Source organism: Neolamprologus brichardi, chromosome 18, assembly GCF_056152115.1.
Source record: "Neolamprologus brichardi isolate AB-2024 chromosome 18, ASM5615211v1, whole genome shotgun sequence".
NCBI lineage: Eukaryota > Metazoa > Chordata > Actinopteri > Cichliformes > Cichlidae > Neolamprologus > Neolamprologus brichardi.
This window is the reverse complement of record NC_142121.1, coordinates 5857501-5965851: the sequence shown is the minus strand read 5'-3', so window position 1 is coordinate 5965851 and position 108351 is coordinate 5857501. Positions and strand designations below refer to the sequence as shown.

At 40.2% G+C, this 108351-nt stretch overlaps 4 protein-coding genes and 2 pseudogenes across 6 annotated transcripts; 1 reads left to right on the top strand and 5 right to left on the bottom strand.

The window, feature by feature from the left end:
• Window positions 1–202: 202 nt before the first annotated feature.
• LOC148097503 (uncharacterized) lies at window positions 203–10512 on the bottom strand. Its single transcript, XM_087832089.1, has 4 exons — window positions 10308–10512; window positions 9084–9293; window positions 3845–4072; window positions 203–1775 (listed from the first exon to the last, which is right to left on the bottom strand). Exons 1-4 carry the CDS (start codon window positions 10468–10470, stop codon window positions 337–339), a joined length of 2040 nt encoding a protein of 679 aa, XP_087688215.1. The 5' UTR covers window positions 10471–10512; the 3' UTR covers window positions 203–336.
• Window positions 10513–18559: 8047 nt separating this feature from the next.
• Window positions 18560–47299, bottom strand: LOC102794590 (uncharacterized). 2 transcript variants are annotated; one of them, XM_087832087.1, is made up of 7 exons: window positions 47137–47299; window positions 45173–45382; window positions 44453–44704; window positions 24517–24732; window positions 23577–23792; window positions 21556–21786; window positions 18560–20247 (listed from the first exon to the last, which is right to left on the bottom strand). In XM_087832087.1, the coding sequence occupies exons 1-7, from the start codon at window positions 47297–47299 to the stop codon at window positions 19406–19408; spliced, it is 2130 nt and encodes a 709-aa protein (XP_087688213.1). In that variant the 3' UTR covers window positions 18560–19405. The 2 variants fall into 2 exon arrangements, with proteins under 2 accessions (XP_087688213.1, XP_087688214.1); XM_087832088.1 differs by lacking the exons at window positions 44453–44704; window positions 45173–45382; window positions 47137–47299 and adding an exon at window positions 26819–27259 and having other exon boundaries at window positions 24517–24768.
• On the top strand, window positions 38608–40859 carry LOC148097502 (tripartite motif-containing protein 16-like). Of its 2 annotated transcripts, XM_087832152.1 has the most exons (2): window positions 38608–40138; window positions 40770–40859. In XM_087832152.1, the coding sequence occupies exons 1-2, from the start codon at window positions 38611–38613 to the stop codon at window positions 40799–40801; spliced, it is 1560 nt and encodes a 519-aa protein (XP_087688278.1). In that variant the 5' UTR covers window positions 38608–38610; the 3' UTR covers window positions 40802–40859. The 2 variants fall into 2 exon arrangements, with proteins under 2 accessions (XP_087688278.1, XP_087688277.1); XM_087832151.1 differs by lacking the exon at window positions 40770–40859 and having other exon boundaries at window positions 38608–40738.
• Window positions 47300–53269: 5970 nt separating the features above from the next.
• On the bottom strand, window positions 53270–78569 carry LOC148097501 (uncharacterized; annotated as a pseudogene).
• A 3327-nt stretch (window positions 78570–81896) lies between these two features.
• On the bottom strand, window positions 81897–82561 carry LOC148097500 (uncharacterized; annotated as a pseudogene).
• A 2065-nt stretch (window positions 82562–84626) lies between these two features.
• Window positions 84627–99495, bottom strand: LOC148097499 (uncharacterized). The gene is made up of 4 exons (XM_087832157.1): window positions 99333–99495; window positions 95401–95616; window positions 84965–85384; window positions 84627–84880 (listed from the first exon to the last, which is right to left on the bottom strand). The coding sequence occupies exons 1-4, from the start codon at window positions 99493–99495 to the stop codon at window positions 84627–84629; spliced, it is 1053 nt and encodes a 350-aa protein (XP_087688283.1).
• Between the last annotated feature and the right edge of the window lie 8856 nt (window positions 99496–108351).

Genomic DNA, 108351 nt, shown 5'->3' with positions numbered 1-108351 from the left:
ACGCGGTATGGTTTCCTATATGCATTTTCAACTGTACTGAAGAACTAAATTTTTTTCCCACAGGTGCTACAACAATGTGGTTTCTCACCTATATGAATTCGCACGTGTCTATTCAAATGCCCCTTCTGAGCAAAGCTTTTCCCACAGGTGTCACAAGAATGTGGCTTCTCACCTGTGTGAATTCTTGCATGTTCATTTAAATGTGTTTTTAGAGTAAATCTTTTCCTAGAAGTGCTACAGGAATATTGTTTCTCACCTGTATGATATTCCATGTGCATTTTCAAATGTCCCTTCCGATTAAATCTTTTCCCACAGGTGCTACAAGAATGAGACTTCTCACCTGTGTGAATTTGTATGTCTAGTCAGGTGTGACTTCCGACTAAATCTTTTCCCACAGGTGCTACAAGAATGCGGCTTCTCACTTGTGTGAATTCGCATGTGACTATTCAACTGCCCCTTCTGAGCAAAGCTTTTCCCACAGGTGTCACAAGAATGCGGCTTCTCACCTGTGTGAATTTTCATGTGTTCAGTTAAATATTTTTTTAGAGTAAAGCTTTTCCCACAGGTGGTACAAGAATGCGACTTCTCACCTGTGTGAATTCTCGCATGTTCATTTAAATATGTTTTTAGAGTAAATCTTTTCCTAGAAGTGCTACAGGAATATTGTTTCTCACCTGTATGATATTCCATGTGCATTTTCAAATTTTCCTTCCGATTAAATCTTTTCCCACAGGTGCTACAAGAATGCGACTTCTCACCTGTGTGAATTTGTATGTGTCTAGTCAGGTGTGACTTCCGACTAAATCTTTTCCCACAGGTGCTACAAGAATGCGGCTTCTCACTTGTGTGAATTTTCATGTGTATTTTCAGATTTGTTACTACATTAAATCTTTCCCCACATATGCTACAAAAATATGGCTTCTCACCTGTGTGAATTCGCATGTGAATATTCAACTGCCCCTTCTGACTAAAGCTTTTCCCACAAGTGGTACAAGAATGCGGCTTCTCACCTGTGTGAATTTTCATGTGTTCAGTTAAATATGTTTTTAGAGTAAATCTTTTCCCACAGGTGCTACAACAATGTGGTTTCTCACCTGTATGAATTCGCATGTGACTATTCAACTGCCCCTTCTGAGTAAAGCTTTTCCCACAAGTACTACAACAATGTGACTTCTCACGTGTGTGAATTCTTATGTGGGTTTTCAAACTTGATTTTACATTATAACGTTTCCCACAAGTGCTACAGGAATATCGTTTTTCTCCTGTATGATATTCCATGTGCATTTTCAAATGTTCCTTCCGATTAAATCTTTTCCCACAGGTGCTACAAGAATGCGACTTCTCACCTGTGTGAATTTGCATGTGTCTAGTCAAGTGCGACTTCCGACGAAATCTTTTCCCACAGGTGCTACAACAATGTGGCTTCTCACCTGTGTGAATTTGCATATGTCGATTCAAGTTTTTTGCAGTATTAAATTGTTTTCCACAGGTGCCACATAAATGTACTGTCTTGGAATTTTGAACTGGCAGCTCTGATACAATTTCCTCCAATTTATTTCTGTGTAAGTTATCATCCTTGCTTTCGTCCTGATCTGTATCAGGAGAGTTGTGAGAAAGGAGCTGGTCACTGCGGTCACCTTCTCTACGAGCAGGAAAAGTTTGAGTCTCTTGCTTTCGTACAAACGGTTTTCCCTCTTCAGTGGTACGGAGTTTCTCCTGTTCCCCTTTAATCTGCGAAGGATCCTCCTGTTCTTTACAGTCATGTTGTGGAAAATCTGAAGGGGCAAAAAAACAAAACATATATTTGAGAAATTACAAGGTAACCGTAGCCATTAGCAGGTCTCCACGTGGTAAGCATGTTGCTCAGATAAACCAATAAAAGGCATGTTGGGGGAGAAGCTGTTTTGCTGACTCAGTGAAACCGTTTTGGCTGCTCATTTACAAACTCTATGAAAAACACTCTTCTTCTGTGATCGATTTAAGTTTGGAATCGTATATTTCAGAAAAAAGAATATAAATATTTAACAATATTTATCCCAAACCGGAATGTCCTTAAGTAATTTTTTTCCATTTCATGCTGCAAGGGGAACCTGGAAATCTTTAAACTGACTGAAAAAAATAAAATGAAAATCGATGAGGTGGAAACTTTAAATTCAAACACTTCACTTCTTGCTTTCTGCTCAGTTTTTGTACCATTTAATGGAGGAAATCTAATTTATGTAAATAAAAAGATAATCATACATCAGGGGCAGTTTCAAAACAACACAAAAATTCAGCTATAACAAAAACTGTGAGATTCTCATAAATATTACTCTGACTAATGATTCCAGGGTTTTGTTGTCTTCTAAATGTGATAGTGGCTTTTCCAGCTCTTTTAGGTTAATTATTAATAGAAACATTAATAAAATTTAACCAGTTTGCCTCCTCACCTCCTTTTTTCAACCCGGACACTTTGTTACTTTCCCTCATCCCCCGGAGCTTTTAAGGAAACGTAACACAGAGTGTTGTGTGATTGTTGTGGTTTCTTTCTAATATTGTAGAGTCTTTACCTTACAGTATAAAGCCCCTTCAGGACACTGTTGTTGGAATTATTTCCCTATATAAATAAAACATATTGGGAATGAGTGAAAAAGGTCGTGTTACACAAGCTAAAGAATTATTTATCCACAAATCATAGTGGGAGTTGATTAAAAAGGATATGGGACACTTTTGTTTAATAATACCATATGACTGCACACAAGCAAATGCAGAACTTACCGCCACATAAAATCCTTCCTAACTATTAGGGTTGCGTGACTAAACGCATATATAGACTATCGACGATAGGCTGAGCCCATAGGAGATTGTTTTTACACGGGCAATTTATTTATTTATTTGCCCATGAGTATGTTTGCTATTAATGATGGAGCTAATAGAAGGAGTCAAAAAAATAAATAAATAAATAAATAAATAAATGAATAGCGCTGTTTTAACAGCACCCCCTTTCATCTTCAAATAAATGCACCCTCCTCAGAGTGCGCCCAAGTGCTTGTTGATAGAGCTGTAGAAGCTGGTGATAGCCTAGCATACTGAGCAGGATGGTGGACACGTACGTTCTCATGCAAGTTAGTCGTGTTTAAGTACTTTGCTCGCACGACACGTGTCCACAAGTGGCACACGGCTTTGGTTACATCCTTAGTTTTACCTCTTTCATCTTGTTTAAAGCCTTGAAATGTCTCTGTCAACGCATTTCGGGCAGTTTGTCCAAAGTTTGTTCATTTTGTGCTCCAGATGGGTTGAGCGAGTTAAAAGTTTTAATTGGTGGCACAGCAAAAACATAATTGAAAGTTTTATTTATTTATTTATTTATTCTTTTACATGCTGTTGTCAAATATAGGTCACTTGAAAAATGTGGCCAAAAAACGAAAGAAAAGTATTACATGCCTAGTTAATATTCTGTTATTAAATTTGATATTCACTGTAAGTGTGCCTGCAGGTGCAGGGGCGCAGCACAGGCGAAGGAGTGACGACTGCAATTCGTGAGGGACAAACAATGTGACAATATGAATGACAAATATGAATATGGAGGAACAAATAAAAAGTTGATGTGTCAACTCATTGTAGGGTGTCTTCCTCTCTCTTGTACTCAACTTAATTATTTCCAACATAGGCCAGTCCTGACAGGAGCGACACTGTGAGGGCTAGACATTTTGGCTCTTAGAATATTACATCATGTTTCCTAATTGCAGTTGGACCTTAGATTCTCCATGTGTCTCTATAACATACCTCTGAGGTCTGATAAGGATCCAACAGGACTTAGATTTCTTAACACAAAACTGAGTCTGTCTATTAAAGTTTTGCATACCTATTCTTTCCAACTTTACTTCAGGGTTCCACATGATGTCCAGCTCCTGCCCAGTCCAGACGATGACATCTTTGGTTTTTGGCTTCAGTGAAAGCTGCTCTTCTTCCTGATTGAGGGAGATTTCCTCCTGTTCCTCTTTAGTCTCTGGAAGATCTGTGTCCTCCTGGTTGAGACTGGAGTTCCTCTTCTGGCTACAGTTTTCCTTACAATCATGTTGCTGTGGGAGGTCTTGACGGACACGACACACAAGAAAAAAGTAACACTGTGAGCAGATCTCAGATATGTGAGCGATATTTAAATATTCTCTCTCATGCAGTGAACAGAGAAGAATTCTGTTTACATACAGAAAGTCATAATTTATGAGGCGTACAGCTCGCTACTCCAACTTGGTCCTTGTGGGTATTTTTCTACATTCTGCATGCAGTTCTGGGTCAACTTGACTTAAATCTATATGGAGGAAATGTTTGTTTTTTATTAAACAACAGAAGATTTTAAACCCAGTTTTTATTTTACTGTGCTAACAGAAAACTTGTCTTAGGTGAGGTAGTATGCCAGGTGGTAATGCACGCCACGTGTCATTGTGAGCTCTCTTCATGAGGAGTCAACTCTGATATCATCGCCTGATGTTTTAATATGAGTCTTATTCATTTCAGTATTATGAAATCTGTATATTACAGTTTTGCATACCTATTGTGGTCAGCTTTACTCCAGGTTTCCACAAAAAATCCAGCACAAACAAAATAAACAAATGAAAAGTAGTATGAATTGAATATGATAATGAAATCTATTATCCAACAAATCCATGATGCAAATCTCAAATTCCACCACATCCCAAAGTTGCGCTATTTTGAGCTGGTGACTCTGAAGACCGTCTGACCAGTGAATTCACTGTCACTTCGAGGGTATGGAGAACACTGTAGCCCATTACACTATTCTATTGATGCAGCCCATCACCTGATTTTCTGATCAGTCATATCAGGGCTCGCAAAATCACTTGCCCGACGTCCCGGGGCTAGTGATTTTTCCAGTCGGGCTACCAAAATCTATCTCTGCCCTGCCCGTCGGGCTATCGTAGGAAGGAAAAATATATGTCAATGCTTTTGCATTCTTTCGGAAATGTAGCTGGGTAATTATTAGGGGTGCAACGATACAACAAAATTCACGGTTCGGTTCGGTTCGATACGTTAGTGTCACGGTTCGATATTTTTTCGATACAAAAAAAATGTTCATGCCTTTTTATTAATTTGTCATTTATTAAATTTTCACGGCACATTCTGCACCACATCTCTGTGCGTTCATCATTTGTTTGAAGCCAGCTCACCTCCTGCAACCACTTTTCCGAGAATACCCGCTTCTTTTGTGGTTCGGACTCCTGACATTTCTTTGGAGGTGGAGGAACATCACAGTAATTGCTTAAAGGAGCTTCTTCGACATCTTTAAGAGTTCTAAACAAATGTCTGTCCTCCTCCTGAAAATCTTATGTACGCAAACACACGTTGCAACTTCTTATCTTGTGCGGGTTTTTATTTTGACAGCGAATACGCACCTGCGGACCACTTATGTGCAGCCCTGGTTATTTAGCTCGTCATATTGCAGCCACAGAAATTCTTTTGTCCATGAAACCATATAGCTGCACTTTCTTTTTGCCTTATAGTCTGATTTGTCATAACCTTTCCGTTTTGTCACTTCTTCACCCTGACCTGTCTTATTTGGCTCAGCAGAACTAAAATATATATCCTGCTGCTTTTACACACGCACTAACATAACGCTCAGCGATTCTCTGCGCGATCAACCTCTCACATGTTTAAGCTGCAGGAGATTTCACTTGTCACGTTTGCATAGTAAGCTAACGATTGATAAGACGATGTCAGAGGAATTGGTGCGCAAATTATCATCACTCACCAATCAGTACTGTCGCTTTCTATACACAGTTCACGCGATTGCAAAGTGAAAGCAAAAAACAAGCGCAAATTCAAACGCGATTTCAGTATGTCACATATTGACAGTGGCCGATGCCAATGACATAATTACCCAGCTACATTTCCGAAAGAATGCAAAAGCATTGACATATATTTTTCCTTCCTACGATAGGCCGACGGGCAGGGCAGAGATAGATTTTGGTAGCCCGACTGGAAAAAAGCCCCAGGACATCGGGCTAGCGATTTTGCGAGCCCTGTATCTGATTGAGGAATCACTCATCTTTGGAAAAGAGAGTTTATTATGGAGAAATGTCTCTTTCCAAAATAAAAGCTATACTATACGCTTCTTCTGGGCTATATTCTCAGCAGCATATTAAACATATCAGGTCCCCATAAGGAGAATCATGTGCTAACGGCTGTCTAAATGACTCGGGTAAAGTTTGTAGCATGCGTGCTTGTTTTTGTCTGCTTCCACTTGTCTTTGCACTAGGATGATGTCGGAGTAAATGTGCAGTCATATTCGTTGTGTTCCCACTAGTGCTGTCAGCGTTAATCTGAAATGACGTTAAGGTCACAACACGGCAAATCTCCGTTAACGAGCTACCGCGGATCGCCTCATGAGTGGGGCTGGAAGACGTCAACACATTAACGAGCTAACTGCGCTAACACACTAGTTCCCACCAGTGCCAGCAATTGAGCATTGCTGGCACATCCAACATACTGTTTTACTTTTGTCCATGACGCGCTTACCTTCAGGGTCATGCTTCACATGAAAACCAAAATAGTTCCAAACGCCAGATCTGAATGAGGGTGGGGGAGGTTCAATTTGCCATGTTGCAACCTTCTGTCTCGCTAGCTTGCCCTGCGCTCAGTGAATCTGTGTTCGACTACTCCGCCTAGGCTGCACTGTCGAGCGCAGATCCACTGAGCGCTCAACACAGACAGCATCGTCAGAAGGAAAGTTGATAAAATAAATTAAAAATGTTGTATTGTTCGATACATATGCATACCGAACCGAAAGCACTGTATCGAACGGTTCGATATCGATACGAGTATCGTTGCACCCCTAATAATTATGTCATTGGCATCTGTGAGCCACTGTCAATATGTGACATATTGAAATCGCGTTTGAATTTGCGCTTGTTTTTTGGTTTCACTTTGCAATCGCGCGAACTGTGTGTAGAGAGCGACAGCACTGATTGGTGAGTGATGATAATTTGCGCACCAATTCCTCTGACATCGTCTTATCAATCGTTAGCTTACTATGCAAACATGACAAGTGAAATCTCCCGCAGCAAGCTTAAACATGTGAGAGGTTGATCGCGCAGAGAATCGCTGAGCGTTATGTGAATGCGTGTATAAAAGCAGCAGGATATACGTTTTAGTTCTGCTGAGCCAAATAAGACAGGTCAGGGTGAAGAAGTGACAGCCAAAGAAAAGCTTACCACAAAACGTTATGACAAATCAGACTATAAGGCAAAAAGAAAGTGCAGCTTTATGGTTTCATGGACAAAAGAATTTCTGTGGCTGCAATATGACGAGCTAAATAACCAGGGCTGCACATAAGTGGTCCACAGGTGCGCATTCGCTGTCAAAATAAAAAACGCGCACAAGATATGAAGTTGCAACGCGTGTTTGCGTACATAAGATTTTCAGGAGGAGGACAGACATTTGTTTAGAACTCTTAAAGATGTAGAAGAAGCTCCTTTAAGCAATTACTTTGGTGTTCCTCCACCTCCAAAGAAATGTCAGAGGGAGTCCAAACCACAAAAGAAGCGCGTATTCTCGGAAAAGTGGTTGCAGGAGGTAGGGGTGGGGGAAAAAATCGATACTGTGTAGTATCCTGATATTTTGTTTGCTAATAATGTATGGATACAGGGACAGCAGAAATCGATATTTTGTTACAAAAAAGGTTTTTGTGCTCTGACTTCAGAGCATGTTGATCCTTTTTCTGAGCAAGAATCCTGACATTCCTTCACTGTCCAAATGTGTTTAACTTTTTTTTGGCAGCAATAAACATGACAGTTTACTTATTTTAATTTAAGACATGTTTTATTTTAATTAAGTTTAAAACTTTTTTATTTAATGTAAAATTATATTTTATTTTAATTTACTTTCAAATTCTTCAGTTGCTGAAGGGGCTGCATAGTTTTCATAAACTGCATAGTTCAGAATAGCTATAATTGTACCAGATGGTTGATTCAGTTAAGTTGGACTAGACTGTAATACAAACCGTTCAGTTTGTCAACAATAAAACTGAAATGAGAGAAAGACTGAGTGTGAGACTTTGATATTAGAGAAAATGAATATTGACAAAGTTTACCTTTATGTACAGAATCTGAATATCGCAAAATTTTTTTTTTTTTTTTTAAAAATCGCAATAATATCGTATCGTGGGATGTATGGTGATTCCCACCTCTAGCAGGAGGTGAGCTGGCTTCAAACAAATGATGAACGTACAGAGATGTGGTGCAGAATGTGCTGTGAAAATCCCACTCTAGCGGACAAAAACACAGCCTTTATATGGACGCAAACGCGCACTGCAACTTCTTATCTTGTGCGCGTCTTTTATTTTGACAGATGCGCACATGCGGACCACTTATGTGCACCCGTTTAAATAACGTAATGTTCTGCCGGGTGTGTTGTTGGTTTTCCCTCGATTTCTGAGTTGACAAGCGCCTTTATTACTGGGACCAGTAATTTTAAGAAAGGCCCCCATTAGAAATGCATTATTGCTCAGTCTGCAATATCTTTCCCAGAAAAAACACCAATTGCAAATAACATACTAAAAATAAACCTGAAAAATCTGTTTAGAACAGCATACTATGTTGCAAAGAGTGAACTACCACTGGCACAATTTAGCAGTCTTTGCAAACTTCAAAAAGCAAATGGCCTCGATTTTGGTTCCACTTGCCTCTTACCCGTGACTTCACTGGAAATTTCAAATTCAGGATCTGAAACAGACTGATTCATGTGCTACACAGTTCTTACAAGTTCATAGAAATGTCTGTTCAATTAGAACCAAGTATTTGAGTTGATGATTGTAATTTTTATACAATGTTGTAATTTGTGTTTCAACAATTTTTTGATTAATGTTTTGTTTCCGTTACAATATTATATTTTAATGTATAATATTGTAACGGAAACAAAACATCAATCAAAAAATCGCTCTCTTTTTTTATTCGGGCTACTTAAATTTATTTTGGGCTACCAAAAACTGAAGAGTCCCTGCCCGAAGGGCTACCAGGGATTTTGAAATTTTGCGAGCCCTGCATATTCATTTCTGTATTATGAAATCTGTATATTACAGTTTTACATACCTGTTGTGGTCAGCTCTACTCCAGGTTTCCACAACAAATCCAGCTGTTCTCCGGTCGACACATCAATTTCTTCAGCCTCCTGCTTCAGTTCAAGCGGCTCTCCTTCCTCACTGCTGCAGATTTCCTCCTGTACCTCTTTAGTCTGTGGAGGCTCTGTGTCCTGCTGGTGGAGACTGGAGCTCCTCTCCTGGTCAAAGATCTGCTGCTCACCTTCGTGTTCAGCAAAGGGACACAAGAAATCAGTAACTAATGTGATCATAAGAAAGATCAAGAACAATTAAAAGGGAGTTGAGAACTAAGCTTATGACTTCACAGCCTCTTGTGTTCTTGCAGATGTTGCCACAGAAACATTCACTTCTGGCCATTTTTTCACTGGGCGACACTGATAACCTTAAAGCCGTCTGGGGTCTAATTTTTAAAAGTGACCGCCAGTGATCATCACAAAATGTGCAAACACAAACAAAATAAACAAATGAACAGCAGCATGATCTGAATATGATAATGAAAGCTATTGACCAAGCATCATTTAGGCCGCCTGGTAATTTTTGGTCATTTTGGCTGTAAATGGGCCAGAAATCAAACTAAAAGTGAATATTTTTGCCCCCTTTTCAGAACAACCTCAGCTTTCAATATTTGGCACTCATTTTACATTATTGTATTGTTATGGCAATGAAACAACAGTTTAAAGTGAAAAAAAACTGACTTTTTTTTTCAGATTTATAGTTAAGTGGAAACTGATATTCAACAGGAACAAATGTAACACAACATCAACTTTAAACATCAACTATACTAAATATGTACAATAAAGTTTTTGAGCAATGGCCACTCAGTTTTTTAAATTTCGAGCGTTGCCACTTTTCCATACATGTGATTGGACCGTCGCTGCTCGTGTTTTCTAATGATGCACCGTAAAGTTTCGTAAAGCTCTTCTTCTCGTCTTTCAGTAACCGTTTGAAATGTCTCTCTTGCCCAAATGGTCGAGGGATTACGTTAGTGAATCTTGGTTCTTCAGACAGCAGTAGCTTGCGAACGGTTTGTGCTACCGTAATACACCAAATATCCCCGTAAAACTCAGCCTCTCTTCTTTCAGTAACCGTGTAATTTCTTTTTCTAGCTTAAATAGTCGATAAGTTACGGTAGTGTGAAGCGCACATGGTAAAATCTAAGCAGAGTTGAGTTCCCGCGAGGATCCCGCAACCCCCATTCCTCCACAAGTTTACATACCTATATTATGTGACTTTATCCCGGGTCTGATATCCAGCGGTCTTAGCTGACTGATCTCCTCCTCATACCGGACGATCGTCTTTTCAAACTCTGAGAAGATTTGTTCTGCGGCAGCAGTTAATCTCTCCTTGATAACCTCTCTCAGATACTGGACTGAAGACATTGTTGCGACAACAACTGATACCGCCAAATTAAAGTCTTCAAATATAAACGCGACGCAAGCGCTCAGTGGCGTCATTTCCGCTATTCTTCTTCGCTCTTAAGCTGGAAGTATCAAAGGTGTAATACTGCCCTCATCAGGTCAGTCTAACAAAAATCAAGTCCTGACATAAAGTTTGGTACTTTGGAGAAACCTGGATAAAGAATATTTATTTTAACATTAAAATATAGATCAAAGCTCAAAACATTATGAAAGCTTCGTGAATTAAAGTGTTTTCTGTTTCTTTGAAACACAGACAATAGTATATTTAATAAAAAGAAAAGGGTCGATTTCATTTTAATGAACTCAGCAGTGTCTCCAGCGTTGTAACGAGAAAGTCCAGCATAAAGCAGCTGAGTGAATGTGGTCTGGACTCTGTGGAGGAGAGTCATGGTTTCAGAGACGCTGTAGAAGGACAAAATACCTGCTCTGTGATCCAGGTACACTCCTACTCTGGAGGATGGAAGACCTGAGACAGATAATATTCTTGTATGTGATTGCTACACATACTCCCCCACTCCACCTCCCAGTAACAACATACAGTCAGACTCCCTCTACTAAACACTGGACATCGTTCAATGTTTATATTGAGTCTTTAAGTCCATGACCAATTCTGTACATATCCAAACTTGGTCCACAATTTTGACGTCCAACCATGACATTAATTTGATGTTCAACATTTTAACTTTGGACTGGTTAATCTTTTATGCAAACTGAAGGTGAGCAGTAAAAATGTGATGTTTTGAGATTTACCCAGGTCTTAAAAAATGAAAGATACCCACATATTTAACAACGTCTAACATTTTTAGTCATATTTGCTCAATTCAGCATACAATCTAAAAGAAACTAGCCTTTTCTTCATTTTTCTTACGAAGACACTTCATGTTAAAACGTTTGGAAAATGTTATTTTCATGAGTTGTCATATGGAGTACCCTATAGTCAGGCCAGATCAGGGTCTCCTTCAGTTTGCCTACCAGTCCCACCTCAGGCCTGAGGACACCATCATCTACCTACTCAGTTGCGTCTACACCCATTTGGGCCAGCTGAAAAGCAGTGTGAGTGTCCTTTTTATCTTTTCCAGTGCATTTATTACCATCAAATTCAAATTTTATTTGTCACATACACAGTCATACACAGTACGATATGCAGTGAAATGCTTAGACAACTGCTCGTGACCTAAAATAAAAGACTATGAATAGGATAGGAAACAAATATGAAAATTAAAATGAAGGGTAAATTTAACTAGGAAAGAATAAAATAAAATATAAAAAAATTAAAGTTAAAAATAAAATAACTACAACAAAATACACAACACACAAAATACACAATATAGAAAATATATAAGAATACATGAAGAAATATGGAACAATAAGAGCAGCTGTACAAGTAATAAATGGTAATGAAAGAAATGTAATGTCCAGGGTTGTGCAATCCACATATTTAAGTGTCTTGTGCAGTGCAAATATGCTTAAAAGTGATTTATTTAAGTGACTTGTGATAGAGTGATTTGATTAATCAATAACAAGATGGCAAATGTAAACAAATGTAAACAAATGTCCAGAATGTCCAGTGTGTGTGTAAAAACCATATGTGTGGGTCAGTACTATGTGGTGGTGTGATTGAGAGACCGTATCGCCTGCGGAAAGAAGCTTCTCCGGCTTCTCAGGCCAACCGTCCTGAGAGATAAGCTGACTGAGATGCAAGTGGATGCCTCTCCTGTGTCCTGGATTTTTGAGTATCTAACACAAAATGTGCTTCTTCAACATTATGTGTCTCACAAGGTGATCAGCAACACAGGGGCACCACAAGGGACTGCCCTCTCCCCATCACAGACGTCAGCCATTGCACAGAGACCTGCCATGTTCAGATGTTTTCTGATTACTCTGCGGTGGTTGGATGCTTCAGTGAGGGTGATGTGATGGTGTACCGGGCTGTAGTTGACTCCTTTATCAAGTGGTGCAAGCAGAATCATCTGCAGCTCGAAGTGACCGAAGACCAAAAATTGATTGTGGACTTTAGGAGGACCAGGAAACTTTCGACCCCTATTTCAATCCAGGGGATCGATGTGGACGTTATAGAGGACTAAAAATACCTTGGAGTATACATGGATAACTGGACTTGGTTAAAAACACCACTACACTCTACAGCAGGGGTCTGCAACCTTTAATACCCAAAGAGCCATTTGGACCTGGTTTCCATAGGAAGGAAAACACTGGGAGCCGCAAATACTTTTTGACATCTAAAATGAAGATAAAACTGTGTGTGTATATATATATATATATATATATATATATATATATATGTTACTTTTATGCTTTTTATAAAAAACTACAGTGTGTTGCTTATGAAATCCATGAAGTGCTAAAGAGAAAATTACATTTTATTTATGTAATGAACACACACATTTTGAACTCTTAAAAAAATGAGAACGAAAAAGAAAGACACCCAGTTGAAAGTCTCTTTTAAACAAATTAAAATATCTGCATAAATGTTTATTTTATATGGTTAATGTGTGTGACAGGGCGTGGTCTGCAATGCTCTGCAGGGGATGCGAACGTGCCTGAGCAGCATCCACAATCACTCCTCGCTGGATTTAAGTCTGTTGAGTTGGTATGTGTCGGGCTGTGAGCTGGAAAGCTACAGCTGGCTGTGTGTGTGCAGCAAACGTGTGGGAAAAGTGGTCAATAAAGAGATGCTGAAAAGCATGTTCATGCAAACATTTTTCTCCTTATCACCCCTAACTAAAGTCTTAATAAATGCACAGCGTTTTGGGAGGTATACCGGCTTCTGCCAGTGTGACACATATTTTGAGCGACGAAAATAATAAATAATTTTACTTTTGAATTTCAAGATCATGATAGTCTTCCAACTTAGAACCACAAGTCAAAAAAAGAACTAACACAAATAAAATACACTTCAGTTAAATAATTATAATTTATTTTCCCAAGCCACGTGGAGCCGCAGTATAAGGATGAAAGAGCCGTATGCAGATCCGGAGCCGCAGGTTACCGACTCCTGTTCTAGAAGAACACATGGATTGGTCAACATTCAGTTCTTTTAGTTTCCTATACTTTTTCTGCATTTTTGAGTCCTCAGAGCTTCAGAAGTAATCTACTGGAAATTCAGACAAGCGTGATGCCAGACAGGTGAGTATTCCACAGAGTGAGCTCAGCAGCAAGTGGAAGAGGTGAGTAACTCAGTGTGACATGGGCTCCTGTCATGACTGCTTGGAGGGAGAAGAGATCAAAGTTAGTCTCAATCAAAACATACAACAGAGACTTCATGGCCTGGTGACAACCATAGGATAGCTGACAGACTGGCAGAGAACTGGAGGAGACGCTGATGTTAAATACACCTGATGATTGCCGGCAATGATGAACAGATGAACGAGGCAGGTGTGGACTCCGGGCTCCACCTGAACAGACCAGGCCGGAGCGGAAAAACACTGAACACTCACACAGACCATGACATCAAGGACATCAAGGACAGAACCAGATGCTGGAAGGCGAAAAAAATAGTGTGAAGGTATAGTACAGACGTCACAGGAGCTGTAACTTTTCACTCTGGCTTTATTCATCTCCACACAACAACTGAACAAGGCAGGTGTGGACTCCAGGACCAGGCTGGAGCAGAAAATATGATTCATTAAACATGTTTGTGGTTGTTACAGTAAAAAAAAAAAAAACTTCTTCTACTCGGATTTTGTGTTTTTTGTCTGATTTTTAGATCAATTGTGTTAATGCAGTATGTCAAAATGAAACTAGTAATTAATTACTTTTTCAAAGTAATTTGCCCAACACTGGTCTTTATGAAAATTATGTCTTACGTTATCTCCAAAACTCACAAACCAATCTCTCTGGGGTGATTGCATTGATAAACTCTTTTGCAAGAATATCAGATTACTCAATTAACTGATCAAAATCTACAGTCCTTCCAATTAATTGCTCCTTTCATAATTCTTCTTCTACACCGCTGCAGTCTGGAAATATAAAATATTTAGGTATTAATGTTTCTCCTAAGCTTGCAGATTTAACTAAATTAAACCATATCCCACTTTTAAAGAAAGCAGAAGGCGATCTGGCTAGATTGAAATGTCTACCCACATCGCTCATGGGAAGGGTTGCCGCTATAAAAATGATGGTCTTACCAAAATTAAATTAGTTATTCTCAATGATCCCAACTAAACCGCCACAAGGTTGGTTCAGGTCTCTAGATTCATATGTCCAAACTCCTTTGGAAAGATGAACCCCCACGTATAAGCTTAAAAACACTACAAAAGACCAAGGATAAAGGAGGATTAGATCTACCTTACTTTCAACACTACTTGTGAGCCAACAGGCTTCAATTTATCTCAGGATGGCTAAAACATACCTTCTTAGATGAACTTTGGCTAAATGTAGAACAAGCACTTTCCAACCATTTATCAGGGGGGCTGGGAGGAGGAGCTGGCCGTCCGATTGGAGTCTGGAATGTGGTGACTCCCTGATAGTGCGGAGTCGGGGGCTGACGGGGGATTTCTTTAAATCACCCTGCAATTCTTCAGCTGAGACACTTGAGTTAGAAAACACAAACACTGCAGTTGTCTTTACTCGCGAGGACAAGTGACAGAGCTCTCCTACACGTAAGAGACACTCACAGCTCTGTCACCGTCTGCATTCTTTATTTATACAAGAGAAATGAATACATTCGTTCAGTGACATGAGCATGTGCGTATGTGATTGTGTGTGTGAGTGTGTGCGAGGTCAGAACTGCTTGTTCAACTTCTTACTATCGCTGTGGAAAGTATGCTGAGTATTTGCATATGTGTGCATGGGGGTGGAATAGGATGTTCGTATCTGTGTGTGCCTGTTTGTCTGTGTCTATATGTCAGGTCGGGTATCAGACGTCACCTCTAGGGATATCTCAGGCTCTCCAAGGTATGGAGGCCTATCTCCCCTCACCACTCTCCCTGCCAGTGGCACATGCCCTCAGACATCGGTGCGTTGGTGGTTCTTGGTGTCCGGGACTGGGCGCTCAGGTATGCTTCTCAGGGCCTGGCAGCTGTGGCTCGGTTGGGCCCCTCCGGAGGGTGGGTTGCCCTCGACCTCTGGGCCTGGGGCTCGGTCCACTCTGTCACAGCTGGCTGCCGGCAGAGCTCACAGGCACGTCACTGCAACCCCCTCTGGCTTCTGCTGTGGCTGCTGGGTGACCCCTCGTCTGGAGCTCTTCTCAGCTCTTTCCGGGAGGGTGGCATGGTTGCCCCTCTGTTGGTCTTCCGTGAACTCTTGCGCACTGGGGGTCTCTGCATGTCTGGAGCCTGGATCTCCTCCATACCTGCTTCATGGGGAATGGGACTATGGCTCCCCACACCCTCTAGCAGATCGTTACATGAAGGAACCTTTTAAATACAAGTGCACTCATGCTCACAGCTATACACACGGGTGCTCAGAAACACAAAACTACATCTTTCTTGGCTGCTACCTCAAAGCACACTGTGCACTGTTGATCATACGTGCTGCACAATAATATTCAATATTTAGTATTTACTGTTATATACACATAGATTAGCGTGATGATGTTGTTTATTATATTGCTCTCTTTTTTGCTTGTTTTCTCTTTTCTTTCTCAACAGATGATCCAAGTGATTGATATATATGTATTTTTTGCCGCCCCCCCCACACTTTTTTTTGTGCGCTTTATCACTGTTCCTCCTCCCCGCTGTTTTTCTTTCCCTCCCTATCTTTTTTCTCCCTTTCCTTTCCCCCACTCATGTCTGTCCCGTATGTAACAAATGAAAATAAAATAAACAAACAATAAAGACAAAGGTCAATCAAATGGACCAATACGGCAAAGCCGGGATGGTTCACTTGGTATAGTAAATCCATTGGGCATCTATCATGGCCTTCAGACAATAATTCTGATGGCAAAAGAACCAAACGGGACAGGCGGCAAAAAAGAAAAAAAGAAAAAAGAAGAAGAAAAGAAGCAGCAGCAGCAGCAATGCGACAACAACAAAAACAACATCTCCAAAAAGTTGATTCTGTTCATCTGGACGTAGCGTTTTCTGGGAGAAACGTTTCGTCACTCATCCAGATGATTTCTTCAGTCTCAGCTGACTGCAGGTTTCAATCTTATAAACAGTACATTTGCATAATGACTGATAAACCAGCCCACTGAAGGAACAATGGGCTGGGAGGTCAGCAAAACAAAAACAACACTTCTCTCTCTTTAAGTCCCAACTCAAAACTCACTTGTTCAAAATAGGTTCTTCCACATAACCTACCACTCTCCTATTTTAAATTTATGTTGTCTTATGCTTTTATGATTGTGTAAACTGCTTGCTTTGATTGCTGCTTTTATTATTTTGCTGTTGTCAATATAAAATTGTACTTAGTAGTCAGTATAAGCTTTTAGTGATATAAGTTTGCATATGATAGAATACTGCATGATGACCTTTTTATGACTGTTGTCCACTACAAGACTTGTTTTATAAATTCTTTCTCACAGCGATAATAGCTGAACAAGCTGTTATTATTTCACTCCTGCCAGGAAGAGGAGAGCTGGACACTTTTATCTGCACTCCCTAACAAGAAGAGGGGCCACGTCCTTCTGAATCACACACACACACATACACCTGAACCACTCTTATCTTCACTCCCTACACACTAACATTCCTCTGTTTATGAATAGACGTATTCACTGTTGTATTACTTGTTTGTTTGTTTGTTTGTTAATTAGTTTGTTTGTTTGTTTGCTTGTTTTAATCAATTTTAAATCATGCTTTTTATTTGTTTTTGTTTCTAATGTCTCTGTAAAGCACTTTGAATCACCTTGTTGTTGAATTGTGCTATACAAATAAACTTGCCTTGCCTTGCCTTACTTATGTATATAAATAAAGACAAGTGCAGGAACAGAGCGCACATCACAGGGCCCCCACTCTGGGGTGAGCGTTCTGTGATCATGCCCTTGCAAGTAAATGCTGCAGCGTCTGTGTGTTTCTACCTTTAGATTCTTAGCTGAAGAAGTGTTTTAGAATAAATCTCTTGACAGCTGTGTACAGTGTCCTTGAGTGTTCTGAAAGGCGCTTTCAAATAAAATGTATTATTATTATTATTATTATTATTATAAAAGCGAAGCCCACCAGTAATGGCCACGTAGAAACCGCTGTTACAGTCGTCGACCTCTAGGGCCTCTCCCTATGTGAGAGAGCTCCTGTCACTCGTGAACAAGACTCCGAGATACTTAAACTCTTCCACTTGGAGCAAGAACTCGTCCCTGACCCGGAGTGGGCACTCCACCCTTTTCCGGCTGAGGACCATGGCTTTAGATTTGGAGGTGCTGAGTGTCATTCCCACCGCTTCACACTCGGCTGCGAACCGCGAAAACCAGAGAGGAGATTCTGAGACCACCCAAGTGAAAGCCTTCCGCCACTTGGCTACGCCTAGAAACATTAAACATTATGATACAAATTGGTGTAACGGAAGCTCTGAGAGGGAGAGGTTTCTCTAATAATTGTGTGTTATTTAATTAAATAGCACTTGAATGAATTAATCCTGTTGAGTAACTCCTAATAAAATGTGGACTGCATTAATAAAATCCACTGTGATGTCTAATTGGCTAATTTAATAAAAACAAATACCATTGCAGATTTGTTTGAACAACCTGTTTTCACATCACTGATGGTGGTATAGAAACATTGGCAGAGAGGAGGTGTGTGTTCGGTATGATATGATCCACTTTTGTTCTTAAAAACAACTCCAGAGGGCATTTGTGGAGTATAGTGGAGGACCTGGAAAGTGAGGACGAGAATCAAGGAAGTCGGCATGATGAAGCCCTCTGAAAGTGTTGAATCTTTCTGGCCAGTTGCTTCACCAAAATTCAGATCACACGAAGCAACTCGTTAGCAACTCGTTTGGAAGTACTTTTAGTTTTTCAAAGAACAGCAGGATTGTCAGGTCACACAATTTAAAGGATTTGCAGAATTTCTTCAGGGCAGAAAGATGTTGATTCAGGCTTTTGGAACACAATTTAAACCAAAAGACAAAAATCACAGGAGATGAGTGAAGTTTGGTGCCAACAGTTTTATTGAACAGACGAGATAAACAAAAATTTAGAAAGAAAAGTAAAGCCCTCTACAGTGTTTTCCTTAATCACATGCAGGCCAAAAGCCAACAAAGATAAAAATGAAGACTCCCAGGGCACTTCTAAACCCCTTTATTGGAAAGGAGTCACCAGCTGCTCATCCTTTATTATATAATTATCCATATTTTTTCTTTAAACTTATTTAATTCCAATTTTAAACTAGATTTATTTCTTTAATTGTTTACAATTTTTTTCTTAAAAACAATTATTTATAGAATGTTTTTATTAATGTCTCACTTTGACCAGTGTATCCAATTTACACAACTTTGCTTCCTCTACAATATTCAACATTTGTCTTGCATAAATAACCAAACCACACGATCTAATAAAAGATAAATATTGAAACACTGAAGCACCCCCAAAAATGTGCTAAAATCTCCCCTGATTGTCTTCATGTTTTTCTGTCTTTTATCCTCAATTACTTACACAAATGCTGCTTACACCTTTGATAAAGTCTCGCAAGTGTCAGCTTCCTTTTTATAGATATAAAAATATGGATATGTACTGATACGTGATCAGAATAATAATATTTCTAACTGAGGCAAAATTTCCCAGATTCAAATTGACTCAAATCAAATTGTGGATCGAATCGATTCGAGACCTTATGAATCGGAATCGAATCGATTCTAGAAATCAGTGACGATGTCCAGCCCTATTAATACTACAGATTTTCATGCCTTTAAAACAAGTTGCACTAATAAATGTAAGCTATAAATTTCACTAATTAGGGGATTCTACAACTTTGGACAGTTTGGGCCTCTCTGTGACTCAGACTTCTCACCTGTGTGAATTCGCATGTCTCTTCAACTGTATGTTTAGACGAAACCTTTCCCCACATGTGCTACAGGAATATGGCTTCTCACCTGTGTGAATTGTTATGTGGGATTTTAACCTTGATTTAAAATTAAATCCTTTCCCACAAGTGCTACAGGAATATGGCCACTCACCTGTGTGAATTGTTATGTGGGATTTCAAACTTGATTTTAAATTAAATCTTTTCCCACAAGTGCTATAAGAATATTGTTTCTTACCTGTGTGAGTTTTGATGTGCCTAGTCAAGTCTGAATTACAATGAAATCTTTTCCCACAGGTACTACAAGAATATGGCTTCTCACCTGTGTGACTTTGCATGTGTCTTTTCATGTCTGACATAAAACTAAATCTTTTCCCACAGGTGCCGCAAGAATGTGGTTTCTCACCTTTGTGAATTTGTATATGTTGATTCAAGTTTGGTTTAGAATTAATTTTTTTCCCATAGGTGCTACATAAATGTGCTGTCTTGGAATTTTGAACTGTCAGTCCTGATACAATTTGCGCCGACTTTATACTGTGTGAATTATCATCCTTTCTTTCATCCTTATCTGTGTCAGGAGAGTTGTGAGAAAGGAGCTGGTCACTGCTTGGTCCTGGTTCTCTGTGGTCACTTTCTTTACAGGCAGGAAATGTTCGAGTCTCCTGCTTTTGTACAAGCGGTTTTCCCTCTTGAGTGGTACTGAGTTTCTCCTGTTTCCCTTTAATCTGCAAAGGATCCTCCTGGTCCAGAGTGGAGTTGTTCTTCCGGTTACAGACCTGCTGATCTGTGAGCCTTCCGTCATCCCTACAGTCATGTTGTGGTAAATCTGAAGCAACAGATTAAAAAAAAAAACACCAAAAACATACATTTGAGAAATTAGCCATTAGCAGGTCTCCACATGGTTGCACAGATATAACAATTAAAGGCATGTTGGAGCGGTGCAGAGAACGCTCCTCTTATGATCAATTTAAGTTTGGAATTGTATATTCCAGAAAGCAGAATATAAAATCTGTTTAAATCATTTTTTCCATTCCATGCTGCAGAGAAAACATGTAATTCTTTAAACTGCCCAAACAAAACGAGAATCGATTGGGCGGAAATTTTAAATTGAAACTTTTCTATAGTTCGTAAACATGGAGCAGGACAAAGGCAGTGCTCTGTATGTTGCAGACCTTCATCAACAGCTGCAGAGGATGCAACAAATCCTCTGTATCTAGTGGCCAGAGAAGATTACAAACTGTGGACAAGAACAAACCAGGAACCAATAGTAATACCAATAATGAGAAGAAAGTGGTGCTGGATTGGCCACACCCTCAGGAAGTCCACCAATAACATCACTACATAGGCCTTGTGCTGGAATCCAAAGGGACAGAAGAAGAAAGAAAGACCCAGAAACACACGGCACAAGGACACAACTATCATAGTGTTACAACTTTAATCTCAGCCAAACCGATTTACTCAGGAACAAATAAAACACTGAAAAAAGCCAAACAATAACTTTTTAAAAGTTATTTAAGTGAGTTATATAGCATGTTTAACCTGAGCTGTAGTGAGCCTTGAACACCGGCTAGTTATCAAGCTGGTGGGTAACAGACGTCTCCGAAAACGTTGGCGCACTTTTGCAAATATGTGACGTCTTGATAAATCGAGCAGAAATGTGAAGTTTACAAAGCTACATTCTCACTTGAAAATATCTTAAAAGTTTATTTTGTCACCCAGAAAGAGTAATATTAAAACTAAGTAGCTGCCACCATTGTTGGAAACTGGATTTGGCTGGGCCACGCTACAAATTCTAGGATATGTTGGGCCACGAAGTATACACCCGACCCCTCCTTCAAATCTGGGTAAAAGGAGGACACACTTGTCGGACGCATAGGAGTTTCTTGGACATTGGAGAGACTAAGCAACCACTTCATAAATGCATGGCACAAAAAAGAAGAACCACCTCGACGGACAAGACTTGGCTGGGAGGCCAGAAATTTTGGCTCTTAAAATATGCGTCAGTTTCCTTATTGGAGTTGGTCCTTCGATTCTTCATGCACCTCTATAACATATCGCTGAGGTCAGATTAGGACTCAACATGAGTTATATTCAGTTTTGTATTAAGAAATCTACCCATTACAATTTTGCATACCTATTCTGTTTAACTTTACTTCAGGGTTCCACATGGTGCCTAGTTCCTGCCCAGTCCAGACGATGATGCCTTTGGTTTCCTGGTTACGTGCAAGCTGCTCTCCTTCCTGATTGGTGCACATTTCCTCCTGTTCCGGGTCTTCTTGGTTGAGACTGGAGTTCCTCTCCTGGCTACAGACCTGCGGGTCATCCAGATCCTCATTTTCCTTATAATCATGTTGCTGTGGGAGGTCTTGATGGAACAAATGACAACAAACATGAAAAAAGTTACACTGTGAGCATGTCTCTCAGATATGTGAGCAATAAATAAGGTGCACAAATTTTTTAAATATTATCTCTTGTCCGGTTGGCAGCGAGGCAAAATGGCTGCGTAATTTCTGAGCTCGTCGGGGCCGAGCAAATTTCCCCTTAAATTCAAGTTCTTTTTACCACTTCTATGTTTAAAACAATGCCGGAACAAGATACATGAACCAACTGAACTGTATTTTCCAGAAGAGAGAGAGAACACGCATGCTGATATGGCTAACTCAGATAAAGAAAACGGCGAGGGGGCCAAACTCGAATCTTTGCAAGAGGGCATTAAAAATATCAGCCAACAAATCTTTGACCTCCAGACGGAGATGAAAGCTGACTTCAACGCATTCAAAGAAGATTCCAGGGTTGAGTTGAAAGAAGACCTGAATAAATTCAAAGAAGACACAAACCAACAGCTAACGGCTAATAAGCTAGCAGTCCAAGAATACGGTGAGAAACTTGAGGAAGCCGAAACACGAGTGGCAAAAAGCTAGAAGACCTTCAGTCTAGATCGACAAGAAATAACCTGCAAATTTACGGAGTCCCAGAAGGAGAAGAGGGCAGCTCGGTAATAAGCTTTGTTGAAAATGTGATCAGAAGAGAGAGGCTAATACCCGATGGCACTGACCCACAAATACAACGGGCTCACCGGTCTCTCGGTCCAAAGCCGATGTTGTCAAGATTCATATGGGGGGACAAAAAGGCTCTGCAGTTTCCAAAGGACAAAGGGGGTATGGCTTTGCCTAATTTTAAATCATATTTTCAGGCAGCACAATTATGCCCTTTATGCCTATGGTGTCATAATTCATACACTGCAAAGTGGAAACAGATTGAGACACAAGATAGCATGGACTATAATGTCCAAACAGTGTTAGGAAAAGATACTTTAACTGACATTGTTAAGTCAAACTCAATCCCATAACCCAGTTTTCACTTCAAATGTGGTACTCCATCGTTAAACATTTAAAACTGAAAAATAGCCACAAAAAGTTGCGATGGATAAGCTTGGAAAACAGTTTTAAACCAGGACAATATGACAAGGCTTTCAAAGAGTGGACCAACAGGGGCCTGACTGCTTTCTGTTTAATTACCAAAAAGGACAAAGGTAGGAGCTTTCAAGAGCTTAAAGACATGTTTGAATTGAAAAACCAGGATTTGTTTTGATATCTACAACCTCGAGACTACTAAAATAAAAAGATAGCTGAGGCTGAGATGATTAACTCTTTTAATTGAAATGATGTGCAACGCCTACCAACAAAAAACAACAAAAATCTAAATTATACCTCAATTTGATGAAGAACCAAAGATTTATCTTCTGGTCTTGCTCTAAAAATCACTCATTCTGGAAAACAGTGGGTGATACTCTACAAAAGGTTTTAGGTTACAAGGTTCCTGAGGACTGTACTGCACTATTTTTAGGAAATATTGATGATAAGGTTAAAAGAGAGGATTTATATTTAAGATTCTTCTCACTGCAGCAAGAAAAGCCATGACCAGGCTGTGGCTTAAGCCTGAGACTCCAACCTTCCTTCACTGGACAAACATAATTCAAATTTTTTGTTTTTTATTAAACAAACAGAAGATGTTGAACCCGGTTTATATTTTACAGTGCTAACAGAAAACATGTCTTCAGTGAGGTAGTATGCTAGACGGTAATACACGCCACGTGTCTTTGTCATGTCATCACCCGACGTTTTAATATGTAATCTGTATATTAGTTTTACACACCTACTGTGGTCAGCTTTACTCCAGATTTCCACAACAAATCCACCTCTTCCCCAGTCCACACATTAAGGCCTTCAGCCTCCTGCTCCAGTTCAAGCTGCTCTCCGTCCTCACTGCTGCACATTTCCTCCTCTTCCTCTCTAGTCTGTGGAGGCTCTGGGTCCTCCTGGTGGAGACTTGAGCTCCTCTCCTGGTCAAAGACCTGCTGATCATCCAGACCTTCATCAACAAAGGGACACAAGAAAATGGTGACTAATGTGAAAGATCAAGAAAGATTAAAACGGCCATCTATTGAGAATCAAGCTTATGGTTTCATAAGCTCGGGTCTCATTTTTAGATGCCTGTGATCATCACACAATGTGAAAAAACAAACAAATGAAAAGTAACATGATCTGAATATTTTAAGGATTTGAAGAAGGCAGATAAGCTGTTAATTCTAATCTTTTGATATTTTACTGATAAATATACACTGACTGGTTGCTTCATTAGGTACACGTTGCTAGTACTAGTGATAGATAGTAAGTGATGATTCTGCAATGAATCATTACTTGTTATTAATCACTGGCTCTCTTCCAGAGCATGTGTTTGTTTCCCTCTGTATATGGTCCATATTGGCATGAGAGTTTCAGGCAGCTGCTGCATATCTGTCAGCTCCACATGCGTGATTCAAATCTCATGTTCCACCACATCCCAAAGGTGCTCTGTTTTGTTGAGAGCTGGTGACTCTGGAGACCACCCGAGTACAGTGCAGTGTCATTTTAAGTGTGTGTGGAAAATATCTCAACCACCATTACACCATCACCTGGTGTGGTGGTGTAATGGTGTTGTAGCTCATTACACTATTATATAGTTGTAGCCCATCACCTGGCTTTTTGATACAAGTCATATTCATTTCTGTATCATAAAGTATAGTATAGTTTACTGAGCATGAACATGAACATACCCATTCTGGTCAGCTTTACTCCAGGTTTACACAACAAATCCAGCTCTTCCCCGGTCCAGACATGAATGCTTTCATCCTTCTGCTTCAGTTCAAACTGCTCTCCTTCCTCACTGCTGCAGATTTCCTCCTGTTCTTCTTTAGTCTGTGGAGGCTCTGGATCCTCCTGGTTGAGACTGGAGCTCCTCTCCTGGTCACAGACCTGCTGCTCATCCAGACCTTGGTGTCCAACGAAGGGACACAAGCAAATAGTGACTGAATGTGATGATAAGAAAGATAAAAAAGGATTAAAAGGAAACTGAGAATCAAACTTATGGTTTCACAGCCTCTTGCATTGTTGCAAGTGTTGCCACAGAAACAATCACTCATCTAGGATCTATTTTTTAGATGTGGCTGCCAGTGATTATTACACAATGTGAAAAAACAAAAACAAACAAATGAACAGCAGCATGATCCCAATATGATAATGAAAGATTAAAGTGTTTTATGAAGGCAGGTACCAATCTCTGTAAATTATACAGATGTTTGTGCTGGAAAATGCAAACAGATAAGCAGTCTCTAAAATAGTCAGATCAGCCAGTGCAGCACAATAGTGATGGGATTTCCGGCTCTTTTTAGAGATCCGGCTCGGCTCACTAAAAAGAGCCGGCTCTTTCGGCTCCGAACCGGCTCTTCAGGTTGTTTTGTTGCTTTAATTATTTAATCATTAACAATAATATAAAATTATGCAGAAAAGGAATTACTAATGTAAAAATAAGTGGTTTTATTTATATATGTTTATATATGGCCCCTAGAGACAAAGCACGTACAAACTCTAAAGCATATACAAACTCCAAAACACATTTCTAGTGTTAACTGAACTTCCAAAACAGAGCTACCCAGATCACTTAAATTACACAATTGAAAGCATGTGCGTATTGTTTGTGTATTTATAGACAAGCACTCATATTTATTCAAATAATTAAAAAAAAAATTCATTTACCTGTTATTACCACACACCAAATCCGGTTGTTGATACTTCCTGGTTTGTGTAGACACTAGGTAACAAAAGCTCAACACTGCGCCCTAGCATCCTGGAGCACTTCTGTTGTCTTTTGTACGTGCTTCTTAGTTTTTACGTGTTTTGGAGTTTGTACGTGCTTCTGAGTTTTTACGTGTTTTGGAGTTTGTACGTGCTTCTGAGTTTTTACGCGTTTTGGAGTTTTTACGTGTTTTGCAGTTTGTACATGTTTTGGAGTTTGTACTCCTTTGTCTCTAAGGGCCACCATAAATATACTTTATTTATTCACTCCACATAAAATGTAATAAATAAATCATATAATACAAAGAACAACTATTTACATTTTAAACTTTTAACTATTTAAATTTTCAGCTTTTTCCTTTTAAACAAATTTAACGTGAAACAACACAAAACACTGCAAACCACAACACAATTAAATATAAATTAAAATATTAAAACAAAAAGAAGATGCACATTCTCTGTCATATGGGCCTGCATGATTTCTGAATCCTTTATCATCTGCAACTGAAAATAGTGGATGATTACTATACCTTTCTAATGTGAAGTTGTTGTCCCTCGCTCTCTTTCTCTCTGGCTCTGTTCCTGTGCTACCGCGAGTGTAATTAACGCCCCTCCCCCCTCTGCCCAGCGCAAAGTACAGGCCGCGCGTGCGGAGTTTAGCGGAAAAAAGGGCGAGAGAGAGGGTGAGAGAAAGAAAGAAAAAACCTCATGGCTCCCAATAAAGAGTCGGCTCTAAGAGCCATTTCGTTCGCGAACGACCCATCAGTACAGCACAATCACCCACACCATTATCAAAGTGATCACCGCTACTGATCGCCAACACGAGCCGAAACGCTAGAGTATTTGAACACGTCTACCAAAGAAAGTTGCCGTTAAGTCTATTTACACAGATGAAACTTCATACACTTTACTGTGGTGTGTTACTATTGTAGATCAATGCATTTATCCACAGATTCCAAATGCTTCCAAAGCACTTGCAGGAATTGTCCACATGCCCACCATGTGGCCAACTCCTCAGCAAGGAAAATCGCTATCCCGTCTTTAAGTGATGACGTGATGAATCCTGCTGATTGATGATTAACTGGCGTCGCAGATCAACTGGCTTTGGTCGAAGTCGAGATGTGTGGTAGACTTGCTTTTCAGGAGCCGCTACCGACAAAACAGCAAATAAAATAAAAAAAAGTCGCTAAAGGGGTCTGAAAACTCGCCAAATATAGCGACAAAGTCGCTAAGTTGGTGCTGATGCCCACGCGAATCACACAATGATCCCACAAGTTTACATACCTGTATTGTGTGACTTTATCCCGGATCCGATATTCAGCAGTCTTAGCTGACTGATCTCTTCCTCATACCGGACGATCGTTTTTGCAAACTCTGAGAAGATTTCTTCTGCAGCAGTAGTTAATCTCTCCTGGATAACCTCTCTCAGATGCTGAACTGTAGACATTGCAACAACAACCGATACCATCCAACTAAAGTCCAACTAAAGGCTTGAATCTTCTTTCTTTCTTTCTTTCTTACAGTTGTATTGGCGGTTGGCAAACAATTGAAAGGTGCATTACCGCCACCAACTGGTATGGAGTACGGTCTGGAACGACGCTCAAAAAAAAGAAGAAAAGAAAGAAAAGAAAAAAAATCCTCAAATCCTTCCAAACAGGTTCCCCTCTTTTAAAAACTGAAATAAGGCCTGATAACTTTTACTTCCCCTTGAAACTTCTTCTTCCTCTTTCTTACATTTGTATTGGCGGTTGGCAAACAACTGAAAGGTGCATTACCGCCACCAACTGGTATGGAGTATGGTCTGGAACGACGCTCAAAAATAAATAAATAAATAAATAAATTACCTTAAGTAGTTTATACACATTTCTGCTGTCAGAGTAATTCCACCACAAATTCAAGTAGGTATGACGGTATGCTTGTAGGTCATATTTATAAAGCCAGGACGGTTTGCCACTTCATTTTACACATTAAAGTATGTTTGTAGGTCACATTCACAAAGGTAGCATGGTTTGGCACTTAATTTTACCCTTCAGAGTATGTTTCTAGCTCTTATAAACAAAGGTAGGATGATTTGGCACTGAATTTTAGCTGTTAAAGTATGCTTCTAGCTGATATTCACAAAGGTAGGATGGTTCACCACTGAATTTTTAGCTATGAAAGTATGCTTCTAGCTCAGATTAACAAAGGTAGGACGATTTGCCACTTAATTTCGTGTTGTGCGCATGGGCAAAAACAACGGGTAGGATGGATTCCCAGAACAATCGGGAGCAAGGGCGTAGATTTCGCATGGACGCAAGGGACATGTCCCCACCAATATCCATATGAGTGCCTCATTAGTAATGTTTGTATAGTGTACTTAAAATGTTGCATAATTTTGCTGAGAGATCTTTTACTTTGTGGTAATCTTAGATGAGTAGTTTTATGGACAAAACCCACCAGATCATTCAGTGTTCCCTTAGTGCTAATGTATATAAGAGATGTTGGTGTAATATAACTGAAGTAATGTTGTTAAGTCCTCAAAGTCATTTTCTTTTATTGTCATGACTGTATTTGAAGCTATTTTTTTTGTATGAAACCCGATTTATATGGAATATGGCTGAGGTAATCTAAAGTCTAAAATACATTTGTTTAATAGTAATTTAACATTATACAATTCACATATAAAACGATGAATTGTAATTTTAAATGGTTTAAAAGCATGTAGAATAGCATACATAGGCAAGTATATTTCTCTCTCTCTTTTTTTTTTATTATCAAGAAGCAAAGACAAAAAGGAAAAAAAAAAGAAACAGGGCAGGGTTCGGTGGTTGAATCATCCGTCCCCACCAATGCCAAAACCAAATCTACGCCCTTGATTGGGAGCCTTGTTTCTTTTTTTTCTTTCTCTCACCCTCTCTCTCTCACCTTTCTCGCTTCACGCCGCACGTGAGCCTTGTGTTTCCACTGAGTTGAGGGTGAAGGAATGTAAACACTGCCTTATGTTTGCGGAGCAGGGGGGAGGAGCGGTACACTCGCAGTAGCATAGGAACAGAGGGGGGAGAAAAGAGAAGAAGAGGCAGCATGGTAAAGACAGAATAACTCCAGCTTTGTGTCATTTTTCAGCTGAAGTATGGGAAAAGTCGTGTTCCGTTTCCCTTCAATACAATTTTCTTCTGTTTGTCTGTGATAACACTGCTTTCAGGGCCTTTGCCCAAGCAAGGAGGAGCTCCTCGGCTGTAATTGGTCCAGCCCAGAGTTGATCATGACCCTTTGCCCAGTCCACCACCTTTAATTGTTTATACCGGTTATTTATTTAAAAAAACAAACAAACAAAACTCCAACATATCGGCCGTGAAAACAAAAAATCACCATGGGCTCACACCAGGCAAAAGCCCGGTATGCCCGATGTTACTAGAAGTTTGTTTAAGTGTGTATGTATGAACTGGACTATCTGCCTGACAGTATTTGTCAATGCACACATTTTGCAAACTGTCTGTGAGACGCTAGAGTTAATTCTGATTCATACTGAATTTCTTCCCACATAACTGATTGTATAGAGAAAACAGGCCCTCCACCCTCTGGGACATGGGACTACAGAACCTATAGGTAGAGCCATTATAAAAATTGTCACGGTCCTGGGTCGGTGACCCAGTGTTGAGTTTCTTGTGTCTCAGAGTTTTTGTATTATGATCTTAGTTCTCTTTGTTGCCCCAGTTTATTGTATAGGCTCTAAGTGAGAGAGGGATCGGTGTACCAGGTGGATGACAGCGTCATCCACCCTAATTTCAGAACGGTAGGCAAACTGCAGGGGGTCCAACACTGAGCCCACCAGTGGCCAAAGGTGGTGCAGGATGAGCCTTTCCATGGTCTTCATCAGATGAGAAGTCAAGGCAACAGGCCTGAAGTGGTTGGGCTCCCTGGGGTGTGCGATTTTTGGCACCGGAACCACACAGGAAGTCTTCCACAGTTCAGGAACCCTCTCCAGGCTCAGGCTCAGGTTGAAGATGTACAGGGCCACCTGACAGAGCTTAATCACATTGACCAGATTTTTCAAAATAAGTTAAATAAAAATTAGTGAGGAGAAAGAAGAAACATGGCACAACATTCTTTAAGTTTCTTAACCACAAGTTTCTTAACCACATAAAGAAAGTCCACCAAATCATATAGCACTTAAAGTAGCATTATTCAGTAGAGAAAGTGGAAAATCCCAATGCAATGCTTTACACAAGAAACAAAGTGGTAAGAGAACTTATTTAATATTAAAGTTCTGTGATTCAAACATGCCCTTTCTTTATTGTGCATCTCAACACAGAGCATCATGACTTATCTCAAATCCAAGAGTGGAGAATGAATTAATAGTCTGTCACATTAGCATTAATATAGCATATCATATATATGCCATGTTTACATAAACATGGCATAAATATTATATGAATCTTGTCAATGCAGCAATTAATATCAATAAATATGTACTTTAAAATGTAACTGACATTTTTAAGTGGGCTAGTGGAAAGTACACAAAGCTTCAATGAAAGCATCCAAGAAAGAAATACAATATACATATGAATCATAATAGATTATATCTAAATGCATGTGTCCATTGGTTAATTACATAATCCCGTGGAGACAAGGACCTTATAGCACAAGCACTATTCCCAACCTATTATAAGAGTGTGTTGTACAACCAAATCTGAAACCTCTTCCAACCTTAATGTTTAGTTGCTTCAGATTATATAATCAAGCCCTGTAACAAGTTGACATGAAAGCTGAACGCTATAGAAGAACACATGGATTCGTCAAAATTCAGTTGCTTTATTTTTTCTGCATTTTCAAGTCCTCAGAGCTTAAGAAGTAATCTACTACACCCACTCCAAATGTCTCAGTATATCAGATAACATCTATTTTATGACAGCATGACATAATCTCATAATACTCATTCCTCAGCCTGATGTCCACCAGCTGGTTCGGGGTTTACCACCATGACACGGTGCACAGCTCAGTGCAGCAGCCTCAGCAATAAAGGTCCTGAACATGGTCCATTCAAACTCAGTTTCCCTCTGAATGCTGTCGAAGCTCTGCCAGAGGTGAGTGTTTAAGATCTCACGGACAGGGGCCGCTACTAGGTGAATTACTGAATTCACTTAAGAAAACGTGAGTGAATTAGCGTCAACTAGTGGTAGGACTGAGCTAAAGTGCTATCGTATCTGCCTCTATCCGGTGGAAGGAGGCTGATACTGCAGGTCACCCCACACCCCTGGTCGGAACAGATTGAACTTATATTAGAAGTAATAAATAAAAAATAAAATAAAAAAATATACATTTATAAACAATTAAGAAATAAAAAAAGGGATCAATTGATTAAAATAAAGATCAGAGCAATGATAAAGAATAAACTAATATTCACGATTTTCAAAAAAGTAAAAAAAAATCAAAAAATTGATAATACTAATAAAAACAAAAAAACAAACACTAAAATGAGAACAACCTAAAAGGAAATGCATAAACAAATTGTAATTTAATTAAATTTAACATCCAGATAAAAGAAATAGAAAAGAGGAAAACCCAAGGATTTGAACCAGAAGAGTGAGAGAGAGATTACAATGGCTACTAATATTCCTGCAACATTCAAAGAAGACAACCCAGCGCTGCCTAGCAATATGAGACAGCTCAGGTGTTAGGGCCAAGTGGCCTAAGAGAAAGAGAGCGTGGATCCAAATGCAAGACACATTGCAGAGGCAAGAATTGCTTTTCACTACTTTATTGTGTATTTACAATTATGGCTACGTGGTATCAGTCTAGGAGCTCTGGTTCTGCCGTGTGAGTGATAATGGATATCAGGGTAAAAGGCACTGCAACAGAGGAGAGAAAAGTTAATGATCGGAGGGAAAATCGGAGTGAGTGACCAGAAGAAAACAACTTCTAATCTCTTTTCCAGGAGTAATGGAAACTGGTGAGCAGTGTTGGTCAAGTTACTTGAAAAAAGTAATCAGTAATTAATTACTGATTACTTCCCCAAAAAAGTAATCCCGTTACTTTACTGATTACTTATTTTCAAAAGTAATTAATTACTTAGTTACTTAGTTACTTTTTTAAAACATGATTTACAACCTGAATAGGTGATAAAGCGATAGATCTTTCAGCCCAATTCTACTTTTTCTACATAATCATCATACAAAATGTAATCAAATGGAAAAGTCTCTTTTTAAAACTTGTTTTGTTAGTTTTAATCTTTTAACTTTATGCATGAAGCAAAATTTTAATTATATGCACCATTCTCTGACTGGAAGAAATTAGTTTAACATTTAAACCTATTTTCTGCACATTCCAGCACATAATATATATATATATATATATATTGTGTTTACACTCACTCTTTCAGATGCAAGTAAAACACAGCAGAAAATAAATAAAGTCAAAGACTAGCGGTCCTTTTGCTCTATTTTCACCTGTAAAGCAGGAGTAGGGTAGGCGGAGGGTTATCCTGGTGCAGGTGTGCCGCAGCGGTCAGTGGAAGGATACGGCAGTTTCTCTGTGAGTTTCCCATTACGTCGTAGCTACTCGGTGCTTGCTTGGAAGTTTAGGGGGGTTTTTTTCGCTGTAAAAAGAAGTTTTCTTCCCACGCACAACGGACACTAATGTTTTTGTCACTTTTTATGGAATCAAACTCAAAGTAAGGTCAGTACTTCCACGCTTTAAACGCTGCACGCTCATACTCTCTCCCGCACTCGATATATGATCCATTGTTGATCTGCACACAGCTGTTGTCACACATGTCGCACTCGCTTACGTCACTGTCATGAGACATTCTCGCAAGAAAATCACGGTTTTAGTAACGCAGTAACGCAGCGTTCCTACATGAAAGTAACGGTAATCTAATTACCGTTTTTGCAATAGTAATCCCTTACTTTACTCGTTACTTGAAAAAAGTAATCGGATTACAGTAACGCGTTACTTGTAACGCGTTACTGCCCATCTCTGCTGGTGAGCAGGAGAAGAAGCAGATGAGATGGTGGAAATCCAGAGGAGCGTGATGCCAGACAGGTCAGTATTCCAGAGAGTGAGATCAGCAGCCAATGAACGAGGTAGGTAACTCTAAGGCAGGGGTCAGCAACCTTTAACACCCAAAGAGCCATTTGGACGCGATTTCCATGCAAAAGAAAACACTGGGAGCTGCAAATACTTTTTGACATCTAAAATGAAGATAACACTGTATACATTGGTTTTTTTTTTTTACCTTTATGCTTTGTGTGAACAACTAAGGCGTGTTGCTTGAATCCATGAAGTGCTACAGAGAAAATTACATTTTATTTATGTAATTATTTATTTATTAACACATTTTGAACTCTTAAAGAAATATAACAAAAGGAAAGACACTCAGCTGAACTAAAATGATCCATGTAGCAAACAAAAACTGTTGTGAGCCGCCACCTTTATATCGCCTTTGGGCTTTTGGAGCCTTGACCTGACTTTTAAAAAAAATAATTGGAAAAAAAGCACTATGCTGCTAAAAAATGAAAAATAGATGTTTGCAAAATTCAGCCTAAATATGTATTTTATCTGGTTAATGTGTGTGGCGGGGCGTGGTCTGCAGCGCCGCTGCAGGGGAGTCGGACGCACCTGAGCAGAACCGACGCTGTTTGCATAACAGCGTCGGTTCTGCCGTACGGGCTGTACGAAGTCACTTTCATCTTCACGCAGGACTGTAAGCTGTCATCTGTGAGGCGTGAGCGGTGTTTGTTTTTAACATAGTTCACGGTGGAGAACAGCTGCTGACATAATGTGGATCCGAAGATCCATAATTCGCTTACCTGGGGTTGAAAGTCTCGATAAAGGCACGGCGTTTCGGCGGGTATATCGGCTTCCGCAAGTGTGACGCTTATTTTGAAGGATTAAAAAAATAATAGAATATAATTTTATTTTTATATTTCAATATCACAATAATCTTCCAATTTAGAACTACAAGTTAAAAAAAGAGCTAACATAAATAAAATACACTTCAGCTAATTACTTAAAAAAAAATAAAAAATTCCCAAACCACGCGGAGGTGCACTAAAAGGACTAAAGAGCCGCAGGTTGCCGACCCCTGCTCTAAGGTATTGAGGGGCCCGTGGCGTGACCACTTGGAGGGAGAAGAGAGTCAAGTCAAGTCAATTTCAATCAAAACAGAACAGAATTTCTACATGACCTGGTGACAACCACAAGGTAGCTGACAGACTGGCTGAGACTAGTGATGGCCCGCTTGAAGCTGAAGCTCCGGTGCGTGTGTCAAAAAAATCAACACACTGCTTCAGAAGCACTGTGTCGAAGCTTGATTCGTTTGGCCAGAGTCACGTGATCAGTGACGTTCGAAGCTTCATTTAGAGCCTAACTGCTTCGGTATCTGATTCAATGGTTTATAAGGAAGCAAATCATTCGCGGGATTTGTGGAGTGTTTTAATGGTGACAGCGACCACTGATCATTCCACTGAGAGATTTGGAGCCAGCGAAGAATAGAGGAGGTTCTGTTGTGTGGGAGAATTTTGAGTTGATTTTTGTCAATCGGGTGGGTTTTCCAGCTTTGTGTTCTGGCCGTTTGCTTTTGTTTTGTGCGTGTTTATTATATCTGAAAACGGGAAAAAGGTAAAATGTCAAAAATCTGCTTCCATAATATAAATATCATTAAATAACTTTAGAAAAATTTCCACTTGACTCTTTATATGTAATGTTGTAAAAATATATATTTTATTGTTTAATTACTCTGACAATGTTAGTCTGCCAAATGTGCAGCAATTTAATTTATTTATTCTCTTCAGCTTATGGTTTGTGGGGCCCAGGTAGACTGTATAACTGCATCTCTACCAGTTTCTCTGCACTCCAGCCTCCTCTGTGCCATGTAAAGGGATTTTCCTTAAGGCAGGAGAAATTATCTCCACGAAAAGGAACAGGTTCGGCCATCGCACACTACAACAAATTCTCTTTTTAAATAAAAATGAAAAAGGGTTACCTTAAATGCATCATGTTTTTAATTTGCAAGTTCATAAGCATTTTCCTTTTCCATTTCACAATCAATTCTACCCCCAGGTCAAAAATATGTCTGCGAAAATTTCCCTAATATAATATTATTTATAAGGCAAGACCTCAGAGCAGAAGCATACTCCATAATGTGTTGTACGTTATTATATGTATATATTATATGTAACGTGGTATTTTTCAATTATTGTATTTACCAACATCAAGAAGTCACAAGCAAAGAAAGACCACACCATGGTGCATATTTAAACAAGGAGAGTTTACTGGTCAAAACTATTTATTAAACAAATAAAAAACATTTTTTTAACCACCAAAAATTACACATTCAAAGCAACACAACAGCGGCCCAATATCAGACAGAATTCCACTCAGTAGAGTGGGCAATCATAATGAAGCAGTTGGTTTTATTTTGTGGATTCAAGCTGCTCTTCATATTTTTGGCCACCAGATGTCACCAGAGAGGACTGTGTTGAAAAGCTGCGAGTAATGAACCGTTTTTCAGTACAAGCTTCAGTGCTTCAGAAAGCTTCATTTGGCCATCACTAGTGGAGACACTGATGTTAAATACACCTCCTGCTGATTGGAGGCAGGTGTGGACTCCAAGCTCCACCCAGGCGGACAATGCAGGACCAGGCCTGAGTGGAAAAACACTAAACACTCACACAGACTATGACATCAAGGACTCTGCAAAGAATCAGATGCTGGAAGGAGAAAAAGAGACAAAGTAATGGGCAGAATTGGAAAAACATCTTGATGAAATATGGAAAATGTGGGAAAAGAAGGATTTTCTTCCACATTTCCAGGAGCACCAGTTGTAAATGACCTTTAAATTTGGTAAATATTTTTACGTTTGTTTGAAAGGTACTTCGGTTTTATTTTGAAATCCACGCTTTTATTTTGAAACGGGAAACTGGCGAAAAACCGTTAAAGGGCTTGTAAGTAACGTTTCTTTTAGGATATGGTAAATAGTGTGCCTTAAAGTGAAAAATATGTACGTTTCCTTTGCCAGTTAGTACCTGGCTGACAGTGGCACAAGGTTTGTTAATGTTTCCTTTAACGGAATAAGTTACATGCAATCAAAATGTCGTTTAATAGAGTTTGTGTTGTTAACCTTGACCTTTATGTGTAGTTGTAAGTTAGTGAGGTGATATAATGAATTGAGTGATGTAAATTTGATGTATATGCTATATGTGAGCAGGAGAAATTTGTTTCCTTTGATGTTATGGTATTAATATTGCTGGTTTTGTTTTGCTCCAAGCTCTTACGGTGTCTTCACTGAATGTTTCAATAAAAACCTATCCAATAAAACCTCTGTGAAGCATCAGTATGAGACCATCATTCAGTCAGGGATGCTACACCAGTCCTACTAATGATGCAATAGAAGCCTTGCATAAAAAAAATCAAATGAGGAACATGATAAGGAGGAATGGACCCAAAGGCAGACAGTACACAGAATAATTGAATGCAACAGTGAATTTGTTTACAGGTGAAGAGTGAAAGTGCACTGTGAGAGACTCGCAGAGAGGCGGGTCTGCAAAGAGAGAGAGGAGTTAGCGGCATGCGCTGCTTGTGATGGGGAGTGATTGTACGGGGGGGTGGCTAACTTGTAACACAGGTGAGTAGCTCTGCAGGGGACAGGCAAAGAAGGTCGGGGTGTCAGCCTTGGGGGCGTGGGTCCTGGTGGGTGTGTCGCCAGAGTTGTGGGCGGGTGGGTGTATGGGTGCTCAACCCTGGCACGGGGTGCTGCCAGTGTATCGAGCCACCTGGGGGGCTCTTCAACTGCTGGGGAGGCTGTTATATCTTTGCAGGAGGTCTCCTCTCTCAAGGAATTCAGTCTGCAAGTGGGGGAGAGATATAGGACAGGTGGAGGAAGAACTCAGCCTGGGTGTCTATTGTCTTGTGTTTTCTGGGAGATGAGTGGATGATGGGGTGGGTGCAGTTTTCTCTGTGGTGGGGTCGGGTGGACTGCCCTGGGCTCTGTGGGGCCGGGTGGTGCTGCTGAACTGTGCCCCAGTCCGGATGGGCCTGGGCCCCCTTGCCCTGGTGGGTTGCAGAGTATGGGGGTGTCTACTGAGGTCAGTGGGAGGAGCTGGCCCCAGGGAGGGGCCACTTGCCGGGCAGGGCCTTGGGGTAAAGATGTGTCACCAGGGTCCCCTCTGTCCCCTTCTGGCTGCCCGAGCCTCAATTTTATCTTACAACTTAGACATTCACATTACTCACACTCTCATAACACATACATATAGGACCTTGGGGGTGGGCACGCTACATGGCATCCAGAAGACCATCAGGGTGTACAACCCCTGGTGCCGTTGCCCACCTCTCAATTTTAAATGCACCTATACATTGAGGGATATCAGGAGGGGCTATGTGCTTAGCTGCTGCTCTCTGGCAGGTAGTTGCATGCCCTCCTGGGTTTTAAATGCCCCCTCTAGGGGCAAGGGTACCTAGACCTTAGATTAGATTATCCATTCATCTATCTATTCGCTTCCGCTTATTCTTTTCAGGGGCGCGGGGGGCGCTGGAGCCTATCCCAGCTGAATTCATTCCCTGAAAAAAATACACTGCACTCAAAATATTTCATAGTTCAGCAATGCTGATGAATATAATAAACTTAAACCTACACCATCCTCTCTATTCTGGCTGTAGGAGCCATTTTTGGGTTCATACCTTATGTGGCCGCTAGAGGTCACCTTTTCCTGTTTTCATATGGCTGGTTCATGTAAAGGTAGCACGTAATCGGTGTCAGGTGTGTTGTTAATTGTAAGAAGGCAAACAGTTTGTGACCGCTGCGCTGTTATGTTAAAATCTTGTTGGAATAAACACAAAAAAGGACAAGATAAGAACTTACAGGTTTCTTTGAAAAATACTTTCTTATATCCAGGTTCTTCCTCTTTGCTGCCGTCCTCCTCTCCTCCTCGCAGCGCAGGCTTGCCGCTGCTAAAACTAAACAGAGCTCCAATCACATTGGCCATATTTGTCACATGACGTAGGACTCCAGTAGAGAACGTAATTTAACTCTTTCTGCACCGCTGGGTGAATGAGACGCTGACAGATCGTTTTTTTCTTTCTATCGGGTTTGTTTTTCTTTCAAATTATTGGTGGGGACAATTCAATAATCGCTGGATATTGGTGGGTCCCTTCCGTCCATGCCAAATCTACGCCCTTGGACTGAAGAGTCGTTTAGCTTCTAGTTTAATCGGCTTTGCTGTGTAATCTTTGCTGCCAACAGTGTAGTGAAACATTTAAGCTGTACATGAAAGTTAATGAGTAATTATGATGATCTTTACCACAAAGATTTTAAATGAAAGAATAAACAAAGGGCATGAAAACTGATTCTTATGTCTACTGTGTATCTTCAGTGTGAATGTTGAGTTATATTTGAGTGTCTGCATTTAAAGCACATATTAATGTATTGTTTTGAAATCCATGTTGGTACACAGGAAAAATGACTAAAGAATGTAGAATTAGAACACTATCTGTATTTGTTTTTTTTAAATAGTTTTACATATATTTTACTATTTAAAAATACTCAAGAAATCAAGCTTGCTGCCTGTCTTGTACAGTAATTTCATTTGAACATAGGTTTGATTTAGTGGAGTCAGTTGTTCCCATGCATCATTCTGTAAGTGTGAGAATGAACTACGATTAGAAAATGTCAAAATATAAAGTTTGATTTATTTTTATTCATCACAGCATCCTAAACTTTGCTGAACTTTTTGAAATATAAAATGAACTCGCTGAGTGTTGACTGTCAAATTTCAAACATCCAAGTAAAGATAAACTATTAAACTTTAACTGGGTCAGACTTGTTACTGCATGCTGTAACCAAACATACCACACCCTGCATCATGTGATTGGCTCTTGGTCGCTCTGTAAAAACATTTCTTTAGCGCCTCCCTTCACAGATGTGTCTGTATCAGGATGGGTCTAAACAACATGGTGTAAATGCAGTTGCTGGTGAGCCTCATTTCCTGTAGGAGGTGAAAAAGAGCAGAGATCTGTTTCCCTTCAGAGCACAGAGGTTGTTTCTGTTCAGAGGAAGTGAAACTGTCTGACAGTCACTGAGAGACGGTGAAACGGCACAGCACATGAATCAAATGGATCAAACAAAAATCTGCTGTTCAGTCTGTTTGGATCTACTGAAGGATCCGGTGACTATTCCCTGTGGACACAGCTACTGCATGAACTGTATTAAAAGCTTCTGGGATGAAGAGGAAAAGAAGAAAATCTACAGCTGCCCTCAATGCAGACAGACTTTCACACCGAGGCCTGTCCTGGTGAAAAGCACCATGTTAGCAGATTTAGTGGAGGAGCTGAAGAAGACTGGACTCCAAGCTGCTCCTGCTGATCACTGCTATGCTGGACCTGAAGATGTGGCCTGTGATCTGTGCTCTGGCATGAAGCTAAAAGCTGTGAAATCCTGTCTGGTGTGTTTGGTCTCTTACTGTGAGAAACACCTTCAGCCTCATTATGATGTGGTTCAATTAAAGAAACACAAGCTGGTGGAGCCCTCCAAGAAGCTCCAGGAGAACATCTGCTCTCGTCATGATGAGGTGATGAAGATGTTCTGCCGTACTGATCAGCAGAGTATCTGTTATCTCTGCCCTGTGGATGAACATAAAGGCCACGACACAGTCTCAGCTGCAGCAGAAAGGACTGAGAGGCAGAGAGAGCTGGAGGTGAGTCGACAAAACATCCAGCAGAGAATCCAGGACAGAGAGAAAGATGTGAAGCTGCTTCAACAGGAGGTGGAGGCCATCAATCAGTCTGCTGATCAAACAGTGGAGCACAGTGAGAAGATCTTCACTGAGCTGATCCATCTCATCCAGAAAAGAAGCTCTGATGTGAAGCAGCAGATCAGATCCCAGCAGGAAACTGAAGTGAGTCGAGTCAAAGAGCTTCAGGAGAAGCTGGAGCAGGAGATCACTGAGCTGAAGAGGAAAGATGCTGAGCTGAAGCAGCTCTCACACACAGAGGATCACATCCAGTTTCTACACAACTACCCCTCACTGTCAGCACTCAGTGAGTCTACAGACTCATCCAGCATCAATATCCGTCCTCTGAGCTACTTTGAGGATGTGACAGCAGCTGTGTCAGAGGTCAGAGATAAACTACAGGACATTCTGAGAGAGGAATGGACAAACATCTCACTGACAGTCACTGAAGTGGATGTTTTACTGTCAGATCCACCAGAGCCAAAGACCAGAGCTGGATTCTTAAAATATTCATGTGAAATCACACTGGATCCAAACACAGCAAACAAACATCTGTTATTATCAGAGGGGAACAGAAAAGCAACATTAATGAAAAAACAACAGTCTTATTCTGATCATCCAGACAGATTCACTGGATTGTGGCAGGTCCTGAGTAGAGAGAGTCTGACTGGACGTTGTTACTGGGAGGTGGAGTGGAGAGGGGAAGGAGTTTATGTAGCAGTCACATACAAGAATATCAGCAGAAAAGGAGAGGGTAATGAGTGTGTATTTGGATATAATGACAAATCTTGGTCATTAAATTGTAACAACAACAGTTATACATTTCGGTACAACAACATTGAAACTCGTGTCTCAGGTCCTCGTTCCTCCAGAGTAGGAGTGTACCTGGATCACAGAGCAGGTATTTTGTCCTTCTACAGCGTCTCTGAAACCATGACTCTCCTCCACAGAGTCCAGACCACATTCACTCAGCCGCTCTATGCTGGACTTTGGCCTTATTATTATGGAGCCACCGCTGAGTTGATTAAAGTGAAATAGACTGAAGTCTTTCATATTGTGGGTTTAAATCTGTATTTTAGTTTCATTTTATTTTCTCTCCATCATTTCTGCACAGAGATCAGCTGTCAGTCAAACATTATGGGTGGTACCTCCACATCTTCTAGTTGTTCTCTTGATGTTTCTGAGTTTTTAAAGGAGATCTTTCCTGTGACTGTTTATGGAGGCTATCACTGCTCATCATCATTTTGATTTACTAAAATATTTCTCCACATGAAAATGTAAACTTCTCTATCCTCTAAACGTTTCTGGAATATTTGTATTGAAAAATGTCCACATTTCTCTTCATGAGTATGGCAGACCATGTGTGTGTGTTTGTGTTTGTTTTTGTCAAAATCATCAAACAAATGAGGAAAAACTGTGATTTTAATGAATGAATTCATATATTGTGTTGATGTTTTATTGTGTGAATAAACTGGAAGGTTTGACTATAAATCAAACTTTGAACAAAGTCTTTTCTTCTGTCTTCATTCCAGGATCTCACTCAAATCTGATGCAGAAAATATGAAACTAATCTGAGAGAATAACTGAAGCAGTTTTCCTCCTGAAGCATCACAAAGTTCAGAGTTCATGTTTAGAGCAGAAGATTCAGCAGTCGCTCTGTGACCTTTCAACTTTCTTCACTAAAACAGCTTCATTACAGAGAAACAAGTCACATTTTCTTCATGTTCTTAAGTCCTTTCAGATGTTTTTAATGGTCCTTGAATGCAGCATCAGTGTCGCAGGTTTAAAAGGTCACTTTCTGTTGTGTTCAAAGATTTCCTTCAGATATGGTCTTTAATCAGTAAAGCCAGTGATACAGCAGTGTGCTTGAGTTTTGCAGGTTTAACTTTTCTTCTTTTTGTTTTTTAAATATTTATTAATGTTTATTTATTCTAATGTCTGTGTTTGTGATGCAGCAGTTCCTTAACTTATCTTTGATCTCATCTGAAGTTCAAAAGCTCTTTTTTCAAACAAACAGAAGCCAGTATTCTAAAGAGTTCATATTTATTTATTTATTGAGCTTTCAGGTGAATATTTAAATTTAAACTACATACTGTCTCAACCAATGGTTTCAAACTGATCCTGAGTGAGTACATCTAAAAATAAAGAAATAAAAACTGGCTCCTTTTACATTTGTATTACTGTTACTTTCTGAAAAAGACTCACATAAAGCAGATTTATCACAAGCAAACATCAAGACACATCCTTCATGGCTTAAAGTTGCAGTGGGACTCTTTCGCCATCTGGTGGTTGTACAATTTTCTCTCGTCTCTTATTTGTTGTGTGTGATCAGGACAATTCTGGAGAAGATGAGCCTGCAGGGGAAAGTCACCCCCTGCAGGACAGAAGGAAATGGGATATCTTAAAAATACAAAGTATGTATGTGTGATATCAAGAAGATAATTCTTAAGAACACAAGTTAATAAATGCAATTACTAAGAGTTGTGTTGTATTTATTTGCTTCCTTCGAAGCATGCTACCCCTGAACTTGGACACAGCCCCAGAGAACATGACTGGGGAAACATGGATAACATGACAGGAAGAGGAACAGAATGAAACATGAGGGAAGCAAGAACTCACAACAAAGACAATCACAGCCACACAGAGGGAGACACAGAGGGCAAAGACAAAGACTGAGATTTGATGGCGTTGTGTAAAGAGCACAATCGTAGAAATTGCACAGATCCCTCTGTACCAACAGTGTAAAGACAAGTTCTTTCTTTGAACACAAACATTGATATATACACATTTAAAGCATAACACTAATACACAAAAAGCACGTCGCCTTCCCTTCTGACCAGAGTTCCGACAGGTCTTGCGCGCCACAGTTGCTCTATCATGTGACCAGTGTTGGGGAGTAACGGAATACATGTACCGCCGTTACGTATTTAAAATACAAAATATGAGTAACTGTATTCCGTTACAGTTACCGTTTAAAAAGGTGGTATTTAGAATACAGTTACTTTGTTGAAATAAATGGATTACACGGCGGTACTTCCCTGTTTCATAGTGTGGCGGGTCAGGACTGTTTGGGTTTTGTTTGACAGCTACGTTCTGTTGTTCCAGGCGGCAGCGTTACGGTTGCCATGGTTACAGGGTGACGCTCTCTTTCTGCGTGTTTCCTGGGTGAGAGAGCGCCTGTTGTTGTTGTGCTAAGCTAATAGGCAGAATGCTACAGGTATAGCTCTAAAGAATGTAGCATCATAGGCAGTGTAGTCCGTGCTGCAGGGAGAATGGACTGCCATACCCGTTATGTGTCTGAGCGAGGGAGGGAGAAAAAGGAAAAGTATGAGCTGTCATCGGGCAAAAACGGGAGCTGGAAGCATGTAAATATAATAATAACCACTGCAGCCAAGAAGAGTGACTGACAGCCCAGTTGTAAGTAAGATATTAAGCTATTAAAGCTAGTTTTCGGCTACGAGCCCGACACAGAACCCACCGTATTAGTCAGAGGTCCCTTTACTACGGTTCGGAGCCGCGGACCTTCAGTAACAGTAATAAATCACAGCAATAGTACATTCATGTAGTTGTAAACAGCATGATAATATATTAAGTAATCCAAAGTATTCAGAATACGTTACTCTCATTGAGTAACGTAACGGAATACGTTACAGAATACATTTTGGGGCATGTATTCTGTATTCTGTAATGGAATACATTTTAAAAGTAACCTTCCCAACACTGCATGTGACGCATACTCACATCCAGTTTCTACACAACTACCCCTCACTGTCAGCACTCAGTGAGTCTACAGACTCATCCAGCATCAATATCCGTCCTCTGAGCTACTTTGAGGATGTGACAGCAGCTGTGTCAGAGGTCAGAGATAAACTACAGGACATTCTGAGAGAGGAATGGACAAACATCTCACTGACAGTCACTGAAGTGGATGTTTTACTGTCAGATCCACCAGAGCCAAAGACCAGAGCTGGATTCTTAAAATATTCATGTGAAATCATACTGGATCCAAACACAGCACACAAACAGCTGTTATTATCAGAGGGGAACAGAAAAGCAACATTAATGAAAAAACAACAGTCTTATTCTGATCATCCATCATGTGACGCATACTGCTCCGACGTGCTAAGGTCATGAGCTGGGTTACGCCATGTTGCAAGTTTTGTGAGGTGCTTTTGTGATATTTAATGGATCGGATTACATTTTTTATTTCTCTCCGATATCTGATCCAGTAATTTAGGTCAGTATCAGACTGATACCGATACATAATATTGGATCGGTCCATCCCTATTACAGACATTCATCAACAGCTACCTCCAACAAGTCCTCTGCTCTATTTACCAGAAAAGATTAAAAACTGCGGACAAGAACAAACTAGGAACCAATAGCAATACCAATCCTGAAAAGAACGTATTGTTGGATTGGCCTCACCCTCAGGAAGTCCACCAATAACATCACTGCACAGGCCTTGTGCTGGAATCCAAAGGGACAGAAGAAGAAAGAAAGATCCAGAAACACATGGCACAAGGACAACTATCATAGTCTTGTGTGGTTTGTGAAAAGCTTAGTTTCAAATCGATATTACATTTTTAAATTGATCATTGAGCCCTAATGGGGATAATTATGTTATCCACAAAAGGTTCAGTGGATGTACTCAGTCATAATGTACAGGGGTGCCTCCAGAATTTTTTTATGTGGGTGGCCGTATGGGGGCTACTGAAAACATTGAGGTGGCACACCAAAAGCATAATTTAAGGTTTTGGTTTTTTTTAATATATATGATCTTGTTAAATATAGGCCACTTAAAAAATGTGGCCAAAAAAAGAAAAGAATTACATGTCTATTCATTTCCTGTTATTAAATGTGATACTGTCTAGGTTGTCCCTTGCTGCTGCAGCTCGTGAGGGACAAACAAAGTGACAATGCGAATGACAAAAAAGGTATATGCAGGAATAAATAACAAGCTAATGTTTCAACTCATTGTAGGGAGTCTTCCTCTCTCTTGGGCTCAAGTTTATTACAATTATGACGAACATAGGACAGTCCTGACAGGAGCGACATTGGAAGGGCTAGACTATATTAATTCAGTTTCCTTGTTGCAGTTGGTGCTTAGATTCGTCATGTGTCTCTATAACATATCTCTGAGGTCTGATTAGGATCCAACATGAGTTAGATTTCTTAATACAAAACTGAATCTATCTATTAAAGTTTTGCATACCTATTCTGTGCAACTTTACTTCAGGGTTCCACATGATGCCCAGCTGCTGCCCGGTCCAGATGATGATGCCATTGGTTTCCTGCTTCAGGGAAAGCTGGTCTTCTTCCTGATTGGTGGAGATTTCCTCTTGTTCAGCTTTAGTCTGTGGAGGATCTGTGTCCTGCTGGTCCAGACTGGAGTTCCTCTCCTGGCTACAGACCTGCGGGTCATCCAGATCCTCATTTTCCTTACAATCATGTTGCTGTGGGAGGTCTTGATGGACACAACACAAGAAAGAAGTTACACTGTGAGCAGGTCTCTCAGGTATGTGAGCGATATTTAAGGTGCACAAATGTTTTAAATATTCTCTCTCATGCGGTGAACAGCAAAGAATTCTGTTTACATGCAGAAAGTCATCATTTATGAGGCGTACAACTTGGTCCTTGTGGCCAATGATCCACGTTTTTCATTGTCTCAATGTTTTTCCTATATTCTGAGTACAGTTCTGGGCCAACATGGCTTAAATCTATATGGAGGAAATGTTTGTTTTTTTATCGAACAAACATACGATTTTAAACCCAGTTTTTATTTTACTGTGCTAACAGAAAACACGTCTTCAGTGAGGCAGTATGCCAGACATTATTACACGCCACGTGTCTTTATGATGTCATCACCTGACTTTTTGATATGAGTCATATTCATCTCTGTATTATGAAATCTGTATATTACAGTTTTACACACCTACTGTGGTCAGCTTTACTCCAGATTTCCACAACACATGCAGCTCTTCTCCAGTCCACACATTAACGCCTTCAACCTCCTGTTCAAGCTGCTCTCTGTCCTCACTGCTGCACATTTCCTCCTGTTCCTCTCTAGTCTGTGGAGGCTCTGGGTCCTCCTGGTGGAGACTGGAGCTCCTCTCCTGGTCAAAGACCTGCTGATCATCCAGACCTTCATCAACAAAGGGACACAAGAAAATGGTGACTAATGTGATGATAAGAAAGATCAAGAAAGATTAAAAGGGTCATCTATTAAGAATCAAGCTTATGGTTTCATAAGCTGGGGTCTCATTTTTAGATGTGACTGCCAGTGATCATCACACAATGTGAAAAAACAAACAACCAAACAAATGAAAAGTAAAATAATCTGAATATGATAATCAAAGCTTAAAGGATTTTAAGAAGGCAGATAATGAACGCTGTTAATTCTAACATTTTAATAATAAATATACACTCACTGGTCACTTAATCATGTACATATTGCTAATACTAGATTAAAGCCTCTTTTGTCCTCAGAGCTGACTTAATTCTTTGTGGAGATTCAGCAAAGTGATGGAAACGTTCCTCAGATATTTGTGGTCTATATTGACCGGAAAGCTCCACACAGCTGCTGCATATCTGTCAACTTCACATCCATGATGCAATCCCGCCACATCCAAAGGTGCTCTATTGGATTGATAGCTGGTGACTCTGGAGACCACCCGAGTACAGTAAACTCACTGTCATTTTAAGGGCACTGCATATTTAGACTTTTTCGGACTATTCTCTGTAAATCATACAGATATTTGTGCTGGAAATGTAAACAGATCAGCAGTTTCTGAAACACTCAGATCAGCCAACCAACACCCACACCACGATCAAAGTGATTTCAATCACCATCACTGATCGCTACATGCTGAAATGCATGGGCTGCTGCCATCTGATTGGCTGATTACATTTTGGATTAAAGAGTAGCTGAACAGGTGTACCTAACAAAGTGGCCATAAGTATGTTTACATAGACGCAGTGTTAAGGAGTAATGGCATACATGTACCAGCGTTATGCATTTAAAATACAAAACATGAGTAACTGTATTCCATTACAGTTACTGCTTACATTGGTGATAGAATACAGTTACTTTGTTGAAATAAATGGATTACACCGCGGTCTTTACCTGTTTCACATGCTACGCTATCCCCTCTCTAATTTTGTTAATTTCACACATTGCCGGAAACTCAAACAAAACATGCAATAAGAGGCTCTACTGCAAGTGTCCTGGTAATGTTGTTGGCTTACACAATGGACCTAGCAAAACAAGCTGCTGTCTGCTCTAAAAGCTCCACCTCCAACCTAAAGAAACATCTATAAGTAAGTTCTATTTTAAAGACTAAGACTAAGACTAAGACCAAAATCTCATATCCCAATATAAGACATCTCTCATGATTATTTGCAGCTAGCAGGTTGTTAATGTTATCCATCAAGTCTAACCGCCTGAAGTCTATGAACAAACCTTAGCTCACGTCAGCTAACAATGTTAGCTCAGTGGCGAGTAGCCTCCATTAATAGTAATAAATCACACAGCAATAGTATATTCATGTAGTTTTAATAAGCATGGCAATATATCAAGTAATCCAAAGTATTCAGAAAACATTACAAACATTGAGTCCCTTAACAGAATACATTACAAACCCCATTTTGGGCCATGTACTCTATAATCTGTAGTGGAAAACAATTTAAAAGTGATCTTCCCAACACTAGATAGATGTAACTGTGGTGTAATATTATTTTAGATCAATGTATTTATTCTCTACTGATTATCAAATGTCAGAGCTCTGTTCTCTATCCTCACATTCCAAATGCTTCCAAAGCACCTCCAGGAATTGTCCACATGCCCACGTGAATCACATGATGATCCCGCAACCCCCACACCTTCACAGATTTATACACCTGTATTGTGTGACTTTATCCAGGGGCTGATATCCAGCAGTCTTAGCTGACTAATCTCCTCCTCATAGCGGACGATCGTTTTATCAAACTCTGAGAAGATTTCTTCTGCAGCAGAAGTTAATCTCTCCTTGATAAATTTTCTCAGATTCTGAACTGAAGACATTATTGCAACACTAACGTCTCCAAACTTCACGCAGGGTCGCGATAGAATCTCTGAGTGGCGACATTGCTGCTATTATTCTTCTTCTGTTGTACTTAAGGTAGACTGGAGATACCAAAGGCGTAATACTGCCCTCATCAGGTCAGTCCAACAAAAATCGAATCCTGACATAAAGTCTGGTACTTGATTTAACCATGGTACTATAATCATAAAGATAAAGAATTTATTGTTACCAATGATCCAAGTTGAAGAATGACTGTAATGCCCATCTCTCACAATTCATTATGCTTAAGGTCTCATTCTGGGGATCATCAAAACATGCTTTTCTGACTTACGTGCCTCACATCACACTGTTCCTTCATTTTCATCACAGCTGTAGTAAAGTACGGATGCTTTGTTCTCCGGAGAGAGAGAGCGTGGCCCAAATGCGAGACACATTACGGAGTCAAGAATTGCTTTTCACTACTTTATTGCGTATTTACAATTATGGCAACGTGGTATCAGTCTAGGAGCTCTGGTTCTGCCGTGTGAGTGATAATGAGTATCAGGGTAAAAGGCACTGCAACAGAGGAGAGAAAAATTAATGATCAGAGGGGAAATCTGCGTGAGTGACCAGTAGAAAACAACTTCTAATCTGAAGGATCCTTCAAATGCCATATTTGGAGGCAATGACGTCACAGCGACGCAACGAAGGCTGTCCAAATTTGCTGCTGTTACAACCAAATATCCCCTGTGGGACAATTAAAGGATTATTCTACTCTATTATTCTATACTGACCTTGTTTTTCTCTGCTTAGAGTAAACTTCTGGATGTTGTTGCTCTACATAACCATAACATGCCTTTGTTCAGTTGCTGATCCACCCACAGCTTCTCTGTTTAGGTTCAATTGCCCGCCTTCCTGCCCAGTACTCTGAAATTCTTGGATTTTACTCCTTGGATTTCCTCTATGCCTCACCTGGATCACCTGACCCTCTATGCAACAAAGTAAGGCTGTGTCCCAATTGAGAGACCGCACGCTTGAAGTACACATTTTGAGTGCAATTATGTCACCGCCACGTGACGACGACTGTCCCAATTCGAAGTGTACTTCAAATGCATACTCCAAATGCGCCGTCGATTTTCCCAAATATCAAGCGTGGTCCGGTGCACGCTTCGTGATTCCATATATCCCACAATTCATAGCGCGTCGGTGGGTGTGGATAATTTTGCCGCAAAATACCCCACAAGAATGGCGCTCCCCAGTGGCTGCAGCCAGACAGCAGAAGTGAGCGGCCAAAGAGTGAACTGTCAAAAGTAAGTACTGAATATTATGTCACTTATTTATGTGCGAATGTTTAATAACGAAGAACATTAAAATATTACTGTTGGCCACATGTCGGCAAAGTTATGTGACATTAGTGATGTTTGTACTTTCAGCGTTTACTTTGTTTTAAAGCCTCTACTTCTAAATATATATATAGTCGACCTTAATCTTACAGAGAATGTGATGATTTGATGGATAATTAAAGTCAGTCATATATCCACAAACACAACAAGCTGAAAGTCAGTGATGCTGCTCAGTTTGCAGTCCTGAACATCACGGCACAAGCAGGATTCACTGCACTGTTAATGTTAGCTATGTTATATTGCTGCCTCTGTTCGGTGGTGTCGAGACAAACGGACTTTAACGTGTGTTTGAACGAGCTGACGGTTCACTCGTTAAGCTGAAAGAAAGATGCTTTAATCACAGGAGTCACACATGTGTCCACTGTACCAGCTGGGAACTCTTCTTGTTTAGCACTCGTAATAACACAAACACTGAATCCTCCTTCTCTTGTGCTGTTTTGTAGCAGTGTATACACCTGAGACTGTCACCTGTCTGTCTGTCCTGCACTCTCTCTCTGTTTCTTTCTCTCTGATTGTGGAATAAAAGTATGAACATGTATTTATAAGTTACACTTGTGTTTGAATCCTGCAGTTTATCACACATTTGATTTCCATGTGTGACAACTGCAAGTGTCCAGAGTGAGGACAGACTGAGGGACCCACTGCTGCACATCATCTGTGAGGCTTTGCACCCCTGATGATCCACCAGGACAAACTCAGCAGTGTGTGAGGAAGAGGAGGAGGAAGAGCCAGCAGCAGCTGACAGATGGAGAGAATAGACAGACTGTTCCCTGTTTGTGAAGGACTGCTAGAAAAGTTTAAAATAACTAATTGTCTGTCCTGAATCAGTCTTATTAGGTAATGTTAATATAATTTTATCATTCCAGTGTTTTCAGTGTGGGAGAAAGTACTCAGGGCCTTCAAGTTAAACACTATGAAAGGCAGAAACAAGTTTAATATATCAGTCTACTCTTCATTCTGTCAGAAACAGTTTTCACAGCTCGTACATTTTCCTTTTTACACATGTATGTAAGCAGCAATTGAGCCAAATGTAATAATGCCAACATATCAAACAAACAATATTTGTCTCTTATGTATAATACATCTATATATACACTGTCAAAGATAGTTGTCTTTGAGTGAAGATTTAAGGTGATAGGAAATATAAATAACTGCAACTTGAATCTTTGACCCACAGTGAGATGATTTTAGTCTCATGAACAACATTAGCTAATTGTTATTTACTAACTAATCTTGAAATGACTGTTCAGTACAGAAATGAAGCCCAACTATCATGTTTTACAGTCCCGTGGTCTCAGCCTCAGATACTCAACTAATCAAAGTGATGTCATGACAAAAATGAATGACCAACAAAACATTTTTTCTCCTTCATTTCTGTCACACAATGCTGTATAAAACGTTTCTCGCGGTTAGTATCATGGTTGCTAGGCAAACTGGACAGCGCGACGAAGGCTAGACCGTCCCATTTGTAACAGGAGTCTTCATTTCCACAGTAGTATTTTCATTCACAGTGAAAGATTGAATTGTCTGAGTACAAGATTTATGGTTTACTTATGCGCTTTAAGTTTACGGTCCTCTTGTTTAGTGCATCTTTCTGTTCACTTTGTACGTCTGCACATACTCTGTAATAAAAGTTTATTTTACTCCCAGTCTCTGTCTGCATTTGAGTCCATTTTCTCACTTTGGCCCCTCGGCTCTGACACTGTCCTTTTTCTACAAAGGAGAAAAAAGAGAATTACTAATGAACTACAATCTAAGACTGGATGACATGAGAAAAATCCAGCAACATTCCAGAAAAACCGACACCTTCAACATTTTGACGCAGCAACACTGTCATACCCTCGGGTGTCGGTGATTAGCATTTAGCTTTCCTTCCTGCTTTAAGAGCAGATCACCACTGGGTGTTGTATTCAGGGCTTGATTCTGCTTCTCCCCACCTGAAGCTTATTCTACTAACAGGGAAACTTGTAGAGCCCAATTTCAATAGGCTATTCAAAACCGAATAGTTTATTTTAAACTGAAAATAATACAATGAAATTAAAATCGACACTAAACTCAAAACAACAATTCTTAATGTTTCATATTCTGAGTCGATATACAAAACAGGACTGAAAGGAAAAGCAGTTTCTGTTTTTTCTCCTTCAGTTTTTCATTTTAAATAATCGCACTTTGGTTTCCTGCAACTGTGAATTTCCTAAAAAATTTTCTGTTGTTTTGCTGCATTGAACTAGAACAGCATACAAATGTTGAAGGGTCAAATCCTAGATCAGTGATTCAAATAATATCCCTGTCACTGAACAAATATCATGCTTTATTAGTAACAAATTTAGAAACCCTGTTTTCATTTGTTTCTCCTTTGAAGCCAAGGATTGCAATCCTGTGCTTATATCTTAAAGAAGTGAACTTCAATTTTTGACTAAGAAATTACTTGAATTTGTATATTATATCACAGATGAGCTTTTCTACAGTAAATTGTTACACCTTGGCCTAGAAGAAACAGGAGCACAACACAAAAAACCAAAAACGAAGGAAAGATAACGCCCCTTATCCCAAGGAAAGACCAACGCTGCCACAGGATTGCGCTTTCAGAGCAACCAGATATTTTATTAATTTCAAAAGCTAGTGAGCCTGATGACTGTCAGACCCAGGACATGTTTCTTTATATTATTCTATGTTCTATCTGTTCTATATATCCTGTTTATTCTGTTATGTCTCTTGTTTAGGCTTGCCATTTGTTAGGGTTTTGTTCTGTGCTTGCCTACTCCCACTTCTCTGTGTTCCCTCTGTCTGTCCATGATGTCACTGTGTCTGCTTGTGAGTCTGTCTGTTAAGTTCAGTGTCTTGTCTGGTTTGTTATGTCTGTAAGTTTCCTGTTATATTCTGAAGGTCTTTGTCTCATGTAAGTGTGGTCAGTTTACGTTTCCCCTGTCTCGTCAGCTCTGATTTCTCCCAGATGTGTTCCCCTCCTGTCTCCCATCCCTTGGTTACTGCTGTGTGTATTTAAGCCCTGTGTGTTCTCCTGCCTGTTGCTGGTTCGTCTGTGTTAATTACCTGTGTCAACCTCTGTTCCTCCCTGCATGTTTCTATGTTCTCCGGGTCTCCCGTCAGCGCTTCAGGTTTGTTTTGTTATTTTTTACAGTTTAGGTTATGCTTAGTTTCCTACACACCTCCGCCGTTTCCGTTTGTATCTCCACCTTTTCAATAAAACTTCCCTGCATCTCAGCTGCCAGCATCTTGGGTCCTAGTTAAATTTCACACAGCTCACCCCACGAGCCATGACACCTCCTAAGGAATTGTTGACTGCATTAATTAAGTCAACTGTGATGTCTAATTGGCTAACTTAATCTGAAAATACCATTGCAGATTTGTTTGAACAATCTGTCTTCACGTCACTGATGGTGGTATAGAAAAGTCTTAGACATGCTCTTGGCAGACAGGGGAGGTGTGTGTTCATTCCATTCCATTCACTTATCCTTTTTCAGGGTCGCGGGGGGCGCTGGAGCCTATCCAAGCTGTCATAGGGCGAGAGGCGGGGTACACGCTGGACAGGTCGCCAGCCTGTCGCAGGGCCAAAACACAGGGACAGACAACTATTCGCACTCACATTCACTCTTGCATGTCTTTGGATGGTGGCAGGAAGCTGGAGTACCCGGATGGAACCCACGCAAACACGGAGAGACAATGCAAACTCCACACAGAAAGACCCCGTGTTGTTGATTCAGGCTTTTGGAACACAATTTAATCCAAAACATAAAATTTACAGGAGATGAGTGAAGTGTGATGCCAACAGTTTTATTGAACATACAAGATTAACAAAGATTTAGAAGAAAGAAAAGCCCACTAGGGTGTTCGCCATAAGCACATGCACATGCCAATCAAGATAAATAAAGACGAAGACTTCTGGGACTCTTCTGAGGTCCTTTTACAAAACAACAGCTGGGTATCAACAGGTGCTCACATAACAGTAGTGCAAGCTATGTTAAAAATATAAATAATAAATGACCTAAGTATATGGGTCACAAACAATACGAGAACTTGAATCAACCGCCTAATTCCCTTTCCATCTACAAAGCACTTCCCATTAATGTCAATCCAGTATATAAATTCATTAAAAAAAACAAAATCCCAACAGGAGTTCTGGCAGTGTGCAAGTTAGCGAACAGTGCACAGTTAGTAAACTTTCTTATGCTTTAAACACCTTCAAACTGTGAACTTCAGAGAAAAAACTGTTTTCAATAAAGGCTACCGCATATACACAGGTAGTTTTTTAAACTGATTTTTCCAAGTGTGATTCTGAGAAATAGTTATTTTATTTAATGAAGAAACTTCAGTAAAGACAAAGCCCATAAACAATAATAAATGACGTCAGAAAAAGGTGATGAAGGTGCACACATTTTATGTTGTGTGAAAAGAGAAACTGAGCTTCCGAAAACCTTTCAAAATGAAGGGTTTTTTTTTCCAAATGTTCATTTTTAAATGATCCAGACACAGTTTATGCGTTCTAACATCAACATTTTCTAAGAATGTAGCATGGTTTCCCAAATCATTTTCAAATGTACTAAAGTAGTAAAATGTTTACCACACGTGCTACAAGAATGTGGCTTCTCACCTGTGTGAATTTGCGTGTGTCTTTAAGTGACTCTTGTCAGTAAATCTTTTCCCGCAGGTGCTACAAGAATGTGGCTTCTCACCTGTGTGAATTTGCATGTGCCTCGTCAAGTTAACCTTCTGAGTAAATCTTATCCCACAGGTGGTACAGGAATGTGGCTTCTCACCTGTGTGAACTCGCATGTGATTCTTCAACTGACTCTTGTCAGTAAATCTTTTTCCACAGGTGCTACAAGAATGTGGCTTCTCACCTGTGTGAATTCGCATGTGTATCTTCAACGGACCCTTCTGAGTAAATCTTTTCCCACAGGTGCTACAAGAATGTGGCTTCTCACCTGTGTGAATTTGCATGTGAATCTTCAAGTGAGCCTTCTGAGTAAATCTTTTCCCGCAGGTGCTACAAGAATGTGGCTTCTCACCTGTGTGAATTTGCATGTGCCTCGTCAAGTTAACCTTCTGAGTAAATCTTATCCCACAGGTGGTACAGGAATGTGGCTTCTCACCTGTGTGAACTCGCATGTGACTCTTCAACTGACTCTTGTCAGTAAATCTTTCCCCACAGGTGCTACAAGAATGTGGCTTCTCACCTGTGTGAATTCGCATGTGTATCTTCAACGGACCCTTCTGATTAAACCTTTTCCCACAGGTGCTACAAGAATGTGGCTTCTCACCTGTGTGAATTCGCATGTGAGTCTTCAAATTACTCTTCTGAGCAAATCTTTTCCCACAGGTGCTACAAGAATGTGGCTTCTCACCTGTGTGAACTCGCATGTGATTCTTCAACTGACTCTTGTCAGTAAATCTTTTTCCACAGGTGCTACAAGAATGTGGCTTCTCACCTGTGTGAATTTGCATGTGAATCTTCAAGTAAGCCTTCTGAGTAAATCTTTTCCCGCAGGTGCTACATAACTTAGCTTTCTTGGAATTTTGAACTGACAGGCCTGATACGATTTGCTCCGACTTATTTCTGTGTGAGTTACCATCTTTGCTTTCATCCTGATCTGTGTCAGGAGAGTTGTGAGAAAGGAGCTGGTTACAGCATGGTTCTGATTCACTGTGGTCACTTTTTTCACAAGATAGAAAATTTGCAGTCTCCTGCATTAGTACAAGCGGTTTTTCCTCTTCAGTGGTACTGAGTTCCTCCTGTTCCTCTTTAATCTGTGAAGGATCCTCCTGGCCTAAACTGGAGGTCTTCTCCTGGTTACAGACCTGCTGATTTGTGTGCCCCTCCTCATCCTTACAGTCATGTTGAGGAAAATCTGAAGGGACAGATCAAAAAGCATACATTTTTTTGCCTTAACCATTAGCAAATCTCCACATGATTTGCATTAGATATACCAATGAAATATATACCAATGAAAGGCATGTTGTGGGGAGAAACAGTTTTGCTGACTCTGTGAAAACCATTTTGGCTGCTCATTTACAAACTCTACAAATAATATAAACAGACCATCTACGATGAGAAAATAAAAACGATACATAATCAAACCAACAACAAAGTCGTATCCCTGAAATATTTTAATCTAAGTGCACAAAACATTTATAAGTTTATTTAAAATTAGTTAAAAACTTTACAGGACACTCACTGCAGGATTTTTTGTTGTTTGGATTGTTTTTTTGTTTTGTTTTTTAGATTAACCATTCATTGCCTGAAAGTTGGAGAGAATGGGAGGTAGAACCTTCAACTTTCAGGACCCTCTTCTGTGGAAACAGCTGCCAGTTTGGATTTGGAAGACAGACACCCTCTCTACTTTTAAGATAAGGCTTAGGTATATATATACATATACATATATATATATATATATATATACATATACATATATATATACATATACATATATATATATATATATATACATATACATATATATATATATATATATATATATATATATATATATATATATACATATACATATACATATACAACGAATATGAACTGCGAAAACGAATATGACTGCACGTTTAGGCCAACATCATCATAGCGCAAAGACAAGTAGAAGCAGACAAAATCAACATGCACGCATGCTACAAACTTTACCCAAGTCATTTAGACAACCGTTAGCACATGATTCTCCTTATGGGGACCTGATATGTTTAATATGCTGCTGAGAATATACCCCAGAAGAAGGCTATAGTATAGCTTTTATTTTGGAAAAAGCCTCTATAATAAAAAATCTTTTCCAAAGATGAGTGATGTTGAGTCTGTGTTTCCACAGGCCCCACTAGTTTAGAGACTTATTCCTCATGAAGAACAAAAGACAAAACAGAACATCTTCAACCGGTCTTTAACTTGCTAGTGAGGGAGAGTTTGGTCAGAACCAGTCAGTGGAGCAAAGCTCCTCACCTGTCTCTAGTCCAAGTCCTTCAAAGAGCAGCTCTCCTCGTAGCCTTTTTATTGACATGACAGTAACAATACATATCACAGCACATATATATACACACACACACACACATATATATATATATATATATATATATATATATATATATATATGTGTGTGTGTGTGTGTATATGTATGTATGTATATATATATATATATATATATATATATATATATATATATACATACATATATATATATATATATATATACACATATATATACATATACATATGTATATATATATATATATGTGTGTGTGTATATGTATATATATATATATATATATATATACACACACACACATATATATATATACATATACATATATATACATCCAATCCAATCCAATCCAATTTTATTTATAGAGCACTTTAAAATACCCAGCACAGGAACAAAGTGCTGTACAGAAAATAAGTTAAAACAATAGAATAACAGAAAACAGCAAAATAAATAAGTAAAACACATAAAACATAAAATTAAAACAGCCCTATATTGAAACAAAAACAATATAAAACAGCATTGAATCACCTAAAAACAACTAAAAATAAAAAAAATAAAATAAAATAAAATAAAATAAAAACCAACATCTCACGTGGTTTCAAAGGCCAGGGTAAAAAGGTGGGTTTTCAAGAGGGACTTAAAAACAGATAAAGAACTGGCCTGTCTAATCTCTAAAGGAAGCTCGTTCCACAGTTTTGGAGCTGCTACAGCAAAAGCACAATCTCCTCTAAGTTTACGCCCAGTCCTGGGTACATGCAGGAGCAGCTGATCAGCTGACCTGAGAGAGCGGGTGGGTGTATAAGGCTGTAGCAGCTCAGAGAGATAAGATGGGGCTAGGCCATGGAGAGCTTTAAAAGTAAATAAAAGAATTTTAAAATGAATCCTAAAAGAAATGGGCAGCCAGTGAAGTGAAGCTAAAACAGGGGAAATGTGCTCAAACTTTCGAGTGCCAGTTAAAAGACGAGCTGCGGCATTTTGCACCCTCTGTAGATGACTAATATATAATGTGCTGACCCCAATATAAAGTGCATTACAGTAATCCAGCCGAGTGCTAACAAAGGCGTGGATCACTGTCTCAAAGTGCTGCCGTGAAAGAATTGGCTTTATTTTTGCCAGCTGCCTGAGGTGAAAGAAGCTTGATTTTACCACTGCTTTTATCTGATTATCAAACTTCAGATCACAGTCCACTTTGACCCCCAGGTTTGTGACAGTTGGCTTAACATACTGTGCCAGGGAATCTACATACACATTGGGGGTCTCAGTGGGGCTACCAAAAACCATCACCTCTGTCTTTTTATCATTGAATTTTAAAAAGTTAACAGACATCCAAGCCTTAATGTCATCGAGACACTGAAGTAATGGCTTTGTATGGTATCTGCCTTTTTTCTTTAGAGGGACATAGATCTGACAGTCATCAGCATAAAAGTGGAAAGGAATGCCGTGCTTTCTCAGTACAGAACCAAGAGGAAGCAGATATAAAGAGAAGAGGAGGGGGCCTAGAACTGAGCCCTGTGGGACACCACACAAGAGGGGAGCGGAGGACGACACATAGTCACCAAGGCTGACACAAAAAGTTCGCCCCGCCAAGTAGGACCTGAGCCACTCCAGTGCTGTGCCCCTAATGCCCACCCAGTGCTCCAAACGAGAGAATAAAATGGCATAATCCACTGTATCAAACGCAGCTGTCAAATCTAAAAGCACAAGAACAACACAGTCCCCAGCATCAGTCGCTAAAAATATGTCATTAAAAACTTTTAAAAGGGCTGATTCAGTGCTATGAAAGGGTTTAAAACCAGATTGGAAAACCTCTAAAACATTTTGCTTTTCCAGGAAGGCCATTATTTGGCTGTAAACTACCTTTTCCAGAATTTTGGAAAGAAAAGGTAGTTTGGAGATAGGCCTGTAGTTTGCAAGAACCGTAGGATCAAGAGCAGGTTTTTTAATCAGGGGTTTGACTACTGCATGTTTAAAATCTTTAGGGACAACACCTGACATCAGACTATGGTTTACCAGCTCAAGAACCAAAGGACCAACTGTAGGTAACACCTCTTTTAAAAGTCGAGGAGGGACAGCATCATTTGGAGACCCTGCAGGCTTAAGATGACCAACAGTCTCCTTTAAAAAGGACAGAGTCACAGGCTCAAACCTGTCAAAGACAGCAGAGCAGGAAACAGAGACTGAGAGGTCATAAGCACAAGGAGAGATTTGAGCCCTTGTGGAGGAGACCTTCTCAATAAAAAAGTGTAAAAAATTTTCACAGGCATCTGATGAGGGCTCGATACAGTCAGTATAAGGTGCATTAAGAACAGAGTCAATAGTTTTAAATAAAACACGCGGGTTGTGACAGTTTGACAAAATAATGTCAGATAAGTGTTTTCTTTTGGCATCTTTTACAGTTCTTTGATATTGGCGCCAACAGTCCTTCAGCATCTGGAACGACACTTCTAGTTTGTCCTTTTTCCACTTGCGCTCAGCTCGACCGCAGTCGCGCCTGACAGCTCGGGTCATGTCGTTCAGCCAGGGCTCAGATTTTGTTTTAGGCCGTCTGGTTTTTAATGGAGCCACAGTGTCCAAAACAGTCTGACAGGTAGAATAAAACCATGAGCTCAGTTCCTCAGTCTGGCTGCATAAAAAATCCGGGATCTTACAGATCTGGTCAAAGACTGTTGAAAAGTGTTCAGCAGTGGAGGAGTTAAAAACACGACGGCGTTGAGCAGCAGCGCGAGGTTTAACTGAGGCACAGGCAAGAGGAACTTCAAACATCACAGGACTGTGGTCAGAAAACACAGCATCACAAATATCTATGTTAAAAACAGAAAAACCATGAGATAAAACAAGATCAAGTGTGTGTCCACGTTCATGTGTGGGACCTGTCACACATTGCACCAGATTAAACGAATCAATAAGGTTTAAAAAGCCCTTCGCCATGGGCATATCAGGACAACACACGTGAATATTAAAATCCCCAACAATAAGAACACGATCATATTTTGGCATGAGTTCAGCCAAGAAGTCAGCAAAGTCACTCACAAAGTCCTTATTGTATTTTGGAGGCCGATAAAACACCGCACACAACACTGTGTGAGAGCAGCCCAGCTCAAACACAGACAGTTTAAAGCTGGTGAACGACGGGGTTGATAGCTGCTTACATTTAAAATGACTTTTAAAGATCGTAGCTATTCCTCCTCCTCGGCCCAACATACGTGGGGAAGTAAAATAGCAGCAATCGCCAGGTAGAAGATCTGAGAAGATGCTGCACTCACCGGCGCTCAGCCACGTCTCGCACAAACAGAGAAAATCCAGTCCTCGGGATGTGAAAAAATCCTTCAGGATAAAAGTTTTGTTCGCTAGGGACCTAGCATTTACCAGGCCAATCCTGGCGGTAAGCGGCGGATCCCCATCGCTAGCCGTCCTAGAAGCCCGACACAGAGGCCGCAGGTTCCGCAGATTCACACCACGCCGACGGGGGCGAGGAGAGCAGGGTTTTCGGGACTGGAACATCCCATCCAGGCCGATGACAGATACCAGCCAGGCACAGACAGGTTCCAACGATCGCCGAGAGAAACAGAAGTTTGGCACCGCTCCTTGTTTTCTGGATAAGGGCTTAAGAGAATACCTTAACGAAGCTTTCAGCTTCACCAGGAAGCCAGCCCTTCGACCCCGGCGACGGCACTTTTGCCGGAGTGGTGGATCTGGAACACGGCACAGGTGAGCCGGGATCTCCGAATTTAGCGGGGGCAAAGTTTTATATCCAGCTTGGTTCCACTTTGCCCAGCCTTTGGCAGAAGGTCGGAGATCCAGTAGGGTTTGGCGATCATACACCAAGAGAGAGTTGGCATTTATTACAATAGTCAATAAAATCAAAACAAACAAACATAACACTGGCAGTGACAGACGGCAAGCCACACACACCGGCGCCATCTTGGATACATATGTATTCACTTGAAATTTTTTTGTGGTCATTTTTATTAAGATTTTATTTTTTATCGACAGGGAATATAATAAAACCTGTCTTCCAATTATTTGTATTTGTGTGTGTGTGTGTGTGTGTGTGTGTGTGTGTGTGTGTGTGTGTGTGGTAGAAGTATCGTTTTTTGTACTCTGTATCGGCAAGTACTCAGATCCAAGTATCGGTATCGTATCGGTTTGAAAAAATTGGTATCGTTGCATCCCTAATATATATATATATATATATATATATATATATATGTATACATACAGTGGGGCAAAAAAGTATTTAGTCAGCCACCGATTGTGCAAGTTCCCCCACTTAAAATGATGACAGAGGTCAGTAATTTGCACCAGAGGTACACTTCAACTGTGAGAGACAGAATGTGAAAAAAAAATCCATGAATTCACATGGTAGGATTTGTAAAGAATTTATTCGTAAATCAGGGTGGAAAATAAGTATTTGGTCACCTCAAACAAGGAAAATCCCTGGCTCTCACAGACCTGTAACGTCTTCTGTAAGAAGATTTTCTGTCCCCCACTCGTTACCTGTATGAATGGCACCTGTTTGACCTCATCATCTGTATAAAAGACACCTGTCCACAGCCTCAACCAGCCAGACTCCAAACTCCGCCATGGCCAAGACCAAAGAGCTTTCGAAGGACACCAGGAAAAGAATTGTAGACCTGCACCAGACTGGGAAGAGTGAATCTACAATAGGCAAGCAGCTTGGTGTGAAAAAATCAACTGTGGGAGCAATCATCAGAAAATGGAAGACATACAAGACCACTGATAATCTCCCTCGATCTGGGGCTCCACGCAAGATCTCATCCCGTGGGGTCAAAATGATCATGAGAACGGTGAGCAAAGATCCCAGAACCACACGGGGGGACCTGGTGAATGACCTGCAGAGAGCTGGGACCAAAGTAACAAAGGTCACCATCAGTAACACACTACAACGGCAGGGAATCAAATCCCGCAGTGCCAGACGTGTTCCGCTGCTGAAGCCAGTGCATGTCCAGGCCCGTCTGAAGTTTGCCAGAGAGCACATGGATGATACAGCAGAGGATTGGGAGAATGTCATGTGGTCAGATGAAACCAAAGTAGAACTTTTTGGTATAAACTCAACTCGTCGTGTTTGGAGGAAGAAGAATACTGAGTTGCATCCCAAGAACACCATACCTACTGTGAAGCATGGGGGTGGAAACATCATGCTATGGGGCTGTTTTTCTGCCAAGGGGACAGGACGACTGATCCGTGTTAAGGACAGAATGAATGGGGCCAAGTATCGTGAGATTTTGAGCCAAAACCTCCTTCCATCAGTGAGAACTTTGAAGATGAAACGAGGCTGGGTCTTCCAACATGACAATGATCCAAAACACACCGCCCGGGCAACAAAGGAGTGGCTCCGTAAGAAGCATTTGAAAGTCCTGGAGTGGCCTAGCCAGTCTCCAGACCTCAACCCCATAGAAAATCTGTGGCGGGAGTTGAAAGTCCATGTTGCTCGGCGACAGCCCCAAAACATCACTGCTCTTGAGAAGATCTGCATGGAGGAATGGGCCAAAATACCAGCTACTGTGTGTGCAAACCTGGTAAAGACCTATAGTAAACGTTTGACCTCTGTTATTGCCAACAAAGGTTATGTTACAAAGTACTGAGTTGTATTTTTGTTATTGACCAAATACTTATTTTCCACCCTGATTTATGAATAAATTCTTTACAAATCCTACCATGTGAATTCATGGATTTTTTTTTCACATTCTGTCTCTCACAGTTGAAGTGTACCTCTGGTGCAAATTACTGACCTCTGTCATCATTTTAAGTGGGGGAACTTGCACAATCGGTGGCTGACTAAATACTTTTTTGCCCCACTGTACATATATACATATACACACATATATATACACACACACACACATATATACACACACACACATACACACACACACACACACACACATATATATATATATATATATATATATATATATATATATATACAGTGGGGCAAAAAAGTATTTAGTCAGCCACCGATTGTGCAAGTTCCCCCACTTAAAATGATGACAGAGGTCAGTAATTTGCACCAGAGGTACACTTCAACTGTGAGAGACAGAATGTGAAAAAAAAATCCATGAATTCACATGGTAGGATTTGTAAAGAATTTATTCGTAAATCAGGGTGGAAAATAAGTATTTGGTCAATAACAAAAATATAACTCAATACTTTGTAACATAACCTTTGTTGGCAATAACAGAGGTCAAACGTTTACTATAGGTCTTTACCAGGTTTGCACACACAGTAGCTGGTATTTTGGCCCATTCCTCCATGCAGATCTTCTCAAGAGCAGTGATGTTTTGGGGCTGTCGCCGAGCAACACGGACTTTCAACTCCCGCCACAGATTTTCTATGGGGTTGAGGTCTGGAGACTGGCTAGGCCACTCCAGGACTTTCAAATGCTTCTTACGGAGCCACTCCTTTGTTGCCCGGGCGGTGTGTTTTGGATCATTGTCATGTTGGAAGACCCAGCCTCGTTTCATCTTCAAAGTTCTCACTGATGGAAGGAGGTTTTGGCTCAAAATCTCACGATACTTGGCCCCATTCATTCTGTCCTTAACACGGATCAGTCGTCCTGTCCCCTTGGCAGAAAAACAGCCCCATAGCATGATGTTTCCACCCCCATGCTTCACAGTAGGTATGGTGTTCTTGGGATGCAACTCAGTATTCTTCTTCCTCCAAACACGACGAGTTGAGTTTATACCAAAAAGTTCTACTTTGGTTTCATCTGACCACATGACATTCTCCCAATCCTCTGCTGTATCATCCATGTGCTCTCTGGCAAACTTCAGACGGGCCTGGACATGCACTGGCTTCAGCAGCGGAACACGTCTGGCACTGCGGGATTTGATTCCCTGCCGTTGTAGTGTGTTACTGATGGTGACCTTTGTTACTTTGGTACCAGCTCTCTGCAGGTCATTCACCAGGTCCCCCCGTGTGGTTCTAGGATCTTTGCTCACCGTTCTCATGATCATTTTGACCCCACGGGATGAGATCTTGCGTGGAGCCCCAGATCGAGGGAGATTATCAGTGGTCTTGTATGTCTTCCATTTTCTGATGATTGCTCCCACAGTTGATTTTTTCACACCAAGCTGCTTGCCTATTGTAGATTCACTCTTCCCAGTCTGGTGCAGGTCTACAATTCTTTTCCTGGTGCCCTTCGAAAGCTCTTTGGTCTTGGCCATGGCGGAGTTTGGAGTCTGACTGGTTGAGGCTGTGGACAGGTGTCTTTTATACAGATGATGAGGTCAAACAGGTGCCATTCATACAGGTAACGAGTGGGGGACAGAAAAGCTTCTTACAGAAGACGTTACAGGTCTGTGAGAGCCAGGGATTTTCCTTGTTTGAGGTGACCAAATACTTATTTTCCACCCTGATTTACGAATAAATTCTTTACAAATCCTACCATGTGAATTCATGGATTTTTTTTTCACATTCTGTCTCTCATAGTTGAAGTGTACCTCTGGTGCAAATTACTGACCTCTGTCATCATTTTAAGTGGGGGAACTTGCACAATCGGTGGCTGACTAAATACTTTTTTGCCCCACTGTATATATATATATATATATATAAATAACCTGGTTCAGTACTACATGGAAGCTCCTGTCAGGCATCATATCAGCTAAGATGAGCAGGCACATGGGTCAATACATGAGCGGGACACAGAAAGGAATTGGCAAGAATACCAGAGGCACAAAACACCAGCTACTGCTAGACAGAACAGTCAGCCGAGACTGCAAGACCAGACTGACCAACCTGTGCACTGCCAGGATTGATTACAAGAAGGCCTATGACTCAATGCCCCACAGCTGGATACTGGAATGCCTAGAATTGTACAAGATCAATGGGACCCTAAGAGCCTTCATCAGGAACTCAATGGGGATGTGGCGTACAACACTAGAGGCCAACTCCAAGCCCATAGCACAAGTCACCATCAAGTGCGGGATCTACCAAGGAGATGCTCTGTCCCCACTGCTGTTCTGCAAAGGCCTGAACCCCCTCAGTGAGATCATTAACAAGACTGGCTATGGATACCGACTACAGAACGGAGCAGTTGTCAGCCACCTCCTGTACATGGATGACATCAAGCTGTATGCCAAGAGTGAACGAGACATCGATTCACTGATCCACACTACCAGGCTATACAGCAATGACATTGGAATGTCGTTCGGGCTGGAGAAGTGTAGTCGGATGGTAACAAAGAGAGGGAAGGTAGTCAGAACTGAGGGGATTGAACTACCAGAAGGCAACATTGCAGACATAGAGGACAGTTACAGGTATCTGGGGATCCCGCAGGCGAATGGAAACCATGAAGAGGCCGCTAGAAAAGCTGCAACCACCAAGTACCTGCAGAGGGTCAGGCAAGTCCTGAGGAGTCAGTTGAACGGTAAGAACAAGATCCGGGCCATCAACACGTACGCCCTTGCCCGTGATCAGGTACCCTGCTGGGGTAATAGGCTGGCCAAAGGAGGAGATAGAAGCCACTGACATAAAGACAAGAAAGCTCCTTACCATGCATGGAGGGTTTCACCCCAAGTCCAGCTCCCTGAGGCTGTACGCTAAGAGGAAGGAAGGGGGTCGGGGACTGGTGAGTGTCAGCACCACAATCCAGGATGAGACAACAAACATCCAAGAATACATCACGAAGATGGCCCCAACTGACAGCGTACTCAGTGAATACCTCAGGCAGCAGAAACCCAAGAAAGAGGAGGGAGACGAGGAACCATCATGGAAGGACAGGCCCCTGCACGGTATGTACCACTGGCAGATAGAGGAGGTGGCTGATATCCAGAAATCCTACCAGTGGCTGGACAAAGCTGGACTGAAAGATAGCACAGAGGCACTTATCATGTCAGCACAAGAACAAGCTCTGAGTACAAGATCCATAGAGGCTGGGGTCTATCACACCAGGCAAGACCCCAGGTGCAGGCTGTGTAAAGATGCCCCAGAGACAATCCAGCACATAACAGCAGGGTGCAAGATGCTAGCAGGCAAGGCATACATGGAACGCCATAACCAAGTGGCCGGCATAGTGTACAGGAACATCTGTGCCGAGTATAACCTGGAAGTCCCGAGGTCAAAATGGGAAATGCCCCCAAGGGTGGTAGAGAATGACCGAGCTAAGATCCTGTGGGACTTCCAGATACAGACGGACAAAATGGTGGTGGCTAACCAACCGGACATAGTGGTAGTAGACAAACAGAAGAAGACGGCCGTAGTGATCGATGTAGCGGTTCCGAATGACAGCAATATCAGGAAGAAGGAACACGAGAAGCTGGAGAAATACCAAGGGCTCAGAGAAGAGCTCGAGAGGATGTGGAGGGTGAAGGTATCGGTGGTCCCCGTGGTAATCGGAGCACTAGGTGCGGTGACTCCCAAGCTAGGCGAGTGGCTCCAGCAGATCCTGGGATTAACATCGGAGATCTCTGTCCAGAAGAGCGCAGTCCTGGGAACAGCTAAGATACTGCGCAGGACCCTCAAGCTCCCAGGCCTCTGGTAGAGGACCCGAGCTTGAAGGATAAACCGCCCGCAGGGGCGTGCTGGGTGTTGTTTTTTTTTTACATGTATATATATATATATATATATATATATATATATATATACACACACACACACACACACACATATACACACACATACATATATATATATATATATATATATATACACACACATACATATTTTTAGGGGAGACCATGCAGAAGAGTATTGCAGTAGTCAATACAGGAGGTAACAAAACTGTGGACAAGAATGGACGTAGACTGGGTGGAAAGAGAAGGAAGCAATCTGTTAATGTTGCGTAGATGGAAGCAGACAGAACGGGTGAGATTATTGATGTGAGATTTATAGGAAAGTGAACTGTCTAGGATGACACCAAGGCTCTTAACCTGAGGAGAATGGAAAACTGTGGCGTTATCGATGGTGAGTGAGAAATAGTTCGCCTTCAAAAGGTTGGATTTGGTGCCAATAAGGAGGATCTCAGTTTTATCCTCATTGAGCTTTAGAAAATTAGAGGTAAAGCAGGATTTTAACTCGGATAGACCTTCTGAAAGGGAGGAAGGTGGGATGGAGGAATCAGGTTTGCAGGAGAAATATAACTGGGTGTCATCAGCAAAACAGTGAAACTGAAGATCAAATTTGCGGAAAATGGTACCTAGACGGACGATGTAAATTATGAAGAGAAGAGGGCCTAAAACTGAGCCTTGGGGTACACCAGAGGTGACGGGGAATAAACGAGAGCAGAATGATCTTAGTTGAATAAACTGGGAACGGTCGAGGAGATATGATTGAAACCAGGCGAGGGGTGTGTCAGAGATGCCGAGAGAGGAAAGCCTTCTTAGAAGTAAAGAGTGAGAAATGGTGTCGAAGGCTGAGCTCAGATCTAAAAAGACGAGAATGGTGAGAAGACCAGAGTCAGCTCCAATTAGAAGATCATTAGTGACTTTAAGTAAAGCAGTTTCTGTACTGTGACATGAGCGAAAACCAGATTGAAATCTCTCGTAGATATTATTATTAATCAGGTGTAAATGAAGTTGAGCTGCAACCACTTTTTCGAGTATCTTAGAAATGAAGGGTAGATTGGAAATTGGACGGAGGTTGTTTAAGTTGTTGGGATCTAAAGAATCATGAATAAGGAGGGAACGATACTGGTGGTGAGAGAAGAGTGAATGATAGCAGAGATGAGTGAGAGTAAAGAAGAGAGGCAGGAATTCACAAGCCCCGTGGGCATGGGGTCAAGATGACATGTGGCAGGCTTTGATTTACATATGAACTCGGAAATATCGGATAAATCAGGAAGATGAAAAGTGGAAAACGGCTCAAAAAGGAGAAAAGGTTCTGGAGAGGGCGTAGATACAACATTTTATCTGAGTTGCTGGTGGATGTTATTGATTTTCGTAGTCCAGAACAGCATCAAGGAGTTGCAGGTTTCAGAGGAATAGAAGTGCGGTGGTAAAGCGTTGGGGGGTTGAATTAGTTTGTTGAGAACTGAAAACAGAGTCCTTGCATTACCCTCATAAGAACTGATAATACCAGAGTAGAAGCTTTGTTTGGCCTTGCTGATGGAGTCTTTATACTGAAGTACAAGGGATTTATAGATTTCTGAATCAGTTAATCAGTTAAACCAGATTTCTTATATTTACGCTCTAGCTGCCGAGCTTTGGCCTTCAGAGCTCAGAGGTCAGAGGTAAACCAGGGAGCAGAGCGAGCGAAGGAAACGGAGTAGGTTTTTACAGGAGCCAGAGAATCAAGGACAGTGCGTAGACAATTATTATAATATAACAACAAATCATCAGGAGTAGAATAGAAGTCTGGAATCTGAACATTGTCCAGACTGGTAGTGAGAATGTCCATATCAATATTCTTCATGTTGCGGAACGAGATGAGACGGGTTGGCTTGGTAGAAGAGCAGCAGAGAGTGAGGTTAAATGAAAGGAGGAAGTGGTCAGTTATGGGGATTTCAGTAGCAGAAAGATTCGAGGGAGTAAGACCAAAACACCAGACCAAGTCCAGGGTGTGTCCTTTAGAGTGAGTGGCAAAGTCGATAAATTGTTTAAATTCAGAGCCTTCGAGACAAGAGGAAAAGTCTCTGGTGAGCAGAAGGTCATTATTGTCCATGTGAATGTTGAAATCTCCCACCAAGATCATTTGGGGAAAGAGATGAAAGATGGGTTAGTATATTAGCAAAGTCACTAAGGAAGACAGGGTTAGGTTTGGGGGGGCGATATACAGTAGCCATGATAGTGAGAATGGGTCCAGTAAGCTCACATGCAAGGACCTCTAGAGAACTAAAGGTATCAACATTAACTGGCAGGACTTTCAAGTGCTGGTGAAAGAAGATCGCGAGACCACCCCCACGACCTGAGTAGCGGGGTTTAGAAAAGTAAACAAACCCCAGAGGAGCAGATTCGTTTAGTTGAGAAAAGTCATCAGGTTGTTGCCAGGTTTCGGTTAAGCAGAAAAAGTCAAACTTACGGTCAGATAGGAGGTCTTGGATGAGAGGTCCCTTATTTGTCAATGAACGAATGTTTTGGAGACCAAAGTTGAGTGGAGTATTTTCTTTTTTGCTAATCGCATTGGGCGCCCTGGGCAGGTGGGCTAGAGAACGATGGTTGACAGCCCAATCAGGGTTCCTGCGAGGGCATCGAGTAGTAGACCAAAACAATTTAGTTCTATTGGAGTTATGGAAAATATTTTAAAAAAATAGTGGCGACCAGCTCAGGAACATCTTGACCCACAGCTTCGATTATGTGGAGGAAAAGGAGCCGAGCTGGCCGGAGTGACGAACAGGTAGGCTAAAATAGCTCAAACAGTTAAGCTAGTGCAGCTCACTGAGAAGAAGACGTCAGAGCACATTCAGCTGAAATAACAGATGTTGAGGACAAGCATTGCAAATCAATCCCTGGCAGAGATCGATCTGGTCATGAGTGTGAATGTCTGTTCATTCAAATCTGAATCCAAATAATCCAATTAATCCAAATAATCGAAAAATGTATCAGTGAGTAGCGGCAGCCAGGTGCGCCAGTGTTCACTCAAGCCTTACTAAACCAAGTCTATGCTGAAACTAAACTAAAAAAAATATTAAAAGTGTATTTGGTGATACACAAATAGGGTATTTCCAAGTACAGTTCAGTTATTTTCCACATGCCGGTTGTTAGTGTGGAGAAGGACAAACGGGGCCACCAGGCTAAACCAATGGTTTTGACTCGATCAGCATTAACCCCGCCCCCGAAGTTTAATGGGTGAGGCTGACAGATAAATTAAATTCATGAACAGCCAGAGGCCAGGACTGTGAAAAAGAAATAAATAAATCATGAAATAATTAATTGAGTCAAGAATTTATTAAATGTGTCAATAATTACTTAAATATGTACTAAATATGTATTTAACTCCAGTTTTAATTTAAATAATTGATACATTTTAGTCATTATTTTATGGTGTATTTAATTAATTCATTTTGGCAGTCCTGGCATTCCACAGCACTATCCACTTTTCTGCAGTGACAATGCAGATTTTTCACTTGTGGGACTAATAAAGACAGATTTGCTGTGTTTGTTTGTGTGTGTGTTGTTGTGCAACATTTGCATTTGTTTACTCAGAGTAGCTCAGATCCAAGGCAGGCCAAACCTCTGTGTTACAACCTTCAGAAATGCCTGCCGTATCTATACAAAAAACACACATTCACAACATATGGATACACAAGTCTGCTTTATTTTAAAGTGTTGCGAACTTTACAGCGTTTGCAGATCACGTGTCCATCATCCCTGCATTTGGCACAGGTGATTCTTGTTGCAGCTCTCTTGCACCTGGCACTGCGTTGTCTTTACAGTCCCTGGCACAGCAGCTGCAGCAGCCTGCCTCTGTGCTAGTATTTCCTTGTGCTGCATGAATCGACAACAAAGTTCCTGAGCTAGAAGACTCAGAAACAATCTTCTTTCACTTGTCCATTCTGTACATGCCTTGTACAAAATGTAGGCATTCATCGCCGCCAGAATATTGTAGAAAACCACTACTGGCCACCTGCGTGTTGCTGCTCTTACGGAATACATCCACGCCATTTGGTCCAACACGTCTACACCACACTGTAAAAGCAGAGAGAGTGAGTCATGAGTATATGGGTTAGGGGGTTAAGGGTTAGGGTTAGGTCTTTGCTGACGACACAAACATTTTTTGCTCTAGTGATGATCTGCAGAATTTATTGGAGGATATGACTAATGAAATAAGTGAAGTGAAGTTCTGGCTTGATAAAAACAGATTATCATTAAATTTGAATAAATCTTAAGTTATGTTATTTGGAAATAGTAGTTTAAATACAAATGCTAAGATTCAAATAAATGGTGTTGAAGAGTCAGTGAAAATTAAGCAAAGCAAAAAATAAAGAACTGCCAGGTAATATTCAGAGTATGTTTGCTTGAAAGAAGGAAGTTATAATTTAAGGGGTTTTTGTAACTTCAAAACAGGGAAGGTACATACTACAAGAAAGAGCTTTTGTGTTTCTGTTCATGGAGTGAAACTGTGGAACAGTCTGAATATGGAATTAAAACAATGTCCAAACATAAAACAGTTAAAAAAAAAGAAGAGTTATGAAAATATGATCTTCTCGAACTATAAAGAAAGGGAAAATATTGAAATTATGTGAATCTGCCTATTTAAAAAAAAAAAAAAAAAAAAACACACCAAAGAAATCATGGTGTGACAGTATAGGTCAGGGGTCGGCAACCTGCGGCTCTTTAGTCCTTATAATGCGGCTCTGCGTGGTTTGGGTAAATAAATTAGAAGTATTTAGCTGAAGTGTATTTTATTGGTGTTTAGTTCTTTTTTTTAACTTGTAGTTCTAAATTGGAAGATTATTGTGATATTGAAAATATATAAAAATAATATTATATTTTATTATTGTTCATCGCTCAAAATAAGCGTCACATTCGCAGAAGCCGGTTTACCCGCTGAAACGCTGTGCATTTATCAAGACTTTCAACCCCAGCTTACAGTCCTGCGTAAAGATGAAAGTGACTTCATACAGCCCCGATTTGCAGATGCTGTGCGCAGAGGTTCAGGAGCAGAAGTCTCATTGTAAACATACCACGGCAGACCCGCTGCTTTTCAGCACCTCTTTATTGACCACTTTTCACACACGGTTGCTGTACGCATACAGCCGGCTGTAGCTTTTCAGCTCACAGCCCAACAACACAACAGCAGAGAGAGCACAGACTTTAAGGCGGAGAGGCGTGATTGCGGGTGCCGATCAGGTGCGTCCGCCTCCCCTGCAGCAGCGCTGCAGACCACGCCCCGCCACACACATTAACCAGGTAAAAGACATATTTAGGCAGAATTTTTCATCTTTTAGCAGCATAGTGCTTTTTTTCCAGTTGTTTTTTAAAAGTCAGGTCAAGGCTCCAAAAGCCCAAAGGCGATATAAGGGTAGCGGCTCACAACAGTTTTTGTTTGCTACATGGATCATTTTAGTTCAGCTGGGTGTCTTTCCTTTTGTTATATTTCTTTCTTATTTACATAAATAAAATGTAATTTTCTCTGTAGCACTTCATGGATTTCATAAGAAAAACACTAATTGTTCACACAAAGCATGAGGGTAAAAAAACAATATATACAGTGTTATCTTTATTTTAGATGTCAAAAAGTATTTGCGGCTCCCAGTGTTTTCTTTTGCTTGGAAACCGGGTCCACGTGGCTCTTTGGGTGTTAAAGGTTGCAGACCCCTGGTATAGGATATAGTATATCAAAAATCTGTACACTATTTTTATTACAAATTATATCAATAAGGAAGCTAAATATTAACTGATAATTTATGGCAAAGGCAAATAAGTGTTTACTTCTTCCCACTCCCTTTCAACATGTAAATGAATCAGAATGGTAGCAATATTGAAATGTATTGATTTTCGTATAGTATTTTTTTCTCTCTTATTTTCTTTTCTAAATGTACCTGTATATTGTTTACATGTTTGAAATAAATAAATAAAATAAAATAAAATATGTGCTTTTTTTTCCTATAGTCCTGTATAGCACACATGAGAAAACATTGTAGCACTGGTGTAAAATTATACACACATTCACATACCTTCATGTGGGTATAGTCAGTTATCATGTTGGGTTTCCTCTTTCTGTCGTCACTGATCGTCATGTCTTGGTGCCTTGAACTTGAACACACAGTCTTGTGTTTTTTTTTTTAGGTGCATAAATTGTCAAGCAGACACTGCCACTTCCAAGCACTGAAGTGAAGAATACTTCTTGCTGTGCAGTGTCTTTTGCAAGTTGAGGAAGTTCGCACCAGACTTTATTCACCGTGCCCAGTTAACGTTATTTTGCGCTGCAGCAGTCTGTGCGACAGTCACGGGGAAGTAAAAAAACTCAGTTCTGACATTTCTCCCATCATCCAAAAATGGCTCCATCAGTTTCATGACCACGTTCTCTGCCAGCCTCTGTCCCTTCTGATGACTGGGGTCCTTTCCCAAGTAAGGAGATGCATTGGAGACATGTTTGGTCTCCAAATCCGTGGCCATCCAGAACTTGATCCCAAATTTGTCTGGCTCGGTTGCGATATACTGTGTGGATGGACAATGAACCACGGTAGGGAATAGCTGTTCATCTATGGTCGTGTGTTCTCCTGGAGTGAAACTCTTAGCACAGTTCTCGTTGAAGCGTGTCCAGATGTCGGAGATGGCTGCAAATTTGTCTGTTTTCACCCGTTCTGCCCGCGTGTCCTTGTCATCAAATAAAAGGTGTTGCATAATTGAAATGAATCTATCTCGGGGCATTGTCTCTTTGATAGCACCAGAAATCTTTCTGACCAGCAATCCACAATGGCACCAACGGGACGCAAGATTTCTCTTACAAACAGAATTGAAATGCCATCAGTTTCTGAATTGACAAATTCCAGTCCGGCTCTGTTCTGTGGGCTTGATGGACCGTACACTCTCTGATGGTCTGCTGCATTCCCACATCTAAAGGAAGCTTTGGAGCACACTTGTCATTTTACGCTGTCGAAAGATAAACAAATAGAGAATGGTAAATTTACATGAACCTCACTTTAAATGGCTTTATATAAATATCATACGTACTATGGCAATGACCGACCTTAGCAGACTCTGTGGGTCCAGCTTGCACAGTGAAGCAAGAGCGATTTGCTACTGCACTGGGCATACCAATGTCCTCCTCTGCCCACACAGTGCCGTCTTTTGCCGTGTGGCTCAGACAGGGCTTCCCAGTACCACGGTGCCTCTTCCATGGAGGCATGTTGGGTTCTTGTTCCGCCTCCTTTTCAGATTCTTCTGAGGCGGTATTAGTGGCCTGCTGGACAAATGAAACCTCTCCTCCATCAGAGTCTGCTTCATCCATTTCCTGAAGCAAGACCAAAGCCTGTTGCGTGCAGAGGTTCTTCCTGTGAGGCAGTGATACAGAGGCCATCCTGATGTGCGTTGTCAGAAATGCGAAGAAATAATTCTCCCGCCTGGGTCTGTCTGCTTTTATGCACAGCACTGTGCTGTAGTCATGCAATGCCACTCCCTCACATACACAGTCACAATGGAACAATGGAAGATCTGTGCTGAGAGTCAAGGAACTCCATTGCTGAATGCTGCAAACAGACTATGAGACAGACAGACTGTGTGGGAGAGTAACCTAAGACAAAAGGCAGAAAGATGAAGAGATGAACCAACCTGGAACTGAAGGACAGAATTTATTTTTTATGTTTTCTTTTTTAGGTTTTGCTATTTTTACATGAACAGGCAAAGGAGAGAACATGCACTCATGTCATTGTATTAGCAACTTTTCATTCTGTTTTCACACAATTTGTTTATAAATAAAACAGACTTGTGTTTCCATATATTGTCAATGTGTCTTTCATATTTGCAGGTCAGTCAATGTGTGGGATATTTTGTATAGATACGACAGGCATTTCTGAAGGTTGTAACACAGAGGTTTGGCCTGCCTTGGATCTGAGCTACTCTGAGTAAACAAATGCAAATGTGCCAGGCCTCAAAGATAATGGGTGGTTTGCACAACAAAAGCAGGAGAATCGAGCTGACGACATTTGAAAATCTCAGCAGGGGTGAATAACACCTTGGGTTAGTAAATTTAGTGTTAAAAAAAGAAAGAAAAAAAGAAACAACATGATTTTAAAAAATGTTTGAAACTCAAGGTCAGAAATTCCACCAAGCTGAGCATTTTTAAAATCAGGGTCACACCTATACTTCTCTATAGCTCGTAAACATGAAGCAAAGACAGCGCTCTGTATTTTGCAGACATTCATCAGCAGCTGCTTAAAACAAATCCTCCGTGGCCAGAGAGGATTACAAACTGTGGACAAGTACAAACCAGAAACAAACAGCAATACCAGTTCTGAGAGAAAGTGGTGCTGGATTGGCCACACAATCAGGAAGTCCACCAATAACATCACTACACAGGCCTTGTGCTGGAATCCAAAGGGACAGAAGAAGAAAGAAAGACCCAGAAAAACATGGCACAAGGACAACTATCATAGTGTTGTGTGGTTTGCTAAAAGCTTAGTTTCAAATCTATAGATTTTATTTTTAAATTGATCGTTCAGTCCTAATGGGGATTATTATGTTATCCACAAAAGGTTTAGTGGATGTAATCAGTCATAATGTACAGGGGCGGCTCCAGAATTTTTCATATGGGTGGCCATATCGGTGCTACTGAAAACATTGAGATGGCACACCAAAAACATAATTTAAAGTTGTTGTTTTTTTGTTTTGTTTTTTTATATGCTGTTGTCAAATATAGGTCACTTAAAAATTGTGGCCAAAAAAAGAAAGAAAAGTATTACATGCCTAGTTAATTTCCTGTTATTAAATTTGATATTCACTGTAAGTGTGCCTGCAGGTGCAGGGGCGCAGCACAGGCGAAGGAGTGACGACTGCAATTTGGAAGGACAAACAAAGTGACAATATGAATGACAAATATGAATATGGAGGAACAAATAACAAGCTGATGTTTCAACTCATTGTAGGGTGTCTTCCTCTCTCTTGTACTCAATTATTTTCAACATAAGACAGTCCTGACAGGGGCGACACTGGGAGGGCTAGACATTTTGGCTCTTAAAATATTACGTCAGTTTCCTTATTGCAGTCGGTCTTTAAATTCTTCATTTGTCTCTATAAGTATATCGGAGGTCTGATTAGGATCCAACATGAGTTAGATTTCTTAATACAAAACAATCTATTTATCTTATCCAAGTTTTGCATACCTATTCTGTGCAACTTTACTTCAGGGTTCCACATGATGCCCAGCTCCTGCCCGGTCCAGATGATGATGCCCTTGGTTTCCTGCTTCAGGGAAAGCTGGTCTTCTTCCTGATTGGTGGAGATTTCCTCTTGTTCAGCTTTAGTCTGTGGAGGATCTGTGTCCTGCTGGTCCAAACTGGAGTTCCTCTCCTGGCTACAGACCTGCGGGTCATCCAGATCCTCATTTTCCTTACAATCATGTTGCTGTGAGAGGTCTTGATGGACACAACACAAGAAAGAAGTTACACTGTGAGCAGGTCTCTCAGGTATGTGAGCGATATTTAAGGTGCACAAATGTTTTAAATATTCTCTCTCATGCGGTGAACAGCAAAGAATTCTGTTTACATGCAGAAAGTCATCATTTATGAGGCGTACAACTTGGTCCTTGTGGCCAATGATCCACGTTTTTCATTGTCTCAATGTTTTTCCTATATTTTGAGTACAGTTCTGGGCCAACATGGCTTAAATCTATATGGAGGAAATGTTTGTTTTTTTTATCGAACAAACATACGATTTTAAACCCAGTTTTTATTTTACTGTGCTAACAGAAAACATGTCTTCAGTGAGGTAGTATGCCAGACGTTATTACACGCCACGTGTCTTTATGATGTCATCACCTGACATTTTGATATGAGTCATATTCATCTCTGTATTATAAAATCTGTATATGACACTTTTACATACCTACTGTGGTCAGCTTTACTCCAGATTTCCACAACACATGCAGCTCTTCTCCAGTCCACACATTAACGCCTTCAACCTCCTGTTCAAGCTGCTCTCCGTCCTCACTGCTGCACATTTCCTCCTGTTCCTCTCTAGTCTGTGGAGGCTCTGGGTCCTCCTGGTGGAGACTGAAGCTCCTCTCCTGGTCACAGACCTGCTACTCCAACTTGGTCCTTGTGGCCAATAATCCACAGTTTTCATTGTCTCAACATTTTTCTACATACTGTGAACAGTTCTGGGCTAACATGACTTAGATCTGGTGGAAATATTAGTTTTTATTAAACAACAGAAGATTTGAAACCCAATTTTTATTTTACTATGCTAACAGAAAACATGTCTTCAGTGAGGCAGTATCCCAGGCGGTAATGCACGCCATATGTCTTTGTGACATTTTGTGACCTGCTGATCATCTAGACCTTCGTGTTCAACAAAGAGACACAAGAAAATAGTGACTAATGTGATGATAAGAAAGATCAAGAAGGATGAAAAGGGGTCACCTATTGAGAATTTAGCTTATAGTTTCACGGGCTCTTGCATTCTTGCAGATGTTGCCACAGAAACATTCAGTCATAGTCATTTGTTCATTGGGTGATTCTGATAACCTTACAACTGTCTGGGGTCTAATTCCTAGATTTGACTGCCAGTGATCATCACACAATGTGAATAAACAAAAAAACAAATGAACAGCAGCATGATTTGAATATGATGACATGAAAGCTTAAAGTATTTTACAATGGCAAGTAAGATATGCTATAGAGCAGGGCGATATGACCAAAAATACTTATCACGATATACATTTGAAAATTTGCGATAACGATGTAACTGACAATATAATTGACACTAGACAGAATACTTTATTTTACTTTATTAACTCCACAACTTTATTAGTGCAAAAAACCCCAAAAAAATCCATCAATGTATTTTCACTTAAACAATCAGCTGTGTTTTTATGTGCATTAAAGTTATATAAAAATTTAACAGTGCAAATGCAAATTCCTTGCTGACAGTTTAACCAAAAGGCATTTCCAGTGGAAACTGGCCGACATGTCCTCAGCATAACCATGTATAAAATCCACAAAACTTAAAAAGAGGTTATACACACACAATACGGTAATATTATGTTGAAGCACAGAACGTATCACTCCGCGAGGCTCCTGCCGACGATAGCCGTAATGCTGCGACAATCCATCAAGTGGTGCGGGTTCGTAGCTTAGCAAAGCTGTACTAAAACATTTGACAGATTTTCGAGCACCGTGTACCACATAAAATTGTTTCAAGGTCAGTAAACACAATCACAATTCATACATAAGGCACACGGGATTATAAGGGGCACTGTCGATTTTCAGAAAAAACAAAAGATCGATTTTAAATGTGCCGCATTTTCTAAAACACACGGTAATAACGACGGCCCGCTAGCATGCTCTACCAAATATAGTCCTTTGTTGTGTATCTGACGGACAAAAGCTAAACCAGCTCCACACCACTGAAGTTGCAGCATTTTTACAAACCAGTTCTGGTTTATCCGTTTCATTCAACGATCCGCTTTCGCCTAGGGCTGTTCAATATAATGATATATATCGGATGACGATATAAAAACGTCTATCATTTCATTTTACGCTATTGTTTGTTTCGTGGTGTCGCAAAATAAACTGTTTAAGGCAATATTTTTTCATCGTTTTGATGGTCACTGTAGTGGCTATATTAATTTCTTAAAGTTCTCTCTTTCTCTTATATGTAATATAACCACACTACGGACGGACAAGTGCCTGTTTTTATGTGTTGTGGTTAGCAACAACGACGGCGTGTCCGCTTGTTTATGTTCCACACAAACCTTTCACAATAAAGCTCAAGATCCTGTTGAGACTTTTAAAAATAAACTGAATCACGTGAAAGAGCAGATTATTTACGGATGAGAAGTACAAAAAAGACGCCAGGTGCTAAAAAAATAAACCTTAGACTCAAACGTTAGAACAGGCTTTTCCCCGCAGCACGCCGTGTAATAAATACTCACAAAGAAAACGGTGGCTGTTACAACTTATGTCTAAAAATGTATAGTTTCATGCATCAGTTAAAACACTCGACTCCAGCTACATGACGCGCAGTGGAAACACTTCCCGCAAGACGAGCTGCCCGAGATTCACAGAATTTACAGAAAATGTTACAATTTTGTGACTTATATCGTTATCAGGACGATAGAATTCTTATATCGGGATATGAGATTTTGGTCATATCGCACAGCCCTACCTTCACCCTTCTCATTCTCCGTCGTTGAAATGCTTTTTCCGTCATGTGCGTATGAAAACAAAGGCACTGCGCATGCGCGTTTTACCCATATTCTATCGCCATATTTCATTTTATTATCGTTGCCTAACACCATACTGGTATTACCGTGAACGGTATGATATGCCATATCATACCGTTCACGGTAATACCGGTGTAATTTTTAGGATTAACATCCTCAATTTGTTTTGACTGGTCCTTCTTTTTGGAGCTACCAGGTTCTGCCTCATCTTTATTGATAGCCAGTGAAGATGAAATCAATGAAAAAATGTTGTTGTATGCTGTTAAGAAGGTATTTTGTGACACCACAAAACAAACAACAGTATATAATTTTAAACAAAAGATGTTTTCATTTCATCTGATATATTTCGTCATATTGCACAGCCTTAACATTAGCCTACTACAACTACCTTGTTTTAGTTGTTGTAGCTATCTAGGTTATGTCCCACTTCGGAATCTTCGATGTACTATTGCTGTGTGACTCACTACTATTACTGAAGGCTGCATTACAACCTGCTAGCTGCAAATAATCATGTGCAGTTCTAAAAGCAAACAGAAAGAAAACCTATTACTGATACAGAAATTGTTTTCTATACGAGATCGCTGCCAAAACTGCAGCCTTACCTAATGTCCACCCTACTGTTACTCATTTTACATCACGATTTAAAAATTTACTTGGGATTGCTGCACATGATTGTTTGTAGCTAGCAGGATGTTAATGCTATGAATCAAGTCTAACAGTCTTTAGTCTATGAAATAACTTTAGCTAAAGCCAGCTAACAATGTTAGCTCGGTGGCTAGTAGCCTTCAGTTATCGCAATAGTTCACACGGCAAAAGTACATTCATGTAGTTGTAAAAAGCATGAAAATATACCAAATAATCCGGACCAAAGTATTTAGAATACGTTATTTACATTGACATTCACATGATAATCCCGCAACCCCCACACCTCTACAAATTTACACACCTGCATTGTGTGACTTTATCCCGGGTCTGATATTAAGCAGTCTTAGCTGACGGATCTCTTCCTCATACCGGACGATCGTTTTTTCAAACTCTGAGAAGATTTCTTCTGCAGCAGAAGTTAATCTCTCCTGGATAAACTCTCTCAGATGCTGAACTGAAGACATTATTGCAACGACAACCGATGCCGCCAAACCACCATCTTCAAACTTAACTCGGGATCGCGACGGGATCTCTCAGTGGCGCCGTTGCCGCTCTTCTTCTTCTACTGAACTTACGGTAGACTGGAGCTATCAAAGGCGTAATACTGCCCTCACCAGGTCTCCTAATTTATCTGGTACGGTCCATGAAGTGGAATAAAATAAAAATATACAAATACATTAATATAAATATACTACAGACATTTAGAGCACAGAGAAATTTATGATCACGGACAATTAGGATGAGGCTGTTGTTTTAATTGTAGTCGCCTTTCTCTTCCCTTCTGATAATAACAGCTGTGTAGTAAAAATTCATTTAGTTTGACAAACCAAACATCCCACAATTAAAAATCCACAAGCCACTGCTGCACTGAGATAATATTTTGTACTCAGGCAAAAGAAGTCCACTGTCTAAAATTGAAAGTTGCGTTTTTATGGTCTAAGAAGCTTGGAAAGAAAAGCGTCTGGACTTCTTAAGTTGTTCTTAAGTTGCTTGAAGACGTTTCACCTCTCCCCTGAGAAGCTTATTCAGTTCTAGAGTCAAATGGTGGAGAGACCCAGATTTACCTAGCCCCACCCTATCATATGATTTCTTGAGGTCAGATGGCCCAGGGTGTGAGTGGGCGTTAAGGCGTCTGGGAAGGGATCTCAAAACTGGATTATAGATGGCCGACAGTTGGTGTCGTAAGCCACCGCCTCTGTGCAAAATGGTCGCTCACAGTGGACATACAGTGGCTTGCAAAAGTATTCGGCCCCCTTGAACTTTTCCACATTTTGTCACATTACAGCCACAAACATGAATCAGTTTTATTGGAATTCCACGTGAAAGACCAATACAAAGTGGTGTACACGTGAGAAGTGGAATGAAAATCATACACGATTCCAAACATTTTTTACAAATAAATAACTGATAACTGTAATAATGTTTGATAACTCTGAAAAAGGTTTGATTTTCATTGGTCTTAGTTTACTCCACAAACAATGTCCAGGCACCATGTTTTCAGTTTAATCATTTCTGGTGTGACAATTTCCAAAAGCTGCTGTGAATTCTCTCCAGCACAAAAAAATATTTGTATCATCTGCAAATAAAATAAAAATGTAATATATCAGATGTTTTACATATATCATTGATGTACAGGATAAACAGTTTTGGTCCCAATTCTGATCTCTGTGTAACTCCACAAACAATGTCCAGGCACTCTGATTGATATTCACCAAGCTTCACAAACTGTTGCCTGTCTCTCAAATAACTCCTGACTCACTCTAGCACCACTCCTCTAATGCCACAGTACTCCAGTTTATCAAGTAATATTTCATGATTAATTATGTCAAAAGCTTTTTTTTAGGTCAATGAAAAGATCAACTGTGTATTGTCTATATTATTGGTGATATTTTCAATAAGTTCCATTAATGCCATGGATGTTGACCTGTTTGGTCTGAAACCATACTGACTGTCCATTATTATTTTATATTTATCTATAAATTTGTCAAGTCTATTAATGAAAACTTTTTCCAGTATTTTTGAAAATTGTAAAAGTAGAGAAACAGGCCTGTAATTTGTGAATTGGTGTCTTTCTCCATTTTTAAACAGTGGTATTACTTTCGCTGTTTTTACTTGTGTTGGGAATTGACCAGTTTGTAGAGACAAATTGCAAATGTGTGTTAAGGGTTTGGAGATGCCATCGATAACTTTCTTAACGATTTCCATATCAATGTCATCAAAGTCTGCAGAATTTTTTGTTTGTGATTTCCCGACAATATCAATGATTTTCTTTTCTTCTACCACCGTTAAAAACATTGAATGAGGATTACGTTGAATGAGTTTAGTTTCTTTCTCTGCACAATTGCTTGTATCAGGAATTCTATCAGCCCAACACTTACAAAGAATTTATTGAACTCATTAAACACATCACTCATGTTACTAATATTTCTATCATTATTAGTGAAATACAAAGGATAATTTAACTGCCTAGAACCATTTTTAATGATGGCATTTAATGTTTTCCAAATCCCTTTAATGTTATTTTTATTCATATTTAATAATTTCTCATGATATTCCTTTTTACATGACCTCAAAACACTAGATAATTTATTTTTATATTTTTTGTATTTATTTTCAGCTTCTATACTTCTGTTCTTTATAAATTCTCTATTTAAGATATTTTTCTTTTTACATGCATTTTGTAATCCTTTTGTGCATACATGCCACATGCCCGATTTTTCCGGGAGAATCCCGAATTTCAGTGCCCCTCCCAAAAATCTCCCCGAGTCACCATTCTCCCGAATTTCTCCCGATTTTCCACCCAGACAACAAAATTGAAAAACCATATCCCAGATTGGCCCAGCCAATTCCAGTTTCCAACAATGGCTACTACTACTGCAGCTACTTAGTTTTAATATTACTCTTATTACTCTTTCTGGGTTGTAAAATAAACTTTTAACATATTTTCAGGCGAGAATGTAGCTGTGTAAACTTCAAATATCTGAACCAGCGAGAACAGCAAAGTCCTGGCACATCGTTTTCTTTTGTGATCCATGGGCACGCTGCATATTTTTGTTTTTTGCTATATTTCTTTAGTTGGCAAACACTATCATATAACAGTGTGAATTTTCCTTAAAAAATCTCATAAGATTATCAATATTTTTTTCCTTATACAGCATCTCCCATTCTTGCTTAAGCAAACCACTTTTAAATGCATTTATGGACTCCTCTGTTCTCACTCATTTGTATTTTGTTGTATTTTCCTGTTTGAGCTTCCTGTTATTGCTGTCATACACTGCAAGAACAGGTAGATGATCACTAATCTCATTAATTATGAGACCGCTTATAGATATGTTTTCTATTTCATAAGTAAATATATTGTCTATTAAGGTTGCCGACTGTACTGTAATCCTGCTGGGCTTAGTGATCACTGGACCATGCTATACATTGTATTAATAAACTCATCTGTCATACTATGCTTGTTTGGAATTAATAGGTCTATGTTGAAATCCCCACAAATGAACATAACTTTTTGATTTGTATTAATAAATGTTTTATCTACCCACTCCTTAAATATTTCAATGTTAGAACCTGGTGTTCTATATATAATTATATATATATAATATATAATCTATATATAATTATATATTATAATAGTATATTATATAATTAATCTATATATAATTCCCAGATGTTAAATTAGTCGATTGTGCTCTAATTTCATATGTTGTGCTTTAGTTTCTGTTGTTACCTTCATGGTTTGATGAGTGTAGATCTGTTCAGCTCCTTGCATTTGTGGCCCATGTGGCTTGTTAATATTTTTCCAGATCCTGGATGTGTTCAATGACCAGTTCCGTTGAGTTTAAATATTTTACAGTTTGGAGTCCAGGTATTTTGAATTTAGGTTTCTTTAGGTGCCGTGCTTTCTTAGCTATGTCAGCGTTGTATTTGGTTAGATGGTCATTCATGTAGTCGCTCAATCCCTTTAGTTTTCTCCCTTGCTTCAGCAGTGCATTCCAGTGTTTCCGGTTTACAAATCTTATGATGACAGCTGGTCTATCACTAACGTTTCTCCTGGGCAGAAGGTGGCATGCCTCAATGTTATTAGAGTCCAGGTCGATCCCTTTTGACTGCAAAAAAACAGCCACCTGTTGCTCTGCAGAGCTAACATCCAGTTCTCCATGCTCTTCTTTGCTGTCAGCAGTCACGGCCCGAGCATATGAGGTTTTATATTTAGCCCTATGATGATCACATCATTCATTCTCGTGTATTGCTCCAGGTCCGTGACCCTGCTCTCCAGATAGACAATCCATTTCTCCTTCTCTGCATTCTGATTGCGAAGTGACCTCATCTCCCTGACAATGTCGAGGATATATTTCTGTTGTAATTTGATAGCTGATGATTCTTCAGTTAAAAAGTCCAGTGACTTTTTAATGTCCTCAATTTCCTCAGCTGTTGGTGTTCTCTTAGGCCCCATTTCTGAAGTAGTAGTTAATTTCGACTCACCAAAAACGCTGCTCAGTTGTTGGTGCCTGCTGGAGGATACTGGGACTGGTGGCTGTTGGAGGATCCTGGGCCTTTTGATAGAACAGTGCTTGGAAGTCGATATCAGGCCCTTGAAGAGCAAAGTTTTGTATTTTGGTCTAGACACCCAAAATGTGATGTGATGTGGACGCCAGGTCCTAATAGGTTAATAAAGAAGTTAATAAAGATTTTGATACAAATTGGTGTTATGGTAGCTCCGAGAGGGAGGGGTGTGTTCTTAAATTGCATGCTATTTTAAATTCATGTTGGGTACCTCCTAAGGAATTGTTGACCGCATTAATTAAGTCCACTGTAATGTTTAATTGGCTAAGTTAATCTGAAAATACCATTGCAGATTTGTTTGAATAATCTTTTTTCATGTCACTGATGGTGGTATAAAAAAGGAAGACATGCTCTTAGCAGACAGGGGAGTTGTGTGTTCAGTGTTTGCTATTATGTGCTCCACTTTTGTTCTGAAACACACAACTTCAAAAGACATTGATGGAGTACGGTTGAGCACCTGGAAAGTGAGGACGAGAATCAATGAACTTAGTATGATTAAGCCCCTTGAATGTGTTGAATCTTCCTGGCCAGTTGCTTCACCAAAAGGCAGATCACACAAAGCCCTGTTTAACAGCTTGTTTGGAAGTACTGTTAGTTTTTCAAAGAGCAGCAGGATTGTGCAGTCGCATACTTTAAAAGCTTTTCAGAATTTCTACAGGCTGGAAAGATGTTGATTCAGGGTTTTGGAACACAATTTAAACCAAAACACAAAATTTACAGGAGATGTAAAGTTTGATGCCAACAGTTTTTATTGAACATACAAGATAAAAAAAAAAAAAAAAAAAAAAAAAAAAAAAAAAGCTCTCTAGTATGTTCGACAAAAGCACATGGAGGCCAAAAGCAAACAAGGATAAATAAAGATGAAGACTCCCGGGGAACGTCTGAGCTCCTTTATGGGAGATGAGTCACCAGCTCCTCCTCCTTTATTATATAATTATCCATATTTTATCTTTAAACTGAATTATCTACAATCTTAAACTGGATTTGTTTAATGTCAAAATGGAACACAACACTGTTAAAATGACACATTAGTCCATAAGTTATGTTATAAATATAAATGATAAATGAGCTTAAAATATGGATCACAAACAATACGAGAACATGGATCAACTTGTCAACATTGTCATTCCCTAAAATACTCCCTTTCCATCTGAAAAGCACTTCCCATTAATGTCAATCCAACTACTACATGGGTAGTTTTTTTAAACTGATATTTCCAAGTGTGATTCTGAGAAATAGTTCTTTTATATCAAGACCCAAAAATATCTCAAGCACTGTTGAGGCCATGCCAAAGAAAATGAAGAAGCTTCAGTAAAGACAAAGCCCATAAACAATAAAACAATGAGGTCAATCCAGTGTATAAATTTCATTTAAAGAAAGAAAAAAAAACCCCCACCACCAAACAAAATTCCAACAGGAGTTCAGGCAGCGTACAAGTTAGCAAACAGTGCAAAGTTAATCAACCGTCTTCTGTGTCAAACACCTTCAAACTGTGAACTTCGGAGAAAAAACTGATTTCAATAAAGGCTACCTCACACGTGTAGTTGTTTTTTCAACAGATATTACCAAGTGTGTTTTGGAGAAATAGTTCTTTTTACATCAGGCCACTAAAAATATCTCAAGCACTGTCGAGGCCATGCCAAAGAAAATGAAAACACTTCAGCAAAGACAAAGCCTATAAACTATAAAACAATGATGTCAGAAAAAGGTGATAAAAGTGCACACATTTTATGCTGCAAGACAAATTTTGTCTTGTCCATGTGTCAAAACAGAAACTGAGCTTCCGAAAGCCTTTTTAAATTTTCAGTTTTCAATGACCCAAACACTGTTTATGTGTTCTACCATCACCATTTTCTAAGAATGAAACTTAGCATGTAGCATGTTTTCCTAATTGCATTTGCAACTGTAGTGGAGAACTAAAATGTTTCACACAGTTGCTGCAACAGTGTGGTTTCTCACTTTTGTGAACTGGCATGTGTTATTTCAAGTTTCCTTCTACCTGAATCTTTTCCAGAGGTGCTACAAGAATGTGGCTTCTCACCTGTGTGAATTCGCATGTGAGTCTTCAAATTACTCTTCTGAGCAAATCTTTTCCCACAGGTGCTACAAGAATGTGGCTTCTCACCTGTGTGAATTCGCATGTGTATCTTCAAGTGACCCCTCTGAGTAAATCTTTTCCCACAGGTGCAACAACAATGTGGCTTATCACCTGTGTGAATTCGCATGTGTATCTTCAACGGACCCATCGTAGGAAATCTTTTCCCACAGGTGCTACAAGAATATGGTTTCTCACCTGTGTGAATTCGCATGTGTATAGTCAAGTTTGACTTCCAAATAAATCTTTTCCCACAGGTGCTACATAAAAGTGCTGTCTCAGAATTTTGAACACTCAGGCCTGATACGATTTGCTCCAACTCATTTCTGTGCGAGTTACCATCCTTGATTTCATCCTGATCTGTGTCAGGAGATTTGTGAGAATGGAGCTGGTCACTGCTTGGTTCTGGTTCACTGTGGTCACTTTCTTCACGAGCAGGAAAAGTTTCAGTCTCCTGCTTTAGAACAACCGTTTTTTCCATTTCAGTGGTACGGAGTTCCAGCTGTTCCTCTTTAATCTGTGAAGGATCCTCCTGGTGTAGACTGGAGTTCTTCTCCTGGTTACAGACCTGCTGATTTGTGAACCCATCCTCGTCCTTACAGTCATGTTGTGGAAAATCTGAAGGGACATATCAAAAAACATACATTTGAGAAATTACAAGGTAAGCTTAACCATTAGCAGGTCTCTACATGGTAAGCATATGGCTTAGATATACCTATGAAGGCATGTTGTGGGGAGAAACCGTTTTGCTGCTTATGTGAAAACCATTTTGGCTGCTCATTTACAAATTCTACAAATAATATAAACAGATGATCTACGATGAGAAAATAAAGATGATATATAATCATAATCAAACAAAAGCACAAAGTGGTATCTCTTAAATTTTGTTATCAAAGTGCACAAAACATTTAAAAGTTTACTTAAAATTATTCAAAAACTTTACAGGACACTCACTGCAGGATTCATTTATTTATTGTTTAGATTAACCATTCATTGCCTTAAAGTTGGGGAGAATGGGAGGTAGAGCCTACAGCTTTTCAGGTCCCTCTTCTGTGGAAAAAGCTGCCAGTTTGGATTCGGAAAACAGACACTCTTTTTTAAAAAAAAGAAAGAAAAAAGATTAGGCTTAAAAATTTCCTTTTTGATAAAGCATACATTTATGGCTGGATCAGGTGGCCCTGATTAGGCTCATTGAGATTTAAACTGGGTGAGAGAACCAATCTTTCTTATACCTGGGGGTATAGAGTTCCACAGCCTGGGAGCAGAACAGCTAAAAGCTCTGCTTCCCATCGTGGTGAGGCGGAAGGAAGGCACAGAAAGCTGGATAGAAGAAGAAGATCCAAGTGAGCGGACAGAAAAGGTAGTTCTTAACAGGTCAGAAAGGTAAGGAGGTGCGAGGTTATGAAGGTGAGCAGAAGAAGCTTGTGGAATATCCAGAATTTCACTGGGAGTCAGTGAAGTTCCTGAAGAACAGGGGTGATGTGCTGGTAGGAGGGAGTTCTGGTGATAATGCGAGCAGCAGAGTTCTGAACCAGTTGAATCTTATGGAGGGATTTTTGGGGGAGACCATGCAAGAGAGAGTTGCAGTAGTCAATGCGGGAGGTAACAAGACTGGGCAAGAATGGATGTAGACTGGGTGACAAGAGAAGGACGAAATCTGTTAATGTTGCGTAGATGGAAATAGGCAGAACAGGTGAGATTATTGATGTGAGATTTATAGGAAAGTGAACAGTCTAGGATGACACAAAGGCTCTTAAGCTGAGGAGAAGGGAAAACTGTGGAGTTATTGATAGTGAGTCAGAAGTGGTTTGCCTTCAAAAGGTTGGATTTGGTGCCAATAAGGAGGATTTCAGTTTTATCCTTATTGAGCTTCAGAAGGAGTAATAAAGGTAATATTAAAACCAAGTAGCTACTGCCATTGTTGGAAACTGGAATTGGCTGGGCCACGCTATGAATCCTGGGATAGGTTGGGCAGCGAAGGATACACCCGACCCATCCTTCAAATCTGGAAATGAAGGACACATTTGTCGGCCGCATTTGGAGGAGTCTTTGAATTTGGACAGCCTTCATCGAGTCGCTGTAACGCAATCGGCCTACAAATGCAGCCTCTGAAGGATTTGATTTCGTGGCTCAAGAGTTGGGAGTTCGCCTTGTAATCGGAAGGTTGCCGGTTCGATCCCCAGCTTGGACAGTCTCTGCCGTTGTGTCCTTAGGCAAGACACTTTACCCGTTGCCTACTGGTGGTGGTCAGAGGCAGCCTCGCCTCTGTCAGTGCGCCCCAGGGTGGCTGTGGCTACAATGTAGCTTGCCATCACCAGTGTGTGAATGGGTGGATGACTGGATGTGTAAAGCACTTTGGGGTCCTTAGGGACTAGTAAAGCGCTATAAAAATACAGGCCATTTACCATTTGATTTTGATAGTCGACGTAATCGTGACTAGTCGACAAGTCGTGGCAGCCCTACCGTCACCTAAGAGCCAACAGAGCCCTAAACAGGCCATGACCCCAACCCCGGGTTGAGCCCTCCAAGGAAGATGCTCCTGGGGAATCCCCCGACGCCCCAAGCCTGTCGCTACCCCCACACCAATCACAACAGCGAAGGTGGGACCAAACTATGACCCCCCCCACCCCCACTAGGTGATGGACCTGATCAAAGGAGCCCAGAGCAATTGATCTAATGTGGTGGCAGAGGCTGTATCAAGACTAATGTAATCTAATAGATAATTTCTATATTGGTTAGAATTAAGATTATTTTTATTTTTCCAGTTCATGAGGACCATTTTCTTGGCTATGCATAGGACAGTGAAAACCATATGGGGTCTATTCTTTTCTGTAGTGACATTATCTAAGCTACCCAACAAACAAATTAAAGGGGAAGTTGGAATGTTACATTTCAGACACTTCGATAAGTCTTCACATATCTCGCGCCAAAACTTCTGAACTGGTGGACAGAACCAAAGAGCGTGGATATAATTGTCCGATGAATTGGTTTGGCAGTGTGAACAGTTGTTGGTAGACGTGAAGCCCATCGTGAACATCAGATGACCTGTATAGTGTACTTTGTGTAGAATTTTGTATTGAATTAATTGAAGACTGGGATCTCTAATTAAATGAAAGGTTTTTAAGTATATCTCAGACCAGAATTTTTGGTCTAAGTTATGTTGGGTTCAAATATTGAGGAGGGGTACAGGAGGTAATCTACTTTCAAAATAACAACACTGATCCGGCCGGGTGGAGTCAAACGATGATTTTTGATGACACGCGTGGGGAGACCGCCGCTGTACGCAGACAGCGCCGATCCCCGACTTACAGAGCATAGGCAGGTGTTTTATACCTTTCAGGGCTTAAATTTAATACGCCCCTTCAACGTCACTCAGATACAGTTCATACATAGGTTTCAATACCACAATGACTTTTAACACAGTTTAAAAATAACATTGTCTCCGTCTCCACGGCAGATGCTTCCTGTCAGCCTTCTGACTTTCACTTCTCGTCTGGAACACCAGACCCACACCCTGCAAGAAACTGTTCCTCTTTTTGCAGAGACAATTTTGCAGTTGCCAGCAAACATGACTAACCTCTCACCTATACATGAGTCTATCTACTATGTGAGTGTGTGTGGGTATCAGCATGAAATGCACTCAGTTTCACCTCTCCCTTCACCAGCTGAACCTTGTAACCTTTTCCACCAGACAGAAGGCCAGCACGTACACATCTAAGATTATAACAAGCATTCAAAAGCATTTAAGATTATAGATTCAACTCAACAGTTTAAAGTGGTTATCACTGCACCTGTAATAAAGACTAATTGGGTACCAATATCTTTAAACATCTGAATACAATATCAATACTGCAGATTGTATTATTAATGCAATGGTAATGATGATGATTATTAACAATAGCAGCAAAATATATCTCTAATCCTCACACTCCCTCTCTTGGTGACCCTCTTTCCTTAAAAAAAAGAGGGTCACCACACTTTACGTGTGTCACTGCTCTGACCCTCTCTAGCCGTCCTCTGGCTCAGCCAATCAGACAACAACCTCATGTCATCTAGGTGGTCCAGTAATAAACGTCAGCTCCCCCCTAAGAACACTCCATGCGTGAGATTAGGTTTTTTCTGGGTCCCTCTCTTGTGGTCCGTTAGGCCTCGGGCCTCCAGGATCCTCACCCCATGGTCGCCGAGATCTCCTGCAAAGGAACAAAACACCTTTTCCTACGCCTCCCTAACTTACCATGTTCATCAACATCCTGTACACAAAACTGTCGCTGCTGCAAGTGCCTCCCCTCTGACCTAAAAGTCACCTTTCACAATAGATCACAAGAAAATCATTATAAGCGCCTATTCTACTAAAAGATCAAAAAGAAAACAACCATTTTAATCAATTAAGTTTAAACACATAAGCAATTACTCATGCGTAAATTTCATCAAAGCTAAACGCTGCCCAGAAACAACTCCTGTGTGTTAACACTAACTTCATTTTAAAACTCACATTTCCCGTGTCATAACCTGTTCTTGATATAGCATCTTTATTTCATTTTGCTCCTCTATAAACTAGAGTTAGCTTCCACAGTGGCCTCTTTTGTTAATGGCACGAATTATATCAACAAGTTTCTCTTCTTTCCTATCACTTGTTGCTAAGCAAGCTCAACTTCAGTTATAAGCTAAATGAATTTCAGGCCTTTGGCCTGACAGGTTTATGGATTCTATGTGTTTGTAAGCATGTGCGCCCTCTAGTCACTTAGCACAATAAATTGCCTGGACATTCGCGCCAAACAAAGCTTTTGACCTTCATTAATAGACTGAGCCACAACTCTTTAATAAGTACCAAAATGCAATGTGTAAAAATCATTTCTACGTATAAGCTCTCTCCTCTATTCTAAAAATAAATCTATGTAATATCTGTATGTGTAAGCCTGCATTATAACCACTTCTTCTAGAAATCAAACATTTTCTACTCCCACAATCTTCACTAGTTTCCCTATATCTTTTATTCCCACAGTTTCCCTTAAAGTTTTGTACACTACTTCTTATAAACACCGGCATTTTATCTTCTAAACAGGATTCAGTTCACTTTAATCCTCTAACCTTACAATAAAAAATAACAATTTCTGCCTCAGTTTTACCATATCTAGATTATCAAAAAACTCCAAAAGTCATAAAATGATCCTAAAACCTATTTCAAACCTTAAATTCCCCCTTTTTTGACACATCTCATGTGTCAAACTAAAAATGCTTCACCCAAGCTTAGGAAATTAAAAAAGTTAGTCATCCCAACTTTGGTCCAGTCACACAAATTCACTCACATGCATTCACACCAGCTTTTTGCTGATAGTGGAGACTCCCGCGCAAGTAATCAGATTCTCCACCCTCAGCAACATGAGCTCATTCATTTGTCTTATTTTGTTTTTGGAAAATAGTTCTTTATGCTTTTGGACTGGATTGAATCGCTACAATACTTTTAGACAGGGACTTACGACCTGATTAGGTCCCCACAGGTAGCCTTCTCCTCAGCCAGTTGTAATCTGGAAAGCCGGGAAGCTGATAAATCCGCTTCCCATTTTGCAATAGGAAGTGATATTGATTCATCCGTTTTAGAAAGCATTCTGTATATTTTGGAAAGTAATTTGGGGGTTTTAAGAGTAAGAAATTGTACCACACTTGGTGGTGTTTGTAGTTCAACTTGACCCGGTTTAAACTAAACTAAGCTTTTTTACTATGGATTTAATTTGTTGATATTCTAAAAAGCTTTTCTTGTTGATCCCATATTGTGTAACTAGTCTGTCAAATGGAATAAATTCTGTTCCTTCTAATATATGTTCCAAGTATTTGATTCCTGCACCACTCCAATCTGGAAAGTTTATCATATTATTGTTTTGTAATATGTCAGGGTTGTTCCAGATAGGTGTACGTTTGCATGGGATTAATGAAGACTCCGTCAATTTTAGAAACTCCCACCATGCTGTCAGAGAAGAGCTGATGCTGACGCTTTTGAAGCATTCATGTCGTTGGATATTTGAGCTGATAAATGTTAGGTCTGAAATCTCTAGATTATTGCAAAGTGCTTGTTCTACATCTAGCCAAGGTTTGTCTAAGAAGGTATGTTTTAGCCATCCTGAGATAAACTGAAGAAGTAGTGCTGAAAGTTAGGTAGTTCTAATCCTCCTTTATCCTTGGTCTTTTGTAGTGTTTTTAAGCTAATTGGGGGTTTATTTTTCCAAAGGAGTTTGGACATATGAATCTAGAGACCTGAACCAATCTTGTGGCGGTTTAGTTGGGATTATTGAGAATAAATAATTTATTTTTGGTAAGACCATCATTTTTATAGCGGCAACCCTTCCCATGAGTGATATGGGTAGACATTTCCACCTAGCCAGATCACCTTCTACTTTCTTTAAAAGTGGGATATGGTTTAATTTAGTTAGATCTGCAAGCTTGGGAAAAACGATAATACCTAAATATTTTATATTTCCCGATTGCAGTGGTGTAGAAGAAGAATTATGGAAGGGGCAATTAATCAGAAGGACTGTAGATTTTGGCCAGTTAATTGAGTAATCTGATATTCTTGCAAGAGTTTATCAATTCAATCACCCCAGAGATATTGGTTTGTGAGTTTTGGAGAGAAAGTAACACATCATCTGCATAAAGGCTGATTTTAAGTTCCACGTTCTTGCATTTTATGCCCTTAATTACTGAATTCTGTCTAATTGCTGCTGCTAGTGGTTCAATAGAAATTGCAAACAGTGAAGGGGAGAGTGGGCGGCCCTGCCTGGTGCAATAATTGTTTAAACAAAATCAGACAGGTGCATAAATTTTGGCACTGTTGTCATTTTATTGATTCCAAAACCTTTAGAACTAATTATTGGAACTCAAATTGGCTTAGTAAGCTCGGTGACCCCTGACCTACATTTACAGGTGAATAAATGTAGGTCAATTGTAAGTTTCCCTCCTCTTTTAATTTTCTCTGAAGAGTAGCAACATGGGGGGTCTACTCTCAAATGACCTGAAGACAAAGACACAATCATGGTTAGGGGAAGGATACAGAAAGTTGTCTCAGAGATTTAAGCTGTCTGTTTCCACAGTTAGGAACATATTGAGAAAATGGAAGACCACAGGCTCAGTTCAAGTTAAGGCTCGAAGTGGCAGACCAAGAAAAATCTCGGATAGACAGAAGCGACAAATGGTGAGAACATTCAGAGTCAACACACAGACCAGCACCAAAGACCTACAACATCATCTTGCAGCAGATGGAGTCACTGTGCAACGTTCAACCATTTCAGGCACTTTACACAAGGAGATGCTGTATGCAAGAGTGATGCAGAGGAAGCCTTTTCTCCGCCCACAGCACAAACAGAGCCGCTTGAGGTATGCTAAAGCACATTTGGACAAGCCAGCTTCATTCTGGAATAAGGTGCTGTGGGCTGATGAAACTAAAAATTAGCTATTTGGGCATAACAAGGGGTGTTATGCACGGACTGGGAATCTTGTCAAAGTTGAGGGACACATGGATTCCACTCAGTATCAGCAGATCCTGGAGACCAATGTCCAGGAATCAGTGACAAAGCTGAAGCTGCGCCGGGGCTGGATCTTTCAACAAGACAGCGACCCGAAACACTACTCAAAATCCACTAAGGCTTTCATGCAGAGGAACAAGTACAACGTTCTGGAATGGCCATCTCGGTCCCCAGACCTGAAAATTACTGAAAATCTTGGGTGTGAGTTAAAGAGAGCTGTCCATGCTCGGAAGCCACCAAACCTGAATGAACTAGAGATGTTTTGTAAAGAGGAATGGTCCAAAATACCTTCAACCACAATCCAGACACTCATTGGAACCTACAGGAAGCATTTAGAGGCTGTAATTTCTGCAAAAGGCAGATCCACAAAATATTGATTTCATGTCCTTTTTTGTGGTGCCCAAATTTATGCACCTGCCTGATTTTGTTTAAACAATTATTGCACACTTTCTGTAAATCCAATAAACTTCATTTCACTTCTTAAATATCAAGATATCGAGAGTGTGCCTTATGTATGAATGAAGAAAAAAAGAAACAACATAATTTAAAAAGATGTTTGAAACTCAAGAGGTCAGAAATTCCACCAAGCGGAGCATTTTTAAAATCAGGGTCAAACCTATACTTCTCTATAGTTCATAAACATGGAGCAGGACAAAGACAGCGCTCTGTATGTTATAGACATTCATCAACATCTGCTTGCAGCAAATCCTCTGTATCCAGTGGCCAGAGAAGATTAAAAAAAATGTAGTCAAGAACAAACCAGGAACCAATAGCAATACCAGTTCTGAAAGAAAGTGATGATGGATTGGCCACACAATCAGCAAATCCACCAATAACATCACTGCACAGGCCTTGTGCTGGAATCCAAAAGGGACAGAAAAAGAAAGAACCAGAAACACATGGCACAAGAGCACAACTATCATATTGTTGTGTGGTTTGTTAAAAGCTTAGTTTCAAATCAATATTTTAAACTGATTGTTCAGTCCTAATGGGGATAATTATGTTATCCACAAAAGGTCCAGTGGATGTACTTAGTCATAATGTATAGGGGTGTCTCTAGAATTTTGTTCATATGGGTGGCCATATGGGGGCTACTGAAAACTTTGAGGTGGCACACCAAAAGCATAATTTAGGGGGTTTTTTTTGTTTGTTTTTTTACATGTTGATATTCAATATAGGTCACTTGAAAAATGTGGCAGAAGGAGTGATGACTGCAATTTGTGAGGGACAAAAAAAAGTGACAATATGAATGACAAAAATGTATATGCAGGAATAATTAACAATGTTTCAACTCATTGTAGGGTGTCTTCCTCTCTCTTGTACTCAACTTAATTATTTCCAACTTAGGACAGTCCTGACAGGGGCGACACTTGGAGGGCTAGACATTTTGGCTCTTAGAATATTACGTCAGTTTCCTTGTTGCAGTTCGTCCTTAGATTTGTCATGTGTCTCTATAACATATCTCTGAGGTCTCATTAGGACCCAACGTGAAATAGATTCCGTTTTGTACTAAGAAATCTATCTATTAAGGTTTTGCATACCTATTCTGTGCAACTTTACTTCAGGGTTCCACATGATGCCCAGCTGCTGCACGGACCAACCGCCCCCAACATGTCCGGCTGGATAACAACTGCTCATCTACAATCACAATGAACACCGGTGTACCACAAGGCTGTGTGATGAGCCCTTTCCTCTACTCCCTCTTCACCCACGACTGCAGACCTGCCGGTGGTTCTAACACCATCATTAAGTTTGCAGATGACACCACGGTGATTGGCCTCATCAGTGACAACGATGAGGCCGCCTACAGGGAGGAGGTGGATCGTCTGGCTGAGTGGTGCGACACAAACAACCTGCTACTTAACACTGAGAAGACCAAGGAGCTCATCGTGGACTACAGGAGGAATGCTGACCCACATCCACCAATCTACATTAAGGGGACGGCTGTAGAGCGTGTGAGCAGCTTTAAGTTCCTGGGAGTTCACATCTCCGAGGATCTCATCTGGACGACCAACTGCTCCAAGCTGGTCAAGAAGGCTCACCAGCGCCTCTTCTTCTTGACGACTCTGAGGAAGAACCACCTGTCCTCAGACATCGTGGTGAACTTCTATCGCTGCACCATCGAGAGCATCCTGACCAACTGTATAACAGTCTGGTACGGGAACTGCTCTGTCTCGGACCGGAAGGCGTTGCAGAGGGTTGTGAAAACTGCCCAACGCATCGCCGGAGCACCACTTCCTGCCATAAAGGACATCTACAGGAAGCGGTGTCTGAAAAGGGCTGGGAAAATCATCAAAGACCCCAGTCACACATATCTCACTTATCTTAACTGCACTACTGTATAATTCTGTGCAAATAATCATTCTGTACAATACGATAATTTTTAAATCTACAACTGTTTATAACCTGCATAGTTCACATTTCGGTAGTTTTTTTTTTAATTTCACATTCTGTATAGTTTTTTTATATTTATATCCTGTTCATAGCTTGTACTCACTACAGCCTGTACATACTTATAGATAAAGCATATTCATAACATACTTCATACTGTGTACATTATAACATACCATAATAGATCCATTTCTGTAATATACTCACATATCTATATTATTGCTAATATATATTTGTAATATATCTATATCATGGCTAAAGCACTTCTGGATGGATGCAAACTGCATTTCGTTGCCTTGTACCGGTGACATGTGCAATGACAAAGTTGAATTCTATTTTATTCTATATGTGAGCGATATTCAAATATTCTCTCTCATGCAGTGAACAGCGGAGAATTCTGTCTACATGCAGAAAGTCATCATTTATGAGGCGTACACCTTGCCACTCCAACTTGGTCCTTGTGGCCAATAAGCCAGTTTTCATCATCTCAACATTTTTCTACATACCGTGTACAGTTCTGGACTAACATGACTTAAATATGGTGGAATTTTTCGTTTTTTATTAAACAGAAGATTTGAAATCCAGTTTTTATTTTACTATGCTAACAGAAAACATGTCTTCAGTGAGGCAGTATCCCAGGCGGTAATGCACGCCATGTGTCTTTTTGACATTTTGATGAGTCATATTCATTTCTATATTATGAAATCTGTATATGACACTTTTACATACCTATTCTGGTCAGCTTTACTCCAGGATTCCACAAAAAATCCAGCTGTTCTCTGGTCCAGACATAAATGCTTTCAGCTTCCTGCTTCAGTTCAAGCTGCTCTCCTTCCCCACTGATGGAGATTTTCTCCTGTTCCTCTTTAATCTTTGGAGGCTCTGTGTCCTGCTGGTCCAGACTGGAGCTCCTTTCCTGCTCACTGACCTGCTGATCATCCAGACCTTCGTGTTCAACAAAGGGAGGAAGAAGAATCAAAAAGGATTAAAAGGGGTCACCTATTGAGAATTTACCTTATGGTTTCAAGGGCTCTTGCATTCTTGCAGATGCTGCCACAGAAACATTCACTCATAGTCATGTGTTCATTGGGTGATGTTGATGTTGTTTTTTGACCAATGCATTAAACTATATATTTTTAGATATAAGTTGTAACGGACGCCTGTTCTTACACTTGAGTCTAAGGTTTATTTTGAGCACCTGACGGCTCTTTTTTGCTTCTCATCTATAAACTACATCTATAAAAGGTAAATGCAAAAACTGAGTTTTCTCCAACCTTTTCGGTGATTCGAAACGCTGTTTACATGCGGACGAAAGGACCAAATGCATCAAAAAATACCCATGTTGGTGTGGACGTAGCATAAAAGAGTTAATAGTTTTACTGCTACCCAGGGCTCGCAAAATTTCAAAATCCCTGGTAGCCCTTCGGGCAGGGACTCTTCAAAATAAATTTAAGTAGCCCGAATAAAGAAGAGCAATTTTTTTGATTGATGTTTTTTTTCCTGTTTTGTTTCCGTTACATTATTATACTTTAATGTATAATATTGTAACGGAAACAAAACATTAATCAAAAAATTGTTGAAACACAAATTACAACATTGTATAAAAATTACAATCATCAACTCAAATACTTGGTTCTAATTGAACAGAAATTTCTATGAACTTGTAAGAACTGTGTAGAACATGAATCAGTCTGTTTCAGATCCTGAATTTGAAATTTCCACTGAAGTCACGGATAAGAGGTAAGTGGAACCAAGACCATTTGCTTTTTGAAGTTTGCAAAGACTGCTAAATTGTGCCAGTGGTAGTTCACTCTTTGCAAAATAGTACGCTGTTCTAAACAGATCTTTCAGGTTTATTTTTAGTATGTTATTTGCAATTGGTGTTTGTTCTGGGAAAGATATTGCAGACTGAGCAATAATGCATTTCCAATGGGGGCCTTTCTTAAAATTACTGGTCCCAGTAACAGAGGCGCTTGTCGACTCAGAAATCGAGGGAAAACCAACAACACACCCGGCAGAACATTATGTTATTTACACAGGTGCACATAAGTGGTCCGCATGTGCGCATTCGCTGTCAAAATAAAAGACGCGCACCAGATAAGAAGTTGCAACGCGAGTTTGCGTCCATATAAAAAGCAGTGTTTTTATCCGCTAGAGTGGGATTTTCACAGCACATTCTGCACCAAATCTCTGTGCGTTCATCATTTGTTTTAAGCCAGCTCACCTCCTGCAACCACTTTTCCAAGAATACGTGCTTGTTTTGTGGTTCGGACTCCTTCTGACATTTCTTTGGAGGTGGAGGAACACCAACTGCTTAAAGGAGCTTCTTCGACATCTTTAAGAGTTCTAAAGAAATGTCTGTCCTCCTTCAGAAAATCTTATGTACGCAAACACGCGTTGCAACTTCTTATCTTTAGCTGCACTTTCTTTTTGCCTTATATCCTGCTGCTTTTACACACGCACTCACATAACGCTCAGCGATTCTCTGTGCATCAACCTCTCACATGTTTAAGCTGCGGGAGATTTCACTTGTCATGTTTGCATAGTAAGTAGGGCTGCACGATTAATCGTTAGAAAATCGCGATCTCAATTCATACTTATGTGCGATCTCATTTCCAAATGACAACGATTTAAAAAAAAAAAAAAAAAAAAAAAAAAAAAAAAACAGACGACGACGACTGTACCGCATTTTGATCCAGGACGTAATCTGCATGAAGACAAGCGCTCACTCTTCCTGCTCAACAAATGACAAGGGCGGAGCCTTATACCACGTGATACCGAAGCTGGCTGCTAAAATTAGCAGGGAAAAAACAACTGAGAGCACGTCAGGGATGACGAGAAAGTGACTGGAGAAAATCCGTCCCGGTCAACCACCCAAACATCGGGAACCTTATACAGCACTTCCCTATATCCCTATAAAGTAAATCCGTTGGGCATCTTTCCTCGCCTTTAGACAATAATTCTGATGGCAAAAGAACCAAACGGGACAGGAAAAAAAAAATAAAAAAGGTAGGCACCCCCAACAGAATTTGTTTCCCCTGCATCGGGAGGATGCGCTAGGCTGTCCAAATCATGCACAAACAGTATCCCACAGTTGTTTATGTTTTTGAACCCATTTTTTGATAGCAATGTTGAATATTATTACACAGGGGGGAAAAAAAAACTACACGTAAAATAATTACACCTCCGCCTTTCTAAATGGAGGGACAGTTGCTGCTTGTGTATATGCAAGTGTGTAAAAACTGCAGATAGTAAGATTAACAGTATTTTGAATCTATCTGCCATTGCAGAAATTAATCTCATGTAAACAATAACATGGCGCCCAGCGTGATGTGAAAGGCACACATCTCTGACATTGTGTGAAGAACTCCGTATTCTTCGACCACAGGTAAATGCAAAAACTGAGTTTTCTCCAACCTTTTCGGTGATTCGAAACATTGTTTACGTGCAGACGAAAGGACCAAATGCATAGAAAAATACCAATGTTGGTGTGGACGTAGCATAAAAGAGTTAATAGTTTTACTGCTACCTGTAATTTATTGCAGCTTACTTTTGTTTTATTATTTTCTATCAAAGGTTTAATGTGTGAAATAACTGCAATGGAGTTTGAAAACAAAATATTGGTGAGTGTGCTTGGTGGGAATATTTTTTCTATACGACATTACGGTGTTCTGACAAACCATCCTACTTTGGCAAAACGTCCTACCGTAAGTAGTTTATGCACATTTCTGCTTTCACAGAGTAATTTCACCACAAATTTAAGTAGGTATGATGGTTTGCCACTTAACTTTGCCCATCAGAGTATACTTGTAGCTCATATTCATAAACCCAGGATGGTTTGCCACTACATTTTACACATTAAAGTATGGTTGTAGGTCACAGTCACAAAGGTATCATGGTGTGGCACTTGATTTTACCAGTCAGAGTATGTTTCTAGCTCAGATTAACAAAGGTAAGACGATTTGCCACTTAATTTAGCTGTTAAAGTATGCTTGTAGATCACATTCACAAAGGCAGGATGGTTTGGCACTGAATTTTATCAGTCAGAGTATTTTTCTAGCTGATTTTCACAAAGGTAAGACAGCTCGAAACTTAATTTCGTATTGTGCGCATGCGCAGAAACAATGGGTACGATGATTCGTCAGGTAGGATGGATTCTCAGAAAACCGGCTCAAAAGCCGCAACAGTAAAAAGGAGATGAATACCAGAGTGTTAGTGAGATAGAGGTTTTATCTTAAATTGGCATAGCAGGTTGGCTAAAATGGCTACCAAGGCAAAGACTAGTGAGCTTCCTGAAAGCCTGCGTCAGGTATGCTTTTATCAACACCAGACTAGATGGGGCCAATTAGCACCAGCTGAACATACTGAGGAGATTAGGGGCTAAACAGGAACGTAACAGGTGGCTAGTAGCCTTCAGTAATAGCAATAATTCACACGGCAATAACGAAATACATTTCAAACTACATTTGGGCCATTTATTTGTAATCTGTAGTGGAAAACATTTTAAGAGTAACCTTCTCAACACTGCACAGATATAGCTGCATACACTTTACTGGGGTGTATTACTAGTTTAGATCAATGCATTTATGCAAAGCATTTAGATCATGCCCAAGTAAATCACACAATCCCGCAACCCCCCACACCTCCACAAATTTACACACCTGTATTGTGTGACTTTATCCCGGGTCTGATATTAAGCAGTCTTAGCTGACGGATCTCCTCCTCATACTGGACGATCGTTTTTTCGAACTCTGAGAAGATTTCTTCTGCAGCCGTAGTTAATCTCTCCTTGATAAACTCTCTCAGATGCTGAACTGAAGACATTATTGCAACAAAAACCGATACCGCCAAACCAACGTCGTCGAACTTAACTCGGCATCTCTCAATAGCCCCATTGCCGCTATTCTTCTTTTATTGCTCTTACGGTAGGCTGGAGGATTCAAGGGCGTAATACTGCCCTCATCAGGTCAGTCCAGTCCAACATAAAGTCTGGTACTTTGCAGAAAACTGCAATTTTGCCATGAGATTATTAGTGATATCCTGGAATAAAGAAAGAAGAAAATACTTTGATTTAAGTTTGATTTATTGGAAAACCCTTTAGTTTGATCCAGCATTAATCATTTAACAGAACAAAGAATAATCCCTTCATTGATTATAGTCACTCTAAAAATAATTATATAAAATCTTTTTAATAAACGAGGGTCTCCTGATTTCTCTGGTACGGTCCATGAAGTGGAAGTGAAATAACACTATACAAATACATTAATATAAATAAACTACATACATTTAGAGCACAGAGAAAATTAAAGTTTCATGTGGAGCAAATGATCATGGACAATTAGGATAAGGCTGTTGATGTGGTCGCCTTTCTCTTCCCCTCTGATAATAACAGCTAACATTTTTAACAACAATTTAACAATTTATCACTGTACAAAAATAAAAAGTAATCATGTTCATGTTGAGTCTGAGTCTGCAGAAGGTCGCAGTGCAGTGGAAGACGTCATGCCTCATTTCTGTATTAAAGACGCCAAGTCACAGTGGCCCCCAGTATTACAGGTCTGTGACACTGACTTCCCACTGTAATGATCAGAAGCTGATGCTGTAAAGTTAATATAGTTCCATGCAAGACATCAAGGTGGAACTATCTGTGTGGACACTAAGATGTGAGCTAAAGGGTAAGAGAAAACCTACACAAGTATGAGAGCTAGAAAAGTGATATACATGTTCTTCCTGCTAGCTAAATGTGAATAATAAAAACATGCAGCAGATCATAAAATGACTCATTCTTCATAAATAAGGAGACAAACAAAACACCCACATCATAAAGAACCTGGAAAGACTCATCCTCAACCAGCTCCGCCCTATAGTTAGGCCACATCAGGATCTCCTTCAGTTTGTTACCAGCCCCACCTCGGGGCTGAGGACTCCATGATATAACTACTTAATCGTGCGTACGCCCATCTGGGCCAGCTGGTGAGCATTGTGAGGGACATGTTTTTTGGGGTTTTTTAAAACTTTTTCAGTGCATTTAATACATCAGGTCAGTCCTGGGTGATAAGATAAGAGATAACATCAGATAAGATAACCTTTATGAGGTCCACATGTGGGAAATGTCTTTTGTTACAGCAGAAAGTTACATAGCAAAAGTTAGAAAACACTGGAATAGGATAAGATAAGAAGAATAAGAATAAGGTACTGTACACAATAGACTAGAATAAAATAAAATACTATATACAATAGGATAAAAATCTTGTAGTGTTTATAGGAGATGTAAAACCACAGTCATAACAGGGGTTTACCACCATGACACGGACCCCAGCTCAGTGGTGCAGCCTCAGCAATGAAGGTGCTGAACATTGTCCATTTAGACTCAATGTTCCCAGTCTCCCTCTGATTGGTGTCGAAGCTCTGCCAGAGGAGACAGTGACGATCTCAAGGACAGGGACTTTTGCTATGTAAATTACTAAATTCACTTGAGAAAAAAATAAGTAAGTTAGTATCAACTAGTGGTAGGACTGCGCTAAAGTGCTATCTGGGTCCATCCAGGTCACTCACCACCCCTGGTGGACACAGGTCAAACTTATATTAGACAATAGAAGGAATAAATAAAAATAAAGCATAAACAAATTTTCACAATTTTCAAATTGTGAGTGGGCAGAGAATTTCTACATGGGTTAAATACATAACAAGTCCAACTATCTATACGCCAAACGAGATTAATTACACCTGTCTAATTCACTATATTGCCACTGAGGTAAATGAAGTGCAGCGTGCGTGGTGTAATAAAATAATAAACATTATGAATTAGTATAACACTTGTTAGTTACTTCTTTTCAGGACCGGCCCAGTTTGGTTCTGTGGAGAAAAGCACTTTTGGATTTGCTGCCTCAGTTGTGGTCTGGAACCTGTACGTCGGTAAGATTAGAGCTTCCAGTGACTGTGAAGACTGAACCTAACGCAGACAGTTAAGACTATTCTTGAATTTTGATTTAATCAAGCTTTTGATACAAATTGGTGTTACGGTAGCTACGAGAGGGAGGGGTGTGTTCTTAAATTGCATGCTATTTTAAATTCATGTTGGGTACCTCCTAAGGAATTGTTGACCGCATTAATTAAGTCCACTGTAATGTTTAATTGGCTAAGTTAATCTGAAAATACCATTGCAGATTTGTTTGAATAATCTTTTTTCATGTCACTGATGGTGGTATAAAAAAGGAAGACATGCTCTTAGCAGACAGGGGAGTTGTGTGTTCAGTGTTTGCTATTATGTGCTCCACTTTTGTTCTGAAACACACAACTTCAGAAGACATTGATGGAGTACGGTTGAGCACCTGGAAAGTGAGGACGAGAATCATTGAACTTAGTATGATTAAGCCCCTTGAATGTGTTGAATCTTCCTGGCCAGTTGCTTCACCAAAAGGCAGATCACACAAAGCCCTGTTTAACAGCTCGTTTGGAAGTACTGTTAGTTTTTCAAAGAGCAGCAGGATTGTGCAGTCGCATATTTTAAAAGCTTTTCAGAATTTCTACAGGCTGGAAAGATGTTGATTCAGGGTTTTGGAACACAATTTAAACCAAAACACAAAATTTACAGGAGATGTAAAGTTTGATGCCAACAGTTTTTATTGAACATAAGATAAAAAAAAAAAAAAAAAAAAAAAAGCTCTCTAGTATGTTCGACATAAGCACATGGAGGCCTAAAGCAAACAAAGATAAATAAAGATGAAGACTCCCGGGGAACGTCTGAGCTCCTTTATGGGAGATGAGTCATCAGCTCCTCCTCCTTTATTATATAATTATCCATATTTTATCTTTAAACTGAATTATCTACAATCTTAAACTGGATTTGTTTAATGTCAAAATGGAACACAACACTGTTAAAATGACACATTAGTCCATAAGTTATGTTATAAATGATAAATGAGCTTAAAATATGGATCACAAACAATACAAGAACATGGATCAACTTGTCAACATTGTCATTCCCTAAAATACTCCCTTTCCATCTGAAAAGCACTTTCCATTAATGTCAATCCAACTACTACATGGGTAGTTTTTGATATTTCCAAGTGTGATTCTGAGAAATAGTTCTTTTATATCAAGACCCAAAAATATCTCAAGCACTGTTGAGGCCATGCCAAAGAAAATGAAGAAACTTCAGTAAAGACAAAGCCCATAAACAATAAAACAATGAGGTCAATCCAGTGTATAAATTTCATTTAAAGAAAAAAAAACAACAACCCCACCACCAAACAAAATCCCAACAGCAGTTCAGGCAGCGTACAAGTTAGCAAACAGTGCAAAGTTAGTCAACAGTCTTCTGCGTCAAACACCTTCAAACTGTGAACTTCGGAGAAAAAACTGATTTCAATAAAGGCTACCTCACACGTGTAGTTGTTTTTTCAACAGATATTACCAAGTGTGTTTTGGAGAAATAGTTCTTTTTACATCAGGCCACTAAAAAATATCTCAAGCACTGTCGAGGCCATGCCAAAGAAAATGAAAAAACTTCAGCAAAGACAAAACCTATAAACTATAAAACAATGATGTCAGAAAAAGGTGATAAAAGTGCACACATTTTATGCTGCAAGACAAACTTTTTGTCTTGTCCATGTGTCAAAACAGAAACTGAGCTTCCGAAAGCCTTTTTAAATTTTCAGTTTTCAATGACCCAAACACTGTTTATGTGTTCTACCATCACCATTTTCTAAGAATGAAACTTAGCATGTAGCATGTTTTCCTAATTGCATTTGCAACTGTAGTGGAAAACTAAAATGTTTCACACAGGTGCTGCAACAGTGTGGTTTCTCACTTTTGTGAACTGGCATGTGTTATTTCAAGTTTCCTTCTGCCTGAATCTTTTCCAGAGGTGCTACAAGAATGTGGCTTATCACCTGTGTGAATTCGCATGTGTATCTTCAACGGACCCTTCGTAGGAAATCTTTTCCCACAGGTGCTACAAGAATGTGGTTTCTCACCTGTGTGAATTCGCATGTGTCTAGTCAAGTTTGACTTCCAAAAAAATCTTTTCCCACAGGTGCTGCAAGAAAGTGCTGTCTCGGAATTTTGAACACTCAGGCCTGATACGATTTGCTCCAACTCATTTCTGTGCAAGTTACCATCCTTGATTTCATCCTGATCTGTGTCAGGAGATTTGTGAGAATGGAGCTGGTCACTGCTTGGTTCTGGTTCACTGTGGTCACTTTCTTCACGAGCAGGAAAAGTTTCAGTCTCCTGCTTTAGAACAACCGTTTTTTTCCATTTCAGTGGTACGGAGTTCCAGCTGTTCCTCTTTAATCTGTGAAGGATCCTCCTGGTGTAGACTGGAGTTCTTCTCCTGGTTACAGACCTGCTGATTTGTGAACCCATCCTTGTCCTTACAGTCATGTTGTGGAAAATCTGAAGGGACATATCAAAAAACATACATTTGAGAAATTACAAGGCAAGCTTAACCATTAGCAGGTCTCTACATGGTAAGGATATGGCTTAGATATACCTATGAAGGCATGTTGTGGGGAGAAACCGTTTTGCTGCTTATGTGAAAACCATTTTGGCTGCTCATTTACAAATTCTACAAATAATATAAACAGATGATCTACGATGAGAAAATAAAGAAGATATAATCTAACAAAAGCACAAAGTGGGATCTCTTAAATTTTGTTATCAAAGTGCACAAAACATTTAAAAGTTTACTTAAAATTATTCAAAAACTTTACAGGACACTCACTGCAGGATTTATTTATTTATTGTTTAGATTAACCATTCATTGCCTTAAAGTTGGGGAGAATGGGAGGTAGAGCCTACAGCTTTCAGGTCCCTCTTCTGTGGAAAAAGCTGCCAGTTTGGATTCGGAAAACAGACACGCTTTAAAAAATAAAAAAATAAAAAAAAGATTAGGCTTAAAAATTTCCTTTTTGATAAAGCATACATTTATGGCTGGATCAGGTGGCCCTGATTAGGCTCATTGAGATTTAAACTGGGTGAGAGAACCAATCTTTCTTATACCTGGGGGTATAGAGTTCCACAGCCTGGGAGCAGAACAGCTAAAAGCTCTGCTTCCCATCGTGGTGAGGCGGAAGGAAGGCACAGAAAGCTGGATAGAAGAAGAAGATCCAAGTGAGCGGACAGAAAAGGTAGTGCTTAACAGGTCAGAAAGGTAAGGAGGTGCGAGGTTATGAAGGTGAGCAGAAGAAGCTTGTGGAATATCCAGAATTTCACTGGGAGTCAGTGAAGTTCCTGAAGAACAGGGGTGATGTGCTGGTAGGAGGGAGTTCTGGTGATAATGCGAGCAGCAGAGTTCTGAACCAGTTGAATCTTATGGAGGGATTTTTGGGGGAGACCATGCAAGAGAGAGTTGCAGTAGTCAATGCGGGAGGTAACAAGACTGGGCAAGAATGGATGTAGACTGGGTGACAAGAGAAGGACGAAATCTGTTAATGTTGCGTAGATGGAAATGGAACAGGTGAGATTATTGATGTGAGATTTATAGGAAAGTGAACAGTCTAGGATGACACAAAGGCTCTTAAGCTGAGGAGAAGGGAAAACTGTGGAGTTATTGATAGTGAGTCAGAAGTGGTTTGCCTTCAAAAGGTTGGATTTGGTGCCAATAAGGAGGATTTCAGTTTTATCCTTATTGAGCTTCAGAAGGAGTAATAAAGGTAATATTAAAACCAAGTAGCTACTGCCATTGTTGGAAACTGGAATTGGCTGGGCCACGCTATGAATCCTGGGATAGGTTGGGCAGCGAAGGATACACCCGACCCATCCTTCAAATCTGGAAATGAAGGACACATTTGTCGGCCGCATTTGGAGGAGTCTTTGAATTTGGACAGCCTTCATCGAGTCGCTGTAACGCAATCGGCCTACAAATGCAGCCTCTGAAGGATTTGATTTCGTGGCTCAAGAGTTGGGAGTTCGCCTTGTAATCGGAAGGTTGCCGGTTCGATCCCCAGCTTGGACAGTCTCTGCCGTTGTGTCCTTAGGCAAGACACTTTACCCGTTGCCTACTGGTGGTGGTCAGAGGCAGCCTCGCCTCTGTCAGTGCGCCCCAGGGTGGCTGTGGCTACAATGTAGCTTGCCATCACCAGTGTGTGAATGTGTGGATGACTGGATGTGTAAAGCGCTTTGGGGTCCTTAGGGACTAGTAAAGCGCTATAAAAATACAGGCCATTTACCATTTGATTTTATTAGCCGACGTAATCGTGACTAGTCGACAAGTCGTGGCAGCCCTACCGTCACCTAAGAGCCAACAGAGCCCTAAACAGGCCATGACCCCAACCCCGGGTTGAGCCCTCCAAGGAAGATGCTCCTGGGGAATGCACCGACGCCCCAAGCCTGTCGCTACCCCCACACCAATCACAACAGCAAAGGTGGGACCAAACTATGACCCCCCTCCACCCCCCACCCCCACTAGGTGATGGAGCTGGTCAAAGGAGCCCAGAGCAATTGATCTGATGTGGTGGCAGAGGTTGTATCAAGACTAATGTAATCTAATAGATAATTTCTATATTGGTTAGAATTAGGATTATTTTTCCAGTTCATGAGGACTGTTTTCTTGGCTATGCATAGGGCAGTGAAAACCATATGGGCTATATTCTTTTCTGTAGTGACATTATCTAAGCTGCCCAACAAACACATTAAAGGGGAAGTTGGAATGTTACATTTCAGACACTTCGATAAGTCTTCACATATCTCGCGCCAAAACTTCTGAACTGGTGGACAGAACCAAAGAGCGTGGATATAATTGTCCGATGAATTGGTTTGGCAGTGTGAACAGTTGTTGGAAGACGTGAAGCCCATCGTGAACATCAGATGACCTGTAGTGTACTTTATGTAGAATTTTGTATTGAATTAATTGAAGACTGGGATTTCTAATTAAATGAAAGGTTTTTAAGTATAATCTGAGACCAGAAGTTTTGGTCTAAGTTATGTTGGGTTCAAATATTGAGGAGGAGCACAGGAGGTAATCTACTTTCAAAATAACAACACTGATCCGCCCGGGTGGAGTCAAACGATGATTTTTGATTCCCGACTTACAGAGCATAGGCAGGTGTTTTATACCTTTCAGGGCTTAAATTTAATACGCCCCTTCAACGTCACTCAGATACAGTTCATACATAGGTTTCAATACCACAATGACTTTTAACACAGTTTAAAAATAACATTGTCTCCGTCTCCACGGCAGATGCTTCCTGTCAGCCTTCTGACTTTCACTTCTCGTCTGGAACACCAGACCCACACCCTGCAAGAAACTGTTCCTCTTTTTGCAGAGACAATTTTGCAGTTGCCAGCAAACATGACTAACCTCTCACCTATACATGAGTCTATCTACTATGTGAGTGTGTGTGGGTATCAGCATGAAATGCACTCAGTTTCACCTCTCCCTTCACCAGCTGAACCTTGTAACCTTTTCCACCAGACAGAAGGCCAGCACGTACACATCTAAGATTATAACAAGCATTCAAAAGCATTTAAGATTATAGATTCAACTCAACAGTTTAAAGTGGTTATCACTGCACCTGTAATAAAGGCTAATTGGGTACCAATATCTTTAAACATCTGAATACAATATCAATACTGCAGATTGTATTATTAATGCAATGGTAATGATGATGATTATTAACAATAGCAGCAAAATATATCTCTAATCCTCACACTCCCTCTCTTGGTGACCCTCTTTCCTTAAAAAAAAAAAGAGGGTCACCACACTTTACGTGTGTCATTGCTCTGACCCTCTCTAGCCGTCCTCTGGCTCAGCCAATCAGACAACAACCTCATGTCATCTAGGTGGTCCAGTAATAAACGTCAGCTCCCCCCTAAGAACACTCCATGCGTGACATTAGGTTTTTTCTGGGTCCCTCTCTTGTGGTCCGTTAGGCCTCGGGCCTCCAGGATCCTCACCCCTATGCTCGCCGAGATCTCCTGCAAAGGAACAAAACACCTTTTCCTACGCCTCCCTAACTTACCATGTTCATCAACATCCTGTACACAAAACTGTCGCTGCTGCAAGTGCCTCCCCTCTGACCTAAAAGTCACCTTTCACAATAGATCACAAGAAAATCATTATAAGCGCCTATTCTACTAAAAGATCAAAAAGAAAACAACCATTTTAATCAATTAAGTTTAAACACATAAGCAATTACTCATGCGTAAATTTCATCAAAGCTAAACGCTGCCCAGAAACAACTCCTGTGTGTTAACACTAACTTCATTTTAAAACTCACATTTCCCGTGTCATAACCTGTTCTTGATATAGCATCTTTATTTCATTTTGCTCCTCTATAAACTAGAGTTAGCTTCCACAGTGGCCTCTTTTGTTAATGGCACGAATTATATCAACAAGTTTCTCTTCTTTCCTATCACTTGTTGCTAAGCAAGCTCAACTTCAGTTATAAGCTAAATGAATTTCAGGCCTTTGGCCTGACAGGTTTATGGATTCTGTGTGTTTGTAAGCATGTGCGCCCTCTAGTCACTTAGCACAATAAATTGCCTGGACATTCGCGCCAAACAAAGCTTTTGACCTTCATTAATAGACTGAGCCACAACTCTTTAATAAGCACCAAAATGCAATGTGTAAAAATCATTTCTATGTATAAGCTCTCTCCTCTATCCTAAAAATAAATCTATGTAATATCTGTATGTGTAAGCCTGCATTATAACCACTTCTTCTAGAAATCAAAC

Bases quoted from the DNA above. Each gene is read 5' to 3' on its own strand.
- LOC148097503 (XM_087832089.1), bottom strand. From the start codon at position 10,470: ATGTCTTCAGTCCAGTATCTGAGAGAGGTTATCAAGGAGAGATTAACT. The intron at 4,073-9,083 runs GTATGTAAAACT...GTGTCCGTCAAG, and splicing joins AGTAGAGCTGACCACAACAG to ACCTCCCACAGCAACATGAT. The intron at 1,776-3,844 runs GTATGCAAAACT...TTGCCCCTTCAG, and splicing joins AGTAAAGTTGGAAAGAATAG to ATTTTCCACAACATGACTGT.
- LOC148097502 (XM_087832151.1), top strand. From the start codon at position 38,611: ATGAATCAAATGGATCAAACAAAAATCTGCTGTTCAGTCTGTTTGGAT.
- LOC148097499 (XM_087832157.1), bottom strand. From the start codon at position 99,495: ATGTCTTCAGTTCAGCATCTGAGAGAGTTTATCAAGGAGAGATTAACT. The intron at 85,385-95,400 runs GTATGTAAAAGT...ATGTCCCTTCAG, and splicing joins AGTAAAGCTGACCAGAATAG to ATTTTCCACAACATGACTGT. The intron at 84,881-84,964 runs GTGAGAAACCAT...GAATTCACACAG, and splicing joins ACACATGCGAATTCACACAG to GTGATAAGCCACATTGTTGT.
- LOC102794590 (XM_087832087.1), bottom strand. From the start codon at position 47,299: ATGTCTTCAGTTCAGAATCTGAGAAAATTTATCAAGGAGAGATTAACT. The intron at 44,705-45,172 runs GTGTGTAAAACT...GTGTCCATCAAG, and splicing joins AGTAAAGCTGACCACAGTAG to ACCTCCCACAGCAACATGAT. The intron at 20,248-21,555 runs GTATGCAAAATT...CTGTTGCTTCAG, and splicing joins AGTAAAGTTAAACAGAATAG to ATTTACCACAACATGACTGT.